The sequence below is a fragment of the Aricia agestis genome, chromosome 1 (assembly GCF_905147365.1).
Source record: "Aricia agestis chromosome 1, ilAriAges1.1, whole genome shotgun sequence".
NCBI classification, from domain to species: Eukaryota; Metazoa; Arthropoda; class Insecta; order Lepidoptera; family Lycaenidae; genus Aricia; species Aricia agestis.
Window position 1 is genome coordinate 15,990,213 of NC_056406.1, and position 144,179 is coordinate 16,134,391.

The 144,179-nt window shown below is 37.3% G+C and overlaps 9 protein-coding genes, 1 long non-coding RNA gene and 1 pseudogene across 12 annotated transcripts in view; 7 read left to right on the forward strand and 4 right to left on the reverse strand.

The window, feature by feature from the left end:
• Positions 1 to 479: 479 nt before the first annotated feature.
• LOC121739854 (large neutral amino acids transporter small subunit 2) lies at positions 480 to 38,106 on the reverse strand. Its single transcript, XM_042132442.1, has 7 exons — positions 37,739 to 38,106; positions 27,129 to 27,427; positions 18,305 to 18,430; positions 16,296 to 16,437; positions 14,335 to 14,455; positions 4,423 to 4,623; positions 480 to 1,648 (listed from the first exon to the last, which is right to left on the reverse strand). Exons 1-7 carry the CDS (start codon positions 37,879 to 37,881, stop codon positions 1,247 to 1,249), a joined length of 1,434 nt encoding a protein of 477 aa, XP_041988376.1. The 5' UTR covers positions 37,882 to 38,106; the 3' UTR covers positions 480 to 1,246.
• Positions 38,107 to 38,426: 320 nt separating this feature from the next.
• LOC121733449 (angio-associated migratory cell protein) lies at positions 38,427 to 61,605 on the forward strand. Its single transcript, XM_042123745.1, has 5 exons — positions 38,427 to 38,444; positions 59,663 to 60,316; positions 60,510 to 60,684; positions 60,893 to 61,009; positions 61,201 to 61,605. The coding sequence occupies exons 2-5, from the start codon at positions 59,693 to 59,695 to the stop codon at positions 61,515 to 61,517; spliced, it is 1,233 nt and encodes a 410-aa protein (XP_041979679.1). The 5' UTR covers positions 38,427 to 38,444; positions 59,663 to 59,692; the 3' UTR covers positions 61,518 to 61,605.
• Positions 40,189 to 44,978, forward strand: LOC121733540 (homeobox protein Mohawk). The gene is made up of 4 exons (XM_042123854.1): positions 40,189 to 40,285; positions 40,728 to 40,966; positions 41,404 to 41,563; positions 44,009 to 44,978. The coding sequence occupies exons 2-4, from the start codon at positions 40,860 to 40,862 to the stop codon at positions 44,576 to 44,578; spliced, it is 837 nt and encodes a 278-aa protein (XP_041979788.1). The 5' UTR covers positions 40,189 to 40,285; positions 40,728 to 40,859; the 3' UTR covers positions 44,579 to 44,978.
• LOC121733622 (39S ribosomal protein L10, mitochondrial) lies at positions 50,720 to 52,133 on the reverse strand. 2 transcript variants are annotated; one of them, XM_042123967.1, is made up of 3 exons: positions 51,930 to 52,133; positions 51,340 to 51,849; positions 50,720 to 51,048 (listed from the first exon to the last, which is right to left on the reverse strand). In XM_042123967.1, the coding sequence occupies exons 1-3, from the start codon at positions 51,946 to 51,948 to the stop codon at positions 50,798 to 50,800; spliced, it is 780 nt and encodes a 259-aa protein (XP_041979901.1). In that variant the 5' UTR covers positions 51,949 to 52,133; the 3' UTR covers positions 50,720 to 50,797. The 2 variants fall into 2 exon arrangements, with proteins under 2 accessions (XP_041979901.1, XP_041979977.1); XM_042124043.1 differs by having other exon boundaries at positions 51,340 to 51,851; positions 51,941 to 52,132.
• LOC121732046 lies at positions 52,130 to 54,286 on the forward strand (annotated as a pseudogene).
• Positions 61,606 to 63,996: 2,391 nt separating the features above from the next.
• LOC121733367 (large neutral amino acids transporter small subunit 1) lies at positions 63,997 to 75,042 on the forward strand. Its single transcript, XM_042123631.1, has 5 exons — positions 63,997 to 64,827; positions 66,603 to 66,821; positions 71,902 to 72,172; positions 72,833 to 73,157; positions 74,473 to 75,042. Exons 1-5 carry the CDS (start codon positions 64,548 to 64,550, stop codon positions 74,863 to 74,865), a joined length of 1,488 nt encoding a protein of 495 aa, XP_041979565.1. The 5' UTR covers positions 63,997 to 64,547; the 3' UTR covers positions 74,866 to 75,042.
• Positions 75,043 to 86,301: 11,259 nt separating this feature from the next.
• Positions 86,302 to 107,452, forward strand: LOC121729043 (zinc transporter ZIP10). The gene is made up of 4 exons (XM_042117433.1): positions 86,302 to 86,828; positions 95,940 to 96,081; positions 105,189 to 105,383; positions 106,015 to 107,452. Exons 1-4 carry the CDS (start codon positions 86,685 to 86,687, stop codon positions 106,917 to 106,919), a joined length of 1,386 nt encoding a protein of 461 aa, XP_041973367.1. The 5' UTR covers positions 86,302 to 86,684; the 3' UTR covers positions 106,920 to 107,452.
• Positions 107,453 to 112,480: 5,028 nt separating this feature from the next.
• On the forward strand, positions 112,481 to 114,570 carry LOC121729359. The gene is made up of 3 exons (XR_006035959.1): positions 112,481 to 112,663; positions 113,422 to 113,475; positions 114,488 to 114,570. It is a non-coding gene; the product is annotated as an uncharacterized LOC121729359 (long non-coding RNA).
• A 19-nt stretch (positions 114,571 to 114,589) lies between these two features.
• Positions 114,590 to 115,349, reverse strand: LOC121729348 (ER membrane protein complex subunit 4). The gene is made up of 2 exons (XM_042117830.1): positions 115,262 to 115,349; positions 114,590 to 115,166 (listed from the first exon to the last, which is right to left on the reverse strand). The coding sequence occupies exons 1-2, from the start codon at positions 115,318 to 115,320 to the stop codon at positions 114,707 to 114,709; spliced, it is 519 nt and encodes a 172-aa protein (XP_041973764.1). The 5' UTR covers positions 115,321 to 115,349; the 3' UTR covers positions 114,590 to 114,706.
• Positions 115,350 to 123,356: 8,007 nt separating this feature from the next.
• Positions 123,357 to 130,367, reverse strand: LOC121740383 (tyrosine aminotransferase). Its single transcript, XM_042133073.1, has 5 exons — positions 130,138 to 130,367; positions 125,659 to 125,987; positions 124,789 to 125,262; positions 123,672 to 123,854; positions 123,357 to 123,585 (listed from the first exon to the last, which is right to left on the reverse strand). Exons 1-5 carry the CDS (start codon positions 130,280 to 130,282, stop codon positions 123,406 to 123,408), a joined length of 1,311 nt encoding a protein of 436 aa, XP_041989007.1. The 5' UTR covers positions 130,283 to 130,367; the 3' UTR covers positions 123,357 to 123,405.
• A 13,552-nt stretch (positions 130,368 to 143,919) lies between these two features.
• LOC121740393 (NADH dehydrogenase (ubiquinone) complex I, assembly factor 6) overlaps positions 143,920 to 144,179 on the forward strand; it is a 2,655-nt gene continuing 2,395 nt past the window's right edge. The window contains exon 1 of one of the 2 annotated variants that reach the window (XM_042133079.1): positions 143,920 to 144,122. In XM_042133079.1, the coding sequence (XP_041989013.1) occupies positions 144,010 to 144,122 (113 nt within the window). In that variant the 5' untranslated portion in view covers positions 143,920 to 144,009. The remainder of the gene's footprint in view (positions 144,123 to 144,179) is intronic. The other variant, XM_042133087.1, reaches the window with a different exon arrangement.

Below are 144,179 nucleotides of genomic sequence, written 5' to 3' on the forward strand. Positions count from 1 at the left end.
AAGCATTTTTGTGGAACAAATCGTTCGACACTCGTCATTTATCCGACACGTTCGATTAACGCCCACGGGTTGGGGCTGCCAGTGCGAGTGCTATGACCATCATTTTCCTTTTTGCCTTTACGTAATTATACCTCTGTAGAACCGCCAGCCTGGTACAAATAACCAAGAATTTTGTGTCACCATCTCCAGGGCTATATGAGTTGTACGACGCTTAATCCTTAGTGCTATAAAAATAAGATTCCAAAGTGATGAGCAGATAGTAGCTGCGACTGTACAGTACTGCGTATATATTTTAATAGTTTATTATATTATGCCATACCATTTTTATAGAGAGAGTGACGTAACTTCGTATTCATTCACATAACTAATTCATTCATAACATTTAAAAAAATATAATATAGGTAAGTATTTTAAATATAAAATACTGATGAAAGTATCAACATATTTCTCAGACAATATATTTGTTTTAATAATTTTCTTAGCCATAAAACTTGTTCCCACTCTTACATTTACTAAATATTAATTAATTTAATAAAATATTATTTTAAAAAATGTAATTTTAAATATTTAAGTAAGCTCCTTGAGAACACTTCCTTTCACATAGATTTTTATACCTACAACAGTTAAAATAACATTGGACCAGGATATGGGTATAAATGAGACCTGTTTAATTTTTTGGGAACTTAGTTATGTTAGCAGGGGACGGTGGGGCCAGATAAGACATAGAGATTAGAGCTTGAGGAATACGAATAGCCAGTAGGTATCTAAAGGTATGGATACTTCATTCTTCATACACTGTTATCCCAGAATTCAAATTGTATACGAACACGAATATTTTACCATAAAATTGTATAAGTAAGTAGCTGTATAGTGTAGATTATAATAACTTGCGACATTGTAAACTGTCAAAAGGTTGTAAAACGAATACCTTTTACTGTGTACATAGGTAAACTTACTGCGTAAACTTTGGATAACAGTAGATCTAGGTATACATCAGATACACGTTTGAATAAATAGAATTCTAGGGCCTACTCGCACAGATCTGGGTTGTCTTTTTCGTACTTCGTATATTTTAAGAAGATAGATGATATTCAATCCAGACCTGAACATGTGGACCTAAATAACCAATCCAATAAATAGACGAATAAGAATATACAATTTCATATAAATTATTAAACAATAACTTATTTAGTCAAAACAATTAGTATCTACAAACAGTCATTTACAAAGCGCCGATAAATACAGTCTACCCCGACATCTTTTCCGACGACTCGACATAGTTACACGAGCACAACTTCTGGAAAAACCTCAGTACACATCCCGAGAGAGCGTTGTAACACTCCGGCTTGCTTTCCCACTTCACACAGGCGTAGTACACTGGAATGCCGGACAAGAGAATGGCCAGGCCGATAGCCGTGTCCATGGGCTTGGTGATGGCCGGTATGATGACCAGGCAGCCAATGGCGATGAGGAATACGAAGGGAATAACGATGTTGACCTTGATAGGGCGAGCCATGTTGGGCCTCGTCCGCCGCAGCCAAAGCATGCCGACTACGGAAGCCCCCACCGACAACCATAGGATCTGCGAGAAGTAGTTGATGAGGTCGAACACGTTGCTCGTTGTGCACATCAGCAGCGAGAAGAAGCACTGGAAATTAAGAAAAACATTTTTGTTTTGCTAATAACAAGTAACAGGCTCTGCTTAAAAAACCAAAAGAGGTTCCTTTTAATCGACGTAATAGATGATCGTAGTTACGAGCAAAATACACGAGAACATAATAATATTTTCTTTCTTTGACTTATTATATCTAGTAGGTAATGTCTTTACTCTATACGCTCTATGTCCTTCTCCGCAGTACGTGATGCAATAGTTTCCTGCCCAGTTTTTTTTAACGAACAAATATTTTATTTTTCCTGTCATGCTGTTATGTATCACACGTCTCTTTTTACCACGTAGTGTTACTGATAGTGACATCTCTCCTGCTCAGGCCTTTTTTTCTCTATTCCGCTAGGTATATTAACTTTATGATCCTCCCCTATTCCCTTCCCTTCCCTACCCTTCCCTATTACTCTATTCCTTCTTAAAAGGCCGTCAACGCACTTGCAGATCTTCTGATGCTGCGAGTGTGTAAAAGATATTAAATTACGAATAGAATGACGTCACATCCAATTCGGAAGTACTACAAAAGCGTTTTCGTCAGTACAAATCCTATTTTCATAAAATCATATTTTCAAATCGACTTTATTTATCAATCATAAGCTTTTATTTGATGATAAGGGTGAAATACGGTTTCCTAGGCCAAGTTCTACTAGAAATATGTATTTGTTCAATGAAATTGAATATAGGTCAAGTAGCCTATTGTACCAAAAAAAAATTGTTACAGATTGTAACCATGGGGCGGGATGACTCTTGGACGATTTGTACCAGTATGGCATTTGGATTTTTGGAAATTATACGATACAATGTGACCATTGTTATATTTGCCATACTTGTAGTAGACGGAAAAAGTAGCGCCATACTTGAAAAACCGTTTGAAATTACGAATAAAATCTTAGGATTTTGAAATAATATTGTTCATATTCGCTGCCTCCCACAGGTATGGCATTATCAGGGTCCTATTTATGACCATACAGGGAACATAAAAAAAGTTTCAGGGTGGTACAAATCGTTTGGTGAAAAAAAAATACACATTTGCAGTGGTATGGCGGCCATTGGGCGCTGTCGGAAAAGTATGGCAAGGTGATTTTCGTGAATGGGTACTCGACGATGATTAGCTATGCAAAAATTAGCCTGGTACAAATGGTTCATTTTTTTTATTAAAATTAACGTATTCGCGTCGGTATGGAGGGCTGTAAACCGCACCCGACAAGTATGGCATTACGCTTTCGCCTACTTACTTTTTTTCGACTATCTGAAAATACAAGCATTTTTGTGGAACAAATCGTTCGACACTCGTTATTTATCCGACACGTTCGATTAACGCCTACGCGTTTGGGCTGCCAGTGCGAGCGCTATGACCATCATTTTCCTTTTTGCCTTTGTAAAACCGCCATACTGGTACAAATGACCAAGAATTTTGTGTCAGTATCTCCAGGTCTATAGGGAAGGGAATGGGGTTGGCGATTGGGCCTCCGGTAAACTCTCTCACTCGGCGAAACACAGCGCAAGCGCTGTTTCACGCCGGTTTTCTGTGAGAACGTGGTATTTCTCCGGTCGAGCCGGTCCATTCGTGCCAAAGCATGGCTCTCCCACGTATGCATTTACTGTTCCTCATTTTCATTTAATCTGCAACTACTGTTCCTCAACATCTGACTGAATAACAACAAGCCAAATATTCGCTGTTCGTAATTAAACACAATTAAACCAGATTAAGGGCCCTTCCATACGACGTTTTTGTACGCGCTGTCGACGCGCGTTTTTATCGCGTTTTGGTAGATATTACAAGTTTTCTTGACGCAAATAAAACGCGCATTTGTTCGATCGATTCAAACGCAAAATGAACGCTAATGAAGCGCGCTTTTAACGCGCGTTTGTATCGATACAGACGCAAGTTGAACGCTATTGAAATGCGCTTTGAACACGCGTTTAAGTATCGATACAAAACGCTGCGACTAAAAGGGGAACGACGGGTGGAGGAGGGGCGCGCGCGGCGTGTTCCACACCGCGGTCCGCGACACGAACGCGATATAAACGCGATACGGGGGCGGTACCACGAAACCGTTTTGAGACTCAAAGAATGCCGCGTCCTACTATAACATACGAGAAATTACGCTGTTAGAGCAGGACGCGGCATTCTCAGCCGATTGTGTGAGTCTCAAAATGGTTTCGTAGTAGGCCTACAGACGCGATACAAGCGCGCGCTTTTAAGGAACGTCCTAGTTGCGTTTGAAAAACGTGCATTTTTATCGATACAAAAATAAGGAACGTGTGTAAAGGTTAAAGCGTGTCGGCTTCCTTGCGTTAGCTGAGCGTTCAACTTGCGTTTGTGTCGATACAAACGCGCGTAAAAAAAACGTCGTGTGGAAGGGGCCTTACATAACTAACATCGAGCACGTCATACATGCCTATCAGCCGTATTAATTTTGCAAAACCCCTGGACGATAGGCCGGTCGTAGCAAGTATGATTTTTTTTATACTTTAGGATAGGTGTTTCCAAAAAGTTTTTACAAAGGTGCGCGGTTACCGGATCGGAATCGGAGCGTACGCAGCGGACAGATTTGTTGCTTCCCATTGATTTTTATCATCTATGGTACTGCGTGCACTGGAGTCTGGAACGTCATTTCTGCGCCTGACAAATTGTAAATGAGGACGCTCCGTCCGCACCGTACGTTCCGATTCCGAACCCGGTGGAGGCACAGCTTAAATCTTAATGTCCTCCTCATTACTAATTATAGTATTATTTTTCCAGGCATGAACCTTACCGTGAATATAAGCGAGGGTATCGGCGTCTGCTTGGTGACGTGGAAGAGCGTGAAGAAGGCGGGCATGTGGCCCTCCTGCGCGCCCGTCGCGAACAGCCGCGCCGACGTGAACAGCACGCCGTTCACGCCGCCGAACGTCGACAGCGCCACGAACACCGGGATCACCCAGCTCCACGACCCGAACAGACGGTCACCGAATATCTACAAATTGTTAAAGCAAATATTATGAGCCTTTCACAAGTTTATGTTAAACTAGGTTAAACTAGATGACGTCCGCAACTCTGTTGCGACAAAACTCGTTTATCGCGCTGGAACCGTACATTTTTCCGGGACAAAAAGTATCCTATGTCCTTTCCCGGGACTCAAAGTATCTCCATGCCAAATTTCACCAAAATCTGTTCAGCGGTTTGGGCGTGAAGAGGAAACAGACAGACAGACACACTTTCGCATTTATAATATTATTAAGTACTCACTTTTGACTCCCTCATAAATCAAAACTATTCATAGTTTTGATTTATGAGGGAGTCAAAAGTGTCTCCAAAATATGGTTCGTGCAATATTACACACGATACTGCTCGCCATTTCTGTTATATACGTACTTGAACTTGACTGGACACTCTACCGCGTGTCTAGATTACCTACTCAGCTGGCCAGCTCCAGTTTCGCCAATCGGAACTAAGTTAGGTGTCTAATCCTAGAACCTAGGTCCTAGAGCATTAGAAATAGTACCTGGATGACCGAGCTTTGCTCGGTATAGCAAACACTCATTGACTTCGTGTTACTTAATAACGCCATCTGCTGGTCGTTAAAACAATTAGTTGCTCACATAACAGTATTATTATTCGCCAATAGATGTCAGGAAGAGTCATATTTTTCAGTTTATCGATTATCGATAAAACACGAATAAAAAGACATTTTCTGAGAATGATTCCTAGCTAGATCGATTTATCGCCCCCGAAACCCCCTATATACTAAATTTCATGAAAATCGTTGGAGCCGATTCCGAGATTCCGAGATATATATATATATATATATATATATATATATATATATATATATATTTAAATCGCCGAAGACTTGTTGCGTCTTTTCAAAGTCGAACCCTATGGCGTCTACCATTTCCAATAACTTTTTAATTGTTATTCGTGCGAATATAGTTACATTGCTGTCATGTGAATTCTATTGTCGACGAGAAATTTTGTTTACGTACGAAAATTAGATATTCAATTTGAAATAATTCTCGCTGGTTTCTTGCTTCCGTTCTCGATGGAAATCATGTGACACATTGTATATTTTTGTATTCGTTCCATGCATTTAATCGTTTTTCCTACATCCATTTAAATGTATGGTTATATTGATACCGTATATTGTACTATATTAATTCCATGCATTCTACTAATTAAATGACTCCTTACTATATTTGAGATTATATCGGTACCGTATATTATTTTTGTATGTACGCCATAAACTGTTGAGTTTGTTGCTTCCTCCTAACCTTATATGTTATATCGATACATACATAGGTACCTATATAATAGATCCCAATAAATTCATTGCGTGATGTGGTCTCTGTCTACCCCAATGAGGGACAGGAGTGACGATATGTATGTATAAATAGAGAATCATCCCTCTTTATGAAGTCGATTAAAATGAAATACTTATTTCTATAACTTGGAGTACATAACAGACATTAAAAACAAGTTATCCCTATATTACATAGATTAATTAAATTTTAAATTATAATTAGGTAAGTCCGCTAGGCTAACTAAAAAATATTAAGGATAATTATGATAGATATGATCATTTTATTTAATGTGAGCGTGTTTCTTCTGAACTTAAGTATGAACACAAAATAAAACAATTGTTTCGGTAGTAGGTATTTTTAAGTTTTATTGTTTAAAATCAAGTAGGTACAATAATAAACCCATAGTCATAATAATCAAAGTGTCGGACAAATCAAATACACCGAAATAGGAACATAAAAGTAATTTAAGAAATTAACAATTTTAAGAACGACCAGTTGAGAGGCTAATTTACTGTGACATTGACTATAGTTAACTTGTGTATGTAAGCAATACTAGTTTTCAATCGTGGCTCTGCCCACGTGACAAGTTGATAAAATTTAACAAATTGAAATTCGTTATTAGCCGTTTAGGCGTTAAAAAAATAAAACAAAAATGCTTAGAAAAATATTAACCTGAAAAATCACATATCAGACATACCCATCAGTACAAAGTCTCAAAAAAAGGCCCTTTAGGCGTCGAAAAGAAAAATAAAAACGTTTAAAAAATTATTAACGTACCTATCAAAAATAAGATAAAACAGTCCAAAATCTCAAAAAATTACATAACTACACAAAAATTACACAACAATATATATACTTTGTTTGTAAATTTAAATTATGGTTATTATCTATAATAGTACCTATTATTTCTGTTTATTTGTTTTGTACAAAAAGAGGACGGTATTTGATTATAATACAAGTTCACAATAATAATATTTTTTTTCGTAAGTAGTTGGTTAACGCGCGCGCGTAAACAAACACGACGCGACGTTGCGTTCTGTGCTGTGATAGTCATAGTCAATCATGGTTGTCGTGATTGATGTAGATCGTTTCGATCGTTTTTTGTATTGTTTATTGTATCTTCTTCTTCCTAGTCGTATCCTCATGGCTGAGGGACGTGACCACCAAAATTTGCTTTTTGGGATAGGGCTCTCCACTTGTCTCTATTTTTGGCCTGATGAAATGCCTCCTGGAACGTGCAGTCAGCAGCCTTGACAATCGCGTCTGTCCATCGTGCAGCCACTCTGCCTCTGCCTCTTTTCCCCTCTAATTGCCCAGCTAGTATGAGACTCTCAAGATTATTAGGCTCCCGGCGGGCTATGTGGCCAAAAAAGGCAAGTGATCGTTGTAGACAAAGCGTGGACAGGCGGGTGGTAATTTTGAGTTGCTGAAGTATAGACGTGTAAGTCCGGTGAGCGGTCCAAGGGATGCCGAGCATTTTACGCCAGCACCACATTTCAAAAGCGTCAATCTTAGCTCGAGTACGTGCTTTTAGTGTCCATGTCTCGGAGGCATATAAAAATATTGAAAAGATTAGGGAACGCATTAGTGTTATTTTTGTGCTACGATAGATGTTCTTATTCTTCCATATCTTTTCTAAGCACCCAACTGCAGATTTAGCCATCTGAGCCCGTCGGACAACCTCCCTCTCGCAGTTACTATTGTTGCTAATCAACGATGCCAGGTAGACAAACTCCTCTACGGGTTGGAGATCTTGTAGTAAGGATGTCTTTTGTATTTGGTTCAGCTTATGGACGTACATCAGTTTGGTTTTATTGCGATTGATTTGAAGGCCAAAGTCTCGACTAATCTTTTCGAGCCGCGCTAGAAGTTCAGCAAGTTTCACTTCGCAAGTACTTATAAGCGTGGTGTCGTCAGCGAACCTTAGGTTGTTGAGAAGGTATCCGTTAATTTTAATACCATCCTCCCAATCTTCCAACACTCGACGCATTATATATTCGCCTACGAGGTTGAACAGCTGTGGAGAGAGGATGCAACCCTGTCTGACACCACGCTCTGTAGCAAACGGCTCTGACAGATCATTGTCTAATCGCACCCTTGATCGACCTTCCAGATAGAGGTTTTGTACCAAAAATATGAGATGATCGGGGACGCCCAACTCTCTCATCACCTCCAGCATTTTGGACCAGACGATGCAGTCAAAGGCCTTAGCGTAATCCACAAAACAGAGTACTATTGGGACATTTAATTCTCTGCTCTTTTCTATCAGCTGACGGATGTTTCGGATTTGTTCTCGGGTACCCCTGCCCTTTACGAATCCCGCCTGCTCTTTGGATATCTGTCTAGTTATATAGTGTGCCAATCTGTTGTTTATAACATGGAGAAGAATCTTACTGGCGTGTGAAATTAGTGAGATGGTCCGATAATTTCCACACTTTTTAGTCGACCCTTTCTTATGTAGTGGTATCACGAGAGATTCTGTCCAATCGTCTGGCCACTGTCCTGTTCTCCATACTTTAAGACATATTGAATGCATTACTCTGATTTCAGACTTACCCAAGCTCTTAAGCACTTGTGCCTGTATACCATCTCCACCGTTTATTTTTTAAATTTATTCACAACAAACATTTATTTTTTAAATTTATTCACCGCAAGCTTTTGTTTTGAGCTTATTTATAGCTGCTTCTACTTCATGGAGAACGATGTCGGGTTCTTTATCTGTAAAATCTAATCTAGTGTCAGGTTCATCAGCGTCATATTTGTATAGGTCTTGGCAGTAGTTCCTCCATCTTGTCATCACTTGTTTCTTGTCTAAAATCAGGTTACCCTTTTCATCTTCTATGTTCCAAGATTTTGATTTTCGTTCCCGTGTGAGAATTTTCACCTTTTGGAATATGTTTCTTGGATGTGGGGTATCAGAGTGTGTTTGTATATCTCTACATATGGAATTGATATATGCATTCTTGTCATGTCTACAGAGACGCTGTACTAGTGAGTCAAGTTCAGAGTATCGCTATTGTTCTTCCTTTGAACGAATTCCTCTAGTCTTTAGAACCTTTCTTTGTGCGATTGCCTCCCAAGTGGTCATCCACTCAGATCTAGGGTGTTTTACTTTCCGTCCATTTGTGATTGTTCTAGTTGTCTCTTCTAATGCGGCCTTAAGCTGATTCCATGATGTATTGGCTGAGTCAAATGGGCAATACGTTTCACTGTCCAGTCGAGTTTGTAGTGTGTCCTCAAAAGCTTTCGCTTCTTGTGTTAGAAGAATATTTTTGGATGGTGGAGGCTTTGAAACTACTTTGAGGCGGACTCTGTATTGAGCTATTAACAGCTGATGGTTGCTGCCACAATCTGCACCCGGAAAAGTTTTGAGAGAGTTATGCACGACTTCCATCTGCTGCTGATTAATATGAAGTCAATCTGATTTTTATGACCTGTTGGCGATCGCCATGTCCATAAGCGTCTTGGATGTTGTTTATATGCCGTGCTAGTTACGAATAGTCCTTTTTCAATGCAAAACTCTAACAACATCTCACCTCGACTGTTGCGGGCTCCTAAGCCGTATTCCCCAATAACATTCCTTAGGTGTTGATCATTATCAGTGTGCCCTATCTTAGCATTAAAGTCTCCCAGGATGATAGTACATTCCTTCTTTGGAAACGCTTTGCAGGTTAATTCTAGCTCGTGGTAAAATTCCTCCATCTCTTCTTCGGTGGCTGCAGTGGTCGGCGCATAGACCTGTACAAAGTTAATTGGGCGTGGATGGGCTGAAATTTTTAAGGATATAATTCTATTGTTGATGGTATTATACCTCAATACCTTGTCTCGTAGCCAGCCACACCACTAAAACTATTGTCTTGCCTGTCAGAGTAGATTAACATATTTCCTTCAGGTGTGATGTGGTATCCGTTATCTTTGACATGGGTCTCACTCAATCCTAGTATAGCCAGATTATAGCGCTCCATCTCCGCTTCAACAACTTCGATTTTTCCTGGCCTTAAAAGTCCACGGACATTCCAGGTTCCTATTGTTATTGCCCTTCCCTTGGGTGTTAGTTTGCTAGAGTAAGATGTTATGTTTCCAACAGTAGCAGAGTTTCTGCAAGCAGCCTGCTGGTTAACTGACCTGCAGCCGGTAGCCAATTTCACACCAGTCGGCCCGGAACCAAGCTGGCGCCGAGCGTTAGTCGGGTCGCATGACATCATATTATCTCTGGTGGCGTTCTTAATCATGGTGGTTTTCTTGGGATTATAGTCGCGGTAGTTTCATGTTGCTTTCCGCGCTAGACTTTTTGAGGGTATTTAGTCCTCAAGGCCACTACTGCCTAGGAGTCAGGTTATCATATCCGCCGCCTAAGACTCGGCGTTGTCACTCGTTTAGCACCACCCGGGGGACACGTGTAGGGTAGTAAAAGGTAATTCCTACGGACGCGAGTAACCACCGCCCCCGTTTATTGTATCAAGTTTGATTAATTTTAAACATTGATTTGATTTGTAATCTAATTTTAATTGCCTGAAATGTAAAATCAGCGATATGCGATCAGTAGTTGGGAAAGGGTCCGGTGGCTTTAACACAGGTTATACTGTAACCTAGCTAAGCTGCTGGTTGCGATCTTAACATTCTAATATAAAAAACCATTGAAAATAAAATAATTTGCATGTTGTAATTGTCTAGATTAAGGTTTTTATGTTATCGAGCTGAATAAAAGTACATTATTATTATTATAAGTATGCCATCACAGTTACTATAAATCTTGTCAAGGGTGTCGATTTATGAATGTAGAAAGTCAACATTTAAAAAAAATCTCAGAACACTGTACAGTGTACAGCCTAGCCCATGACCCGGTAACCACTTGACGTTGAGTTTCGATGCACTTGTTTGGGCTATTTTCTCATAACCGTGGCTTTCTAATAGTGAAAGAAGTTGGTGCAGTAGTCTCGTAACTCGTAAGTTAAATAGTAATAAGCAAACGATTAAATATTTCGTCTCTACAATATTAGTAAGTATAGATATTTAAAAATACATTAGTCCCAACCCAATTCGCAGTCTAAACTCAGTCACTGATGGGCTTTTGTTTAAAATATACAATAGGTAAGTACTTATCAAAGAAAATCATATACGTAGGTATGTAGGTAGGGACATAGTAGTTAATACAATCGATCCAAAATACTTTTAGACAGGTAAGTATATAAACAGTTCAACAACAAACAGGACACTGGACGTCAGGATAATGATCGTAAATTGCATATTTATTTGTAAATAAATATGCTGCACCAGAAAAATGAAGATTTATAAAGCGATTTTATGTTCTTTCGTTTCATAGGTAGATCAAAATTATTTGTAATAATATTGATATTATTCTTGGTCGTTGCACCACAATTAAAACATTTTTTTTGTATTACAAAATGGGTCGACGGCCAAGGCTATTTTATTTTGTCTTTAAAATAGTTTTTAAAATCACTTCTTTTAAAAAAAACGATCTACATCAATCACGACAACCATTGACACGATAATCTAACACTGAAAGAATTTTTCAAATCGGACCAGTAGTTCCTGAGATAAGCGCGTTCAAATAAGCCCTTTCAAATAATTTCCCTCCGTTTTTTCCACATTTTCCTCTATTTCTTCGCTTCTATTATTCTTAGCGTGATAAAATATTGCTTATAGCCTTCCTCGATAAATGGGCTATCTAACACTGAAAGAATTTTTCAAATCGGACTAGTAGTTCCTGAGATTAACGCGTTCAAACAAACAAACAACCTCTTCTGCTTTATAATATTGAAGTGTAGATAACATTTTACTACTTTTCTTACTATTCTACTACTATTTTTCGGAAATGTGTCAAATAACTACCTAATTGTAATATCGACATTGCATCGATTCGATATATTTGTTCCTGTTTTCCTGAAATACAGTTACAGATTTGATCATGATTCTGAATGATCGTCATTATGTTTTTAGGGCTATTCAGGAAAAAGACGTTCAGGAAAATGAGGAATTCACTAAATTCGTTTATAATTAAGTATTGATATAAAGAAAATTATTAAGAACTTAGAAATGTTGCGGGCCTTTATAACTTGGTATAAAAAAAGTAGTGAAAAACAGACAAATGTTGGCACACATCGAGAAATGTAAATGACGTCTTATTTGGAAATTTTTGTAGAACGTATTTCAAAGAGAGAGAGAGAGCATAAAACGAAGACCTCTATCCACACCAAAGCACTGCGATCAAATAAAGTGAGCCAGCAGATTTTATCGCAAAATAGGTTTCAACCCGTCACGTTGAGTATATCGGCAAGGCATTCAAAACAAACAATGCGCAGGACAATGACGCGAATTTTATGAACATTTTAAAAATATAATTTTTAGTTATTTAATGTAAGTTGATGTGTTATTTGTTGGTATCGGATTCTTCTCTTCTTTATCTTCAAATTAACATTAAATTTTTAATCCTTTCTAGCTCATTTTTTTATAAATAATAAATTGTAAGCGGCAGTATCGAAACGACACGCAAAAATTTCATAATTTGGTACTTTTTTTTATAATAACTTTTGAAATATTAACTCTACTTTCAAATAGTTTTAGCAGCATTTTTGTAAGTTAATTAGACATTGAAATGTGTAATGTTACATCAAATTTACGAAGGCGTTGTGAACCCAACTTTGAAGACATGAATTTAGTCTCTCTCAAATATTCGCCCCACTACACAATATTTATACCACAAGCGTCATTACGTCCGCGCTGGCCGGCAAAAAATATAAACAAAAACATGTCCTTGCATGTCGCGTGCGAACTCCGCCCCCTCGCCTCTGTCACCCCCGCGTCTCCTCTGGGACGATGTCGTTTTGTGGGACGTAATTAAATCACACATTAGAATTGATAAAAACTTTATTATATACAGGAATCCACATTATCGGCGTGTTATACGTAAACAAAGTATCGAATATACGCCACCGATATACGGCGCACAGTAGCGACCTCCAAAATTCGCGCGCCAAATAGCGGAACTAAGAAATACGCCGAAAAGCACTCCGGTGACAAAACAACGTCCATGCCAATATTTCACCCAGCCATTGTACTAACCTTAACACTACTTCTGGATGAATTTGAGAGATGGTCAATCTTGCGTCCGTATACAGGATGCAACAAGTCAGTCGGACGCAATATCATCGGTAAAAACCGCCATGTAGGACGCAATATCAACTCCGGGGTGGAAATATATATATATATATATATATATATATATATATATATATATATATATATATATATATATATATATATATATATATATATATATATATATATATATATATATATATACAAGAATTGCTCGTTTAAAGATATAAGATGAGGTATAAAGTGCCAACGCCAAAACGAAACTAAACTAAGAATTGAAAATCATGAGACAGCTGGAGCACTGAAATATGTACTTAATATATACCTACCTACTTATATTTTCAGGAAGTAGGCAACTTTAGTAATAATAGATAATGAATTGTGTATTGCAATTATTCGAATCAAGGTGATATCTCATGTAAGCTAGCTAAGGTCAGTAATGAGCGCTTTTTGTAGCCTCGACCTTGTTTTACTTATCTCATGAAGCCCACACAATATCAATGGTCTTAAATGAATATGGTATCTATAATAAACATTAAAGATATCCAGAACAATAATCCATTGTTACATTCCATGCTTACCCTAGAATTTAATAAAGGCTATAGGTATAGAAGGCAAAAATAATCGTTAATCCATACTAATGTTATAAATGCGAAAGTGTGTCTGTCTGTCTGTCTGTCTGTCTGTCTGTCTGTCTGTCTGTCTGTCTGTTACCTCTTCACGCTCAAACCGCTGAACCGATTTTGCTGAAATTTGGCATGGAGATACGTTGAGTCCCGGGAAAGGACATAGGATGCTTTTTATCCCGGAAAAATGTACGGTGTCCGCGCGATAACCGAATTTTGGCGCAACGGAGTTGCGGGCGTCATCTAGTAGATAATATGTGTCAATAGGGCAATTATTTATTAATACCTAGGGTTAAAAACCATGAAAATCGTGTAACGTACTTTATGGATGGTCCCTACTTACTAATATATTCTAAAACAGAAGCCTCAAGAGGCTTAAAAGCTGATAAGTGATAATCTAACAGCAGAATGCTGATTGCTGTTCCCGCAACCGAATTATGATGATGGCGTTCACCACTGTATCAATGTAACAACACTAAATTTCACCATTGTGATAAATGCCGGATAGACTTATCTGACAGACGAAGTATGGAGTATCTGTCTGATAACTTGTGGATAGCCTATTCCGTATCCGGCACTTACCAGGAAGTGGAGAAACAGCCCCTAATTCTTAAAAAAAATAATACCTATCTACCTACTCACCGCGGCAATGGCCGTGTTGTTCATCTCGACTTTGGTGACGACTGCGAAGTAGGCGAGGTTGGCCATCACGTAAATTGTCGTCACCATCGGCATAGCGATCCAAATCGCCCGGGGCAAATTCCTGGAACATTCCAAGGCGCCTTTATTAAATTCCACACATTTATTGTGTCGTAAAAATGAGCTTGTGTGTGTGTGTTTTTTTTTAATGAATTAAGGGGGCAAACGAGCAAACTGGTCACCTGATGGAAAGCAACTTCCGTCGCCCATGGACACTCGCAACATCAGAAGAGCTGCAGGTGCGTTGCCGGCATTTTAAGAGAGAAAAGGGGAGGATAAGGAAGGGAATAGGGTAGGGGATTGGGCCTCTGGTAAATTCACTCACTCGGCGAAACACAGCGCAACTCGCAAGCGCTGTTTCACGCCGGTTTTCTGTGAGCCCGTGGTATTTCTCCGGTCGAGCCAGCCCATTCGTGCCGAAACATGGCTCTACCACTTATAAATGTGTTTTGTTTGTCTGATATAGATATTGGATACGTCGCAGAAGATATTACAGTTATTACAATTGACACCTTAAAACTTGTTCTTAACAGTTAAAATGTGAATAAGGTCAAATTTCATTCGGATTAAATGACTTTAGTTTACATTAATAATAGCCATTAAACGGTTAAAATATAATAACAGTATGTAAGAGACAAGAAGCATAAACAGACAATGGGAGAAGTCATACGAAAATTGTAGAGACCCCTCATCTCATTAAGTAAGTGGGTACGGGCTTCGGAACCGCCACACGAGAATTGATAAGGCTTTCATGAATAATGGATGCAATGAATGGAGTGAGTATTATACGAAACGCTCTTTTATCTTTTGTTTGACTTGCAATTCTAATTTCTATTCACATCATCTACAGCTGATGAATATTTTTCGACACTTTGAGAAAATATTCGCAATTGGATTGAAAACTCGCTAAATATTTTAAATATTATTGGGACAATGAATATAAAATATTGCTCAATTTACATTTTTATAGAGTAAAATATTTTTATTGTTCGTTATTTTATTTGCGTGTAATCTAGGTCGGCTTCTTCTAAAGAAGATTAATTTCCCTTTGATCTGAAAGACAAACCCATTTTCTATCGAGTGGGCAGCGGGAGTCTGTTTGGAAAACTCTCCAGGGAGCTTGTTTCCAACGATTGGAAAGCTTTCATTGCTTTTCTTTTTTATTACATTATTCATTCCAATCTTACTTCAATTTAATGTATATGTTTCAAGATATTATATTGACAAGTGTTTTAAGAACACGTTAAACAAATATTAATATAGCTCTACATTTCGCAATTCCATCTAATGGCCCATCACACATTCCCACCAATTCCAACAATTCCATTCCCAGCAATCTAAAGTAGCTGAAGACAGCTCTGTCTTGAGGGTGATGACTTTTATTATTATATTGATTACGTACTCTTAGTTTTACTAATAGTGAACCTACTAAACGAGTACGATCGTGACAATTCTGCAGCAAATTGATTTCGTTACGGCAGAATCACGTCGTTGAAGTTTGCAATGTTTAGTTCGTGCTACAATTCGATTGATCTTATTGGAGATTACTAATATTTTTGTAACTATGTGTGATGATAATATTATTGACTTTGGTAAAAGCAATTTTAGCATTTAGCGTTCGCAAAGAGCTTGGGAGCCTCGAGAGACTCATCTTCTGCAGTTTATATTTATATCATGGATATAATAATATTCTAGATGTAGTGATGGAAATGTAATACATAAAATAGAGTATAGACTCTAGAAACTTCTTCGATTAGTTGGAAATTAAAAGTTGAAGATTCAATTGGTCAATTCCTAGCACCGCGAGCGGCGAGCGTTTATTGGATGTCGCGCGATGAAGTTTTCGAATCCAAGTCGAATTGCATATTGTGAATCAGGGCCCTGGCCAAGTTACGCCAACTTACTTGTAAGGATCCTGCAGCTCCTCTGTGACGAAGTTGAGGTAGTTCCAGCCGCCGAACGCGAAGAGGCCGTTGTAGAAGGCGAGCGCCACGGTGCCCGCGCTGTACTGACCTTCGAACGGCCGCTGCAGGTTCTCCGTGTGACCTTGAAATACCATACACATATTTTATGCCCATTCAGAGCAAGTTCGTTTTAGAGATTGTATGAGAACAGTTATGATTTATGTTATGGGGATGAAAGCCTCAAGTGAACTTTTAACTTTTTCTTTTGAATAAACAGATGCAAGATAAGAGATGGCCCAAAGAAGGAAGTGTATCAATAATTCGTAGTCACTACGTCTGTGCTTATTGTTCACGGAGCTAAATATTTTACTGGTAAGATAAGTATATAAAAAGATACTTAAAATTATAATATAATTCTGAACCTATAAGTACTTACTTAGTTTTAAAAGGTTCAGACTTAAGTTAATTAAAATATCAATCATGATTCATGGGTCTGAACTCTCAAGCTAGCAGGATTCTTCAAAATGTATTCATTATGCTTATATAAGTACTTTATTCTTCGCCGCACATTAGCGATATCATGATGAGGCTCGTTACCTCAATGAATCCAGTGAATGAACTCATCAGACGATTGCATATTGATGGCATACCTATTTATAAAAGATGTGTGTTTATTTATAAAGTACCTATAATTTGATAAGTTCTCGTAAATAATAATACCCAAACCATTTTAAAGCCCTCTTTCTACTATTTTACATGATCTTAGGATCAGCATTCAGCTTAGGAGCTGTTGTTCATTAAGGAAAATAACACGGACAAAAACTTTTAACATTGATTGATTATGTGTATTAGAATTAAGTTATGGTACGTGTTTATTATTTATGTTCTAAATCTTCTAATGATCGTTTCTGACGTAAACTAATGAAGCAGCTGTTATCTTACGTTGCACACGTACCCTACATACATTGTTAATAGGGTCACAGAAAATACTTGACAGCTTGTTTCTAAGTTAATTTATACACGTCATGCTCTAGTTACGTAGATATCAATAATTATTAGCTATTGCCTATTACATAATTAATAATTATACTTATCTCTATCTTAAGCAAATACATGTCATTTCACGAAACTAAATATCAACGAATGCCGCCCATGAATCCGCCCAAGTAAAAACTACAATTTTATTAAACTTACAGAAATTAATAATTATTTATGTCACGTTATTACTATAATATTGTGTTACTTAAAGATTTTTACATTTTAATTCACGTCTTGTTTAATCTATAAATGCTAGCGGAAAAGTCGTAGGTACTAGTTACCACATAAGTAGGTTTGTTTACAACTCGAAACTTCCGCCACGGTCAATGGTTACTGGTTGGTAACAATAAGAGTACTCAACCGAGTAGTGCTTGTGATAACCCACGAACCTCACAATTTTATCGTTGGTTATTTTAATAGTGGTTATTAATAGATATAAAACTTTCCATACGATATCTAAACCCAGAATTTTTGCACTTAAATAGCAAAAGCAGCCTTTCCCAAAGTGGGCGATAACGTGGGCGCTGAAGGTCTGAAGGGGGTGTGGGACCCAGAAAAAACATTGCGTAGAGGCTTATTTCATCAGGATGCATTTTATATAATTTGTTCTTAAAATGGGTGGTAGACAAAATAAGTTTGGGAACCTCTGAAACCTCTGAAAGAAGGCAAAGAATTTGAACAAAAGCATCCCTCCCTCACTTAGGGCTTTATTAAAAAACATAAAGAAGTAAGTATTGAACATATATTTTTTCATTCCTATCGATAAGGCAGGCAATATTTTAAGGTTACTCCAGTTCAAAATACACACTGTCCATTTCTCATTTCTTCAGACTGCAACGCGACGCGGTATTGAATTGTCAGATTTGCATGACGTCGAAGTCTGTCAATTCAATACAAATTTTGAAATGCATCTCGTCGCGTTGCGGTATGAATTGACCTTTAGAAATAAAGCATTATTTTGCTTCACTTACCCATGATGATGTAGCAAACGCCGGAGATGATGATAATGACGAGGGCCAGTAGCTTGGCCGACGTGAACACGTCCTGGATGCGCATCGTCCATCTCACGCTGATGCAGTTGATCGCCGTCAAAATACCTGCAGCAGAATACATTATTAGGAGCTAAGACCTTTCAATAAAAAGGTTGTGTCCAGAGCCTGTAGGCTGTAGCCAAGACGTTTCTTTTATCACTTCTTTATAGAATCGCCGATCAAAATGTATGGAATTGACTTAAACGAGTCGAACATCAACGTCATATTAACGAACGCTTAATATGTAAATTCAATACATTTCGATCGGCGATTCTATAAAGAAGCTCTAAAGAAAAGGCCTTGGCTAAAGGGCCTTGTGTATTTTAATAATTATAGTGTTCTATTGTTGTGTCCTAAACTGGTTTTAAAAATAGTCAAAAACTTTCCGATAGCTTCCATACATGTTGAAGTGGGTAGCTAATAATAATATATGTTTTTTTTTCACAAATGAAAGCTTTAGGGCCGGCAAAATGATTTGAAATAAAAAAAATTTTGCTACTATCAGAGAAGTTGATTCCTAGGAAGAAGGCGGACCTAACAAAGGTCGCATTACGTCAAACCCACGCGCCACGTCGACCAGTCACACGCGCGACACCATAGATTTTTGCATTGATTTTGCTTCTGCATCGCAACAGCATCGCTACTGTTTCGCGACTGTATCGATGCTTAAAGTACCTAGCGCAAGTGTGTAAAGGTGGACCATTTGCGACTGCATCGATGGTGCATCGCGACTGCATCGTTGATAAAAGTCGCAGTGTGTAAGGGGCCTTAAAGCAAGTCTTAGGGACAGCGAAATGTAATAATATGGAATATTTTGGTCGAAAACTTGTCTTGTCTTGTTGGGTTCAATCAACACAAAACTTACATCAAGTAGATTTTAGACTATATTATTACAAAACGATGTAACCCGGGTTGCATTGTTTTGTCATGACCCGGCCGCGATGGTATCTATAGCCCTGCGGCTATAGCCAGAAATATAATTAGCCAGATGATAAAGTAGCTAAATTACGTTTTTTTTTATGAAATAGGGGGGCAAACTAGCAAACGGGTCACCTAATGGAAAGCAACTTCCGTCGCCCATGGACACTCGCATCATCAGAAGAGCTACAGGTGCGTTGCCGGCCTTTTAAGAGGGAATAGGGGAGGGTAAGGAAGGGAATAGGGTATAGGGATTGGGCCTCCGGTAAACTCACTCAATCGGCGAAACACAGCGCAAGAGCTGTTTCACGTCGGTTTTCTGTGAGCCCGTGGTATTTCTCCGGTCAATCCGGCCCATTCGTGCCGAAGCATGGCTCTACTACGTTAAAATGTTAATCGTCCACTTCATGATTCATCCACTGACTTCTTCAATTCAACAAACCTCACGCACGAATGAAATGGATGTTTTTCTCAGTATTCAGCGAAAACAAGAACGAATTTAACAAGAGAATTGGTCCTTATTGAAAAGAAGCACCGAAGTTACATTAGTGTAAGTGAGTTGTTAGATCCCACTCAGCCGGGCAATTACCCCCAATCAGACCATCCGGTATCGGCTCTCAATGGATAAATTGCTAATAGTGCAACGATCGTCGTTCAATATAACTACGATATGCTTATCACTGCTAGAACTTGGATGGCAACTAACGAAACATGCGGTATCATGGACAAATTATGTGGTATAGCTAAAGTTTTTGAAGTTATGTCGTGTAAAGTCTAAACTCAAGACAGCCAAACTTGTGTCTTGTAACTATATTACGTATACCCCGAACATATTATTGTGTAAAGGACTTCATAAGTTTGGCTCTACATCATCTGATGTTTTAACAGTACGACTTGCGAATGTGTAATTGCTATTACGTTACGTAGAAAATGTTATTCCTAGACTACTTCCTAGATAATACTAGATTAGACAGCATCTATGTATTCTCAAATCGCGGAATTCTGTCTGCAGCGGTCATTGACTCCCTGTCAAAAAACTTGTCATATTCCGTCATTCTCTATACAAACCGCGATTGACAATAAAATACCTAACAGATGTTTCTAGTCTAAGGGCGATATCGTTTTTTGCATTCACGATGTGAACTGAGTATGAATTATATCACTTCAAATTCAAACTCATAAATAGTCGGAGATTATCATGTTAAGAGGTACCAAGACGTTTTCCGATGAAACTATAAGTCTTTTTCTTTACAAAATTCAATTTTATTCTTATATGTTAACCAATGTCAATGACCTCTGGTGCCACCTTAAATTGTTCTGACTATAGAAATTATTTTTACGTTAAAAGATGTGTGACAAAATAAAATTCGATACGCTCGACGGTCGACCTATTGCTACGGCGGCTTACGCGTTTTATGAACTTACTGATAACAGTGATAACTGCCTCGTAAAAGTTATCGAACGACTAATTATTACACCAGACAGTAGATTGCTGGATATACGTGCACACTTTACAGGGTGTTTAGATTTAAAACAAAGCTGGTACCACGAGGTTATTGCGTTAATATTGTATAAGTAAGCCCAAATGTATCTGCATTCAGGGGCCATACCACGAAACCGTTTTGAGACTCAAACGATCGAATCAGGCCTTGTACCATGAAACTGTATGCCTACTACGAAACTGTTTTGAGACTCAAACAATCGGACGAGAATGCGCGTCCTGCTCTAACAACGTCATTTCACGTTTGTTAGAGTAGGGCGCAGCATTTTCGTCCGATTATTTGAGTCTCAAAACAGTTTCATTACAAGGCCTGTTTTGAGACTCAAACAATCAGACGAGAATGCCGCGTCCTGCTCTAACAACGTCATTTCACGTTTGTTAGAGTAGGGCGCAGCATTTTCGTCCGATTATTTGAGTCTCAAAACAGTTTCATTACAAGGCCTGTTTTGAGACTCAAACAATCGGACGAGAATGCCGTATCCTACTCTAACAAACGTGAAATGACGTTGTTAGAGCAGAACTCATAGAAAACCGACGTGAAACAGCGCTTGCGCTGTGTTTCGCCGAGTGAGTGAGTTTACCGGAGGCCCAATCCCCTAACCCCTACCCTATTCCCTTCCCTACCCTCAACTATTCCCTTCCCTTCCCTTCCCTACCCTCCCCTATTACCCTATTCCCTCTTAAAAGGCCGGCAACGCACTTTCAGCTCTTCTGATGCTGCGAGTGTCCATGGGCGACGGAAGTTGCTTTCCATCAGGTGACCCGTTTGCTCGTTTGCCCCCTTATCTCATAAAAAAAAAAAAAAGAACGCGGCATTCTCGTCCGATTGTTTGAGTCTCAAAACAGTTTCGTAGACTTCGTAGTAGACCTACAGAATGCCGCCTCCTACTCTAACAAACTATGAAATGACGTTGTTAGAGCAGAACGCAGCATTCTCGTCCGATTGTTTGAGTCTCAAAACGGTTTCGTTGTAGGCCTCCTGCTTCGTAGGTCGCCGCGTTCTATACGGTATTATAATATTATGTATAACAGTAGCGGTTCCTATATTTCTGTTCCATTTCCTCTCTCATGAAGAATATTCTTAAATCTCTACTTAATTCTCTAATGACGTAGATATTTAAATGACTATTATTTTCCAAAAATATAATTTTACGCTAGGTTAGTAACTTTTTATAAAATAGTAGTAACTTCTTGTAATAAATAAAAAATGTTTTCAGTCTAATACCTCGAATTGAAGCAATAAACACCTGTACAAACGTAGCAGATCGTAGTATCTATATAATATTATAGTACCTGTATAAAATCACCTTGTAGTTCCAGTTTCAATGAAACTTTTACTAGAAATGACTCCAGTATGAAAATAGAATGGCGTAGGCGCTAGATTTGTTACTGACAGGAAAACACAGTTCCTATATTATAATGTATTTGAATTTTTTAAATAAATCTGTCTCATTTTCCAATATAAAACGTTATAATTTTCGCACGATTTTTTATGAGCGATTTTTTACAATTTTTGTCTTTATGTCTGTCTGTCTGTCTGTCTGTCTGTTTGTTCCGGCTAATCTCTAAAACTGCTGTAGATATTTTGCCGGGACTTTTTTTGGTAGATAGCTGATGTAGTAAGGTGTAACTTAGGCTACTTTTTAACCGACTTCCAAAAAGGAGGTTATATTTTACTTTTTTCATATTTGTTAGCGGACTATCCATCTTTGTTAAAAACTGTTATGGAGCTCTCTTTCGGAGAGCTTAGGATTTTTTAAATCTGACCGTTTTAAATGTTCGTAATTGGTACGACGTCACAACAAACTGTGTTTTGCCTAATCAGTCTCATTATAGCTGCACCTGTAACCTGACCAGCAAATTGTTATTGCAAACTTAATTATTTTTAAATAAATAAATAATAAATAAATAAACGTTTATTCCCCTTTTTTGACCATTACACCACAAGAATAATACAATTAAAAGACAAAAATAAATAAAAATAAAGACAAAAAAATTTTGGCGTTATTTACTTTTAAGTTTGGGATAAGGCTAATAATGGTACTATTATCATATCAGATACGATTTTTCTTATAATATTATGGACGTGCATTAAGAGGAAAATACTTACCTATGTGTTGTTGTTTCCTATACCTACTCGCATAAAAAACATAACTAGTCTTTTAATAAGCCTGTGCAATGTGTATAATAAAGTAATGTGTATAAACTATAAGTAATTATTTATGCAAACATGGTATTCACTATTCCATGTTCCAATAATATGCTGAGATACTTGGAATTATATTGGAGTCACATTTCTTAGAACAAATTAGTGGGTAAATAAAAATCGAAAAGTGAGAGATGGACCCGCGCACGAATGGTTCCGTACCATTAAAGAGCAAAACTGGCAAAAATAATTAGGTTTTTTGTATGGGAGCCCCCCTTAATTAAGTATTCAGTTTTTATTTTATTTTTATTTAATAAGGTACACATATAGTAATTGAAGATTTTATGAACATTTCAAGTGCCTACGTCTTGTTGCCATCATATCAATGATCGAGTCTAAAAGGAGAAAAAAATCACGTTTGTTGTATGGGAGCATATTCATTTTACTACTATAGCGGCAATAGATAGTCACAATCTGTGAAAATTTCAGTAGTCTAGCTATAGCGATTCTTGAGATGCAGCCTGGAGACAGACAGACAGACAGACGGACAGACATCGAATTCTTAGTAATAGAGTCCCGTTTTTACCCTTTGGGTATGGAACCTTAAAATACTCTTAGAGAACTCAAGACTCAAGAGTTCTAAGCAAATATCTGTCTCATAGTTTAAACTAGACACGAAGTCACTCATTCTGTCCAGGAGTTATAATTCCTAATATAATAGTATTATTGTATTATGTACTAACCTAGTACCCAAACCAAATAAAATCCAAACGAACACTTAGCACTCCCACAGACATACATCAATATAGATACCGCGTGTGTATGTACTTCGCGTGCCATAATAAGATATCGCGTTCGCGTTCCCAAACGACGAGCAATGCTCGTCATTCGAAAGTATGTTCTTAAGTCTGCTATCGGAATCGGACGTCATTCGGAATTTTAAAAATGCCTAAATGCCTAATTGTGCCATATTGAGCTGCAAAAATTCGAAAAGAAACGTTAGCCTAGATAATAGACACGTTTCTTATCATCGGTACGTCACACTAGGTAGGAAAAAAGTGGCACGCTCGTTTTCATACAAATGGAGGGACATGCGGTATCTATCTTGATCCATGTCTGCGAGCACTCCATATAATAGCTAAGCAGCTAAGGAACTCTACGTAGAGCGCTCAACACGCGCTTGGCCACTTTTCCTTTTAAGAACCGTACGCAAAAGAGTTAATGACTTTGCCCATTAATAATTATCTACGTAACGTTTTGTCTAGCTTCTGGCGCCACATGACTCACCGCATTACCACGCATTACTATTCAAACTTAAAACTGGAACTTATCACAAAAACAATTAATGGCAGATGTGGAATGATTTAATTGTTGCTTTCAAATAAAGCTCAAATATGATTACGCTGACTATGGTGATTACATTTTAGGAATTTGTACACGATATTTTAGATTGTGCACAAACAGCATTCTCAATTCTAGAGAAAGCGTTAACGGCTACACTTCTTCACTGTCAAATTAAATAGAAAACTGCGTGCGTTAACTCTTGCTTTAGTAGTTACAAACTAGTACTCTAAATAACGACCGCACTCAGACTTCAGAGACATAATTATATAATAACTAGCTGTCCCGGTGAACTTCGTGTCACTTTAAAACCTTCCCTGGACTTCTACGAATATTTTAAGACTAAAATCAGCCCAATCCGTTCAGCCGTTTTCGAGTTTTAGCGCGACTAACACATTTAAAATCCATTTTTATATATAAGATTATTAAACTTCATTTTAATGAAGAATTTGACAGGTAATGTATGGGGCAAAGCGATAAAATCTTCATTTCATTACTGTTACGTAAGTAATTAATAATTATTATAAGTATATTAGATATTCATCCCTGAGTGCAGAGGTAAGGCTCACTTTGACTTGCACAATAGTTAAACCCTGTGGTAAATATCATATTCTCTCTTTTCATAATACGAAGAATGAGAGAGATAACATCATTGCCAAGGGTTAACTTTAACCCAGATTTGTGCAAGTAGGCCCAAGATGTAGATCTAGTTAGCTTCAATCGTTTAATACTGTCGCGTGATAAAGATTTAGACCAAGGTGAATAGATATTTACATAAATAATTTAAAATAACCAATTAGGACAGTATGCCGCTGAGATAGATAAAATAGCACAAATGTATTACAGACACAAGTTACGTGTGATTATTGCTACTTCTGGTGATTTATATTGAAAGTATTGCTTTGTGCTCTACATTTTGCGTGGCTTTATTGTATCGTTTATTTTGTTGAAAGAAACGAAAACAAACGTTGCAGAAAAGTTATGTGCCAGTTACCACAATAAACACTTTTACTATCTGATCATACTTTTAACTAGATTGGTTTGGAGTAAGTTAATTTTAAACAAGAGCCTAGCCGGTGCACCGGCTAGGTGAAAATTAATGCTTGATAATATAATACCATCCCAAGCAGCAAAACAGTCGAATAAGGATTTTTTTACTCAGCCTTTAATCGTATAAGAGCCGGGTAACCGTTCATAAAACACCCATTTATCGTATAATAGCGGTTATCTCGACTATTTGGCAATATTTGCTAATGTGTGCTTTAAGGACGTCGAATAAACGTTTACAGCACTATGTTTTAGCCCTTTTACTCCACCTTTTAGCAGATGCTGAATTAATATAGCTAAAATACTCGTTATTCGATTGTTTGATCTATAACAGTCGTATAATAGCTGTAGAATTGATGATTCGCTGAATTGGGTGCTTTTATACAGCCGTTACTCTGCTATCTTTTATGTTTCTATAAAAGCTCTATAAACGCAATCGTATTGCTTATGGCAACATTGCTGCTGTTACTGCGCGCTTATAGACTAACTCTTATAGTAGAATTAAAAACGTTCGTATAGGTGTTGTAGTGTAATTAAGAGCTGTTATACGATATTTACGAAGCGAACCCTAAATCCTGTTATCATGGCGACACCTTGTGCTATAAATGTGGTGACCAGCACTCTTACTCGACTTTTAATGGAATAAGTTAGCTGTAACTGCAACTAGATTATCAATATGGACAATGGCAGTAAAAAATATATTTTAAGTATATTTAATTATATAAATTAGTCTTCAAATTTAAGAAAATAGGCAGCGCATGAATGTTTATGTAAAAATGCCTTTGGGTTTATCAATAAAGCTTGTTGCGCATGATGTTTTGGAGTAGCTACATGAACAGTAAAAATAATTACATATTGATTTCTCAAAAACTTGATAATATAAATAAGGATTGAGATGTAGTTTAATAACTTTAATTGTTTTACATTAAATTTATGTAGCATACAAGCTCGCACTCTTTACAGCACTAATTTGTCGAGTAAAAGCATTCTATTCGCTGTTATAGAACTAAAAAGGAGAATAAAAGCAATCCGTCTGCTATAATAGCACTCTTTATCTGTCTAATAGCAAATCAATTGCGTTTATTGAACTAAATATCCTATATACGCATTTTGGTTGTTCTTAAAACACACTTAGTGTTTTCTACCACTTTTACTCAAATCTTACAGCATCTTTTTGTTGCTTACTCAGCGCTTATTCCACTTCAATAGGACTTTAGTCTGAATAAAATGCGCCTTTTTCGCGTTGAGTAAACGTTTACAGCACTTTTACTCGACTGTTTTAAGAACTTTTATAGAACTTAAAGCGAAAACAAGAACGTGCTCTCGACCATTATAGCACGTCCATTTGCTGCTTGGGATGTTATTCTTTCTGATTCTTCGTATGCATTATGGAGTGGGCAACTAAGCATGATAGTTAGCAATAAACAGGCCAAATGCAAGTGGACCTACAGTCCAGACCGACAGTCAGATCAACTCTACATTGTTCAAAGAGCGTGACATTTTGTGAATGCCTGAATTGGCCTTAGCCCGTCCATTGCATCGTACTTTTATACCTAACAAAGAAACAAGTCTGCTATTTCTACTGACTAATAGTAGGTATACATTCTATTTTCAAGGGTATAAATAATTCAAAAGCATTATTTCAGTTCATTGTCTTCAAATGATAATGTTGTAGCACGGCTAGCACCTACAAAGGTTTGCTAGTAAGTTTCTTAGATATAAATAAAAAATATAACTAATATATCCATTGCCGAACGTACAAGATCATCCTTTTTTGGAAGTCGGTTAATAAATAAATGATGAACACTTACATAAACACACAGCAGCCAATAGCTTGACAGCGTCTTGTGGCGGCTCACAGTCAGGGAAGAAAGGTTTGACAACATATTGGCCGAACGTCAGCGCAACTATCGCCTGCGTCGTGGGCCTGATGATGAGGAGCGCTATCCACATCCTGAGGAAGGCTGGCAGGGGTCCGAACGCCGTGTAGATGTACGCGTAGTCTCCGCCCGAGCGCGAGATGGAGGTGCCCAGCTCGGCATAGCACAGCGCGCCCAGCGTCGACAGCAGACCGCAGAGGAGCCATATCAGTAGTGAAGCCCCCACAGATCTGAAACAACAGATAATAATATTAATATTTAATTGATGGATAAGTCATTGAGAACATCGTAGCACCTAAAAGGATGATTTGAATATTTTTTTTGTTTCTAAAAGCTGAGTGATCAAGACTCAAGAGACAATTAGTGTTTTCAGCTTTAAGAGGGTACACCAAGGGCGAGAGAAATTGAAAATAGGTATTTGAAAATGTATTGCTATCTCACCAATCTCAAGTCTCCCACCGCAGAGCGCGATAGAGTCAACACGACAAAAGTTCTAATATAAGAACAGAAAATCTTCGATTCGTTGTCCGCTGATTCCTTCTCCAAAACTTAACCGATTTAAGTACTTTTTTCATTATGAATTAAAGCAAGGCTTGAGCTGTGTTCCTGTGTTTTATTTTTTTTGTATATTCTAGCCAGTTTTGTTTTCTGGGTGTTTGAACACAGAGGAAAATCTGGTCGTTTTTTTGGGTTTTCGGACGTTCTTATCCTTTTTAATAATAAAATTATGAAAAAAAAGATAACATAGGGACATGCTAATAGTGGCGATAGATATTCAGGAAAAAAATCATAACTCTACCGGCATTATACAGGGAGGAAACAGGGGACAACGTTTGTATGGAAAAACGGCGGTGTGGACTCCTCTTAATTCATCGCTTATTCAGGACTAAAAATAAACTGAACAAAATTTTGACTGTCTAAAATTATTTTGGATTCCTCGTCAGTGAAGCTATGCTACAAAAAATCTCACATGGTATTCCGAACGTTTTTTAATTCTTGACCTACAATCACAGATACTCAAGGTTAGCTGAAAATAAATCCCGTTGTGATGCGATGACGAGTTATTTAATGGTTATCGTAAAGTTCTAATTTCGGGTTAACAAACTCACATGATGAAATAAAACTCTAGCCTTTAATCATCTATCTAGATGCGGTTTGGGAAGTTTTTATAAATTACCAAGTTTTTCCTGTGACTTCCGCCAGAAAAGATTGTTCCACTTGAACTTCTTTTATTTCACAAAAAAATAGGAAGCATTAATACCTTTTTTTTTTTGTTGCGCAAGGGAAAACCATCATGGGTGCCCCGGGTTGGGGATGTGCCTCAGTTAAAAGCTGAAGCACCCCGGGGGTATGTCAATGTGGGACTCTTACCCACTAAAACCACCTGCGGTTTGCCTTCAGCCGTATACGGAGGGATGTCCTGGATCTGTCTAACACAGGATTCCCTCCACGACCGGCCGGTCTACCTCAAAAGGGACCGGACTTCCACCAAAGTTAGGGAACGCTTAGGCAAACTGAAGCGTTCCCCTCGGCGCCGGGACTAGCTAAGCCGGGCAGGTTCTCGGAGCCCCGTGGGACAGAAGTTATTGGAGGTTTGCATAGTGACGCCTCCGCACTCTCGTCCTACGCCGGCGGAGCGGAACGGAGGATAGAGCATCCTCTCTGTTCCGCTCCGCGGCCTCTTTCTGCGAAAGGACGGTTTCACACAAGGAGACCGCCGCCTGCCAGGCCTCATCGCTCTCGAGCATGCCGCGTACCATGTTCGGGAGCGAGAGGTCTCCTCCACCTAGAACTGCCACGAGATCGTGGCGCTGCACGGCCCAACGATCGCACACCTCAAGGGTATACTGGGCCGTATCCTCCGCAGCACCACATTCATGGCAGGCTGGCGATGGCTCTCTCCTGGCAACCCTACACAGGTACTCACCGAAAGGAAGCATTAATACCTACGTTAATCGTGGTAAACAACTTCTACCACATATTATTTTAGGGTCCTCGGGTACCGTACTGTTCCTAGTCCTAATGTGGAATGGAGATAAATTAAAGAGTACTTGCACTTAATTTATATTTCGGTAATTAAGATAGCCCAATGCCCAGCTCGCACGCAACTGGCGAGCCGTGGCCCCACGCCACATCCGTCGCGCTTGCGTCGCCTTACTTCGTGTCAGCATTCTGCTTAACTGCAACTATGTATTCGCAACAATTATAAACCTATTACTAAATCGTCACTATAATATTATATTGTACTCCTACGTAGTTTCAAATGGGTAAATTGCGATGAGGTCGATCATCGTCTTTTTAAACGCCTTCCAAAAAATACGGCCAGTATTTTTCATGTTTTATATTTTGTAAGAGTGGAGCTATTATATTTTATTATAAAAAAAGGGGAGACCATAATATTATAATGTCAAATGATAATATAATGCTGAGACTTGAGACTTGAGAGTACTATGAGTTGGTAACTCAAGTCAAGTTTTCTTGCTGTGATTAACTTTTTGCCATCTGCTGATTTTGCACCGAATTTGGCAATACCCGGTTGAGTCGGTCCACTACAAGGTTACAGAGCTGAGCAATCACAATTAGTTAGGTACGGTATCACAATTTACTGAGTTCATTAAAACCGGTACTTGCGAACTGTTTACAGGTTATTTACATTAAAACCTGTTTTGGTATGCACTTAGCGCTAAACTTTTTGCAATTTACATCATAACCCTCTACTGGACACTATCGGTTTTCCTCAACTGCAGGCTGAGATTGTTTCAAGTAAACAGGAAACCCACGGAGAAATCCTCAGATCTCACAATAATTATTATTACCTATTATGTAGCTGGTATGGTTTAATTTTTCTTAACAAAAAAAAAGCGCGTAAAAGCGCGTAAGTAGTTAAAAACAAATTATTATTATTTTTATAAAGACTATCGATAATTAGATAATTAGATTTACTTAATAGAGTAATAAACTACATCTCGTGAGTCGTGACTAATGACTTTAAAACGACATTGCGTCTTTTAAATTTAGTTTGTTATTATTTTTAGCAATATTCCGCGAAAACAACTTCCACCTTTAAGTAAATGAGTGAGTGTACGCATAGGCATGCGTACAGCACCTCCCTCCTCCCACACTGCCTATGCGTACACTCGCATGCAAGAACTTGCAAACACCACCACCACACAAGCAATAATGTTGGCAAATCCGTGCAAGGCCCCTCACCACCATGCAGGTTGAAAACCTCGACGCGCGTTTCGCCCCAACACCGGAGCGTCCTCAGGATGTGGACTCTACGAACAACGTCCGTTAAGTAAGTAACTAACTTAACTACAATAAGTAAGTAACTTAACGGACGTTGTTCGTAGAGTCCACATCCTGAGGATGCTCCGGTGTTGGGGCGAAACGCGCGTCGAGGTTTTCAACCTGCATGGTGGTGAGGGGCCTTGCACGGATTTGCCAACATTATTGCTTGTGTGGTGGTGGTGTTTGCAAGTTCTTGCATGCGAGTGTACGCATAGGCAGTGTGGGAGGAGGGAGGTGCTGTACGCATGCCTATGCGTACACTCACTCATTTACTTAAAGGTGGAAGTTGTTTTCGCGGAATATTGCTAAAAATAATAACAAACTAAATTTAAACTATGGATTTCCGCAAAGTAACGCCTGATTCCATTAACTATTGTGTCTTTTATTTTATTTAATTACTTACCTATACTTACTTTGAAAAAAATAAAGATTAAGTATTGTAAATTTAAAAATTATGTAGGTAACTATATTTATTTATAAATAATACTAGCTGTTGCCCGCGACTTTAGTTTATAACGCGCGGTGTCAACAAAATTTGTGTCAAATTTAAAAACTTTTTAAAACCCTGGTAAGTGGTACCCCTCTTAGGGCCGCGCTACACCGGAATGGCAGCGCTGAAAGTGCTCGCCTCGCCGCTGCCATTCCGGTGTAGCGCGGCCCTTAATTAATCAAAATACCCAAAAACAGCTGTGCAGTGTGCACATAATCTATACTAATATTATAAATGCGAAAGTATCTCTGTCTGTCTGTCAGTCTCGCTTTCACGCCAAACGCCAAAACTACCAAACCGATTGTAATGAAATTTTGTATACAGATAGTCTAAAGCCTGAGAAAGGACATAGGCTACTTTTTTACTGGAAAAAAGGGTTGTCAGGGGATGAAAATGCGTAAATTCGTTCAAATTAAGTTAGTTCCAAAAATTCATAATAGATGGCACCGTGCGTCTTCTACATCGCGCTGACGCTTGCTCAAAAGTCTTTCTATAAAAGGTGGTCTTATATTTAAGTTTCGATTTTTTTTCGTTTGTTATATCTATTCTACGGTATTAAATAACTCAGTACTTCATCTGTGCAGTGACGTAACCTTAAACCTATCAATGATAAATAGTTTATGGGTAAAGTTGTGTAATTGGGGGGCTAAATAAGCTTTAAAATTTGGCATAAAATATAAAGTTTAATATAAAAAAATGAAATACTTATTGTGTGCACACTGCACAGCGGGGCTAAAATGGTCGCTTTGAAGAATCATGATATGTATCATAATATGATTAATTTTTCTAAAATCGCAAAATGCAATTCTGCTTGCAATTCATTTCTGTATTTTTGTACTGATTTGACATTTGTCAGTTTGACAGTTTTGACAATTCATTTGCTGATTTGATTGAGAGGAATTGCTAAATTTTACCATTTTAGCCCCGCTGCTGTATTGATTTAAGGGGTACCAGGATTTTTTTATAAAAGCTTTTGTCACCAATTTTGTTGACATCGCGCTTTATAAACTGAAGTCCACGCGGACGAAGTCGCGTGAAGTTAGAAATTCAGTAGGAGTTCTATAAGATAAGATAGATTGATTATTATTATACCAAGTGATAATATTATTAAACATAATATTCTATCGTATTAAAAACTATAAACAAAAACATACTAATTAATAAGTATGATTAGTTCTATGTTACAATAAAGTAAAAAATAAAACGCCATCTGTTGAATCGTATTAGAACTAAAATGTTCATTGCATCGATATATTTCTGGATTTTTTATAATATTTTATAATATCGCGCGCTATAAACTGAAGTCCACGCGGACGAAGTCGCGGGCAACAGCTAGTAACTAATAAGTATCATTAGTTCTATGTTACAATGAAGTAAAAATTAAAACGCCATCTGTTGAATCGTATTAGAACTAAAATAAAATAAAATTTCTGGATTTTTTATTATATTATACATAAAATATATTTAGGTCAAAAATAAAACGCCATCTGTTTTCATATATTAGAATTAAAATGTTGATTTCATTGATATATTTTCTGGATGGAATATAGGCCAACATGGTACACTTGAACTCCTTTATTTTAGAGCGCCTTCTGTTGTCAACTTGTCACATATATTAGAAATGCAGTAGGAGTTCTATAAGATTGATTATTATTATACCAAGTGATAATATTATTAAACATAATATTCTATCGTATTAAAAACTATAAACAAAAACATAATAACTAATAAGTATAATTAGTTCTATGTTACAATGAAGTAAAAAATAAAACGCCATCTGTTGAATCGTATTAGAACTAAAATGTTCATTGCATCGATATATTTCTGGATTTTTTATAATATTATACATAAAATATATTTAAGATTTTTGAAATTTTATTTTAATACACATCCAAGACCCAGGAACATTGAAAACTTTTTGTTCCGCCTGCGGGACTCGAACCCAGGACCCCCGGGATGAGCGCTGGCCACGCGCAATGCGAATTCATTTTCATCGATATTTTCATGGAAATAAGATATTTTCCCACATCAAAATGTAGCCTATGTCCTTTCTCAGACTCTAGAATAACTGTGTACAAAATTTCATTGCAATCAGTTCAGTAGTTTTGGCGTGAAAACGAGACAGACAGACAGACAGACATTCGCATTTATAATATTAGTATGGATTTTATTAAGATACATAATAATAATGAGGTAGAAAAAATAGAATTCAAATAATTATTTAAATGATGATCATAAAGTTCATTCATTCATTTTAAATTCAGTTAGAGTCAAGCAAATGAAGCTTTTGAATCGCTAACTCTGTGATTCAATTTTACGTAGTAGAGCGGGATAGAGCAGCGTCTCGATGTCAAATTTAATTAGTGCCATGTCTTAGGGGCCTTGCTGTTAGGGGTCCCCAGCTCTGGGGATCTCAGGTAGAAAACGATATTTAGGCTTAAGGCTAGGACTTAGGAGCAGGCTACGGTGATTAAGCAGGCGACGCCTGCAGGCTGTAACCGATAGCACCGTGCCGGTAGCGGTGGCCGAAACTCACAAAACGGTCTAATTCACAACACGGCCAAGGACCCAGGCTGTCGTATCTCCTATGATTAATTCACGTTAATTAATCTGCTACTGACTTACAATGCGCTAGTGATTAGCACATACTTCTGTGATTTATTACTGTTGTCCTAATACAATCTCGATTGTTATTTGATTAATATCCCAGGGTAAATTAGCAAGTAAAGATGGAACTATCAGGCCAGCGGCGCACTTATACAGGTGTCTTTGGGTGGTTGTAATCTTTTTCCATGAGGTGATCCGTTGGCTCGATCGTTCCCTATTTTAATTTAAAAAAATACTTTTCTAATCTTTGTAACAGAAGGCCTTTTATTTAGATTTGACGAGAATAAAAGTAGATTAGTAGAGGAAAATACTTAGGAAATCGATTAAAATATTAATCGATAGTTGGATCGGGATGTTTGGCGCTCATTGGGGGAGGCCTACATTCAGCGGTGACAATAGGCTGATGATGATAACAAATAACTTAAGTAATAACCTATTTCATTTATATTAATAACCTGGCTGCGTGGGTAAAGCAATTTCAGTCCAGAGGCAAAAATGAAAAAACACGTCCGTCGATTCTCACAGACATTATTTGTAATACTTACAAGAATTATTATTAATTATTATATTAAGTATATAGCTATATTACATTGTATTGAGTGTCATGAAATATCATCTTCTTCTTACGTTTGTAATTTAATATTGTTATTAATTCATTGAATGCGTAATAGGTAGTAGCAAGATTAGGTGTGTAATGTAAATGTAATTTCATCATCATCATATTATATTACTAGCTGTTGCCCGCGACTTCGTCCGCGTGGACTTCAGTTTATAGCGCGCGATGTCAACAAAATTGGTGTCAAAAGCTTTTATAAAAAAACCCTGGTACCCCTTAAATCAATACAGCTGTGCAGTGTGCAAACAATAAGTACTTCATTTTTGTATGTTAAACTTTATATATTATGCCAAATTTTAAAGCTTATTTAGCCCCCCAATTACACAACTTTACCCATAAACTATTTATCATTGATAGGTTTAGCCCCAATTTCACCAACGTCTGTTAGTGTTAACAGCTTGTTAAAATATCCTGTCTTCTCTTTCATTCATATGAAAAACAAAACAGCTAACGTGATACTAATTCGAGCATTAACTTTAACAGTCGTTGGTGAAATTTGGTCTTAAGGTTACGTCACTGCCTGCACAGATAAAGTACTGAGTTATTTAATACCGTAGAATAGATATAACAATCGAAAAAAATCGAGACTTAAATGTAAGATGATACCACCTCTTATAGAAAGACTTTTGAGCAAGCGTCAGCGCGATGTAGAAGACGCACGGCGCCATCTATTATGAATTTTTTGAACAAATTTACGACCCTTACAACCCTTTTTTCCAGTAAAAAAGTAGCCTATGTCCTTTCTCAGGCTTTAGACTATCAGTATACAAAATTTCATTACAATCGGTTCGGTAGTTTTGGCGTTTGGCGTGAAAGCGAGACTGACAACAGACAGACAGACAGAGATACTTTCGCATTCATAATATTAGTACAGATTATGTGCACACTGCACAGCTGTTTTTGGGTATTTTGATTAATTAAGGGCCGCGCTACACCGGAATGGCAGCGGCGAGGCGAGCACTTTCAGCGCTGCCATTCCGGTGTAGCGCGGCCCTAAGAGGGGTACCACTTACCAGGGTTTTAAAAAGTTTTTAAATTTGACACAAATTTTGTTGACACCGCGCGCTATAAACTAAAGTCCACGCGGACGAAGTCGCGGGCAACAGCTAGTTATGAATAAAAACAATAATATATAATAAAGTAGGTATGATTAGTTCTGTTATAATAATGAAGTAAAAAATAAAGCGCCATCTGTTTTCATATATTAGAATTAAAATGTTGATTGCATTGATATACGTCGAGCGGCCTAGTCATTTAATTGAATGGTGTCGTTCAATGAATGCGCTAGGCGTTCAATCGAATCGCAGATTGAACCAGATGACTGCGACATAATATTATATTACCAAAAGAAGAAGTTAAGTAATTTAAGATCTAATTTCGACCACTGGACGATCTCTAGTAGACATAGTAGTTATACCTATTATGTATTTTGGTATCTATCTACGATCATTCTAAGCTCGTTTGGGGTTAAGAGCATAGAGTATGTGGTTCTCTATCCATGAAAACAAAGACGTACCTAGGTACGTGCCAACTAAAATCTAGCTATAAAATTAAAGTATGTATTTAATTACAAATTTAACCACAACTTTACATGAAATACTATGTTGGTTTTCATCTGGTTTTTCGTTATCACCAGTACTATCATGTATGAAATTCCAGCTGCACTCTCTTCTACAAAAGCCGGACTCCCTCTAATTTTGGCCGGACACGCAACCAAAAAGCCTGACTGTCCGGCTTTATCCGGACGCCTGGCAACCCTACCTGGAGGTCACAACTCACATACTTAGTCTCTTTAAAGAGCAAAAACTAATAAATTAATCTGATAAAAAATCAATTCCATTTACACAGTACGCACATGAAAATATTATGTAAGTACTGAGTAAAAAGCAACGAGTAAGGGCCGCGCCACATCAGAATGGCAGCGGCGCGGCGCGGCGAGCATTTTCAGTGTCATATGATTTTCCGGCCAGTAGACTTCTCAAGCGGTATTACAATAATGAAGATAAAGTTTAAAATCTTTTTTTATTTTATTTCGGACACATAGCCAGAAAAAAAGGAGACAATCTTGAAAAACTGATGGTAACTGGCAAGATTGAGGGAAAAAGACCACGAGGTCGCAGTCCCATGCGTTGGTCCGATCGAATCCGCACCACACTTGGAGTCCACCGTCTACGACGCTCTTCGAGTGGCCGAGGATAGGAACAGCTGGCGTAAGACCATTAGAAGGAAGGTCATGGAAGGGGGAGGTCACGACCCTCAGACATGAGGAACACGACTGGAGGAGGAGGTCAGTCAGAAGCTATAGGTCTACCAGAATCTGATGGCAAATTTTGACAGCAGATTTTCAAAAAATATCCTTGATCATGGGATAAATTTTTATATTTGCATGTTTCACACACAGAATAAGCCGCTAAAGGAAAAAAAAGGATCAAAATGTTTTGTTCCTGTTACCCCGGTATTGCTAGAGGCAATTTATTTTCTCACTTTTTGCCATCAGATTCTGGTAGACCTATATATAATATTTTAACATTTTAACGCATATTTAAAACAAAATTTTTAGATATTAGTTGTCGATTATTATTGTGTCATTACGGCTATGAAATGTTATTAGCGTAATCAGAAAAAAATACTTATCCAAAAATTCTATGGTGCAGCTCTGAGTGTCCAAGTATCTAGGTTTTTATACGTGGGAGAGCCATGCTTCGGCACGAATGGGCCGGCTCGACCGGAGAAATACCACGTTCTCGCAGAAAACCGGCGTGAAACAGCGCTTTCGCTGTGTTTCGCCGAGTGAGTTTACCGGAGGCCCAATCCCCTACCCTATTCCCTTCCCTACCCTCCCCTATTCCCTTTCCTTTCCTACCCTTCCCTATTACCCTATTCCCTCTTAAAAGGCTGGCAACGCACCTGCAGCTCTTCTGATGCTGCGAGTGTTCATGGGCGACGGAAGTTGCTTTCCATCAGGTGACCCGTTTGCTCGTTTGCCCCCTTATTTCATAAAAAAAAATAGGTCTTAGATCTTGCAGTTGCGGGCGGAAGCCACGGAAGGCGTGTAATGGACTCTCGAGTCTCGCGTCTCCGTCCTGCGCGGAAGTAGGAACAAGGTCGGGTTTTAGTGGGTAGAGCTAGAGCTGCGGCCACTTTACCATCTTGTCGGCCGTAGCGAGTCCCACACGGTCCTTCCCCAACGCTGCCGGGGATGCCTAATAGCATTTCCCAACCCAAAAAAAAGTCTTAGGTCTTAAGACAGGAGTAAAGATTGAAGCTCATTGCGTGATGTTAATTAACTTCTAATTAAATATTTAATTAGGTAAGAACTAATTACACCTAGGAAAATATCGAAATCGAGTGTCGATATAAATATATAAAAAAACAAGACGTACTTTGACAGACAAGAAAATCAGTAGGAAAATTTGTATCAAACGCCTATGAAGTTGCTTCACAGCATGATGTTTTCATTGATTGCTGTGAAGTTCAGCATTGCATTTAGGTTATATTCTAACCTGAAGTATAACAACAAAAGTATTTACTACTTACTGTGTGTTAATAAAGACTCCAGTCGGCGAAACAAAAATTCCGGAGCCAATAATAGTGCCGATAATGATTCCGACACCGTTAAATAGTGTTATTTTTCGTTTGAGCGTAACTTTTCCGTCGCCGGCTTGGTTTTCTTCACCCATGCCGCAAAATCAATCACAATTACCGGTACAGAAGTCGCACTCGGGTCGGCACCGACCAATTTACTGTCACCACACCGGCCGTTGTTTCGCGTCGTGTATATTAAACGTCTGAATCACTTTCTGCTATCATTTTTACGGCCAAACTATCGAGGAGCGGAGTGACGTCAGACCACGCGTACGCGAGCGGGCGTCTCGGCGCATGTGTGAGGACTGAGGACTGAGGAGTGAGGACTCGTGAATGTTGTGATTGTGAATAGAGGGGACCGCGCCGGGCGCCCCTCGCAAAACGTGATTACACCGAGAGTCGTAGTGTAGTCGGTCCCTTTTCGAAACCCTCATGTTTTATGTTTGAAACGTACTGCGAATAACGAATTAACGTACAAAAGGGCTTCGATATTCAAGTACAAAACTTCGATTAACGACGCGACGGTTCCTTTTTGCCATAAAAATGTCCAGACCAGACTGTGATCTTATTCAAATATTGTGTCTCAATATTTATAACAACGTCCGACATGGTTTAGCTGATTTTCAAATAATTAATTCAAAATTTTCACTTAATACAATACATTATCTGTCAAACTCTTCTTCTTCAGCTTAATCATAATTAAAATATTATGTCTCTGAGTACGGCGCGGCGCGGCGCGGGCGGTTAGATACGTCTGGCAGAAATTATAAATTATTAAACTACAACTTGATTTTTAGGGTTCCGTAGGTACTCAAAGGGTAAAAACGGAACTCTATTACTGAAACTTCGATGTCTGTCCGTCTGTCTCCAGGCTGTAATTCAAGAATTGTAATAGCTAGAGAGTTGTCACAGATTATGTATTTCTGTTGCCGCTATAACAACAAATACTAAAAAACAAAATAAATTAAATATTTAAGGGGGGCTCCCATACAACAAACGTGATTTTTCAAACATTTTTTGCTCGGTATCAATGATGACAACAGGTAGGCACTTGAAATTTTCACAAAAGCCGTAATTATATTATGCACTTTAATAATTAATAATAATATTTAAATAAAATAAAAATTTAAGGGCTCCCATACAAAATACACATTTTTGGTCTACTTAGTTTGCTCTATAAACGGTACGGATAACAGAACCTTCGTGCGCGAGACCGACTCGCACTTGGCCGATTATTGAATTGATTTGTCATCTGTGGATTTGACTGAATAAAGTTAAGAACTTAAGATGACTGCAGTCTGCAACCATAGCTTCGAAATTACCATTAACAAATGATGCAAATTCTGTGCTAGTTGCATCATCTTGAGATTTACAAGGACAATCGAAAATTGCAACGTGCAGTATAGACTATGTCAACTCAGCCAGCTTACTGGTAGCAAAAATATATTTTCAGTCAAATTAATAAAAGTCAATTTTCATGATTTTTTTATACCAGAGTCCAGCCTGCCTAGCATAATATGCCAGCGAGATATCTCACTCTACATGTTTTCTCGCGTAGGTCTATCATCTAAATAACACATTTTTATAGAGTTTTTTCGAGATGATGTCGAGATTTTTCTCCTCCCCCCAAATTTTTCTTAATAATACGAGTAAGTACTTACATGAAATTTCTTACATTATGCTACAAAAGTTATCTCTTGTACTCGTAAATCGGACGACGAGTTTCTTACGCCGCGCTGCCGGTTCTTCTCGCCGGGTTAGTTTCCGAACCGGTGCCGCGGTGGTAGGCACCTTAGTTTCTTCTTTCTACGACGTTCAAAAAGCGTATTTATGATACGAAAATTTTGAATAAAAAGATATTTTATTTTATTTTAGAAGCAAAAGAAGCGAAGCTTTTTTTTCGTACTCAAGTCTACAAAACTCTACAAATAAGGAAATATTCAGCAAGCAGACTTCCTTTTAATAACTTTTGATCTTTGAAACCATCCTGCATAAAAGTTATAAAATTATAAATGCTCCCTAACTAGTAACTAGGTACAAAACACGTATTACCTAATGCAATTATTATATTAATAGAAAGCATCACAATATTTTGGTAGAGTTGCAATTTCTTGATAAATTAATTTTGATGTAAACATCCAAATTAACTTAAAAGTAGTATAACTTTCATTTTTACTAAGACCTAAAATATTTCTAATGTTCAACTACAATTAACATTTTAATTTAAGTTTTCCCACGTATTTAAAACAACTCCAAAAACTTACACGTCAACTTCAAAAACAGATACGAATTATGATTTAAACTACGCGCGAACAACAAACTCAAAAACAATAATTCTTTGTTGTTTTGTGCATTCTAACTACTATAAACTTTGAAGACATCGCGGGAGCCGTCCTGAAATAACATGAAATTGCGCGTGCGCCGCCCGCGCCGCGGCGCTGCGGTCGCCCGCAAGTCCAGCGCCATTTTCACACCGTCTCTAAGCTTTTCCGCAACCAGGTTCGTACATAATTTAACACTATATTTTTTAAATTAAAATCAATACTAAATCATTTAACGTACATCAACTTTTTAGAAACATTTTTAAAAATCTCTGTTACAAGCTCACCTTTTATTCTTGCCTGAAAAGCGTGACCTCGAGCGAACACGTAATAATTAACATGTTTTTTGTTTTATACGACGTTTGCTGAATACAAAAGCACAATTCGACGAAGTCAAAAGAAAGTGCATTTAGCGTTCATTTCATAATTGTATCGATGTAATTAGTGGCGCAGTCGAACAGTCGTCGCGAGTGAAATACATGTACCCGATCTCTGGAATGTGGCCGTCATGTTAGTTACATCAACGCGGAGTAACAATGCGTTCGCTGCATGTTTCGGTGGTGCATACACCTTGCTATGTGAGTATCTATTTGTGTCATCATGTCCTTATTTTTTAATAGATCACCAGCATCCCCCGCTGCGCTCGGAGCTCACAAAACACGAGTCGTGGTCGAAGCGCCGTCGCCCAGCGCACGTGCACGCAGCTCGAAACTGACACATCTTAATCCTTCGACTGAATATACGAATATCAAATGACACTCATACAGAGGGTTCACGAGGGAAATGCGCAGAGGATGGACGGGCCGAGAGAGGACAGTGGGAAATCTTCGAGACCCGTCAGGAACAAGCGACACACGAGGTAAGCAAACATGACTCACTATTTTCATATTTCGTACAAAATTTCCTTTGTGCGACGTTTTCGACGAAACAATAACTCAAGTTTAAAACTAAAAATAAAAGGTCAACCGCAATTTATGATATCTGGGAGCTTTTAGAACAATATCATATTTATAGAGAATACTTTTGTGTACCTACTTTAGAATGGTTATTCCAAGTTCCAACATTACATTTCCGGAACAATTGAAAAAAACCGTAGGTATTTAAGTCCTTAATTGTCTTTCTAGAACCGTTGTTTTAATAGAATAACATGGACTGTTATTTCAATTTCAATGATTGCGAAGGACATTAATTAATTGGTGTTATTGTTATCACTCGTGTTATAGTGAAACACTATTATTGAGCTAAAGAATTTCTAAAGCTCTATTAAAAATGCTCATCAAAACTGTTAATTTGCAGAAGATGTTTAATTGCCGGTCAGCGGCCGCAGAAGAGGTTGTTTACGCCAGAAATAAAAAGATATTTAAAAGATTGGCTCGTGCGCCGACGGGAGAACCCCTACCCCAACCGCGAAGAAAAAAAACAACTATCACGAGAAACCGGACTCACTTATATACAGGTATGTTTTTAGTAATTACTCCAATGTAAAAGTTAATGCTCCTTTAACGTGATCCGTGTCCACAAACAACCTAATTGGATTATTGCCAGGACTCGCTATTTGTACATAAATAGGCACTATTTTCGTCTCAGTTTCATCAAACACAATTTGCTTCACTTGACAATAATTATTGTCTTATGATTCGAATCTTACTCGGCGCTGTATAATTAGTTGTATAATTAGTGAAGGTGCATTCGACAACACTTCAACCAGTTCTATCACAAATAGCCTGGCTTTGAGGGACATGGATCCAACTAATGTACAGTGGATCAAAGCCACTTTCGACAATAGGGAAGCCTCATCGACCATCATGGACCTGACACTCTTAATCAGGCTGACGCAAGGCTGCCCTCAAGGAGGTGTGTTGTCACCTGTGGAATGGTCCCTGGTAGTGGACGACCTACTAAGGGAACTGAACCTCGGAAGATATTACGCTCAAGGGTACGCTGACGACCTAGCGATTCTAGTGGTGGGCAAATGCGCATCAGTGGTCGCTGGGTTAATGCAGTCAGCACTATGAGTCGTCGAGGATTGGTGCCGAAGGGTCAAGCTAACAGTAAGCGCTGATAAGACGGTCTTGATACCTTTCACCAAAAAGAGGAAGTTGGAGGGACTAAGACCCCCAACACTCTTCGGGAAAACTGTTAAGTTTGCGAGTGAAGTCAAATATTTAGGAGTAATCTTAGACAAAGGACTCACTGGGAATAAGCACATCGAGTATATTACGAAAAAAGCTAGATGTGCTCTGGGTTCCTGTTGGAAGCTTGTCAGCTCTAAATGGGGTATTCGGCCGAAGGCAATGCTATGGATATATACAGCCATAGTGAGACCGATTACCACATATGGCTGCGTAGTGTGGCAAAAAAAGGCTGAACAAGTAAACTGTCGTAAAAATCTGAACAGCGTTCAGAGACTGGCATGCCTAATAATCACGAGTGGGCTCTCGTCAACACCCACCGCTTCCCTCGAGGCCCTGATCAACCTAACTCCGCTTCCTCTGCTTGTTCAGATGGAGGCCAGAAAGGCGGCTCTCAGGGCCAGGACGGCAGGCAGGACAAATTGGGCCTCCACCCCATTTAGACAGCTAGAACAGTCTCTTCGTGAATCACCCATCATGGACATGCCATCAGATGCCATGATCAAGGTGCATAGCTTTTCGAAGCAATATCAGGTTCTTATACCTGCCAGGGAGGACTGGGAAGGAAAAATCCCAATTGATGTTCGCCCTAGCGATATTGTTTGGTTCACAGATGGATCAAGGAAAGACAACCGTGCGGGAGCCGGAATCTACGGAGGCAGGCCCCAAGAGGCAAACATGCCAGTTTGGGGGAGTTTGCGACCGTGTTTCAGGCTAAGGTCTTCGCAATCATCGGTTGCTTACTAGAAAGCCTAGAGATGGCGCTAGTTAACAAAAATATTTTTATCTTCTCTGATAGTCAAGCTGCACTTAAAGCACTGACTGCTGCAGAAGTTTCGTCAAAATTGGTTCTGGAATGCATTGAGACGTTGAACATGCTAGGAAAGGACAACAAAATACGCCTAGTATGGGTCCCGGGCCACAGTAACGTCCCCGGTAACGAAACCGCGGACGAACTGGCTAGGCTTGGGGCTGAGAGTCTCATATATGGCCCAGAACCAGTCTGTGGAATATCTCCCAGTACCACAAAGCAAGTGCTCGAGGACTGGGTTCGCAAACTGAGCAGGAAGCAATGGGTTGAGACCCCTGGCCTTGAACACTCTAAGGCACTAATTTCTGGCTTTCACAAGAAACTGTCAGGAATAGTGCTCACCATGGGTAGGAATCAATTAAGAATCTTTTTTTTTTTATGAAGTAAGGGGGCAAACGAGCAAACGGGTCACCTGATGGAAAGCAACTTCCGTCGCCCATGGACACTCGCAGCATCAGAAGAGCTGCAAGTGCGTTGCCGGCCTTTTAAGAGGGAATAGGATAATACGGGAGGGTAGGGAAGGGAAGGGAAGGGAATATTTGAGGGTAGGGAAGGGAATAGGTTAGGGGTTAGGGGATTGGGCCTCCGGTAAACTCACTGACTCGGCGAAACACAGCGCAAGCGCTGTTTCACGCCGGTGCTCTACTACAGAGCAGGAACAGACACCTTGGTTGCTACGAATACACATCCGAGGAAATTCGTGGCACCAACCCCAACCACATCGTTCAATTTATGAGCAGCATTGGGTTGGGGACGGTACTCTAATGCGAAGGAGTCACAATAGATTCTCAAGGGTCGCAGTGACATCAGGGCTACTTGACCTGCCTTCAGCAAAAAAAAAATAATGTATTAACGACCTCCTGAACTTGAAAACGTTTGTATTAATTGGGATATCCTCCTTAAAGGTTTTTGTAAATTGGACTTATCTTTACTAACGATCACATATTTTTTTTGGCAGATTTGCAACTGGTTTGCAAACTGGCGGAGAAAACTAAAGAACGCTAACTCAGATCGCAACCAACTCACATGGGGACATCTCATACGCACCTACAACGATCGCGCGCAAGGCAACGTCGAGCAGTTTAGCATCTGCTCAGACGACAGCATCTGGAGCGAGCCGGAATTTTCTCAAAACCAGGAGGAGGGCACAAACACAGACGACAGACTGGACGACGATTTCAAAGCGCCAAAAGATTCCTACGACACAGATGGCTCCTCCAGCTCGCTCGAAACGTTCCAAAGCTTCAATAACAACTACAACGAAATAGAGCGATGCGACAAATATAGCTGCGAGCCCAAAACCATAAACAGCCCTATACTTTTGAGCAAATGGCTAGAGAGCGCAGCGCGATTTCAGCCTAGCGAGAAAAATTACTCCTGGTGGGCCGAGGAGGCGAAATCCAAGAAGCAGGATATAAAAGTTCAACGAGTCATCGCAAACACGATCAGACACGACAGAGACGAAGTGGAGGCCGCGGTCGCCTTAACAGCTCTGGCATCAGCCACGCACGGCCTCACTGCCTCGTAACTCTCATCATCTGGCACATCTGCCGATTTAGGTATAGCTTTAGGTTACCCGTGGTCATCCGTCATTGAAGTATCCCAATACTTCAATGACGGATGACCATAAATTGAGATACTTTTCGCGCGATGATTAAAGCGAGAAGCTTGAACATGTTTATCCGTGCTTGTATAAAAGTTTACTTGTAATTTTTATCATGTTTTAGTTCAGTTTATTTTAACTACAGCAGATTTAACTCCCTATAGTTTTACATAGACAACTATGTACTTACTCGTATTTACGTTTGAAATTTCTTTCTACATTCGTGTCTGTACCTTCTTTCTGTCCCTTATCTTGTATTGTATAATTTTACAATGGGTTTGCTCAATCCGTATTTACTAGTTAGGAATATGCCAATGTTATGATCTCTTAAATTTAAATATATTTAACCAACGATTGGTTTTAAATAAAAATATAATTAACCACTAGTTTTTTTTTTTACTCCAATAAAAAGCAACCCGCGGCCCGCCCGCGCTGGGACTTTATAGTGCAGTAAATGAAGGCAAAAATCAGGTACAACCTCCGATTTCGTTGAACCTCCATCGATGTGGATAAAAATTTGGGATTAAGTACGTTAAACCTTCTACTTTAAAAGTGCAATACGCTCGTATTCCGCTTTTTGTATTTTAGGGGTGATTTCAACCGCTTTTGTTAAAAATAGAAAAATGCAGATTTAACCATTTTAATTAATTTAATTTAACCAGGTTTAACTAATTGTGTTTAATTTGATAAAATAAAATATGTTTTACTGTTTTCATTCATGATTTATATGATTAAGTACTTAATTAATTTTTTAACCCTTTTATCAACCATCCCTTTAACCGTGAAAAAAACATTTTTTTGTATTCCTGAGCTTTAAAATCGCATATTTACATTACATGAACAGTTTGTTTGATATTTATGATATAATTTTTGGATAAGAGTGAAAATATATAACTATAAGTAAATCCCTAAAAGTCCCCCTTTATTGCAAAATCACTGTAAAAATTGGGTTCAAAAAGTTAATAGGTTTAAGTTTCTAAACCCATGTTTTTTCAGTGTCTTTACTTAATATTAATTTTAATTTAATTTTTTTGCGAAAATTTCCACCCCTGCAAACTACTCCTTGTGTGAATAATAAGCTTTAAGTTTTTATTTTAAGTTTTTTATCAGCTTTAATGAGTTCGACTATTTTTTCATAGTTAAGACAAATTTTATTAATTTATTTCAAACTTCATTAACTTAACTCAATTCAAAATTTTCAAACTACGATATCAAACTACCCTCTGTGCAAAAAAATGATGCAGCTGAAACTGCTGGACTGAAACATTTAATAGACGCACATCATTATAAAAAGCCCCTCTCTCGAGTAGACGTTTAGCGTTCCGTTCACGTTCTGAATATAGAAAGACTTGAAAAGATTAACGTGTATTTAGTAAGGACTAGAGGATGCCTGCAATCGCGCTGGAACCGTACATTTTTTTCAGGATAAAAAGTATCCTATGTCCATTCCGGAGACTCAAAGTATCTTCATACTAAATTTTAGCAAAATCGGTTGAACGGTTTGGGTGTTAAGATGTAGCAGATAGACCAAACAATAATTATGCATTTATAATATTGTTATAGATGTACCTATTGACAGGTTTTCCTACAATATTTTCATGCCAAATCTCTGGTAATTTTTAAGTTATCGGATTCATTCAAAAACCACTTTAAAGGTAATTTTAAGAGCTTTAAGATCGTCTTGAAAAATACCTTTTAAAATCCTTGGTTTAAAAAAATAAGAGTTAAAAGGTCCCGGTTTCATGGTTCTCGCAGTAAAATTTAGGCTTTAAACGTCTCTATCTTGGTTATTTTTCATGCAATAAAAATGAAAAGAAATCCAAAAGATTTCTTAGAAAATGGACACAATTTTCTTTTTTTATAATTTTTTACGTAGGTTTGATATTTTCGAAGTTATGTTCAAAACAAAATACACATTATTAACAAAATACACATTAGATTATTCAATACACAGCTCCACTTTCACGTCGTACAGTCGATTACCACGGATGATTCGTTCTCCATCATCATGGATTTCGAAGACTTCATGAACATGTTTGCTTTGGAATTAGTTTGTGCTCTATAATTTTTAATTAGGTAAACAACCTGTTTTTAGTAATAAGTAATAACTAAGAAGATGATCTTACAAATAAATAAATACAGAGTAAAAAATCATATTCAATGAATTTGAAAGAATGTATGATGATCGTGTATATTTAAGTAAATATACCTAGCTTTCGACAAGTACTGATTTTCCGCGGAAAAAGTCTGCGGAAATATTATGAAGTTCACAATCAATAATAATTTGGCTCATTACTTTTTATCGTGCTTAAAAATATAAACAATTACCAAAAAAGTGCTTACTTGCATGAGAATCATATGAGAAAAGCGCCCGTGAGTTTCCGCCGTCAACCGACCCGCGGCGTTGCCGTAACTTAGCAACGATATCCAAGAGGCCTATAACCTGCTCAAAATGCTGTTTACTATGCTTGCTCAAAACTTTTTACAATGCTCATTAGAAAGGTATTTTAAGCACTTTAAAAGTCTTAAGGAAGTACCATCGAGGGAATTGATTCCTAGGCAGTTGACAGACCAACGTCATTTGGTCGGATCATATCAATTTAATGATAATTGTTATCTGTCGGCTGGGTTTGACGTAACGCGACCAAGCTACGTAGGTCCCCCATCTGCCTAGGAATCAACTTCTCTGATACTACATGTCATAAATCGGTTTACTGTTGTTTAAGTTTGAATGCTTAGATTTAGGTACTCACCGAAAGAAAATATACATGTAACAATCACCTATAGCTCACTTTGGATGATTATAAGAAGGTATTTCAGAGTAGAAATTGGTTTGTTATTTTATTGGCTTTAATTTTGGTAATTACACATTTTTCGTAAAAACCTATAGTTTCTTAGTTAATTATGAAAAACCGCTTTAAGACATGTATTTTTTCACGCAAAAACATAATCTTTGATCTAATAACTCAGAAAGTATTGATTTAATCGAAGAACTGCTTACAGTGTGCACGTCTATCGATTCCTGGGGATATTTTTATTTAAAAAAATTCACCCCCGAGAAGTGTTGGCGTCCACCCCCAGGGCAAAAGCGCAAGTTGGCACTATGTCACTTTTGTTTCTTAGGGTATCCCCCACCTACTCACCAATTTTCATGAAAATCGATGGAGGTTCAACGAAATCGGAGGTGAAAACCTTCAGTGACCTCACTATTATTTGTGGCCCGCGTGATGTTAAACCATTTTAAAAATTCACGACCACCGGCAATTTAATGTAGTCATCGTGAAAGTCGTGATTTTTTCACTTTTAAATCGTTAATTTTGAAGAACGTTATTTTTTAACCCTAAAAAATTTTATTGCGGCCCGCGACTCCAAGACCAAAACATGTTTGTGGCCCGCATTAAAAAAAGGTTGGGGACCACTGCTCTAGTGGAACTAGTAGATTAAGTTACTTGCGCTGGAGTCCAACATAAGTCATAACTAACTTGAGAAAATGCAATTTTCTCAAGTTGTTCAATGTATGTAAATTGTACCTAAACAAAAACCCCTGATATATTTGTTAGGTAAAATCTGGGTATTCCCATCTCCATTCGATTGGATTTCGTAAACTTACTGCGCTATAATTATTGGTCTATGGCAGCCTTTCCCAAAGCGGGCGATAACACCCCCTTGTGGGCGCTGTAGGCCTACAGGGTGTGGGACCCAGAAAAAAATGGGGGCGTCGTGTAGAGACTGGGGGGTGAATTGTAACTTTAGAGAAGGCCTTTTAGGTGTTACCAAACGTGGCGGCTTGCAACTGTTCTGTTGAGCAAATGGGAACCTGATATCATATTAACTCTTGCGGGTTTTAGTAAAAGTGAAAAAGGGAGTTGTTGAGGGGGGGGCGCTATAAATAATTTATTCACTAAAGTGGGCAGTATACAAAATAAGTTTGGGAACCCCTGGTCTATGGCATGGACAAATTACAGCATAGTTATTAGTTACATAGTAAGATTCTGCATGACTCTAAATATTGACCAAAGGCCTTTTTCCTGTCATGCGTATTATCGCCCGCGCGTGATTCTAGTCCGCATGCGAGTGAAGCACGGAGCTAATACTTTGTATTAGCGCGTGTTGCCCGCAAGACAGGAAATCTATAAAATGATAGGATTCGGGCAACTTACACGCGGACGCGGGCGATAATACGCAAGACAGGAAAAGGGGTCTAAAAGCTCCTAAGTTTTCTAATCTGAGGCAAAAGGGTGAATGGGTGTTTTCACAAAAATAGGGCAACTTTTGAAGGTATTTTGTCTTTATCATATTTAATGAATAATTTGTTATTAAATTCGCTGTTAGTGTACATGATAGGTGATCAATTAATTGTGTCTTATCTAAAAGGGCCAGTCACTTTATGCCTTATTTTAGGAGATTTTTAGAGTTTTACAAATTTTGGTATCTAGGGACTGACGACTTTCATTAGGGACTGATATATTTTGTTGATCTGGGGAACATAAAATCTCTGAACCATCTGGCCAACTCTGTTTTTCTTTTCTTAATTTTTACCGGCTCCGTAACCAAAGAGTAAAAACGGCTGAGGCTTCGCTGTCTGACTGTCTATCAGCTGTCTGTCTGTCTGTCTCCAGGCTGTGTCTCAAGATCGATGATAGCTGAAGAATTGAAATTTTAGACTCAATACGATTTATTGATACAATATGATTTACATAAGTATGACATTTTGACATGCGCACACCGGCGGTGGTCCAATATCGAGTGAGGGGGGCGCGGCGCGCAGCCCTGGCGCAGGCCTACGTAAGCCCTGCGTGTGAGTTTTTTAGCTCTGTTTGATGAGTTTTAGCCCTTGATATATTTTCCATAATTGTTTTTCTTCAATCTATTCTATTTTTTCAGTTGATAAGGATTAAACAATATATGTATTTCGTTATAGTACTGATATTATCGTATAAAACGTCAGTCCCTATAATAAAGTGACCGCTGCAAAGCGAGTGTTGTCAGCGAATAACTTCATGTATTATCTACTTTAAAAGTCACCAATAAAATTCAACTTTCATTAAAATGATGTCGCGAAATTTTAAAATTCGTATGTGGCTAGGGCCTGGCGAATAAAGTTGGCTCATTCGAGAAAAAATAATTATTGTTTATTTTAACTGCAAAATACTGACCTAATTAGCTACGAGTACTTAAAAATTTAAAAAAAAAATTATAAAAATAAGTATACTTAAACATAATGCTTTTTGTAATTCCTAAATTCCTGTTTATTTTAACTGCAAAATACTGATCTAATTAGCTACGAGTACTTATAAAATTAAAAAATATATATAAAAATAGGTATAAACTTAATGCTTCTTGTAATTCCTAAACACAAAATTTCGTATACGATTTTTTGTGTTTAGGAATAACATATCGGCCACGCCTAGGGACTGACATTTGACCCATAAAACAAATTTTAAAGATATAGTATAATGTCAATTTTAACATAATTTGGGGTATAAATTAAACACATTGTGAACTATTATTTAGCAATAGCTGTAGTAAATAATTATAAATTATTTTAAGTAAAATGTGCTGCGGCTATATGTATAGTTGCCCTATTTTTGTGAAAGCACCCGAATAACTCTTGTAAATGCGAACAATAGTTAAGAAACCCTGTCTAGTGGAATGAGATTTTATTCAATTTATTTAGGTGCCTATCTTAATAATAATAATATCTATGGACGCTTCACACCAAGTCAGTCTGGCCCCATGCTAAGTACCTGCAGGACTTGTGTTACGGGTACCAGACAACGGAAATATGTTTAACACTTTTATATTATACATATATTTAAGATTTTTATTATATTATCATACATAATGTATTTAATACACAATATCCAAGACCGAGAAACATTGAAAACTTTTTGTTCCGTCAGCGGGATTCGAACCCGCAACCCCCGGCTAGCGCTACCAACGCGCCACCAACTGAGCCACAAAGGTCGTCAAATGTCTTGGCACTTATAGTTTAGCTGAAGCTAAGTGTTCCCATATTCATAACAAGTTTCAGTTATTTCTATGAGCTTATGAATGAAAAAAAAATATATTTTAATAATATATTACAACAATAAACTAACCATTGGTATTTATGTAGTATAAAGTAATCTATAACCATCTACTTCAGCTTGCGGGGCTATCTTCTGCATTGTCTTGGCTAGGAGAACTATCAGCTTTTGAACTGTTCTGTATTTCCACATGTTTTTCAAGATGGCCAACGAGCATCTGCTGACTCTGATTAAGTTGTCCAACAATACTGGACCCAGCACTTTGGAGTATCGAGCAGAGTTGGCTTCTCGCTACTTCGAGATTAGGTAACTTACTAAACTCAACCAGCTCATTCTTTGACAAAAGCTTATCTTGGATTATTCCACCTGCAAAAAAATAATACAAAAATTTGAGTACAGGTATAATTACTTACAACTCCGGTAGTTAGACTATAGAGTTTTACTTTAAGGTAAGAAAGTAAAAGAATGTGGACAAAAAATAAAAATAATTTTTGATTGGATATAAGAAGTAAAGGTACAATTATGTACCTTGAAAGAAATTTATTCATAGGCAGATGATGGACCTACTTAGCACATATTAAGTAACTCTGGTCTCTGACCATACTTAGTGAACAATAATATTATACTTGCAAGGAATTTACATTAAATTGTACTTACCCATTACAATCAACTGAGGTGCCTTTTTGAGAATGTTAAACATTTTTGCTGAATTTTCTGGCTGTCCAAAAATTACGTTCTGATGTGATGTAAAAAGATGATTCACAGCTTCATAGCGAGTTCCAGTTGTAGCCATTTTCACAATTTTTTTTCCATACGTCCTTAAATGCATATTGTTCTTTTTCAATGCAGCATACACAGGTGTCTTCTCTTCCATGCTTATAGAATTCACATGAATAAATACTACCATCTTGGAAGTATTGAACCACTCCAGACATTCCCTGGCCAAAATCCTTTCGAAAGGATTGTCGATCTCTATTTTGGCCCATTCCTTTTTACCCTTTTCGCAGAGCGATATTTCGGGTAATGTATTTTTGCGAGGACCGAAAAAGGGTTTAGATAAATCTAATAGTAGTTGTTTTTCAAAATGAGGCTTTCGTGGCTTCTGAATGTTAATCTTCCCTCGGAATCGCTTAGCAATAAGAAATGGTGTTGAAGTTTGTAAAAAGGCTAAAATTAAAGTTTCGTTTAGTAAAAATAGAAACTTGTCTAGGGTTAAATACTGTTGTTTATTAAAACATTTTACTTACCTTTATTTAAATTTGCCATGGTTTTCTATATTTTCTTGTTGGTCTTAATCTGTTTAAGGTTATATTTTTGTTTGAAATGAATCTGAATGCAGTGACTAACAAATATCCCAATGTAAACCTAATTTTCAATATTCATTTCGTATGGAAACTATAGGATTCACAGAAATTAAAGAATTTAAGTTTTAACTTATATTCTAAAAATGAGATGTAAACATATTTTTCTTTGTCTTCTTCTTTTACTTTTGATTTTTATTAACAAAGGTTAAGCACACCGCAAAACTTCAAATAACGTTATTAAGTTAAATAGATAATTTTCATGTCCGTCAAGAATGTCTAGGAGGCGAAACTTTTTTTTAGCAATAGCAACACTTTTTTGACATATTCTGTCCCTTTGTGTTTGTTGTATCCATGTTGTAGATCAATACTCTGTGACATAATATTTACAAAATAAAGATTTTCAATTTGCTTAAATTTAGTTTTACAATGTGAAAACTACATGATACTGTGATTTACGTTATAAGTCATATTTACCGTTACAACATTTACCGTTAGGCATTATATATTTCAACTTTTATCGTTATTTCTAGTAAATTTTCATACCGTTATCAATGCCCTTGAAGCAGTAACGTTACGATATTATTTATATTTCATCGCTTCATTTTTCAGATATTTTATTCACAACGTAGTCCCTTTAACCTACAGGTGACTTTTTTCACGCTTTAAAAGACATTTATGAAACTAGTTACTCTCTTGAGAGTCGGTTATGACTCAAAAGTCAGTATTCCCCTACCACCCCCACCACCGCCGGAGTTGTTGATGGGGCAGACTGCCATTTTGGACTCATTCCTTTTTCGTGCACGGTGGCGACAGCACGCACCTTTCTATTAATAAGAGTTTAATTTTTGTTTTTAAATTTTATTTTATTTATAATTTTTATTATTGATTCCACGTTGTTCGTAATGCCAAAACGAAGTGCAGAAGAAAAAATCGTTCATTACGAACGAAAAATAATTACGTAAACGTTATCTCACCGCAAACAAGTTGAATCATCAGACCCATCTGATACTGAAGGTAGGAATTTTTTGTATTACAATAACACTTAACAATATTGCAAATAAATGACATCAGGAAAAGCCGTGAGCCTTGTCCGGTAAAACTAAATTCTTCATCAGGGCAGGCCGTGAGCCTTTTGCTCGTTGAAGTGATGACAATAATTAATTATCCGTTATAATATTGCAAATAAATGAGATCAGGAAAGGCCGTGAGCCTTGTCCGATCAAACTAAATCCTTCATCAGGGCAGGCCGTGAGCCTTTTGCTCGTTGAAGTGATGATAATAATAATCATAATATAATTTGTTTTTGGGCGTTCTTAATGCCGACAACAATTCTGGGCAAAAACCTATAAATGCCGAAACTTAGGCAATGGCGTTAGATGGAGCCCTGCTCCATCCCTCGTAGTACCCGAATCCATTCCGGGAATCGAGGTTATTCTAGAATCTAGAAACATTGGAACCGAAGAACCCGCTTCCAGGAACAGTTCTGGTGGAACAATTATAAAATGCTGAGGCAGCGGATCAAGCACTTGATCCCGAAATTTTGGAAGCTCTCGAAGAATCCACTAGTGACACTCCTGACTATGGATCTAAAATTCTTGATAATTTAGCCAAATTATGGCTTCCCCTTCTAACAAAAGGGTTGACAAATTAGAGAATCGGCAGAAGATATTAAAGGATTATTCAATTCCCGACAACTGCAGGTTGCTACAAGCACCGAAACTCAATGCTAAAATTTCAGCAGCTGTGCCCGATTCCGATTCACTAGGAACTGAGATTAAATTTTATTTATCCACCAACACCTTTGTTGTGGTATAACGGCTGTTAAATATAGGGCTCTCGATATTCTCTTAAGTGGGAGGACAGGAAGAGTGTCATTCACCACCTAAGCAACGTCTGTCGCTTGCTGTCGGACTTGCGTCCCACAAATGCTCACAGTAGAATATAAAACGTAATTACACCAAACCTGGACAAGAACTTTCTACATCATGTCGTCCAGGATTCAGTGAGATGACACTCATTTCGGAAACAAGCTGCCGGAAAAGATCAAAGCGGCTAAAGCGATCGAACGACGAGGTCAAAAAATCCAAAAGACCAATCCGAGAGCTTCCGGTTCACATTCCAATAATAACCGTTCCTATACTAATTCGGGAAACTGGTCGGGCCCACACCGGTATACACCGAACCGTGGCAACCGAGGTATGAGGAGAACAACGACGCAGAGCCGAGCATACGCGAAATTGATGCAGCAACAGTCTGCACCCACGACGGCGAACAAGCCGCGTACTCCGGCGCCGCAGTGACTAAGGTACATGCTGGCCGAATCAGATTATTTACAAAATCTCGTCTTAATGCAGTATTTCTTGATTGAATACAAAATGATCTCTACATAGTACCTCTTTGCAAAGAAGTTCATCAAAGTAATGTTCCTCGTAATACTTTTTTGAAATCGGAACATCAAGAAATGTCCACTGCGAATTAAAAACTAGTCAAATTAGGCGCCGTAACAAAATGTTCACTATGCAAAGACCAGTTCGTATCCAAAATATTTCTTGCCCCCAAGCCTAATTGGGGTAAGCGTTTCACTTTAAACTTAAAACTATTTAACAATTTTGTTCAAAGTCGCATTTTTTAGATGGAAGACCATCAAACAGCTGCTAAATTAATACCTAAAGACAGTTATTTAGCAACAATTGGCCTAAAGGAAGCATATTAATTATATTAAGATCTCGATCACAACTTACGAGTTCACGTCAATGCCCTATGGATTATCCGTGGCTCTTACTTCCTAGGGTTTTTACTAAAATTATAAAGGAAGTTATTTCATCCTTAAGGTTTTGATTGACGATTGCTTAGCTAACGTAAATGAGACTTTGAAACTATTGCACTGCCTGGGATTCGTGATAAATTATGATAAACCCAAGCGTAAATTTTAAGGGGTTTCTTTTCGATACTAAAAATTTAATAATCTCACTTCCAGATAGTAAAAGAAACAGTATCGCACGTTTAGCGCAAAAAAAAATAATACCCGAATGCACTTTGCGAGAATTTTCTCAATTGATTGGAAATCTATTTGCGGCGAGTCTGGCCGTAGATATTTTTCAATACTAGAAAATCCAAATTACGAACGTAAGACAAAATTACCTTGTTCTATTCTTGAGGATCTCACTTGGTGGATTAACAATATTATAAAACGGCATCGCATCCAATGCGACACGCAGGTTACAAAATGGAAATTTACACGGACGCATCGCGAACCGGCTGGGGCACAAATTACAATATCAAACGTGTCCACGGTTAGTGGTCAGCTAGTGAATGCACTTACCATATAAATTACTAGCTGTTGCCCGCGACTTCGTCCGCGTGGACTTCAGTTTATAGCGCGCGATGTCAACAAAATTGGTGTCAAAAGCTTTTATAAAAAAACCCTGGTACCCCTTAAATCAATACAGCTGTGCAGTGTGCACACAATAAGTATTTCATTTTTTTATATTAAACTTTATATTTTATGCCAAATTTTAAAGCTTATTTAGCCCTCCAATTACACAACTTTACCCATAAACTATTTATCATTGATAGATTTAAGGTTACGTCACTGCACAGATAAAGTACTGAGTTATTTAATACCGTAGAATAGATATAACAATCGAAAAAAATCGAAACTTAAATGTAAGATGATACCACGTCTTAAAGAAAGACTTTTGAGCAAGCGTCAGCGCGATGTAGAAGACGCACGGCGCCATCTATTATGAATTGTTGGAACTAACTTAATTTGAATAAATTTACGCATTTTCACCCCCTTACAACCCTTTTTTCCAGTAAAAAAGTAGCCTATGTCCTTTCTCAGGCTTTAGACTATCTGTATACAAAATTTCATTATAATCGGTTCGGTAGTTTTGGCGTTTGGCGTGAAAGCGAGACTGACAGAGAGACAGACAGAGATACTTTCGCATTTATAATATTAGTATAGATTATGTGCACACTGCACAGCTGTTTTTGGGTATTTTGATTAATTAAGGGCCGCGCCACACCGGAATGGCAGCGGCGAGGCGAGCACTTTCAGCGCTGCCAATCCGGTGTAGCGTGGCCCTAAGAGGGGTACCACTTACCAGGGTTTTAAAAAGTTTTTAAATTTGACACAAATTTTGTTAACACCGCGCGCTATTAACTAAAGTCCACGCGGACGAAGTCGCGGGCAACAGCTAGTTATGAATAAAAACAAAATATAATAAAGTAGGTATAATTAGTTCTGTTACAATAATGAAGTAAAAAATAAAACGCCATCTGTTTTCATATATTAGAATTAAAATGTTGATTGCATTGATATATTTTCTGGATGGAGTACAGGCCAACACGGTACACTCGAACTCCTTTATTTTAGAGCGCCTTCTGTTGTCAACTTGTCACATATATTAGAAATGCAGTAGGAGTTCTATAAGATAAGATAGATTGATTATTATTATACCAAGTGATAATATTATTAAACATAATATTCTAACGTATTAAAAACTATAAACAAAAACATACTAACTAATAAGTATGATTAGTTCTATGTTACAATAAAGTAAAAAATAAAACGCCATCTGCTGAATCGTATTAGAACTAAAATGTTCATTCCATCGATATATTTCTGGATTTTTTATAATATTATACATAAAATATGTTTAAGATTTTTGAAATTTTATTTTAATACACATCCAAGACCCAGGAACATTGAAAACTTTTTGTTCCGCCTGCGGGACTCGAACCCAGGACCCCCAGGATGAGCGCTGGCCACGCGCAATGCGAATTCATTTTCATCGATATTTTCATGGAAATAAGATATTTTCCCACGTCAAAATGTAGCCTATGTCCTTTGTCAGACTCTAGAATAACTGCATACAAAATTTCATTGCAATCGGTTCAGTAGTTTTGGCGTGAAAGCAAGACAGATAGACAGACAGAGATATATAATATTAGTATGGATTTAGAATTATTAGCAATTCTTTATGGACTTAGAGGCTTAGCATCTAAATAAACTGTACGATATTATTGGGATTTGCGGGTAGATAATATTTAGAGGACCGGTTGGTCTCTCTAAGAGTTGACTAGAGGTCGGAGGAGTATAGAGTAAAACTCGATATACTGTGGTGAACTGAAGAGGTTTATTGAACAATCTGTGCGGTTTATATACAAAAATTTTACATAATTATTATTATTCTAAGTCTGTACAAAAGTTAAAAGATTAATTTCTATTGGCTCTTACACATTAGAGAGAGACATAAAGAAAGGGATAAAAATATTTACAAAACACGAAAGAGAAAAAAATCGAATAAGAAATATTTACAAGGTAATTACGATTGCCGCACGAGGATCTCGCCGCGCCGCGGCTCGCGGCGCTGGCATCGCCCAAGTACAAATATGGGCTCTCGCGGGCCGCGAATTCAGTTCGCCCGCGCGTGCCATTTCGACGTCGTCTCGCTGGCGGTCGTCGCTGCGCCGGTAATAATAGTAGTGCCGCCATTTTGTGAAGATGTTATGAATGATTTCTGATGATGATACGAATGATTTCCGAGTGACAACAAGTGATCAATAGTGAACAAGTGAAACCTTCGACTTGGCTACGACCTAGGACAGTGATAGTGCTTAGTGATTAGTGTTTGGACTTAGTGCTAAGTGTTGTGACCTAGTATTTAGTGCATTGTTAATAAAGTCTTCAAGAGAGTCACCAGGTCTTTCTCTCCAAATCCTCGAACCCTAGCACGTAACAGTTTTGGCGTGAAAGTGAGACAGACAGACAGACAGACAGACAGAGATACTTTCGCATTTATAATATTAGTATGGATAATGCAAAGATTCTAACTACAGATATCATAAAGACCTCCGTTCCGGGACAGGAGCAGCCTTTACTGCTAAACCATTTTTTACCGATAATCCAAAGATTTGTCCAATTTCTAAGAAAAGATTATATTTCCGTCACCAAAAATAAGAGATCTGAAAAGACGGTAAACTGTTTTTCACTCACAATCCGCCACACAAGCCAGCCACTTCCCAAACGATCAGTTGCTGGATTAAGCAAGTGCTATCGGAGAGTGAAGTGGACGTGTCGACGTTCGGTGTGCACAGTACCTACTCGCCACGCGTCCACCTCGGTCGCGAGCCGCGCGGGCCTGGACGTCGACACGATCCGCAAGGCTGTCGGATGGACTCCTTCATCAAATACTTTCACTCGATTCTACAATAGAATCCTCCTTGATGAGGGAACTTTTGAAAGATCCGCTTGCCTTACCTCCATAGAGAGATAAGACCTATCATGTAATAGTTTTATGTGTACTGATTGATTATTATAATTCTTCCAATTATAAGATAAACAAATAAAATAATATAAATGTTGTATATTATATTTTTTATCATTACCTTATTATAAGGAAAAACTTTCAACTCTAAAATTCTACGTTGTGAATAAAATATCTGAAAAATGAAGCGATGAAATATAATAAGTGATCAAACGAACTTACCTTGTGGGAAGTTCGATCATTATTATTTATGAATCTCTTCATTTGAAGATATAATTAATACCCACTACAATATTGACTTTTGAGTCATAACTAGTAAGTGTAACTAGTTTCATAAATGTCTTTTAAAGCGTGCAAAAAGTCACCTGTAGGTTAAAGGGACTACGTTGTGAATAAAATATCTGAAAAATGAAGCGATTTATATAATAATGATCGAACTTCACACAAGGTAAGTTCGTTTGATCACTTATTATTTATTAAAAAAATAACAGAACGTAACGTTATTTTTTCTGGTAATCTTAACTTCATGATTTTATTTTATTTTGTTTTATTTCATTCAAGATGAAGGAGAAGAAGAAAAATTTTGACATTGCAAATGTCAGTAGGTACTTGAAACAATTAGGTTAGGTTGCACCCATAGAGGATATAGTTAGATGGATTTTTAGCTCGCCATTTTATGCAATGAATAAGGAAACAGATGGAAGCGACATAACTACAAAAAAGTGTGGCCGGCGCCATATTGCCAAGAACTAAACATGGCGATCTATAGTGATGGGACACTCGGTTGATATTTGTCGAGGATATCGTTAAGTAAGATGTTATAAGTGAGCTACTAAGGTTAAAATCTTTTAATTAAGGCGTCTTGATGGCGTCCATTTTTAACTTTAACCAAAGATTTGACATTTTGCATTGTAGATAAAGTTATAGTTACAGTTATAGTTAAAGTTAGTTGGTGCAACCCAACCATAATATTATGTCAAAAGTCAAAACTCAAATGTCGTATTATGATTTATGTCAACATCACATTTTCTAAGGTCGTTCTAAAATCAATAAATTCGCGATTTACATTTTACGTATTAAAGGAAAAAGAAGAGTTTTATAAAAGTGAGTTGTAGAACTTCCTATTTATCCAAAATTTTAATTATTTTGTTTCTGTTTCACGCTAACTTAAATTTTTTATCTAGATCACTGAAGACAACATTGTTTAAGGTTATAAACTTATAACTTTATGAAACAAGCAGATTTTAAAAGAATATTATCGCATTATAATAACAAGTTTATGGTTGCCTGGTAGAGACTGCTTCCAGCAGTAAGGCCGCCAATTCAAACTATTTCTGTTTTTGTAACATGTGTAAATTGATCTTTTTGTTTGTTTGAATAAAGAGTTTTTTATTTTATTTTATTTTAAATAGTTACGTCAAATAATCCGATAAGATGAAGGACATAAAAGCAGATACTCCTCCATCCTCCATAAACGGTGACGAAATTGGAAACATGGAAGACGAGGATGGGGTAATATATTTTGACGAAATAGAGGAAATACAATTCGATGAAGAGGATATGGAAGAAATTATGGACCAGGAGGCTGAAGAGATCGAAATGGAGAAGCCTGAAGATCAGGCTTTACTAGTATTTGAAAAACACACAGGGTCGGTCTTCTGTTGCGACTTACATCCTAATGGAAAGCTCGCAGTCTCAGGGGGTGAAGACGATAAAGCGTACGTGTGGTCAGTCGAAAATGGCGAGATTGTAATGGATTGTCCTAAGCATAAAGACTCAGTAATATTCACAGGATTTAGTTTTGATGGTGCATATTTGGCAACCATTGACATGACCGGTGTCATTAAGGTGTGGAAGTGCCAGCTGGAAGATAATCAGCAAGGACCCTGGCCATTGGCTTTTGAATATGAAGCAGATGAGACTAGTTGGGGACTTTGGCACTTTGCAGCTAGAGTTCTCATTTGTGGAGGGGAATCTGGGAATATCTATGTCATTAAAATACCATCGGGAGAGACAAAAGTCCTACAGGGGCACACTGTAGCAGCTGAATGTGGGAAGGTAAAAAAGTGTAAAAAATTTCAACTCTCTAGCTATTACCATTCTTGAGATACAGTCTGGAGAAAGACAGACGGACAGACATCGAAGTCTTAGTTAGTAATAGGGTCTCGTTTTTACGGAACCCTAAATTTCATTCAATTTCAATCAAAATTTCATTCAAATTTCTTATTTTGTGTTTGTCATGTCTTTTCAGTTATTTAAAGATGGCAAAAGATTAGCAGTTGGTTATGAAGATGGTTCAGTGAAAGTTTGGGATTTAAGAAATAATACAGCTCTACAAACAATTTCATCTTCCATACATCAAAGTCGTATTACTGCAGTTGATACACATCCAGACAACAATTTGATGGCATCAATATCTGCTGATGGTAATTGTAATTTAATACAAAAAAAAATTGGATTTGAAACCTTAATAGTTACTAGTAATATAATATTAAAAAGTGTAACTAAATTATTATTTAACAAAATATGCTTTAAATATTTTTGATTATAAATAAATTTGCATTGAAAATAATAATACTAACCAGTACATTCCATTGCATTGAAAATAATAATACTAACCAGTAAATCTTACAGGTACAGTTGTCCTATCTACATCTACAAATGGAAAAATTGTTGCACAGTTTGAAGCTGAAAAGGAATTAGAAACTGTTGCTTTCAGTCCCGACCCACAATTAGGGTTACTTGCTTTAGGTAAGCACAGGAATAAATTTATCATCGTTATCAATGGCATTCACTACATATAACAGTCAACAAAGTGCCAAGTCAAAAATGGCAGCTGCCCCCCTGCCCTTACCTCGCTACGCCCATGTTACTGTACTAAGCTAATAATTTATTAAATGATAAATCTTTGCTGTTGCATTAATGAAATGTGTTTTTTCCAGCCACATTGACTGGGTCTGTTTCAATATGGGATACCTCAAGGCAGATGTTGAGACACCATTGTTCGAAAGTGGAGGAGGACAAAACTGGAGGTGTCACCAAAATGCTGTGGGTCAAAGACCAACTAGTCACTGGATGCCTCAATGGTTCCGTCAGAGTGTACAACGGAAGGTCTGGGGAAAAGAGTTTTGGCCTAACGGGACACTGGTCGGAGATTCTGGATCTAATTTACAACGAGAAAGAGAATATCCTACTGACAGCGTCAGATGATAAAACAGCAAGGATATTTAAATTTGGAAAGGTGGATGATAAAGACTAATTTTATGTTAGTATAATATCTCTGGAATATTGATGTACATTATTTGTATGTGGTTCTCTGTTTCACAATATTATAACATTTAATCTAATATATATTGTATATTTATTGCATAATAATTCATTAAGTATTTTTTAATTTTGGTAGTACTAGTAGTTAGTATACATTCATATTTCATAATATTATATCTGGTGTCACTTTATCGTCCATACATATTGACATCTATTATATGACATCTAATATTTTAATAAAATTTTGTAGAAATGTAGACAGTAAATTAACTGAAGTATTTTTTTTTTCTAAGTTTCAAGCAAGTACTTAACTTTACCTCAGAGCATGTCAGACTCATATTGTTGACTTATGCATCGCTCCCCTTCATTTTACTGGAACAAATGACAAATCACAATACATCTTGTGTATTGTTATTAACATGCTTTTTTGCTTAACGACTTACCCCTAAGTTAAATAAACTGCCGTCGTAACCCAAAATATAATAACTGCTATACTATACTCATGTTGAAAGAACTTGAATGCTTATTTAAAAAAATCGTATTGTGATAATATGGTCTTTAGGAGAGAAAGAAAGGGAGTATTAAAGGTGAGCTAAAAACAAAATATGAGCGAGCGAACTGGGATTGAATGCCCCATATGAAACTCGTGAGCATTAGCGACCGATCGCTCTTGTAGCCGTACCTCGCTACGCCCATGTAAGCGCTATTTTCATAGAAAGTTCGGTAACTGGACATAGGCACTGTTAATAAAATAATACATCCCATGGGTCTATAGTTCCACTGATTTTGTTGTATGAAACTGTGAACTATAACTTGTGTATTACTGTGATACTGTCCTATAAGTGTCTAAACACACTATGCCGAATTTCCGCGGCGGAAGTTCGGCTTGATTCCGCCTGCAATGTATTTGAAATTATCGCCTAGGATCCCACCATAGAACGACCTTCACCGAGCTGGTTAAGGTCCTTCTATGGTGTTGGCATTGCATAGAAAACAAGCAATCTAAAACATATCCAACACGGTTTTTTACTTTAACGCGGCGTCACCTTAAGCCCACATTCTTTTTGAGAAATACGACACAGCAGACAGCTTTATTAATAAATAATAAGACAGGATTCAGGGCTAACTTCCATGTTGCTGTCTTCGTCTTATACGTTAGAAAATCCATTTGGCCGACAATGACAGTGACGGCCAAATGGATTTTCCATAAAGTTTAAAATTTCCAAAGTAGACACTTTCAGTAGCGGATTTAGAAGAACGCGCGGTCCGGCGACCACCCAGGGTGTCGTCGGGGAAAAAAGGGGCACCGAAGGCAAACAGAATGCGGTGCCCCTTTTCTATTTTTGGTGAGATCTGGCCCAGGGCGCTGGTAATGCTAAAGCCGGCACTGACTATTTCCACAGATAGCAAGCCGTTGAACCTATCAAATTGAGCAGGAAGATGGGAAGTTAGGGTAAATGTCCTGTATACGATCGTAATCATGTTATCAATGATATTGTTTTTTGTCAAGGTCGTACGACGTACCACGGATTGTGTTGGAATAACGGAACCTCACGAATTTGTTCGCTAATCGCTGTAGTACGTCATACTACATAGTAGTTACTCATCATCATCAATCATCATACCACTATTAACATTGTAGATAAGTAATACGAATGTAAGTAAGTTGTAACTGAACTAACTGCCTATAGTCTATAAAAATTACAAAGTGTAACCAATTACCAAACTAGGGTGTGTATGAGTCTATGAGATGAGTCCCCTGTATAGACTTCACTGCGACTTGTCACTTTAGAGTAGCAACGCTGCAATTTTTTTTGTGATTTGTATGAGCAAGCGTGGGGCGTCATGAGTTTGCCCATACAGAATAAACAAATTTTGCTCTTTCAACGCTGCTACTTTCGTATTATGAACTCTATTAATAAAATGTATCTCAAGAGCAACAACTCTGGTTTTCTGTACTTATGTCAAGTCACAACGCTCGCTTTTCATCAATCGATCTGCTCGTTTTAGATGGGTGAAAATAATATGGAAAATATAATTAAGTAGGTATATTTGAAAAACTAAGATAAGTAATATTATTATGAAGATGCGCTGTGTACGTAGTACCTAACTAGAAACTATTTACTTGTGATTAACTTTTTAATAGGTAGGGTGTTTTATCTTTACCTAGATACTTATTTGAGCGCGGCGCCGCTTATCAGTCATCGCTGTTATCAGGTTATGGTTTTTTAATTATCGTATCGTTGATACCATATGGTGAGGGGACGGAAGCCGCCGCACACGTGGTTACAGAAGCAAGAGCGAGACAACTAAAACGAGTTGTTCAAACTTGGCAATGAATTACTCAATAATTTTTGCATTCAAAACGAGCCTCTAAACTCTGAGCCGTAGGGTCCTAGTTCGCTTCGATTCGCGTTACTGCTTTCGAAGTCTGATTCACGGCGTGGCGGTAGACTGTCGGACTCGTGGTTAACTTGCATTTTATATTAATAGTAAACTGGAAACGGCGAGAGTAGAACGTGTGTTCGTTTCGCGTGTATAAATATATTTTCGAGCGTTGCCAAGAAGTTTATAAGATTTTTCTTATCAATAAAATTGACAATAAAAAATTTTCGCGCTCGAAATAATCGGTTACTCATAGAACACGCGTATTGAGGTTAAACATTATAATTTATGTCGAACATTTTAACCTTTCCGCAACGAAACTCGCATGTCGGTACGATTATAACTGTGTTAATTTTACCGATATCAGTGGCAGTTACGGAAAACGAAGCTGGCATTATCGGCTCAAGGCCAGTTATGGTGTTTCAATACACGCGGTGAACCCCGCAGAAGCTCAGCACAAGCCGCAGACCGCAGTGTGATGCAATGTTTGTACGAGGAACTATCATTCCGCGAGTCTCCGTATGCGAAAAATTTACAATTGAATAATTATTATAATTTTAACGCGGCGCCTTAAGAAAAATATTCTGTGAGCTACTAGTGATTTACTTCGTAAGTTTAATTAAAAAAAAAAAGGAGAATGGCAAAAGTATCAGCTGTAGAAGGTTTGGCGCCAAAATCGATGGAAGCTGGGGATAATAACGCAAACGAGGAACAGTCGACCGAAGGAGTGCATTTGAAGAAGGAATTGAGCTTGATGAATGGAGTAGCCATCATCGTGGGAGTGATTGTCGGATCCGGTGTTTTCGTATCCCCTCACTATGTTCTGAAAAACGCTGGCTCCAAGGGCATGTCCCTTATTGTATGGATACTATCCGGATTACTCTCGATGATTGGAGCGCTGTGTTACGCGGAATTAGGTAAGTTTTAATTTATTCATTTCCAAAGATTTTTCATTTCAAAAACGGGACCGTCCTGTCTGTCTGGCTCCAGGCTGTATCTTAAGAACCCTTATAGTTAACTGCAGAGTTGAAGTTTTCACAGATTATAAATTACTAGACGTTCCGCGCGGCTTCGCCCGCGTAAATTAGATATTTCACAGAAAAATTAGTCCACAAAAAAACCTATGATCCTTCACGTGGCCTACTTCTTATCTGATCTAAATAACAGAAAAAATGCTCTAGTAGTTCGTGAGATAAGCCCTTTCAAATAATTTTCCCCGTTTATTGCACATTTTCCTCTATTTCTTCGCTCTTATTAGTATTAGCATGATAAAATATAGTCTTGGTCTTTTTCAATAACTGGGCTATCTAACACTGAATGAATTTTTCAAATCGAACCAGTAGTTCCTGAGATTAGCGCGTTCAAATAAGCCCTTAAAATAATTTTCCCGGTTTTTCCTACATTTTCCTCTATTTTTTCGCTACTATTATTAGTCTTAGCGTAATAAAATATAGCCTTTTATTATGGAGGTCTCGTTAGTGGTGGAAATTTGGACCAGACTCCATACATTTTTAAACATACTCCTTATTCAAATATTAAATTTAAAGATAAACAACTTTGAAATTATGATCATAATAATTTAGTAGTTTTTTGCACGATGTTGAAAGAAGTGAGTAAGCAATGAATAAGGACTCCTATACGACTGAGCTGAATACAGACAAACGTTAATATTATTTCACCAGTTTTTCTCGATCCTAGAAGATTAAAAAAGTGGTAGGTACAGAACCATTAATATGACTCGCTTTTGTTTGGTCCATCTGTATTTGATAAACATAACAAATATTACTATGTATTTATAAAGATAACAATATTATGATGCTTTTGAGAAATAAGCTCTCTAGTCTCTATCAATTAGTTAATCCTTCGATCGTGGATTCTTGGAAATCTATTGTTATACTAAAGTTATCTTATGGGGGTTGAGAGGTTAATTCATGTGACTTTTGACCTTTATGAGTTCAAATGTCAGAAGTCGACCGTTTAGAAAACGCGTCACTTTCTAGAGGTTATCCTAAAGCTGGCTACTCACGGCGCGTAATGTCACGAGCCACGCCGCGCCAGCTCGAGCCACGCACCGTGTGAAGGGGGTGGCTTGAGGTGGCGCGGGCTGGCGCGAGCAGGCGCGTCTGATCCGATTGAAGTCGGTAACTTCAAAGGCGCGGCTTGGCGCGGCTAGGACTCGCCTGTTGGCTAACGACCGTTCCCAATATTTGATCTATCTCTGGATTTGCCCTACTAGAGATAGGAATAGCTCACATTAGACATTAGAGACATATATTTTATGTCAATTGTGAGCTATTCCTATCTCTAGTAAAAAAAAAACCAGAGATAGATCAAATATTGGGAACGGCCGTAATATAAGTGTTCGCTCGTTAAAATCGGCCCGGCGCGGCGCGGCTCGTGATATAACGCGTTGTGATAAGTCAGCATAAGGCAATCATGATACATCAATCAATAGAACACAACATAATATTATAGTCAAATTAATGAGAAGAAAATCTTAAATCACGCTAAAGACTGCAAATTAAAATTGAGCTAATGACAGCCTTTAGGTTATACACAGAAGCAGAAAATTACCGTTGACTGAACATATTTTCATTAGTTTTCGTTGAAGAAATTGAGTTGTCCTGGCAGGTGCTCTACCGCTACCACTAGTTTTTCATCAAAATGTAATGATTACCATTTTTTATTCCAGGAACAATGATTCCCAAGTCAGGAGGAGATTACGCGTACATCGGAGAAGCTTTCGGGGATCTGCCAGCATTTCTCTACCTGTGGGTGGCCCTGTTCATAATAGTGCCTACAGGCAACGCCATAACTGCCCTCACGTTTGCCCAGAACATCCTCAAACCGTTTTGGCCAGCCTGCGACCCACCAGACAGCGCTACGTCACTAATAGCCGCTGTTGTTACATGTAAGTGTTGGTCGTTTATCTCTTAAACTAACCCAGAAACTCATTAACAGATAACATTCAGAACCCCTTATCTGCCCTTTATCTTCTTGAAATTCTTTGCATTTCATAGATAAACCCTAAATAGGTTTGTACAGAGGTTTATAGTTTCCCAACCGCCTTATTATTTCTGCATCCCCTAGCTTAATTGATCAGGTATGCACTTTAATTTTCCCAAAATTAATAAGGCTACATTGCATTATAGCATCGATGCGCCTGTAGGCTGGGCTGTGGTCTGTGGGAGATCAAAATATGTTTCACACGTCAAAAAAGTCTTGTTTCTAAGGAACTAAGTTTTTTAGTCTTTTTTATTTAATATACATAATTATATATAAGAACTGAACTGCTTGGTTACTTGTCCGGTAATTTATTTTCAAGAAACAAACACAGTATCTTTTTTTTAAACATGCATCAAAATTGCGAAACACCTCGTTCTCCGAATTGGCACAACTCGTTTTGTCGTTACTTTTGGGTACTTGACCCTTTTAAATATAAAGGAGCGGGATCTGCAGGAGGTATGCATTTTGCATTAATATTTTTTTTTTCTCAGCTACAAGTTCTTCTGCGAATGATTTCTTTTGCTCATATCATATTAATGAAATGATTGCATCATTCTTAGAACTGTTTGTATGCAAATTACGATTTTTGTATTTGTATGTGTTGGACCTTTTACAGACATTTATCTTTGTCGTTGACAGGAATTTAAGATAGGTTTAAGAATATTGTAAGTGAAGTAGGTAAATTGATTTATTAGTAGAATGACAAATTAAAATTTAATTATGATTTACTTGGGAGTGGGACTCAAAATATTGCTATTTTAATTTTCAATTAAAATGTCGCAGTGTCTTGACCACTGAATGTCCACCATAACATTTGCTAGGTGTTCGTAAAACAACATCAAACCGAATGGCATAACCCAGTCCCCAAAACCCACGTTATCCTTGAATATATTTTAGTAGCTGACTACCCAACTAAGAACGTCTATTGATAGCCTCTTTGTAAGGTTCTCCTTAACAATGAAACGAATGAATGGATCCTCCGAACGTGTCTTTATATTCCTGTGGCAACGCGCGATGCTGATTGTGCTTGACAGGATAATGGCTGCTTCCTCCCGCATCGCTCTGACACGTACTCCTGCCCGAATTATCCCGTCGATCATACACCTACAAGAAGGGCTCTTAATGAACAAAGGTCTTCGAAAATTTAACAAAGGATGACCGTCTTAGTCCCATGTGCTTCTGCAATTTTCGATTTAATTTTGCTATGCTCCATCTTTATCTTGTGAAGGTTTCTGGGGCGGAAAGGAGGAAGAACTAATTTTACGTTAAATACTTGGTACTTTTTTGGGTTCCACAGCTAAACGGTTGTTTCTGGAAACGTGAAAAACGGAAGTAGGAAATATGCTGAATTTAAAAGGAAAACTATCACGGCTAAGAAGACTTCAAAAGTTATTGAGTAAAAGTCGATCACCTAAAAAAATGTACCTATTCAGCGAAGTATAGAGGAACTTTTCGTTCTAATTCCTTTGAACGCAACTGAAATGATAATATTGTTAGTAGTATAAAACACGTTAAAAATGTACATTCATTGACCATACAAAAATTATCTGAACTGAAGAACTGGCGGCACTACGGAACCCTATACTGCGCGTGGCCTGACACGCACTTGTTTTTCTAAACAGCGCATGAATTCCTAATTTGTATGGAGGGTAGATGGAGGAGAATTATCTTATATGGGGGATATTTGAAAAAGTGTCCAGCTGTACGCAGTAAATAACAGTTGAAAAATCCTCCAAGAGTGGCGCTAGCTGCAGCAAAGGGTATGGAATGAATGTAGCCGTTGGTGAAAAAATATAAATTGAAGTTAGCCGAATAGCCGAGTCACAGAATTACTGGGTTAATACCAATATATTTTGAAAAATATAACCAAAAATAGCTGAAATAAAAGGTGCTAATGATTTAAAATTTACCCTGTTGCTACTGTAGCGCCACCCTAATTTAACGCATTTCAGCGGACACTTTTTACATACAGAGATAGTTCTCCTCCATCTACACTCCATACTAATTTGCTTTGTAAGAAGACCCACTAACTTCTTTACCATTTTACGTCGTTATCATACTTCGCGACTTTGTTTATTTATCGCCAGCTTTTTGTTGATGGTTTACCAATATTTGTTCTGCGAGCTTGGTAAATCATTTATGGCAAAATTATTATTGGCGGAAGCCTGAGGTCAAATCAATGTTTATTTTCTAATGATGTTTATGGATTTAATGTAGCACTTACTAGTCCGTTATGTTATATGTACTTACCGTTATGTCGCATGAATTAGAAAACTTGAACGAAATTACACTGGTCTCGATTAAAGAGGAAACCAGTTCGACGCTGTAACACTTACTCACCTATATAATAATCTATGAACGCTTTCGATCACGTTTATCTGGTCCCGTGCTTTCGTTGTAGCGAGGAACTTATAAACTAGAAAAAAAACGGCCAAGTGCGAGTCGGACTCGCGCATTAAGGGTTCCCTACAGTTAGGTATAGAGCGAAAGTAGGGGAAAATTGTGTTTTTTGTATGGGAGCTCCCCTTAAATATGAACTTTATTTTGTTTTTAGTATTTGTTGTTATGACGGCACCAGAAATACACAATCTGTGAAAACTTCAGAAGTGTAGTTATAGCGGTTCTTGAGCACAGCACTTGATACAGCCTGGAGACAGACAGACTGACGGACAGACAGACAGAAGGACAGACAAACGGACAGACATCGAAGTCTCAATAATAGGGCCCTGTTTTTACCCTTTGGGTACGGAACCCTAAAAACGTATATAATATGTATATTTTGAACAACAATACTTTTGTTTGCAGTATGAGTTTATCACCGGCGCGGCAGTGAAGATCATTGTTGCAAAGATTTTGAATCGAGTCGTGACTTTAATATATAACTTACCTATGCTGTGTACCAACTGTGTACAAACCTGCCGATCACTTACGTATGCTTTTTAGGGTTCCGTACCCAAAGGGTAAAAACGGGACCCTATTACTAATACTTCGTTGTCTGTCCGTCTGTCTGTTTGTCTCCAGGCTGTAACTCAAGAACGGTAATAGCTAGAAAGTTGAAATTTTCACAGATTATGTACATCTGTTGCCGCTATAACAACAAATACTAAAATCAAAATAAAATTAAAATTTAAGGGTTTAAAATTAAAATTTAGGGGCTCCCATACAACAAACATGATTCTTTTGGCCTTTTTTGCTCTATTTCAATAATGATAACATGTAGGTACTTGCATTTTTCTCATAGTCCTTAATTATATGTGTAGGTACTTTAATATTAAATAATAGTTTTAAAATAAAATAAAAAAATAAAGGGGGGCTCCCATACAAAAAATACAAATTTTGGCCTAATTTTGCTCTATAATGGTACGTAACCCTTTGTGCGCGAGTCCGACTCGCACTTGGCCGATTTTATTCATGTAATACAGTATCTATCGTTATCTAGTTGCACCAGGCACCAGCCCAGGATTGAGATACTTGATATAGAACTTAGCCAGTACCGATTTCAAAAGAATGAAAATTAAGAACAGAATTGGTTGTGGTTTAGTGGAATTTCGAACAAGGCGCTAATGAAGAATAAGAATTATTTTATACTTTTAAGATCATATTTTTAAGAATATTGCTTTTACCTTGGAAGTCGGTTTAAATTTTTTGTTGAAAAATAATAATTTTACTCTTTTTAGTTATCTACCAGATGAGGCTTCATGAGTAAATAACCAATACGAATGTTAATATAGCTATAACTACTTACAAATTATTATTCACATTATGTTACTGTAAGCGAAATTGTGGTAAAATCTAAGCGATGCTGCAATTTACAAACTTCTTTAAAGGTTCAGGAGTTCTGTTCATTGCAACAGGATCAAGAGACACCTTTGTCTGAAATTTCACTTATGTATTTGTAACATATGTTTAAGTTACTAGAAACAACTTCTTAACCGCCATTTGATTTTTAATAAATTTCAAGGATTTACCTCGACTGCTCATAGATCCCATCATCAGATCACTACTTTCGTAATTGTTATACAACATTTAGATTATATGTCCTATACAACAACATAATTATTTAAAAAATCGGTCCACAAACAGTGAAATAATCATTAAAAACATCAGCTTCGATGCAAAATATCACGAAAAGTACTAATAATTGGGTCATAATGTGATGACCCATAGTATAATTAGGTATGCTTTCAGTTGTTTAAACAACAAAATCCCCGAACCTGTATCTATAAGGTTTCGAAAGTTCCGTTGGGTACCTTCGGATCCAGGGTTTAACCTAGTGCGAAATTTTACTTTTTGGTAGCATTTGTCTCGACTGCTTCAGAAAAAATCGAAATCACTATATGTTTCCATACAAATTTCAAGGAGTCCCCTCGATTCCTCATGAATCCCATCATCAGATCACCACTTTTGTGAACATGGTACCAAATTCGAGCTAATTTTGAAAATCGGATCATAAACGGCTGAGTAATCGTTGAACATACAAAAAAAAGATACATACAGCCATCAAGTGTCGCATTAGCCCTTAATCAAATTAAGCACTTGCCTAGGGCATCACGTCTGAGAAAGCCGAAAAAATCCGTCCTTAGGGCATCACTCTCTTACGTCACCAAAAACCACACAAAAAAAGTTTCTAGGAAAAATAAGTAAGTACTTAAGTTTTTTAGGCGGTAAAGGCTTAGGCTTTTTAGACCGATTTTAGTTGACGTACGGAGAGGGGGCCCCCCTAAGGGCGTTTGTGCACTACACGGAATTTTACCGTCCGGCGTTTATAACTTTCACGTTTGCCATATAAATAAGGTAGGAAATCGAGATGCCGCGCCGCGCCTGATGGTAAAATTCCGTGTAGTGCACAAACGCCCTAAGGGCATGGATTGCTTAGGGCATCAAGTAGTCTTAATCCGTCACTGCAGCCATCATACAGCCGAACGTGTATTACCTCCTCCTTTTTGGAAGTTGGTCAAAAATAATTTTTGTTAATTTCTTTACAGTATTTTTAACTGCGCTGAACTGCATCAACGTAAAATGGGTGACCCGAGTCCAGGACTCTTTCACGGCTGCCAAGATTCTGGCCTTGGTGATCACGTTCATTGCCAGTTTGTTCTACCTGTTCAGTGGACATACGGAAAATCTACAAAACATGATGGACGGCACGGTGACTGACGCTGGCAGTATTGCTGTTGCTTTCTACTCGGGCCTCTTCTCTTACTCCGGATGGAACTACCTGAACTTTGTGACCGAAGAGCTGCAGGAACCCTACAAGTAAGTATCATAGAATCCCTTCCCAGTTTCTAGTCATTTAAGTGCCGAAACATACAAAGTGTAACAAAACTAAGTGATAATACTTTAGGGTGTGTACGTGTTTCTTGTAAAGAGTTCACTGTGAAAGTTGCAGCCCTGAAAGACCAATTTTTTTTTCACTTTTGTCTATTTCTTCGCTCCTATTAGCGTGATAAAGTATAGCCTATAGCCTTTCACGATAACTGGGCTATCTAACACTGAATGAATTTTTCAAATCGGACCAGTAGTTTCTGAGATAAGCGCGTTCAAATAAGCCCTTTCAAATAATTTTCTCCGTTTTTTTACATTTTCCTCTATTTCTTCGCTCCTATTAGTCTTAGCGTGATGAAATATAGCCTATAGCCTTCCTCGACAAATAGACTATCTAACGCTGAAAGAATTTTTCAAATCGGACCAGTAGTTTCTGAGATTAGCGCGTACAAACAAACTAACAAACTCTTCCGCTTTATAATATTAGTATAGATTATAATTTATAATATTAGTATAGATAACTTAATAGTGAATGGTGCCCCAAAGCACTTATATACCTACTAACTATGTTAATTTTTAGTAACATTATTCTCCTATTATATAAAATTGCAACTTGCAAGGTAACTAAAGTTTCCATCTCACAATTTTCAGGAATCTCCCTAGGGCCATCTGCATATCTATGCCAGTGGTCACCCTGGTATACGCGTTAACAAACATCGCATTCTTCGCTGTGCTGACGGGGCCTGAAATGCTCGTATCAGAGGCGGTAGCGGTCACATTCAGTGAGAAAATCCTGGGTGTGATGTCGTGGATCATGCCGCTATTCGTAGCCTTGTGTACCTTCGGGTCGCTCAATGGAGCTATGTACGCATCTTCGAGGTTATTCTTCGTGGGCGCGAGGAATGGACACCTGCCCGTGGCGATTTCTCTTATTGACATAAAACGGTTAACGCCTGTGCCATCGCTTATATTTATGGTAAGCAAGTCTTAGTTTCTATTTTGTAAATAAATTACTTAATATTTAACAACATGAAAATGCCACAAACAAGAATAGTCCGGTTAACGAATGACTCAAACGAGGGTATAGAGTGCGTGAGCGGGAACCTAAGCGATTTCTGCTGGAACTTATTCAGGGTGGTTAAGGACAAAACATACTAAAAGTCCTGACGTCTCGGAGGTGAGCCGGAGGGAGGGGAGGGAAATTTTGTTACAAGTCATAATACATATAAGTCATACATATGGTCATTCATTCGCGGGATCGCGGCCATAGTGTGAGAAGTGAGAACTGAGAGTAGAAAAAAGATTATTAAACAAATTAAAAACATGGAAGAAGTCTTAGTAATAGGGTTTACTAAGACTTTGTTGTCTGTCCGTCTCTCTGTGTGTCTATATGTCTCCAGGCTGTATCTCAAGAACCGCTATAGCTAGACTTCTGATATTTTCACAGAATGTGTATATCTGTTGCCGCTATAACAACAAATACTAAAAATAAAATAAAGTTAATAAGTATACAAAAAAAAACGTGACTTTTTTGGCCTGTTTTGCTCGTAATCAATAAGTAATAGTAACAGCGAGGCACTTGAAATTTTCACAAAATCCTTAATTATATTTGTAGTTCAATAATTAATAATAAAATTAAAATAAAGTAAATGTTCCATACAAAAAAAAATTGTCTACTTTTACTAAGATAAAAAAAAAGATATAAACAATGAATTTTTTTTAAATCTCTATTATCAACATTATTAACTATTGTAAAGAGTGGTCGTTTATCCTCGACACGAGGATAAACGAACATTGGTGACTTTTTAGTGGTAAAGAAGAATAGATTTCGGTATTCATGCGCCGACTCGTGCTGCACTAATATCCAAAGTACTCAAAATCCGTCAATTGCGATGCGACCCGGCCAAGTCAGCATTCAGCGGTCCCGCTGTGTGGATTTAACCGTTTTATTTCGGTTTTCAAAACGTTCTCATTTTGTTTTCGTTTCCAAAAACGTTATTGCAAAGACCTGTTCCGAACGATTTGAAATCTTTAATTAAATAACGTTCTCATTTCGTTTTCGTTCCCAAAAAACGTTATTGCAAGAAAACGTTTCGAACGATTTGAAACCGTTATTTAAAATAACGTTTTCGAGCCCTGATATTAAGTGACTTTTGATTGTGCATATTTTGTGCATATTTCGGCTATTTTTCGTGCATATTTGCATGCACATTTCGGCACTTTGATCGTGCATATAATCCGATGTCTACGTAATAATATTGTATCTAATAACCAAATATTATTTGTTGCAGTGTCTGATGTCGCTGGTGCTACTGGCCTCCAACAACATCGCGTCTCTGATCGTGGTGGTGTCGGCGGTGGAAGCTCTGTTCATCCTGTGCTCGGTGTGCGGCCTGATCTGGATGCGGTACACCAAGCCCGATCTGACGCGACCGATCAAAGTCAATATCGTCGTGCCTATAGTGTTCTCCATCATTTGTATATTCCTAGTCATTTGCTCGTGTTTCCGGACCCCGTTCGAAGTGGGAATCGGTGTAGCGTTTATCGTGATAGGCGTCCCAGTTTTTGGCGTATTCGTATATTGGAAGAACAAACCTATGTGGTTACAAAACGCGAGTAATAACTTCAATCTTTTTTGCTCTAAACTCTTCTTGTCCCTGCCCGAGGACTCCAAGGACTTATGATTGTTGTTTGACAAACCTTTATTCCACTAGCCTGTAAGTTTTATGCTTTTAACTACTTTTAAGTTGTGAGTGCAAGAGAGCAAAGATCTGTTAAATTATATAGACGTAAGCATTTGTGATGTAGCTTATTGCTTCAAAAATATTGCGAGACATAGTAAATTTCGTATTTTATACTTATTTACTGGTTTATATTTTAGAATAATAAATTATACCCGTAACCATATTAGTCTATACCGTAAGAATGCCGTAGAATCATAAATTATACGTAATTTTGGTATGCTGATCATGGCTCATTTGAGTCATTTGCTTATTTTTAGTGTCCGACCGAAGCTTCGGCCGCCTTCGGCCAAAAAAATAACCGTCAAAATTGAACGAAAGACTGAGTGAGTCGTGAGAGAGGCCACGTCTAGGAGTCACTGTCAAATACAATAAACAAACACTAACTTTTTAATAAATCATTTAATTATTTATTAAGAAGTTAGTATTAGTTTATTTTACTTATTACTCTAGTTTTGGTCTAGTCGAGTAAAACAAAGACTAATTGATTGGTCTAATTATTGTTATTTGTGAAATAATAAAGATTTCTTTTTACAATGTTTAGTCAATAAAGTATATTATAGTAATTGTAGAATGCGTTGCGGGAACCTAAGAGATTTCTGCTGGAACTTATTCAGGGTGCTTAGGGACAAAACATACTAAAAGTCCTGAAGTCTAGGAGGTGAGCTGGAGTGAGGGGAGAGTGATAAGTCTCAATTTTTGGTTTTTGGCTAATAATTACTAAATAATCGGCCAAGTGCGAGTCGGACTTGCGCACGAAGGGTACCGTTATAGAGGAAAAATAGGCAAAAAATTGTGTTATTGTATGAGAGCCCCCCCTTAATTTTTTATTTTATTTTAATATTATTCTTAATATTGAAGTAGACATATAATTAAAGCCTTTGTGAAAATATCAAGTGCCTACCTATTGCCATTATTGATATCGAGCAAAAAAGGCCAAAAAATTACGTTCGTTGTATGGGAGCGCCCTTTAAATATTAATTTTATTTTGTTTTTAGTATTTGTTATTATGGAGGCAACAGATATACACAATCTGTGAAATTTTCAGAACTCTAGCTATAGCGGTTCTTGAGATACAGCCTGGAGACAGACAGACGGACAGACAGACATCAAAGTCTAATGAATTCCCGTCCCGTTCCCGAACCCTAAAAACGACGCGTTGCAGCAAAAAACTTTCTACGATGAAAAAAAACTCATTTAATTCTCTATATTTTTGATTCTATACACTTTTTCCGAATTCTCATCCGTTTTCGAACTACGCATTTGAGTCATTCTTTAAACCTAATCCTACTTATCCATACTAATATTATAAATGCGAAAGTATCTCTGTCTGTCTGTCTGTCTGTCTTGCTTTCACGCCAAAACTACTGAACCGATTGCAATGAAATTTTGTACACAGTTATTCTAGAGTCTGAGAAAGGACATAGGCTACATTTTGATGTGGGAAAATATCTTATTTCCATGAAAATATCGATGAAAATGAATTCGCTTTGCGCGTGGCCAGCGCTCATCCCGGGGGTCCTGGGTTCGAGTCCCGCAGGCGGAACAAAAAGTTCCTGGGTCTTGGATGTGTATTAAAATAAAATTTCAAAAATCTTAAACATATTTTATGTAGGTAAGTATAATATTATAAAAAATCCAGAAATATATCGATGCAATGAACATTTTAGTTCTAATACGATTCAGCAGATGGCGTTTTAATTTTTACTTTATTGTAACATAGAACTAATCATACTTATTAGTTAGTAGTTTGGCGTGAAAGCGAGACTGACAGACAGACAGACAGACATACAGAGATACTTTTGGCGTTTGGCGTGAAAGCGAGACTGACAGACAGACAGACAGAGATACTTTCGCATTTATAATATTAGTATAGATTATGTGCACACTGCACAGCTGTTTTTGGGTATTTTGATTAATTAAGGGCCGCGCTACACTGGAATGGCAGCGGCAAAGCGAGCACTTTCAGCGCTGCCATTCCGGTGTAGCGCGGCCCTAAGAGGGGTACCACTTACCAGGGTTTTAAAGTTTTTAAATTTGACACAAATTTTGTTGACACCGCGCGCTATAAACTAAAGTCCAGGCGGACGAAGTCGCGGGCAACAGCTAGTAATATTATAAAGGCGAAAGTTGTATGGATGTTTGTTACTCTTTCTCGCAAAAACTACTGAACAGATTTTAATGAAACTTTACAATAATATAGCTTATACATCAGAATAACACATAGGCTACAATTTTAACCGACTTTCAAAATGGGGGAGGTTTTATGTTCGTTTCCTTATATTCAACGATTACTCCGCCGTTTGTTAACCTATTTTCTAAATTTTTCTTTTGGTATATAGGGTATCATCCCAATTTGGTATTATATTCACAAAAGTGGTGATCTGATGAAGGATCCATAAGGAATCGAGGGAACTCCTCAAAACTTATAGGGAAACATGTAGTGACTTCGGTTTCCTGAGAAGTATTCTAAGCATATGCTACAAACAAGTAAGATTTTGTACCCAGATATACCTGGTATACCGTGGTTCGGAAGGTGCTGAGAGAACTCCTGATTCTTTATAGATACAAGTTTGGGAGTTTCGGCGTTGTTTTAAGAACAGAAAGCATATGCTACTATGCAAATTACATTCATCATCATCATCATCATCACTACCATATTGTACCATTTCATAGTCTTTTAGATCGAGACTCGAGTTTGTCAAGCGATAATTAAAAAAATCTATACCTGCCTAATATTATAAACCTGAAGTTATATATGTTTGCTTGAACGCGTCAATCTCAGGAACTACAGGTCCGATTTAAAAACTTATCTCAGTGTTAGATAGATCATTTATCGAGTAAGACTATAGGCTAGATTATATTATCACGCTAAGACTAATACGACCGAAGAAACTCAAATGTAGGAAAAACGGGGGAAATATTTTTTATGGGAAAATGTACGGTTTCTGTAAAATTCCTAATTTACGCGGGCGAAGCCGCGCGGGACATCTAGTTAATTATATTTTGTAGTCCACAAATTATTAAGTACGGTATGTAATAAATAAATCACGAAATCACAAACTTTTCTTACCATCTCTAAATCAACTTATCTAAGAGACAGTCAATATAATTATGTATAGGTAAACTTTCAATATTGAATTTTTAAATAATTAATTGTAGCTTGTAGACATATTGAACATAACTGTATCTGAAAAAGATAAAACCGACTTCAAAATTATACGTAAACGTAATTGAGAATTAAAACTCCGTATCTCCAAAACTACTGAACCGATTTTGATGAAACTTGCATTATTCCCTAAGTTGAACAATACGTCCTAGTATGTACAACAAAAAAAGAATTACTGAAATCGCAATGGTAGTTCCAGAGATATGCGAACACAAACATAAAAACAGACATATACATACACTTGTAATTTGGCACATTTGTTCAAATGCTGATACAGATTACAGACTAACATATACGAAAATTAGGCAGTTCTGGAAATGTTACATACATACACGTCGAATTGATAATCTCCTTTTTTTAATTCGGTTAAATATTAATTAGGTACTGAGAGTCGAGCGATTAAGATTATAAACATTCGGCTTTGGCTTCAGCTTCGGCCGAAGGTTGTAGCGATTGCCGATTAATCGGCTTCGGCTTCGGCCAAAAATGGACCTTCGGTCGGACACTACTTATTTTCTTCTTTCATTTTTAGTAACGTCTGAACTCTGAGCAAGCAAAATTTAACATTACTAGTGCTGAAAGTATTTGATTCTAGATTTTTTTTAACTGTCTGATAATAATTATATCTACTTGCTAGCACCATGTAGATGGAGAGTTGACCTCAGATAATTCTCTGACCACACGCTCTACGCCCTCTATCTCGAGAACAGTTCAAGGTAAGTATAAAAAAATGTTAAATAGAAAAGTTGTAGAGAATTTAATTCTCTACAATATTGATAATAATCATATCTTATATCTTTAAACGAGCAATTCTTGTATTCCAACGATTTTCATGAAATTTAGTATATAGGGGGTTTCGGGGGTGATAAATCGAGCTAGCTAGGAATCATTTTTGGAAAATGTGAATATAATTATTATGTTTTTTTTTAATTTTTTAATTTAATTAAGTACTTATTTTTAATTATGCTTTTATCATACATTTTTTAAACAAATAATAGCGCACTAATTATATGGCGACAACGGGTGGGGTATGAGGTAGGGACTAGGGGGCGGCAGGGTGAGGTAAGTGATCGGCCGGGCGCGGCGCGCCTCAAATGCGTATGCATCCACATAATATTTTTTTAGTAGTTTAGCGGATAAGTCCATACTTATCCGCTACTAGATGTCCCGCGCGGCTTCGCCCGCGTAAATTAGGAATTTTACAAAAACCATACATTTTCCCATAAAAAATATTTCCCCCGTTTTTCCCACATTTTCCTGAGTTTCTTCGGTCGTATTAGTCTTAGCGTGATAATATAATATAGCCTATAGTCTTACTCGATGAATGATCTATCTAACACTGAGATAATTTTTTAAATCGGACCTGTAGATCCTGTGATTGACGCGTTCAAGCAAACATACTCTTCAGGTTTAGAATATTAGGTAGGTATAGGTTTTTTTTAAATATCGCTTGACAAACTCGAGTCTCGATCCAAAAGACTAAGAAATGGTATAATATGGTAGTGATGATGATGATGATGATGAATGTAATTTGCATAGTAGCATATGCTTTCTGTTCTTAAAACAGCGCCGAAACTCCCAAACTTGTATCTATAAAGAATTCAGGAGTTCTCTCAGCACCTTCCGAACCACGGTATACCAGGTATATCTCGGTGCAAAATCTTACTTGTTGGTAGCATATGCTTAGAATACTTCTCACGAAACCGAAGTCACCACATGTTTCCCTATAAGTTTTGAGGAGTTCCCTCGATTACTTTTGGATCCTTCATCAGATCACCACTTTTGTGAATATAATACCAAATTGGGATGATACCCTATATACCAAAAGAAAAATTTTGAAAATCGGTTAACAGACGGAGGAGTAATCGTTGAACATAAGAAAACGAACATAACACCTCCCCCATTTTGAAAGTCGGTTAAAATTGTAGCCTATGTGTTATTCTGATGTATAAGCTATATTATTGTAAAATTTCATTAAAATCCGTTCAGTAGTTTTTGCGTGAAAGAGTAACAAACATCCATACATCCACACATCCATACATCCATACATCCAAACAAACTTTCGCCTTTGTAATATTAGTAGGATTTATATGTGTGTTTGAAACTCTACCACTTTTAGAAGCTCATAGCTAGGCAACGATTAGAGATAGATACAAAGTGTGAAGAGCAAAGTTGTAGAGAATTTTATTAGCTTTTCTTGTGTAGTACAATAAAATATCGTACGACGCACCTATTTCGAAAATTTAACCTATTTAAAAAAAAAACAAAATAGGTCCTTCTTCGGGACACGGGGGGGAGGACCCTAGTCCAAACAAAGTTCCGTAGTCATAATTTCTGCTCTCGACTTGTCCAACCAGATTCATTCGTTTACTAGGCTATTACATGGGTCCGCCCCATCTGCCTATGAATCCACTTTTTTGATAGTACTTATTATAAGTTTTAAGTACTTAATACGTTTTTATGCGCTCATACCTGAGCTACCTACGTATAAACAGAGACTTAAAATATTATGCATCTGTTATGTAAGTAGTTATATAAAGTACAGATACTCACAAATCCTACTAATATTATAAAGGCGAAAGTTTGTTTGGATGTATGGATGTGTGGATGTATGGATGTTTGTTACTCTTTCACACAAAAACTGCTGAACGGATTTTAATAAAACTTTACAATAATATAGCTTATACATCAGAATAACACATAGGCTACAATTTTAACCGACTTTCGAAATGGAGGAGGTGTTATGTTCGTTTTTTATCTTGAACGATTGCTTCGCCGTTTGTGAACCGATTTTCAAAATTTTTGTTTTGGTGTATAGGTTATCATTCCAATTTGGTACCATATTCATAAAAAAGGTGACCTGATAAAGAAATCCATAAGTAATGGAGGGAACTCCTCAAAATTTATATGGAAATATGTCGTGACTTCAGTTTCGTGAGCAGTATTCTAAGCATATGCTACCAACAAGTAAGATTTTGCACCAAGGTATACCATGGTTCGGAAGGTGCTGAGAGAACTCCTGATTCTTTATAGATACAAGTTTGGTAGTTTCGACGTTGTTTTAAGAGCGGAAAGCATATGCTACTATGCAAATTACCTTCATCTTAATCATCATCACTACCATAAACCCTTATAGAACCAAGTGTCGTCCCGTTTTGACCCTATTATTGGTACTTTTCATTTTCTTTTATTATATAAATTATCACTTAAACCGCGGGTGACACCGCGGGGCACAGCTAGTGACAATATACATGTATTTTGATCATGGAAAAACATCATTAATATATGTTGTAATTTAATACCAAAATATTTCTGTTAGACTAGTAGCGCCATAGTATCAATGAGTTTGCTTATGTGTTATGTCATGTGTCACATTCTTGATATGCCATTGTATCTGTCATATAATAAATAGTCAGTCGTTAACCGAAAGAACGTGTTTTAATAGGTTATGGGCCCAGCACGCTTCCACTGCGCTACTCTACTTAACAAATAATATGATAAGCCATAAGGATTATTTTTAAGGCCTCTTTTAAGACTTCTTCGTAATTTATAAAATTAGTTATCGTTCATGTACTCACTCCATGTAACTTCTTGGTAATCCTCTTAAAAATTTGCGACATTTTAGTAATATAAATATTTAAACCCATAACCATTAATTATATGTATATAATTAATGGTTATTAATTATAATATATATACATAACATAGTAGGTTTGACAATAATTATTGACCTACGTATTTAGGTAGGGCGACGGACGTTGCTATCCATCAGGTGACCCGTTTGCTCGTTTGCCCCCTTATTTAATAAAAAAAAAATATTCAATCCAAAGTTACGAGGGTTCAAAAATACGACGAAACGTTTCGAGAAAAGGTAGGTAGTGCCCTTGCGCGCTTCGCTTGGCTCATCTTGGCGGGGGCACTCCCGTGCCCCCAGATGTCAAATCCCTTACATTTTGTTGGCGATTGCGATAATCGCTTGACACTTGTTTAGTAGGGCTGGATACTCTGGAGCCAGGACAGCGAGGGTAGCTAATGGAGCTAAGATGATGATGATTAGCAACAATATAGTAAATGCCACAAAAGTAGTACTTATCTACTTACATTCTTATCAAGGATTGCAACGTTACATGTTTACATGGAGTGATGTTATTTGTAAATGTTTGTGATAAACAAATTGTGTAAACTTCAGGCAAATTGTTTATCTGTCCTCTGGTCAGGGCTCGGGACGGTCAAAAGCTTCGGTCCAGTGGACTTTATAGTGGACAATATTATTTTTCAGTACCGTAAATCAAATGATACGGCCATTTTGAACTTATCATTATGTTTCAATAACAGAAATACAGTCGTATAAGGAGTGGCTCTTGGCACAGAATATATATTAGTAGTACCAACTCTTGGATGACATTGTCATGGGGCCGGAGGCGTGGATGCTGAGCAGCTGTCATTGAGGATACCACAAGTTAGAGGTAGTAGTTCTATTTTGGACACTCACCGAAACAGCCTTGTAGAGCTATAATTTCCTTAACAAGTTATGAAAAAATTAAGTAACATAAATGCTAGGCAGATTAATCTAAGAAGAGATACGGTAGATAGAGTAGAGTCGATAGACCTGTGTAAAATAAATGCTTTTTTTCATGAAATAAATAAAAATCAGCCAAGTGCGAGTTGGACTCGCGCACGAAGGGTTCCGTCATAATAGAGGAAAAAAAGGCAAAAATGTGTTTTGTGTGTATGTTAATTTAACTTTTAATTATTAAATTATAAATACAGCTGAATATTGACGTGGGAGAGCCATGCTTCGGCACGAATGGGCCGGCTCGACCGGAGAAATACCACGTCCTCACAGAAAACCGGCGTGAAACAGCGCTTCCGCTGTGTTTCGCCGAGTGAGTGAGTTTACCGGAGGCCCAATCCCCTACCCTTTTCCTTTCCCTACCCTCCCCTATTTCCTTCCGTACCCTCCCCTATTCCCTTCCGTACCCTCCCCTAATCCCTTCCCTACCCTCCCCTATTACCCCTTAAAAGGCCGGCAACGCACCTGCAGCTCTTCTGATGCTGCGAGTGTCCATGGGCGACGGAAGTTGCTTTCCATCAGGTGACCCGTTTGCTCGTTTGCCCCCTTATTTCATAAAAAAAAAAAAAATAAGCTAAGTATTTTTTGAATATTTCAAGTGCCTGTTGTCATTATTGAGATTGAGCAAAAAAAAAGCAAAAAAATTACGTTTAAGTTGTATGGGAGCCCCCCTCAAATATTTAATTTATTTTGTTTCTAGTAATAAATTTAATTGTTGCTATGGTGGCAACAGATATACACAATTTGTGAAAATATCATAAGGTAGCTATAGCGGTTTTTGAGATACAGCCTGGAGACACACAGACGGACAGACATCGAAATCTTAGTAATAGGGTCCCGTTTAAGAACAGGACCCTATTACTAAGACTTCGATGTCTGTCCGTCTGAGTGTCATCTTTTTTAGGGTTCCGTACCCAAAGGGTAAGCCCTTTGGGTACGGAACCCTAAAAAAAAATTGTTATTGAAGTAAAATATGAGTAAATAAGTAGTTTGTTATCACTTATCATTATTATTAAAATTAAAAACGTCCAACAAATGCAATGAATCCCGAGGCCCAGAATATTCTTATCGTTTAGAATTTAGATTATTCTAACATAATATTAATTATTAATTAACACTGACCTTGCATTTTATCAATTTAGTTACAGTCAGGAATAATACCTAAGTACATATTAATATCTTAATCTTGCATTGTTTGTTACTCACGTGAAGATAAGCTATTTGGATATCTCGTTCAAAAACTGGTAGACTAGTAGCTTAAAAAGTACAAACAGGCAAACATAGATCCGCCTTTTTAGGATGTTGAAAAACATTATACTCCTTTATCCTATTATTTATTTATTAAAGTGCCAACAAACTCGTGCATCAGGTGAACTTCTAAAAAAGTGAATACCTACATTGTAATCTGTAAGTGATATTTAACAACATTAAATTATATTTATAACATAACGATTAATAATATTATATTTAATATATAATACAATATTTATTTCAATTCGAAAATAAAATAACTCGACATCTTCTGCTCAGTTAATAGAAGAATTAATGGAACATAAGCAGGCACCAAACCAACGCTGCGTAAATAGCTCACATAAAAAACCTGGCTGTAGCCTGAATAATGAATTGTTGTTATATTAAAATTTAAAAGTATTAGCTGCTAATATTTACTTTTTAGGGTTCTGTACCCAAAGGGTAAAAAGTAAAAACGGGACTATTACTAAGACTTCGTTGTCTGTCCGTCTGTCTGTGTCCAAGCTCTATCTCAAGAACCGCTATAGCTAGACTTCTGAAATTTTCACAGATTGTGTAGGATGTATATCTGTTGCCGTTATAACAACAAATACTAAAAACAAAATAAAATAAAAATTTAAGGGCTAAAAATGTGTTAAAAATGGGGGCCCCATACACAAATTGCACACACTCTGCATCGGAACCCTTTGTGCGCGAGTCCGACTCGCACTTGGCCGATTTTTTGGGACTTAATGATTATTTACCTAACTGTTAACTTTTTTTAATTATCCTCTAATTTGTGCATAATCATATTGTTGTATTAACTAATTTCGAGACGTAATGACACGTCGTGTTATAAACGGGTTTTAGGTAATACATCATGGGTAATTACTAATTAGTAATTTTACTAATTAGGTAGATATAGATTATAGAGCTGTTGTAATGTTATTACTTATAGTTATTGCTTCTAACGTACGATTAGACTCGGAAAGTAAAAAAAAACGTTCTTTGGAACATACATCTATAATAATTATTATAAAGCGGAAGAGTTTGTTTGTTTGTTTTTTGAACGCGCTAATCTCAGAAACTACTGGTTTGATTTGAAAAATTCTTTCAGTGTTAGATAGCATATTTATCGAGGAAGTTATGTTATAATTATCACTATTACTGGAGCAATTTTTATGTTATTTAGCACAGATAAAAAGTAGACCACGTGAAGGATCATAGGCTATTTTTTGTGGGCTAATTTGTTTGTGAAATTCCTAATTTACGCAGGCAAAGCGGCATGGAACGTCTAGTATACGATAAGTACATTTGAAACAATAGAATTTAAGATAGAGGTTTCCTTTTAACCTTACGATATCCTAGAATGGTACCACAATTTCTCAGTACTCTACCGTAGCCTTAGTACAGAGTACAGACAGACAACGGTCCTAGGTAGGTAAGGACTTTAAAGATTAGGTGTAAGTAGAGGGACTGGTTCATTAGAGGCATAGACTTTGGGTAGGAGTTTTGTCTGAACTTTACCCCTAATCAAAATATGATATCGGATCTACCTTTTTTTATGAAATAAGGGGGCAAACGAGCAAACGGGTCACCTGATGGAAAGCAACTTCCGTCGCCCATGGACACTCGCAGCATCAGAAGAGCTGCATGTGCGTTGCCGTCCTTTTAAGAGGGAATAGGGTAATAGGGGAGGGTAGGGAAGGGAAGGGAATAGGGGAGGGTAGGAAAGGGAATAGGGTAGGGGATTGGGCCTCCGGTAAACTCACTCACTCGGCGAAACACAGCGCAAGCGCTGTTTAACGCCGGTTTTCTGTGAGAACGTGGTATTTATCCGGTCGAGCCGGCCCATTCGTGCCGAAGTACCTTCTAAATACCTTCCTATATATACTTACATATAATTTATAATGTGCAACTTTGTCTGCTTAGGAGGTATGGTCTTTAAAATAGAGACTGTCCACATTACCTAAAGTCTTTACGTTATGAAAATTAATGCAGAGAAGTTAAGAATGGTGTCATACTATCAGGTTCGTAAAGAAAAGGTCAACGTAAGAAAAGAAAGTTCCCAAAAAAATATAATTTCGTCGTATTCCATTGACATATTTCCACAGATAATTTATTTTATACAGTTAAACATAAATATCATCACAATAAACATTAACGCGGAAGTACATACCTACTGGTATCTGTAGATTGCAAACAATACTACGCTATTTACATTTAACAACTAACAAGATACATTCTTCACAGAGGTGACGTTGTTTATTAAACAGTAGAGAACGTAACAATTAAATCATAAATTGATAACGACTAGCCTAGCCTTTCCACGCCATTTCACGTTGTATATCTGACTGTAGATTAAAAATTCTGGTGTCGTGTGATAAACATTAAATAACAACGCCGAGTACAGTATCAGCGAGAACGAACAATCGGCAGTAGCGAAAGAGAGAGGAACGAGGTGAACACTTTCAATGAGTTTCTAACATCTGTGACCTTTTCTACAGCCGCGGTGTCGCGAGCCGCGACGGAACGGTTTTGATGGCCACCACGTAAACACTTCTTTATCAGCGGGCCCGGCCTCAGACGCCGGCGAGCGTCGGGTGAATTGTGAAAGTGTCAGACGCACACCGAGCTCCGACCCACCGAGACGTGTGTACGAATCGCGAATTCGAAGATTATCGCGTAAACAAATAGGAGCGGTATGCGCGAGCGCAGGTCCTATCGGTTCGGATAAGTGACACCGCCGATAGAGCGCAGATCGCCGGCGCATCGCCATCAGTCGCAGCCATGTGGACAGCGAGCGCCATCGTGCTGCTGGCGGCGGCCGCGTACGCGGACCCCGCGCCGCCCAACACCACGCTGCCCGTCCAACAGTACTTCATCAACAAAATATTCGACAAGTACGGCGACAACGGAACCATCACTTTCGAGGTACGTGAGCCTCATATTCAGTACTTTATTTAATACATTCAATTGCAAGCCCGCGACCATGTCTGATGTCAGAGAGACTCAGTTGTAAACGATGTTCATTTCTATCCGATGTCGCGCCTGACGAGAGAAATCTCGACTCTCTACTCGAGACCAACGGAAAATTTATAAAAACTATTGCAATAGTTAAATCGCCTTTCCCTATTTCGTAAACGGAAGTTCATCGAACCTGTCAATCGTAGTATTTATCGTGAGTATCACTATCAAAATCAGTTATCAATGTTTAGTTTAAATTTAACCAAAGTAAACAAGCATAGTGAGATTTATCGAGAACCTATGAAGAATAAAGACCGTGTCTTTATTCTTCATAACTTTTTGTGAACTTTAGGACCGTTTTAAAAATTCTATTTTGCATTTAACATAGGAATGATTATTCGCTGTGTATCCATATTTTAACTATATATATATTAAGATAGCGATTGTTTTAATGCAAATTAGTACATAATATTACCTATAGTAAAATGTAAATACCACGCTTACAAAAAGAGCCGCCCGTCGACAGCCGTATTATCTATTTACATTTTTATTGCATCGTCGAATCATTCATGAACTCTTGTACATAGTATAAAATATGATAAGGTAATAAGAATGGGTGATGTTTAAGAGGAGTCCACACCGCCCTTTTTTCCATACAAACGTTGTCCCCTGTTTCCTCCCTGGATAATGTTAGTAGAGTTATAATTTTTTTCCTGAATATCTACGGCCACTAATACAATGTCCCTATGTTTTTTTCATAATTTAATTATTAAATAAGATATGAACGTTCAAAAACCAAAAAAAATGGCAAGATTTTCCGCTGTGTTCAAACGTCCAGAAAACAGATTTGGCTAGATTATACAAAAAAAAGCAAAACATAGGAACACAGCTCAATCCTTTTTTTAATCTTTAATGAAAAAACTACTTAAATCGGTTAAGTTTTGGAGACGGAATCAGGGGACAACGAATCGTTGATTTTCTGGATTTTCTGCAGTTGTCTCTATCGCGTTCGGCGGTATAGGCTAGAGGTAAGGGAGACAGCTATAGATATTACACGTACTTTTTTTTCATTTCTCTAGCCCCTGGTGTATCCTCTTAAGCTAATAGTTTAAGCACAGCATCTTATCTTGTTATATTAGGAAATCTAATAAGAGTAGTACCTACTATTCCTACCCTAAACCCACCACCTCAATCAAAATTCTATAATATGAAATGTAGAGTATTCAAGCCCTAAACTTCAAGAAGCCTTATATGATAGAGAAGCATAATATGATACCTAGAGTCTTGTTGATTTTATACTCTTTTCCTATACTATACTCGGCGAAAAATGGCGGTAGCGGTCATTGACTGCCTGTCAAAAACTTGTCATTTTCTATACAAAGACGCTATTGACAACATCTGACACTTCATTGTCAATCGCGGTTTATATAGAAAATGACAAGTTTTTGACAGGGAGTTAATGACCGCTACCGCCATGTCTCGCCGAGTACAGTATAGTAAATAATGGGTTATGGTTGCTTAAACGCCATTATAATTATGTTCATAATCCATGTTTAGAAATACATTTCTACTTCTTACCTCTCCCAAAAAAAGTAAGAGCAAGCGGTTTCGTTTATTTCCTTCTGATCTTTAAAGTAATATGTTTGCGTATCTCTATCAAACAAAACACCTACCAACCTATAAAAAATGATTTCAGTAAATCAAATAATTGGTATGTAACGTGTTTCAAATATCTCTTTAGTATCTACAGCGTTACAGACTCTACCACTCCAATCCACCATCAAGACAATGTCTGTTGTACTCTTCACATAATTCACACGTGCGTGCCCCATAAGTTTCACATTATGCAATTATTGTCTAGTATCACAATTCACACTAGATCTTATACTTACATTGCATAAACACAGAACACTTAACTCTACTTTGAAGATGATGGAACATTTTGCGATGATGTTTCTGACTTCTGTAAATTAAACATAAAATTGTAATTGTACTCTTTATTTGGCAAAGTAAATAATGTATTGGATGTGCGTAATATTCTCAAACAAAAGAAGTATGTTTGTTTAATATTCTGCGTGAATAGACGCTCCTATTGCGCGATGGGTCGGTGGTCGGTGCCAGAGCGGCTAGATTGCGGAAAGGGAAGTCGCGGTTTTAATCCTATCAGGATGGACAGATGATGTTTATTGACTGACCCAACAGAAACTAAACTACAAGACAAAGTGTAAGACGTAAACAGGCAGCGTAATCACATCACAAAAATTTTGTACAGGCAAAAGTATCTGTGTTATTTACTTCTTTACGCAAAAAGTTCTTCTACAACTACTGAACGGACACATGTTCTAGTTTTTATCCCGAAACGTAAGTGCCCGTCGAATACTATACTGACAAATACTGTAGTAATATAAAGTAAGAATATTGTCAATACGTATAATACATACATAATATAATTTATTTTGTCTGATTAGCTAACGGTGCACACCGCCGTTAGAAAATGTTTGTAAACATTTTATAACACAAAAACATTTACTAACAAAATTTTTTTATGTAATAATGGGGGCAAACGAGCAAACGGGTCACTTCCGTCGCCCATGGACACTCGCAGCATCAGAAGAGCTGCAAGTGCGTTGCCGGCCTTTTAAGAGGGAATAGGATAATAGGGGAGGGTAGGGAAGTGAAGGGAATAGGGGAGGGTAGGGAAGGGAATAGGGTAGGGGATTGGGCCTCCGGTAAACTCACTTACTCGGCGAAACACAGCGCAAGCGCTGTTTCACGCCGGTTTTCTGTGAGAACGTGGTATTTCTCCGGTCGAGCCGGCCCATTCGTGCCGAAGCATAGCTCTCCCACGCAAATAATGTTGTCAATTGTTACATTTTGTTAGGAACTGTTACATGTTATAAGTGCTCCTACAGTAATAGAAAATGTTTAGATTGTTTACTAATGTTTACTAACATTTTATAACATTTCATTCAATCTGGTATTGGCTCACCGCATACCCCGTCGTCCTTTATAGGTAAAATGTTTACAAACAAAAGGTACCACAATATGTTTTATTTTGTTATAATTTTTTTTTTGCTATAATTTGTTAACTTACGTTTACTAAACATTTTCTAACATGAAAACATTTTAACATTTTTTAACATTTGTGATTAAATGTTTGCTAACAAAATATGTTTACTAACGTTACTAAACATTTTCTAACTGCGGTGTGGGAGCACCATTAGATTTCACAACTCTATATTTGGTTGTACTTATACAAAGAATGAATTGACCACAACGTGAAAGTTACGTTTTCGTAGCAAATAATTCCTGGAAGGAGTTCTTTTGTGTTTGCATTTTGTGATTAAAAAAAATATCAAGGTGTACGCGACACGCGTACTCCTATCTCTATCTATAATCTACTTTAGGTATCTTTAAATCGTTTGGAGGAAATATAGTCTTTGTCCGACAACCCGGATGATGTGGACGTGACTAGTGAGTTCCATTTCCGCGATTTCCAATTTTATGCCATTTAAATTTGCTAAGGACCTTAGTAAATACACAACAATTTCTTGACGTACAGTCGAGTGTCGTTAAATTCGTTTCTTTTTTTATAATAGAATATCATAGGTATCTACCCATGTACAGAAAATGGCTCGTTTTATTATTTATAGTATTACTAGCTATTTGCTCGGTATTCGCTAAAACAGGAATAAAATGACATTTTCTAAAAATGATTCCTAGCTAGATCGATTTATCGCCCCCGAAACCCCCTATATACTAAATTTCATGAAAATCGTTGGAGCCGATTCCGAGATTCCAATTATATATATACAAGAATTGCTCATTTTAAGATACTTATAAGATTTGGTAGAGACCATAAACTTATAATGCACGACAGTATATTATAAGTCTATGGTAGAGACTATGAGAATGTACTATTAGTGATTTTTTTGACTGGACACCCCTTTACAGTGTTAACATTGTTTTTTTGTAATTTTACCTAATATTTTACACATAATATCGTGTTGAAATAAAGACTTTTATTGTTATTTATTTATTTATTGTTGACGCAAGTTCTAGATTGACTCGTGTTTCTTGGTAAACCTTTAACTGTAGCCTGTAGGACCGATTAAAGTGATAAATAATTAAGCGCAGAGATAATAATCAATAATAATATAATATTTTACCTAGTACATACTTATGTTTCCTTCCATATGAATTATAATTTTTTTAAACGAGCAATTCTTGTATATAATACTAGCGATCCGTCCCGGCTTCGCAAGGGTAAAACATTACCTTATAGCCTATGTCAATCACTGAAAAAATTATTAAAGTCGATTCAGTAGTTTTTGTGAAAAAAAAATATGACTGTCTGTCTGACTGTATGACTCCAGGCTGTATCACAAGGACCGCTATAGATAGACTTCTGAAATTTATATCTATAGATAGACTTCTGAAATACGGAACACTTTGTGCGTGAGTCCGTCTCGCACTTGGCCGGTTATTCTTTATTATCTATGTGAAAAAATTATAAATTAACATTTACCATCGCAAACACTAAACTACATTTTTTCCAATTTTTTCCCAACCCACCCACACCCACCGCCCACGGCCTGCCAGCACGCAGATTATCAGACAAGGTTGTTCAGGGAAGTAGCTAACGGAGTCTTAACACAGCTGAAGCTACATGACTGATTTGGTCGTCAGCTCTCTGTCGATACTACTGATAGATCTACATTACTACTCAATAGTGAATACTCTGAATAGATCTAAACTCTGCCGCGAGCGCACCCCCGACCCCGCCTTGGTACTCGTAGCAGCGCCCACTTCGAAACGGGCGTAAATCGCAATATTTTAATTTCGCCATAACTTCTAAACCAAACGTCCAATTTTAATCAATCAAAGGTTAAATATTGTACATAAACTGTACTTAGAGATGAAATAATTTATTTTGATAAGGATTATTAGCATGAGTAAAATAAATGCGTCTAAATGTAGTCAAAAAAAATCAAGATTTTTTAAATAAAAAAATGGTTGTTGTGCCTCACTTGACATAGATAGGTGTGTCGCGGACATTTTTGTAGATATTTATAAGATCTACATTTATTTAGAACATTGTATGGTTCTATCTTTTATAGTTTAGGCAGCGTACGCAAAATAATTAAATTTTCTGGTTGTTTCCGAAAAACTGAAATATCTTACGGAACCCTATATTTTCTAAAATAAAAAGTAGCCTATGTTACTCGTAAATAATGTAGCTTTCGAATGGTGAAAGAATTTTTAAAATCGGTCCAGTAGTTTTTGATCATATTCATTACAATTAAACAAACAAACAAACAAAGTTTACCTCTTTATAATATTAGTATAGAAGTATAGATATAATTGGAATCTCGGAATCGGCTCCAACGATTTTCATGAAATCTATATATATAAAACTCAAAGGTGACTGACTGATTGACATAGTCACTAGTGATCTATCAAGGCACAGCCCAAACCACTGGACGGATCGGGCTGAAATTTGGCATGCAAGTACATGTTATGACGTAGGCATCCGCTAAGAAAGGATTTTGATAAATTCCAACCCCAAGGGGTTCAAATAGGGGATGAAAGTTTGTATATAATAATACTTCTTAACGCGAGCGAAGCCGCGGGCAAAAGCTCGTTTAGTATATAGGGATTAGGAGGTTTCGGGGGCGATAAATCGATCTAGCTAGGAATCATTTTTAGAAAATGTCATTTTATTCGTGTTTTATCGAATACCAAGCAAAGCTCGGTCAAATAGCTAGTTTTAATTAAGTACACAACTTAATAATGTTCGTGCGTTTCCAGCTACTATCAGTTTTCAGTCATTAGAAAAATAAAAGATTTTTCAACACCTGTGAATGAAATTCGTACAAACATTCAGCTGCGAACACAATGGCAAACATTAATCCGTTACTTATCAGTTACTCAAATAATATAATTTGTGTTTTGAGTTTAACATTAACGCGTATTTATCTTTGGTATCCGTTCTATCACGTTTTTAGGGTTCCGTAACCAAAGGGTAAAAACGGGACCCTCTATTACTGAGACTTCGATGTCTGTCCGTCTGTCTCCGCAGACTCAAGAACCGCTATAGCTAGACTTCTGAAATTTTCACAGATTATGTTTATTTGTTGCCGCTATAACAACAAACACTAAAAATAAAATAAATTAAATATTTAAGCGGGGCCTCACATACAACAAACATGATTTTTTGCTATTTTTTGCTCGATATCAATAACGGCAATACAGCACTTGATATATTCACGAAATACTTAGTTTTATTAGTGCTTTAATAATTTATAATAAAATTTGAATAAATGAAATAATTAAGGGGGTTCCCATACAAAAAACACAATTTTCAGTCTATTTTTGCTCTATTGTGGTACGGAACCATTCGTGCGCGAATCCAACTCGCACTTGGCCGATTTTATTATTATTTATATGTAGGTGAATTGTGTTTTAGTATCAGTCAGCCAAGTCAATATAATATTATGGTAGGTGGATATTAGATAAGTAATATCATTGTAGTTTTAAATCAAAATTAGATTTATCCTCCTAACTCGAGTTCAGTGTCGTAAATAGCCTTTTTGCGCCCTGTGCGAGCTTCTATATAACTGCACCTTTGTTTTTTAACCGACTTCCTAAAAGGAGGAGGTCATCATAATATGTTCGGCTGTGGATATTTTTTTACTACATTGAGAAACATCTCTGGGGCGCAGCGGGAACTTATCGGGAGCAATTCGAAAAATAAGGATCTGTCTGGCACCGATGGCACCGCCCTATTTACGGCACTGCTCGACTTTATTTAGAAGTTTATCGAATTTAGGGGATAATGTTTACGTCTTAGATAAGAGATTAGTGTTATCGAATATTATCGTACGTTATGTACATAATAGGTCAGTGGACAGGTTCACGATGGATATTTCACGAAAATGTCCTAACAGATAGTTCTTACTTGTTCTTCTTCATTCTCCATAGTCCACCTGCTATATCGAATTGTTTAGATAACCCCCTAGGGCCCTAACTAAAAGATCTACATTGTATGTGCAGTGAATGAGTTATTTAAGGTGGGTTGCAACTTGCACCAACTTACTTTAACTATAACTGTAACTTTAATTACAATGCAAAATGTCAAATCTTTGGTTAAAGTCAAAAATGGACGCCATATTTCACCATAGCCATAGAGCTCGACAAGGCTTTAAATGCATGTGGCGAAGAAAGGAACTAACGCTGTCATCATACAAAAACGCCATTTTTGACAGTTCTCCTTTACCAGCAGCGCCCCCGCCCACGTTCATTTAAAGCCTTGTCGGACCAGCAACGTCTTCTGTCAAATTCTGTGGTCAAAGAAAGGTTAAAGTTAAATTAGCCTTAACTATAACCATAACTTTAACTTTAACCAAGCATCTGGTGCAACCCAGCCCTAATAGGATGACTATTTTTTTTTCTTATTAGTAATTGAAAGACCCTTAAAAAATAAAAACATCGCTGAAAGAATGACTCTCATAGCTTAAAAATTTACCAAGATATGACAATTCAAACATCTCATAAAATAGACATGCCCGAAACGCTCCATACAAATATGCTACGAAAAACTGACGTCACTCTTTCGTAGTTTGTACGCATCGGGAGAGAACTTTGTTTGATAGGTGTATTAAATAATAATAATAATAATAGCTCCCACACCAGTTTCGGTGACGGTGGCCGGTTTCATTGAAACCAGGCCAGCTACGCAGGAGTAATTTTATAGTGCCCAAGTGTGTGCGCAGTACACAAGAGCACTCTCTGTTCCTTTACTCTCATAACCCAGTGGGACGGAAGACAGACACGACTGGCGAGAGATCAGGCGCAGGACCGACTTTTTACATGCCCATCCGACGCATGGATCATCTTACATGTCAGACAATCAGGTGATCAGCCTGCATCGTCCTAACCAAACTTGGAAATAACATGTTCCCAACGCGGGAATCGAACCCACGACCTCCGAGTCAAGCGCCGCGCTCTATACCACTAGACCACGGAGGTGTATTAAATATTGCGTTTATGAAAGTGGTTTTATAACAAAAGTTGCTTTAAATTGCATAAGTTATCGAATGGTATACAAATATTGAGAAATTTAATTGAAAAAAAATCGACTTTATTATCCAACTTTGAAGGCGCATAACAAAAAAAAACAAATGCTATCGAGCTGAAATTTTGGGAACACTTATTTTTTACCGTGATTTCTTTATTTTATTAACAAAATTCGCTAACCTTTGACCTTGTCATCATCCCTATTATTATTACATTCCACATAACGGTGTACACTGTACATACGTAATTATTGTGGTTAAATACTATTATTTCATATTTGTCCTTGCCTACGAATAATGTCCTTGCCTATCAAGCCACTATTCTAGAAGACATGAACGAGGCAAAGAGATATTTACGTAATTGTTTTGTTAATCCAATTTATTAGATTTCTTAACTAATAAGCTAATAGTTTAGCGTTTGTTTCTCCTTGCGGTCTAAAACTCATTTATTACAAATCTTTAAAAAAACATTTCCTAGAGTTATATCATAACCCGGCGTTTGCAAACATGTTTATTGAATAACACATCCGAGCAGTTTGTACGTCGGAAAGCTTTGAGAAAATGCCATTGATATTTTTATTGACCAGTAAAACTTGCTTTCTAAGAGACTGCACGACGGAAAACTAAATCGAGAAATGTCGGAATTCACCAACAGCTGTTATAAAGACTTTAATAAAGTTTCACTTACTCTACTTTTAATGATAGAGACAATCAGGTGATAGCTTCCACATTACATGGATTTTAAAAGTAATATTTTTCCAACTATACCTGTGCGAAGTACCTATAAATTACCTTCCTTCTTCATCCTCAAGAACAACTCTCAATAATTAATAACGGTCTCTAAAAGAGCCGACGTAAAATAACAACGGTTGTGCGCTGTTTTCTTTTCCACGTCGTCTCCGGCGCGGCGTTATTTGTTACCTACGGTCTAGGGATCCATCTGATCGTTGATTGGATGAAAAAGGTCCATTTTTTATTCAAGGATGCTTAATATTCCCAGGGCTTCGAGCACCTGCTGGACAGCCTGGGTCTGGGCGGGCGCGTGTTCACGTCGCCCCACGACCTGGCGCTGCACCGCGTCAACGGCACCTTCCGCCAGCTCCACGACACACAGCATCGCCACAAGAGGTCGCCATCCACCAGTAAGTAGAAGGCCTGTGGCCTCATCAATAGGGTCAATTCAGACCGCAACACGATGCGTAGATGCATTTCTAAAGTAATAATACCCCCCACACCGGTTTCGGTGACGGTGGCCGGTTTCATTGAAACCAGGCCAGCAGGAGTAATTTTATAGTGCCCAAGTGTGTGCTCAGTACACAAGGGCACTCTCTGTTCCGACCGCAGGACCGACTTTTTACATGCCCATCCGACGCATGGATCATCTTACTTGTCAGACAATCAGGTGATCAGCCTGCATTGTCCTAACCAAACTTGGAAATAACATGTTTCCAACGCGGGAATTGAACCCACGACCTCCGAGTCCAGACCCACGCTATTAACCACTGGACCACGGAGGCGAATATTTGCCCTTTAGAAATACTAAATCAATATAATAATAATTATTATTATACTAGCTGTTGCCCGCGACTTCGTCCGCGTGGACTTCAGTTTATAGCGCGCGATGTCAACAAAATTGGTGTCAAAAGCTTTTATAAAAAAACCCTGGTACCCCTTAAATCAATACAGCTGTGCAGTGTGCAAACAATAAGTACTTCATTTTTGTATGTTAAACTTTATATATTATGACAAATTTTAAAGCTTATTTAGCCCCCCAATTACACAACTTTACCCATAAACTATTTATCATTGATAGGTTTAGCCCCAATTTCACCAACGTCTGTTAGTGTTAACAGCTTGTTAAAATATCCTGTCTTCTCTTTCATTCATATGAAAAACAAAACAGCTAACGTGATACTAATTCGAGCATTAACTTTAACAGTCGTTGGTGAAATTTGGTCTTAAGGTTACGTCACTGCCTGCACAGATAAAGTACTGAGTTATTTAATACCGTAGAATAGATATAACAATCGAAAAAAATCGAGACTTAAATGTAAGATGATACCACCTCTTATAGAAAGACTTTTGAGCAAGCGTCAGCGCGATGTAGAAGACGCACGGCGCCATCTATTATGAATTTTTTGAACAAATTTACGACCCTTACAACCTTTTTTTCCAGTAAAAAAGTAGCCTATGTCCTTTCTCAGGCTTTAGACTATCAGTATACAAAATTTCATTACAATCGGTTCGGTAGTTTTGGCGTTTGGCGTGAAAGCGAGACTGACAGACAGACAGACAGACAGAGATACTTTCGCATTCATAATATTAGTACAGATTATGTGCACACTGCACAGCTGTTCTTGGGTATTTTGATTAATTAAGAGGATACAACAGGGGCTAGAGAAATGAAAAAAAAGTACGTGTAATATCTATAGCTGTCTCCCTTACCTCAAGCCTATACCGCAGAACGCGATAGAGACAACTGCAGAAAATCCAGAAAATCAACGATTCGTTGTCCCCTGATTCCTTCTCCAAAACTTAACCGATTTAAGTACTTTTTTCATTAAAGATTAAAAAAAGGCTTGAGCTGTGTTCCTATGTTTTGCTTTTTTTGTATAATCTAGCCAAATCTGTTTTCTGGACGTTTGAACACAGCGGAAAATCTGGCCATTTTTTTGGGTTTTTAAACGTTCATATCTTATTTAATAATTAAATTATGAAAAAAAAGAAAACATAGGGACATTGTATTAGTGGCCGTAGATATTCAGGAAAAAAATTATAACTCTACTAGCATTATCCAGGGAGGAAACAGGGGACAACGTTTGTATGGAAAAAAGGGCAGTGTGGAATCCTCTTAAGGGCCGCGCTACACCGAAATGGCAGCGGCGAGGCGAGCACTTTCAGCGCTGCCATTCCGGTCTAGCGCGGCCCTAAGAGGGGTACCACTTACCAGGGTTTTAAAAAGTTTTTAAATTTGACACACATTTTGTTGACACCGCGCGCTATAAACTAAAGTCCACGCGGACGAAGTCGCGGGCAACAGCTAGTTATGAATAAAAACAATAATATATAATAAAGTAGGTATGATTAGTTCTGTTATAATAATGAAGTAAAAAATAAAGCGCCATCTGTTTTCATATATTAGAATTAAAATGTTGATTGCATTGATATATTTTCTGGATGGAATATAGGCCAACACAACACACTCGAACTCCTTAGAAATGCAGTAGGAGTTCTATAAGATAAGATAGATTGATTATTATTATAGCAAGTGATAATATTATTAAACATAATATTCTAACGTATTAAAAACTATAAACAAAAACATAATAACTAATAAGTATGATTAGTTCTATGTTCCAACGAAGTAAAAAAAAAAGCGCCATCTGTTGAATCGTATTAGAACTAAAATGTTCATTGCATCGCGTCGATATATTTCTGGATTTTTTATAATATTATACATAAAATATATTTAAGATTTTTGAAATATTATTTTAATACACATCCAAGACCCAGGAACATTGAAAACTTTTTGTTCCGCCTGCGGGACTCGAACCCAGGACCCCCGGGATGAGCGCTGGCCACGCGCAATGCGAAGTAATTTTCATCGATATTTTCATGGAAATAAGATATTTTCCCACATCAAAATGTAGCCTATGTCCTTTCTCAGACTCTAGAATAACTGTGTACAAAATTTCATTGCAATCGGTTCAGTAGTTTTGGCGTGAAAGCGAGACAGACAGACAGACAGACAGACAGACAGACAGACAGAGATACTTTCGCATTTATAATATTAGTTTTTGGCGTGAAAGTGAGACAGACAGACAGACAGAGATACTTTCGCATTTATAATATTAGTATGGATTAGTATAGAAGTATAGATACATAAAATATATTTAAGTAAAAAATAAAACGCCATCTGTTGAATCGTATTAGAACTAAAATAAAATAAAACGCCATCTGTTGAATCGTATTAGAACTAAATTGCATCGATATATTTCTGGATTTTTTATAATATTATACATAAAAAATATTTAAGATTTTTGAAATATTATTTTAATACACATCCAAGACCCAGGAACATTGAAAACTTGTTCCGCCTGCGGGACTCGAACCCAGGACCCCCGGGATGAGCGCTGGCCTGCGCAATGCGAATAAATTTTCATCGATATTTTCATGGAAATAAGATATTTTCCCACATCAAAATGTAGCCTATGTCCTTTCTCAGACTCTAGAATAACTGTGTACAAAATTTCATTGCAATCGGTTCAGTAGTTTTGGCGTGAAAGCGAGACAGACAGACAGACAGACAGACAGACAGACAGACAGACAGAGATACTTTCGCATTTATAATATTAGTATAGATTGATTTAGTACCTATTTCTAAAGGGCAAATATTTAACACGGCAACTGACATCCTTTTTAGGCGACTTTCTAAACACTAACTTTGCAGTGATTAAATCTTAGCAACTATTAAACTATACAAGCAACAAAGTCTAGGATCAAAACAACTTAAAAAGCGGCTGCTACTGCAAGGTATCAAATATATCCAGCGGGATCAGTGTAAAACTGGTTAAGGTATTACTTATTTAAAAACCTAATGTGGCGACTAATTTTTCCGAGGGGATATTTTTGGAAAATTTAAAAACTTATATTGTAAGTATTGTAGGTAACTCTAGTTACTCAAAGTATACAAAAACTTAACCTCGGATACCGAAGCGGGGGGACGGGGTTGCGCAGCCCCCCCGAAAGAGGGACTCGGGGGGCGCAGCCGCCAAAACAAAAACAAACACAATCCAGAAAATCCAAAAGTAGGTTAGGTTAGGTCAGAACTTAGACCACAGTCCACAACACAGAGGGAGCCGAGCGAGCGCAGCGAGCGTGCTGCGGCAGCAGCCGGCGACCTTCACAAAATAAAAGGGGGGCTCGGGGAGCCTGCAACTGTCAAAAAATGTCCGGCACTGGAAGACGAGATTCCTCCAATTACCGCGAAGAATATAAGCTATGAAATTGAGCTTCCTTTCTCGAAGATCAGGTAGACCCTCAGAACTGGATACCTCCTAAAGTAACCGCGACTGAAACTCCATAGTTGCTGGTCGTTCTTACCTCTGTAAAGGTCACAAACAGGTAAACTTTCAGCTTTACGAAACGAAGAAAGGTCTATCCCTCGCGGGCTCTTGGTCTATCACATACGAGACCAAATAAATTCGTGCCATAGATTTTAGAAGTGAATTAGCGCCTAATCTGAATACACCACATATTTTTTAAATCGTAAACTAAATTGATTTTTCATTCCTGTAATTATTTCCCCGTCAACTTTATCCTTGATAACAAAATGTGTCTAGTGAAAGACGGAAACTTCGTCACATTGTAAAATACGTTGCCGATTCTATTGGTGCCCTTGAATTAGATAGTGATGTCGGTTTGGGTACACTTTGGCGACCTTCATGGCACTTTGGTTCACTGTGGATTGGTCACGTACTGGCTACCGCGTACGTTGAATGATATTCACAAAATAAGTTTGTAATGAAGTTGCAATTTACATAGTTTTGTATAATATCAGTATATCACTAGCGACCCCCCCCCCCCCGGCTTCGCACTTATTATACCTATAACCTTCCTCTTGAATCACTCTATCTATTAAAGAAAACTGCATCTAAATCCTTTGCGTAGTTTTAAAGATTACAGGGAACAAAGGGACATGAGGGAAAAATAAAAATCGGTCAAACCTATATAGAGTGCAAATAGGGAAAAATTGAGTTTTTTGTATGGGAGCCCCCCTTTATTATTTATTTTATTTAAATTTTATTATTTAATATTAAAGTACACATATAATTGAGGATTTTCTGGAAATTTCAAGTGTCTATATATTGCCATTATGGATTACGAGCCAAAAAGACCAAAAAAATTACGTTTGTTGTATGGGAGCACCCATTTAAGGAGTGAGCCTATTTTTGGCTTGTAATCCATAATGGCAATATACATTGCCATTATGGATTACGAGCCAAAACGACCAAAAAAATTATGTATTATAGTTTGTTGTATGGGAGCACCCATTTATTAACTTTATTTTGTTTTTAGTATTTGTTGTTATAGCGGCAGCAGAAATACATAATCTGTGAAAATGAAAAATTCTTTCAGTGTTAGATATCCCATTTATCGAGGAAGGCTATAGGCTAAAATAATATTAAGCTAAGATCAATTGGAACGAAGAAACAGAGGAAAATGTGGAAAACGCGGGGAAAATTATGTGAAATTGCTTATTATGTTAAGAACTACTGGAGCAATTTTTATGTTATTTGGCACACATGAAGAATAGATCACGTGAAGGGACATACCACCCTTCGAGATTCGTCATGTCTGTCTGTCTATCTGTCTGTCCGTCCGTATGTCACAGCCACTTTTCTCCGAAACTGTAAGAGCTATGCTATTGAAACTTGGTAAGTAGATGTAGTCTGTGAACCGCATTAAGATTTTGATACAAAATTTGAAAAATTTTTAAAAATTTTAGGGGTCCCCATAGGTACAACTAAAACAATTTTTTTTCATCTAAGTAACCTATGCGTGTGGGGTATTTATGGATAGATATATTTTTTTCTAACCTGAATAGTTTGAAGGGAGCCTGTTCCAAAGTGGTTTTTTTATACGTCATAAATAGTAAACCTTAATTTAGCTTTCATTAAATCAACTGAAATATAAAAATAAATCAGAAAACTTTTAATTTCATAAAAATAAACCTTATTGCTGCTACGAAACCCTTCATGGGCGAGTCGAACTCGCACTTGGCCGGTTTTTTTAAACTTCTACTGTAGCTCTTAGAAGGGGCTCGAATTTGAAGCACGTCCTTCTTGGCTAAGGCTACGACACCCATCTTTTACTTTTGTAACGCCATTCTTTGACTTATGATAATGATAAGAATAATAAATCTGGCTGTAAAGTTTTAGATATCTTATCGTTCAACAATTTTAATTTGTAAGTATCTTGCTAATAATAAATACAAAGACGTAGAATACGAATAACCTAAAATTAGAGCGGAAATTTTTCGAGTTTTTTTTTGCTTAGAAATCTTGAATTTTTCATGCTAGGAAACTACTATAGCTTTTGAGTTTTGACACACTGATTGCATAACGCTGATAACGGTCAATTGATTAATCCTGCTACTGAGTCGAAGAAAGCTGCATAAGAGTTGCTCAACAGGCAATAGACAGGTTTGCACGGTATGGAGAGGTCTGGTGAACAGGAACTGAGTAAAATTATAACGTCTACATGAAACCCGTTTGTAGTTTCATAAAAAAACTAGGCCTTTACATCCGTTGTGGATGATTTATACAGTATTTTTCAGAGCGAAGTAACCACTCCTCAAATACTGCAGTGCCTGGGACAAGATTTTTAGATGTCCGTATGGTTGCCCAAGCGCATACGGCATTCTCGCATCATAGTCGGCCTAGTCCAGAGGAAAGAACTAGTCAATACGTCTGGGACCAACTATGTGCGGGTTTCCTCACGATGTTTTCCTTCACCGTACGAGCGTCCGTATTATGTACTTGAGATCAGTAAATGTCTCATAGGTACACGCCTCCACCCGGGTTCGAACCTGCACCCTCTAGGAGTGCGAACCGAAGGTCTGCCCATTAGGCCACGGACGCTCTGTAGTTTCATAACATAATTAATATAAAATAGTTTGGTACTTATCTATAGCTTTTGTGATTAGGAAAAATACAAAAATAATCGGCCAAGTGCGAGTCGGACTCACGCACGAAGGGTTCCGACTTCCGTACCGTTATACAATGTGTAACAAAAATAAGTGATAATACTTGAGGGTGTGTACGTGTTCCTTGTAGAGAGTTCACTGTGAAAGTAGCAGCGCTAAAAGACCAATTTTTTTTTCACTTTTGCATGGGGAAACTCGTGACGCTCGGGCCCGTGCCCATACAAAAGTGAAAAAAAAATTTGGTATTTCAGCGCTGCAACTTTCACAGTGAACTCTCTACAACGAACACGTACACACCCTTAAGTATTATCACTTATTTTTGTTACACCCTGTAGAGCAAAAATAAGCCAAAAGTTGTGTTTTTGTATGGGAGCCCCAGTTAAATTTTTATTTTATTTCAATATTATTATTAATTATTAAAGAACAAATATAACATTTAAGGCCTTTGTGAAAATTTCAAGTGCCTACCTGTTGCCATTATTGATATTGAGCATTTTTGCTGAGCTAAAAAATCTAAAAAATCATGTTTTTTGTATGGGAGCCCCCCTTAAATATTAATATTATTTTGTTTTTAGTATTTGTTATTATAGCGGCAACAGATATACCTACACAATCTGTAAAAATTTCAGAAGTCTAGCTATAGCGGTCCTTGAGATAACATAATATTATAGGACCTACAATTTACAAAGCTGTAGTTCGGCAGGAATGACACTCGTGACCCGACACGCACTTGGTCGGTTTTATTTTTTATTGTAGTCTTCTTTGGAAGACTACAACAAAAAATTATATCATTTCGGTAACCTTCAACCGACCATAAGCCGGGCGCGCACTAGCGGCCGGCGACGGCGGCTATGGTGTGGCCGCATGTCGCGTTGCGGCCTGGTGCGCGTCGTCTGGCGGTTTCATACTAAGGTATCTATCTCGAGGTTACCGAAAGGAAAAATTCTAGGCTACAATTTCTTAATTCCTAACTAACAATACTGATTGCCAGTCGGGAAGTAAAAGTACAAAATGACTCGTGAGGAGTCCACTGTCCAGCGCTTGTCATTTATATGAGAACGCGATTATCCTATTAGGTACGACCATGAATACGGTGACCCTTGCAGCCGAGATGATTTGTACTTCCCTCCTAGTTTCAAAGGAGCAAGATCCTTACATTACAGCCGTGAAATTAAATTAAGGAACTGCTTAGGGTAACAATCGCTTACAATGACGATTTATTTAAGACCTATATAATTATTAATTATCTAGGAAATTGTGACCTTTTAAAAAGGGACCGTCAACTCAATCTTATTATAAGGTTACAACTTTGATGAATTTAATACAAACATCATAATATTAATACGCGAACGAAAAACTTTGTAACCCTTTTTACGAAAATTGGGGAAACGTAGGTCTGTGCATAAAATTTTGCACAGTTATAGCACAGTACTGAGTATAGCAATATTAGTCCCTATGTCATATTGCTATACTGTGGTTATAGTTTATAATATGGTGAAGGAGTGCATCGAACTAATATTATTTTGAAATTATGCTTTTATCATACATTTTTAGGGTTCCGTACCTCAAAAGGAAAAAACGGAACCCTTATAGGATCACTTTGTTGTCCGTCTGTCCGTCTGTCAAGACCCTTTTTCTCAGGAACGCGTGGAGGCATGAAGCTGAAATTTATATCAATTACTCAGGTCTACTGTCCCTTGAAGCTGTGAAAAAATCAAACTTCTAAGCCAACGCAATCAAAAGATACAGCCGTTTATGCCGCAAATTTTCGACACTTGCAAGGGAATCAAAACCTACAGGGTGCTTCCCGTGAACTCAGAATCTTGAAATTTGGTACGAAGCAACGTCTTATAGCATAGATAAAGGAAAAATTACGAAAACCATAAATTTTTAGTTACATCACATAATATATTTTTTTTTAATAATTTTAAACTTACTACCCATTTCCTCATAAACGCGTAGAGGTATTAAATTGAAATTCATACTAAATACTCAGGTCTATAATACCTTTAAGCTGTCGGAACCCTCGGTGCGCGAGTCCGACTCGCACTTGGCCGGTTTTTTTTAACAAATAAAACATTACACACACTACAAGACACACACATGAGAAATGACAGATTTTTGAGTGACAAGCCTATACATACGAATTAATACTCTTTTATTTATGGTCGAAGTCTGTTGACAACAAGTTAACAAATTGAAAATCATAGACATAATATATACTGTCATATTATGTCTATGTTGAAAATGGATTACTTATAGTTTTTTTATTGAATCTAAGATACTATTAGACAATGCTTACACGGCCATCCGGCCAGTCTGAGATCAGCTAGTTAGCTGATCTCAGACTGGCCGTGTAAGCATTGTTCTGGGAGTTCCCAGAGACAAGAGTTGAAAAAAAATGATAAAGTCACTATTTTTTACAAAATATAGGTAGTACTCAGGTAGTAGTCCTAATGTCGTTGAAACTAAGGTCGAATTTGGACCATTGGGCGAACTCTAGTAATAATTATTATATCATTTGTCTCCATTTGTTTCCAGCACTGCCAATATTGAACAAATCATGCCTGTCTCCGAAGGAGATCCTAGAGGTCTACGGAATGGAGAACGAACCGGGCGTCATTTCCATCAACCCAAAAACATTCCTGAAAATGTGTCCAGCACTCGTTTACCAGTTGGACCAACGCTCATGCTACAAAACTGAAGCCCCAACACCCAAACTAGAAAGGCATTGGAGTAAGCATAATAATATCTTAAATATCTTATATCTTTAAACGAGCAATTCTTGTACTTATATACAGTGTGTAAAAAAAATAAGTGATAATACTTTAGGGTGTGTACGTGTTCCTTGTAGAGAGTTCACTGTGATAGTAGCTGAAAGACGAAAATTTTTTTTCACTTTTGTATGGGTAAGGGTCTGAGCGTCACGAGTTACCCCATACAAAACTGAAAAAAAAATTCTTTCAGCGCTGCTACTTTCACAGTGAACTCTCTACAAGGAACACGTACACACCCTAAAGTATTATCACTTATTTTTGTTACATTCTGTATAAATAAATATATAATTGGAATCTCGGAATCGGCTCAAACGATTTTCATGAAATTTAGTATATAGGGGTTTTCGGGGGCGATAAATCGATCTAGCTAGGAATTATTTTTAGAAAATGTCATTTTCATCGAATACCGAGCAAAGCTCGGTCAAATAGCTAGTAATTATTATTTTAAATGACTATACATATTTTTTATTGAAAGTACCAACACTAGAAAAAATATCCTAACTAAACACTCAGAACTATTTATTTTTTACTTACAGTAGTTACCTAGACAAGGGAGCTTCCTATTTTTACATACGTTTTTTCCCTTTCAGCATGGATCTACGCAAGTTTGAGTATCCTGATTATAAGTGCCACCGGTCTTCTAGGAGTTGCAATAGTTCCCATGCTGAAGTCTGCTATATTCAGTCATGTCATCCACTTTTTGGTAGCCATCGCTGTAGGGACTCTATGCGGAGATGCACTGCTGCATCTGTTGCCGCATGCGATCAAATCCCACGGGGTGCCAAACGAACCTCAAGAGGAAACGGAAGTTATACTTAAATGCAGCGTAACATTTTTGACCATACTGCTGTTTTACGCGGTGGAAGCGATCATGCAAATTTTGAACGGAGGGCACGCGCATTCCCACGATGCTCCCAGTGGAGACGCTAAATCACCGAAACAAGTGGACTCAGTCGAGCTCGGAGCGATAATGCCCGGATCACCGCCGCCGCCGGTGGAGCGCCCGATGACGTCGACTGCGCTGATGGTCATAGTCGGCGATGGCCTTCACAACTTGACGGACGGCCTGGCCATCGGCGCGGCATTCAGTGGCGATCCAGTCACGGGATTCGCGACAGCATTAGCCGTGTTCTGCCACGAGCTGCCTCACGAGCTGGGCGATTTTGCAGTTCTGCTGCGGTCCGGAATGAGCATAAGACGGGCCATGTACTACAATTTGCTCTCCTCCATACTCAGTTTTATGGGAATGGCGGGTGGAATATGGCTAGCCGAAGATCACGAGTCGGCTTCGCAGTGGATTTATGCGGCCACGGCCGGCACGTTCTTATACATAGCTCTGGCCGATTTAGTGCCCGAAATAAATGAAAACAATAAAGGTAAAAGTGTTCATCTAGTATTAGCAGTTCTAGGAATTTTGAGTGGAGGAATTATTATGTTAATGATTGCCTTACACGAAGATTCCATACAATATTTATTTAGAAACGCAGAACAATGATTATTTCGATAGACAGATGGTAGGTATTTAATATTATGTGATAAAAAGCCACTCAAGGTTGTATAAACTTTAATTAAGTAAGTAATATGTAAATTAGACAATTTATATTACGTAAGATTTATAGTTAGGTACATTTAGAAGTATTGCAGGGTATTATTAAAATTTGTTTTTCTTAGGCAACTGGTACCAAATATTAACCGATAACATGCACGCAATGTTAGGCCAGTCAGTTGAAAGCTGAATGTTTTTGTGGCCGACCAAACATTTTGATTTCTGCAGTCCACATTTGGTACCAGACTGAAGGCACTACAATGAAACATGCGAGTACAAACATAATATACTTACTGCCAAAATCATTATCCTAACCATACCATAGTAGTCCTAACTTTTTGCTTTACCGCATAGTCGGGATAGTAATTAGGTATAATTAACCGCGAAAATAACTAGTACTACAGCTACTAGGGCATAGTAAAAATGAACGGGCCGCTCGGATTGTTGACTGCCATGGGCGTATATAAGGGGGCCCGGGGGTCCTGGGGGTCCGGACCCCATTACTTCTTCTCATCTTACTTGTGAAAATAATTAAGTATTATAATACTATGGAGCGTATTACTTTTTTTTATAAATAAGTATATTCAACATTCCGATATTCATTTAAATACCTATTGATTGAAATACCTATTAATAAATTTGATTTTGAACCTAAACACGTTACCTATTTGCTGCTGTGGAACCCTTCATGGGCGAGTCCAACTCGCACTTGGCCGTTTTTAGGGTTCCGTACCTCAAAAGGAAAAAACGGAACCCTTATAGGATCACTTTGTTGTCCGTCTGTCCGTCTGTCAAGACCCTTTTTCTCAGGAACGCGTGGAGGCATGAAGCTGAAATTTATATCAATTACTCAGGTCTACTGTCCCTTGAAGCTGTGAAAAAATCAAACTTCTAAGCCAACGCAATCAAAAGATACAGCCGTTTATGCCGCAAATTTTCGACACTTGCAAGGGAATCAAAACCTACAGGGTGCTTCCCGTGAACTCAGAATCTTGAAATTTGGTACGAAGCAACGTCTTATAGCATAGATAAAGGAAAAATTACGAAAACCATAAATTTTTAGTTACATCACATAATATATTTTTTTTTAATAATTTTAAACTTACTACCCATTTCCTCATAAACGCGTAGAGGTATTAAATTGAAATTCATACTAAATACTCAGGTCTATAATTCCTTTAAGCTGTCGGAACCCTCGGTGCGCGAGTCCGACTCGCACTTGGCCGGTTTTTTACGTTAAGCCCTCTTAAGAAAGCTATATATACGCCCGTGTTGACTGCCATAGCCCACAGTGTTTCAAACAAGCTGGACCACTTGGAATCACGCCGAGATGTGGCTACACTCTGCATCCTCTATCGGTTGTATCACGGGGAGTGCTCTGAGAAGTTGTTCGGAATCATACCCCCTGCAGCTTTTCGCCTTCGTTCCACGCGAAAAATATACCATCTTCATCACCTTGATGAGTGGATCTTCCATCGTGCGTTTTTCGCGTAACTTTCTGCCGTGCACTGTAAAACTCTGGAACGAACTGTCACCAGTGCAGCAGTATTTCCGGACCAATGCGACCTGCAAACCTTCAAGAAGAGAGCGTATTCCATGGGCGACGGTAGCTGATGCTTTCCATCAGGTGACCCGTTTGCTCGTTTGTCCCCTTATTTTATATTTAAGGTCAACTTGGGTAAGTCCGCCTGGGGGGAAGTCCATCTAGCGGCAAAAACTTCAATATTTAAACGACTAGTTTCATATGGCTCAGTGGGTAAAACAGTATTGCAGAGGTTTGATCTAAGAAACAGACATGTCGCTAATAACTACCTGTTACCAAAAACGATCGGCAAATTTTTTCCCGTTTTGTACTCGCATTCGGAGTGCCATTTTTTTAATGCCAAAAAATTAAAAAAATGTGGCAATACGAGGGATTTTTTGGAGTTTCTTGGATTACGTTAGTAATTAAGGGTGGGTTGCACCAGAGGCGTGGTTAAAGTTAAAGTTATGGTTATAGTTAAGGCTAACTTTAACTTTTACCTTAACTTTGACCACATAATTTGACAGATGACAGCTGGTCCGACAAGGCTATAAATGGACGTGGGCGGGGGCGTTGCTGGTAAAGGAGACACTTACAGAGGAAAGGTAGTTACAGATGTCACTGTCTGATTTTTAGTCTGTTTAGTGTACATATACGATGTCGATAATCATCTTTAGATGGACTTGCCCCAAAGACTAGGAAAGTCTATGAACTATATTTGCCACACAATTAATACGTGGGGACATCTAACGTCTGAATTAGGTTTATAAAAGATTACTTTGTCATCTAGGTACTGTGAACAACGACTTTCTAGAGTCATTACTTAAAAGAAATAGGGGCATCTCAAAGCCAACTTCAAAATATAAAGTATGCCGGTCTTCCCCAAGTTAACCTTAAATAAAAATAAGTAAGTATAATATATGGTTTCTACTACTCAAAAACGTATGGAAAAGAATTATTATGATAAAAAATCATGTTTACGTATAACACTGTTCGTAACGAATATTAAGTAATAATACTTAATATAAGGCCGCGCAAATCGTCTTGACACAAAATTAGAGAAGAATAAGGCTGCGTTTCCACCAGAGATATTGTGTTGCGAGGAATGTGTTTTTACTTTTTAACTGACTTCCAAAAAGGAGGATGTTATTGAGAACTAATAGAATCGCTTCATTGACGTAAGCTTGCCTTAAAAACACATTCCTCGCAAGTCGCAACACATCTCTGGTGGAAACGCAGCCTTATAAGCATGGGGAGGTAAACGCGGAAGTATGCTAAAATAAATATTAAATATATTTTTTTTTTTATTTTTAAATTTTAATTATTAAGCTCGATTTAAATAAGTCATTCTTATGAGTTACGACTTAGATATAAGTTAAACTAAAAATATTTTATAAGCTACTAAGTAAATAAAGCAATGTAAATATACGTTTTAGAGCTTTATTCATAAAGATAATGACGACCTCTGTGGCTCAGTGGTGAGCGCGTTGGTAGCTCAAGCCGGGGGTCGCGGGTTCGAATCCCGCCGACGGAACAAAAAGTTTTCAATGTTCCCGGGTCTGGATGTGTATTAAATATGTGTATGATATAATAAAAACCTTAAATATACGTATAGTATAAAAGTATTTTATATTTCCGTTGTCTGGTACCTGGGTACTTAGCACGGGGCCAGACTGACGTGGTGTGAAGCGTCCATAGATATTATTATTATAATAAATAAAATAAAAAGTGAATAAAAAAATGATTTTATTTCTAAATTAAACTAGTTATTACTTAAGTACCCACAGTGGCCGCAGCTGTACCTACCTAGGTACGCTTAACGCAAAAAAAAAAATAGTTTATTATCATTGAGATACTGTTGAGATTTGGTTGAGATACTTTGATCGTAAAAATAAAAGTTTGTGATTTTTATATGACGCAAATAAAAATGGAATTAAGTACCTACTTAATATTGAGGGGCATTCATGTTACAATAAAATGTAGAGTATTTTTTATCAGGTTGCGACTTGCGGCGTCACCAAAATATTTAACATCTTTTTGCTCGGAGCTAATATAGAGCTCTATATTAGCTCCATATTAGCTCCATGTCTTTTTATCACCATGGATGGTCATCGCGTACACTTGGTTTTTAACCGACTTCCAAAAACGAGGAGGTTATAATATGTTCGTCTGTACTTTAAATAAGTAAGTATATTTTTTTGTATGTTCGACGATCATTTCGCCGTTTGTTGACCGATTTTCAAGATTTTTTCGTTGGTACTTATCATGTTCCTAAAAGTGGGCAGAGATCGCTACATAGTGGAAATTGGAAAAAACATCATTTTGATGTAGTGAAAAGTAACATTCAATAGATTTATAAAAGTCAGACAAAAAACATATCTAGGAATTAGAATTTTTAAAATCAGCTACACTTTTCGTTTATGTTTTATTAGGAAATCACTGGATTGTGTTGTACGTTTCTATTATTTTTCTTTCCAAAATAGGCAAATGGCAAGTCTTTAGTATTTCATGAAATCCCTCGACTTTGTGTGTAATGATTTAAATTAAACAAATGCCATACAATTTTTGCTACCCATCAGTATAATCCAAACTCTAGAACATGTGCAAGTTGTGGGATCTATTTCACATCCTATAATCCATAATATTGTTAGCGCACAGTCGTGGTTATTAAGTTTATCATATCATTTTTTGTTAAATATTTAATTAAAAATACCTTATTTTGTAATAAATTATAAAATTATATGTGAAAACAACAATTATTTACAATGCTTATTTAGACCAAATTTCAATCAAACTTTGCTTGTCCAATTACTGAAATTCTGTCCCTTAACTGTTTTTTACCTACCATTCAGTGTTTACCAAAAAATCAATATAAACTGAAGAGCCATCGTATTTTTATGTTGCTTAACTTAAGTTAGATAATTTATGAACACAAATATAATATCTATTTCTATTTCATGCGAATATTAAAATTTTTACAGCTATTTGTTTAAAAAAATCCTTAGCTGTCCAATAACTGATATAGTCTGTCAAGAAAATAAAGAAATTAAAAAGTGGCAACATCGTAGTGTCATCCCATGGTCATCCCTTTCAAATACATCTATGAAAAAAGGGATGACACTACGATGTTGCCACTTTTTAATTTCTTCACTTTCTTGACGGACTATATTTTACGGTATAATATTTTACCTACGACCGTCTAAGGTGTCTATAACATAATATATTATAGTGCGTCAAGAAAGTCATGACAGGCGGGAAATTTTTCTTAACGTATTTCACGCAAGGTTAATTTTTTCTTTGTATTTTCACAGAGAACGCATATTATATTTTAAATATATTGTCACCTTGCACATTTTTATCTCGAATTAATAAAGTTCTCTTATTTTTTATTTCATTTAAAAATTTCCCGTCTGTCATGACTTTCTTGACAGACTATAGCAACAGTGTACAGTCACAGTATAGCAATATTTAGGGATATGTCATATTGCTATACTGTGGTACAGTACATAAATTAAGTACATGGTACAGTACCTACTAGTGCAAACTTTTTATTACATACTATTAATTGTCAACATGACAATGGAGTTTTGCCGGGACCGTGAAGGAGTGATGTTGTGTTTTTGTATTATTTTCCTAAAATTGTGTTATGATTGGGTTTTAATGTGTATTATTGGTAGGATATTAACCATTAGATATTTTTTATCGTGCACAAGTGTAGGAAAGTGATGTAATAAAAAGAATCCATCGAAAGTTTCAGTAAAGCGTCTACCACTTTACTGAATCAACCGACTTGACTTCTTGACTGTAGTAACTTTATACTTAGACTTTGACTAGTCTTTAGACCTGACTGATCTGACGATATAGAAAAAATTGTATTAAATAATATTGTTTTCCCGCCATAATATTATACTCGACACTGGCCATGGTTATAGCCGAAGTGCCATTATAAGAAATAAAAAAAAAAACATGACAATGACAATTGACAGTTGCAACTTGCTTAGAATCAGCTGTTCTTCAGCGAGCAAGACTGATGAAAATAATTCAGAATTACATACTTTGTTGTGAATTGTGATCTAAGTCTTTTGTAAAAAATTAGACACTTCGAACAAAGGAATCTGTGTTTTAGGAGATAAGTCATATTTCTATGTTAGGAGCAATGTTTAAGGGTTTGGTAAGTACATACTGTTATTTTTTCTGATATTTTTCATAAATAAAAGCTCTTTAGGATAACAAAACATCTGTGAGTGTATTACAGTTGAGAATCCGACTGTTTTATAAACCTTTATACCTATTATAGAATACCTATAGTCTATAGATCAAAATACGTAATAATATCATTCTCTTTCCTACTATTTTCAAAAATGTAGAAGACAAAATTGTCAGTGAATTATTTGTTTTGAATTTTTTATGAACTTACTACAAAATAAATGTAAATAATCTATGCTAAGTTAGCACCATTCATTATGTGTTAGCGTTGCTAACCAATTGAAAATAAATAAGAATGTCAAATAATCATTGTTTATGCAATGGTTTTTGTTTTTTTGCTCCTTTATTCTCAAATTTTAGCTATGTTCTTAATACAATATTGTTAAAACAAACTTAATAATTAATAATATGATTTTCTGACTTGCTTAAAATTTATTCCTATAAAATGAAATCACTAAATTGTATTTTATCTCTTGTCAAATATAATGTAAGTAAAATAAAGCATTTTATCATTTACCATCCATAGCCAGTAAGAGGTAAAATTGAAAAAAATAAATCAAAGCTAAGCAGTAATGGGGGCGAGTGAAGCTAGCCCTAGTATATCCCACACATTGTACATTTATATGTAGGTGTGTTATCATCAGACAGTCAAGGTTTGACCTCACAAGCCCTCACAAAGCTTGGCTTTTAGCTAGTTTTATAATGGTTGCCTTTTATTTGCAGATTATCTTTGGCACAGGAGTATATGCAGGAGTTTATTTAGCACAAAACTATGAGGTTTGATTTTTAATTTACTTTTTAGTATTAATTGTTGTTGTTATATTGCACCAGCAATAGCAATACTAAATGCAATATTAAGTGTTTTACTATCATAGTTCATTAAGACGTATCACATATAGCCTGGTGAGTGGTGACAGACCAATAGGTAGAGTAAAAGAATGAAAGTAGTTTTAGTATTACTGACTGTAAAAACTAGCTGATTAAATCTTATTCAAAACAAAAGCAGAGTGCAAAAAGGACAAACTTCTTTCACTGTTTATCAGACCAAAAAACTTTATTAATAATAGTAATTGGTATATATTATAATAGTAGCATAATATATAAACAAATTTTGCTGTACATACATAAACATTTGAATTATATTTTAATTGTATTGTATGCGGTTATTGACTGACATTGCTGTTTTGGACTTTGTTATTCCTAGTTCAAATCCATACTAATACATATTAAAATTAATGTGTAAGTGTCTGTCTGTCTGCCTTGTCGGTTACCTCTTCACACCCAAACTTTTAATTTTACTCAATATTAGTTAAATTTAACAGATAAAAGTTTTTAACCAGGAATTAAAATCTTACAGAACAATTATCTACATCTCTCCTATTTAGAACTCCATTGACCATAAGTCATAACATTTGTCATTAAAGTGCTAATACCTTCTAACTGTAGATGCTTATTTTACAGGGAAGGAAAAAACTATTAATTTTTTAGGTATTATTTACAGAATTTTACTATAATTCCAAATGAAATTATTATAAAAATACTTAATATTTTATAAATTGTGATTCAAATAATATCACATAATATTCTTGTAAAACCGTAAATTATGAGATATTATCTTGAAGTCGACTTAAAAAAATGCTCGGAGGTATTGGCACTTCAACAATGATTTGTTAAAATCACAAAATCGAGGACAATCTTAAGATTTAAAATGGTTTGTGAGATAGTTAAAATTTTGAACCTGGAAGGTGTTACTTAGAAAAGGCTTTAATAAAAAATATTTTGATTTTAGATAGAAAAAGTTGAAGATCCCAAAGTTTTATTCGAAAAGGCTCAGGCATTTTTAAAAGCAAAGTTATCTGAAGTAAATGACGATTCCAAGAAAGACAAATGATTATGCATACTCAAATGGATTGAAATATTTATTTTACTGTAAATACAACTGTACTGTAACTGTAGGAAATTACAATGATTTGAATAAATAATAATGAACTGCAATGTAGTACATTTTTTATAGTAATGATAACCCTCCCCCTAAATATTCATCTCTTCTCAAAGGCTCTTCAAATGCCAGCCAATCACTTGCATGTGTAGGGAGCAAGCCCATACTCTGACATTTATATAAAGCGAGACCAATGTTCACCATATTCCCTATTATGTACACCATCATCTGAGTTGCTGCTTGTGTTCCTTCTACCATTTTAAATGTGCTTTGTGTAGAGAACAATGCCTTGACTGGTCTCACAATCAACATACCAACCATCATTATTGGGAAAATCGAAATAGAATTTCCAGCCATGTACATAATGAACAGATTCATAGGAACTTGTTTCAAGGGTCCAAGGGCGACATCCCATAATTTTTTTATCAATAAAAGATTGTCTGTATCTTTAGATGCTTCAGTATAATTTGTATTTGCTGACTGGCTGTATCCCGGCGGTGAAGGTACATCCATAGTTACAGATTTAGGTCTGAAAATAATACAATTATTACCCAAAACTCAATGTGACTCAAAGCAAATATTAATCAATCAATAACTCAACATAGTGCGTACAGATCTACTTACTTGGATGAGTTAAAGTCCATGGACCATTTGAATTTTTTTATTGATTTCTGATGCGACATGTTTCTTTTAATTTATAAATTTAAAATTGTAATTAATTAAATTAAAACGATAAAAGCCTTTTTACTTTTTCACAATTGATTCGGAATCACAGAATACAAAATATTAGTCTCCGAGTTCGGAACAAAGAGAATATAATCACTTGGTTCGGAATTCGGAATCACAGATTACTAGTATAATTTGTAGATTCGGAATACCTACATAAAATAGGTACCAAATGGAATACTATATTTTGACACTGACAGTGACAAGTCACAAGAGTCAAGACCACAGAATGCAAGTTACTCACGAGTCACGGGTCAAGAGTTAAGACCATAAAGTTAACCTAACGGAATCATTGAGATGTTCTACTAGTAGGAGAGAGCCTTCTTATCGGCGTATAAGCGTCAAAAGCGTGTAATGTTATGCCCTACCTACTAGGACATAACAAAGGAGTCGGTCTGCATATTTCAATTTTCATCTAATAAAAGTACCTATTAATAAAGGTTTTAAGTGAACATTTAATGCTAGATATTGTTGAGTTTTGTGGTTCCGCTAAATAATAAACCATAAGAATGGCCAAAGAATGCTTCAAACATGTGGATTAAACATTAAATACGTAAGTTTTGAACAACGTTTTTTGAGCATTTCAATCGGTATTTTTGTAAGCTAAAAAGATAATTTATAAGTTTAATAATCCCTTATTCATGCTATATAAAGCATTAGTGCTAAAAATGTCACATCAATTAATAATTTGGATACAAAAACTGCATAGCTTTTTACGTGTGTCTACGCCCTACGGATTCTCATTACTTGAACTATACTTTATCGATATCATGAACTAAATGACTTTCTTTTCTGTTTTATTATGTGCTTCGAAATGATCGACAAATAGAAGTATTCAAGAAAATAAACGCACACTACTTGTATGAAAATAAGCACAAAATGGCCACGCGATGACGGGCTAAGAAGCTACTATCTATTTATAGTCTGTCAAGAAAGTCATGACAGGCGGGAAAATTTTTAAATGAACTAAAAAATAGAGAACTCTATATAACTTTATTTACAAATAACAAAAACAAGTGATAATACTTTAGGGTGCGTACGTGTTCCTTGTAGAGAGTTCACTGTGAAAGTAGCAGCGCTGAAAGACCAAATTTTTTTTTCACTTTTGTATGGGGAAACTCGTGACGCTCGGGCCCTTGCTCAAACAAAAGTGAAAATTTTTTTTCGTCTTTCAGCGCTGCTACTTTTACAGTGAACTCTCTACAAGGAACACATACACACCCCAAAGTATTATCACTTATTTTTGTTATACCCTGTATATACTTTATTAATTCGAGATAAAAATGTGCAAGGTGACAATATTTAAAATGTAATAAGCGTTTTCTGTAAAAATACAAAAAAAAATACACCTTTTAAGCGTGATTACGCTAAGAAATTTTTCCCGCCTGTCATGACTCATGAGTCATGACTTTCTTGACGCACTATACATATCTGTGACAAAATATCGATCTTGGAATATTAATAGTAGGTAAGATAGTAAAAATAATAAAATGGGATAAAAAAAAACTGCATAGATATTCAATAAAATTGTAATTTTGGAATAAAATTTGATTTTTATGAAACTATATAACTTTAACTACAATGCAAAATGTCAAATCTTTGGTTAAAGTTAAAATTGACGCCATCAAGACTCCATAATTATTTAACCATAACCATAGAGCTCGACTAGGTTCTGTATTATGCACGTGGCGATAGCAGAAATTAACGCTGTCATCATACAACAACGCCATTTTTAACAGTTCTCCTTTACCAGCAGCGCCCCTGCCCACATTCATTTATAACCTTTTTGGACCACCTGTCATCTGTCAATTTCTCCGGTCAAAGTTAAGGTTAAAGTTAAAGCTAAATTGGCAAGGCCTTATTAAGAGGGAGTAGGGAAATAGGCATAGCTGGGCATTAACTCGTTAATCCGTTAATCGTTAATTAACGAAGTTAACATTTTGATTAACGGATTAACTTTTAAGTTAACCTTTAAAAATATTAACGGACTCGTTAACTGCCGTTAATATGCAGAAGTCCGTTAATCGTTAATCCAATGCCTACTATTTACCGCACGGCACCGCGGCGCGGCGCGTAAACAGGTTCAGACATTTAGTATGAAACGACAAGTGCCGGGCGGGCGGGCAGCGCGGCGCCGCGGCACGGCAGCAGCGAAACAAAAACAATACTAGATACATTTTGAGGCGCATGCGAGTGAGAAGAGATTTGTTTCGTTTTAACATTTTATTACTCAGCGCCGGTGCTTATAGAGAGAGTGCTTTGTTTATTGTTATTATAAATCATTTGCATGTTGATAAAGAAGAGTGCAGTATAATTTAGTTGGTAGAATACAATAATTATAGAAGTATTTTGTTGTACTAACTTCCAAAACCTTAAACCAACAGGTTTTATATGAACACTAACGCAAGGATATTATAAGTTACAACAAGGCCATATTACACATATTAACGGATTAACGTTAACTTGCGTTAATTCGTCCGAAATGTAACGTTTTAACGTTTAACGAATCTAACATTTTTTTAATGGATTAACGATTAACGAAGTTAACTATTTGATTAACGGTGCCCAGCTATGGAAATAGGGGAGGGTAGGGAAGGGAATAGGGGAGGGTAGGGAAAGGAATAGGGTAGGGGATTGGGCCTCCGGTAAACTCACTCACTCGGCAAAACACAGCGCAAGCGCTGTTTCACGCCGGCTTTCTGTGAGAACATGGTATTTCTCCGGTCGAGCCGACCCATTCGTGCCGAAGCATGGCTCTCCCACGTATTAACTTTTCCTTAGCTTTTATTATTCGTAGTCATTCTATATCTATTATTTATTTATTTATATCTGTTATGCTCAGAGACCGAAATCGCTCAATGAGCAAAAAAATGGCTCACATCGCGTTGTGGTCAGAGTGAAACAGTGGCTCTAATGAAAACGGCCACGACGCGTTCTGGCAATCACAAAAAGACCATAACGCGAAATTCGTCTCGTGGCTGTTATGCTATTCGTTTTTCTTGATTTGTTCTTGATTTATTAATCGTCCATAGGTATGGAAGATTATATTTGAATTCTCACGCGTACTACAAAATATTTTTTCTTTTACTATCACGATTGGAGGATAGCGGGGTGTAGGCGGGGCTAGCGTGGTTTGATATTTTTGGGGTTCCGTACCCAAAGGGTGAAAACGGGACCCTATTCATGAGACTTCGTTGTCTGTCCGTCTGTCTGTCTGTCTGTCTGTCTCCAGGCTGTATCTCAAGAACCCGCTATAGCTAGAGTTCTGAAATTTTCACAGATTGTGTATATTGGTTGCCGCTATAACAACAAATACTAAAAACAAAATAAAATTAATATTTATAGGGGGCTCACATACAACAAACGTGATTTTTTTTGGCCTTTTTTGCTCGATATCAATAATAGCAACAGGTAGACACTTGATATTTTCACAAAGGCCTTAATTATATTATGTCTACTTCAATATTTAAGAATAATAGTAAAATTAAATAAAAATTTAAGTTTTTGCTCGATATCAATAATGGTAACAAGTAGGCAGTTGAAATTTACACAAAATCCTTAACAATATGTGTATGAAAGTAAGTTTTGTATTAAAATATTTTTTTATTTTTTATTATTAAATAAAGGGGCAAACGAGCAAACGGGTCACCTGATGGTAAGCAACTACTGTCGCCCATGGACACTCGCAACATCAGAAGAGCTGCAGGTGCGTTGCCGGCCTTTTAATTGGGTATACGCTCTTTTCTTGAAGGTTTGCAAGTCGTATCGGTCCGGAAATACTGCTGGTGACAGTTCATTCTAGAGTTTTACAGTGCGCGGCAGAAAGTTACGCGAAAAACGTACTGTGGAAGACTGCCACTCATCAAGGTGATGTGGATGGTATGTTTTTCGCGTGGGACGATAGCGAAAAGTTGCAGGTGGTATGATTCCGAACAATTCCTCAGAGCACTCCCCGTGATACAACCGATAGAGGATGCAGAGTGAAGCAACATCTCGGCGTAATTCCAGTGGGGTCAAAGTTGTTTGAAACACTATGGCAGTCTACAATTCGAGCAGCCCTTCGTTGGATACGATCCAGAGAGAGCAGTTGGTATTTTGGCGCCCCTGCCCAGAGATGAGAACAATATTCCATATGAGGCCGAACCTGCGCCTTGTAGAGTTGTAGGCGTTGGTCCGGACTGAAGTAGGTACTGTCTCGCTCTGTTAAGAACGCCAAGCTTCTTCGAGGCTAATTTGGCCTTACCCTCAAGATGATATCGGAACTGGACTTCGCTCGATATGTTGACGCCAAGTATCTCAATGCTAGGGGAGATGGTTAAAGATGTGCCCTCGAAACGAGGATAAACGACCATTGGTGACTTTTTAGTGGTGAACGCGCAGACTTTTGTCTTGGCGGGGTTGAATTGGACTAAGTTACGTCTACCCCATTCAGAGACCTTCTCCAATGAATTCTACACCTTAGACACAAGTTCGTTTCGACTCTCAGTGACATTTTGCCGAGAAATATTAGGGGAGCCGGTATATACAGCATCACCTGTACTATCATCCGCATAGCAATGAATGCCTTTGGTTTGTAACATGTCATTGATATGCAGTATGAATAGAGTAGGCGATAGCACACAGCCCTGAGGGACACCAGCATTAACAGACTGAGTTTCCGAGCATTCGCCGTCAACTACGACCTTTATGCTTCTGTCTGCTAAGAAACTAGTGACCCACTTACATAATTTCTCGGGCAGCCCGTATGATGGAAGCTTTGATAGCAGCGCTTTATGCCAAACCCGATCGAAGGCCTTCGCAATGTCCAAACTAACAGCCAATGCCTCTCCCTTCGACTCAATTGCCTGAGCCCAACGATGAGTCAGGTATGCCAAGAGATCACCAGCCGAGCGACCCTTACGGAACCCGTATTGTTTGTCGCTTAGCAATCCCTGGCCGTCCAAGTATCGAAGAAGCTGGCTATTGATAATGGATTCCATTATCTTTGAGAAGAGAGATGTTATAGCGATTGGTCTGTAGTTGGAAGGATTTGAGCGATCACCTTTTTTGGGGATCGGGTGCACCAAGGCTGTCTTCCAGGAAGCCGGGACGATGCCAGTGGAATAGGAGAGCCGAAAAAGATGCGTCAAGGCCGGAGCCAACTCTGGAGCACACTTTTTCAACACAATAGGCGGGATTCCGTCAGGCCTACTCGACTTTTGAATATCAAGGGAACAGAGGGCTTTTCGCACTGAGCGCTGATGAAACCGTATATTCGACATGATGCTTGTGCATCGCGGTATGGTCGGCGGTTTCTGCCCCCCGTCATCCAGGGTCGAGTTTGACGCAAAGAGCTTGCCCAGAAGATCGGCTTTGTCTTTTGCGTCCTGGGCCAACGATCCATTTGCTACGTGTAGGGATGGTAGGGTTGGCTTGCAGAAATTTCCTTCAATAGCTTTGGCCAGAGACCAGAATGCACGGGTTCCCGAGGGGAGGCGCTCAAGTCTCTTGCCAATTCTATTGACGTGCTGTTGCTTTGCCCGAGTAATCTCTTTCTTGAGGGACCTAGAGGCAAGGTTGTACTTCTTTTTATATGTGCTGGTATTTAAATCCCGAGCAGACACTGCGTTGGCCCAGGATTGGTAAGCCTCCTGCTTCCGTCGAGAAGCTTTTTTGGGGGATGAACCAAACCAGGGACGAAATCTGCTGCCAGTTGGCACTACAGAGGTCGGAATGAAAAGTTCCATCCCCTGCATCACCACGTCGGCAACAGAGTTGGCAGTGTTGTCGAGATCATCCGGCGAGAAGCACACGTGCCCCCAAGGATAGGATGCAAAAAACGACCGCATCCCATCCCAGTCTGCTGACTTGTAGTGCCACACACGACGGTATTTAACAGCGCGCTGTCTTAACACCGTCGTAAGTGGCACAGAACTCCTAACAAGGCAATGATCCGATGAACCAAGTGGTGCGGTTACGGATATTTGGTAGCCGTCAGGATTTGAAGTCAGTAGGAGGTCCAACAAGGAAGGATTCTGACCATCCACATCTGGGATTCGCGTAGGCGTAGTAACCAGTTGTGTCAAGTCGTTCGCAAGGGCAAAGTTGCAGACATATCTCCCCGCGTGATCAGTTTTACTGGAATTGAGCCAGTCGGCGTGGTGGGCATTAAAGTCGCCAAGTATTATGATCTCTGCGGATGGGATCTGCCGCTGCACAAAATCTGAAGCAGCTTGTAGGTGCTCCAAGAGTCGGTCCGTCTCGGGGTAACCACTATGGGACCTATATAGGCACGCATAGACGCGAGGGTGGTCGTCGCAATCTATGCGGAGCCATAAGTTTGATAGGTCCATGACCTCAAGATTGCTGAGGCGGCGAGAGCTGATATCATCTCTGATATACACACACACTCCAGCTTTGTGTAGAAAGGAGTGCTCGAGGTAATACCCTGGGTGGGAAAGGTATGATGTGTCACTCGGAGATGATATCTGCGTCTCGGTTAAAAAGAACAAAGCCGGCTTTGCCGCCTCAAGGTGGTAAGTACACATATTATGAAGGATTTTGTGAAAATACTTAATAAAATTACTTAATAAAAAATAAATTAATATTTTTTAGAGTTTCAATATTTTGTAGTAAATTTTTACGCAGGAACCTAGGTAATTACTATTTTAAGCTGAAAAATAACTCAAACATGTTAAATATTTTCAGAAAATGATTTTGGTATTACGTATGTACCATGGTATGGCACCCGGCCTCATAACGGGCAATTTCATATGTGATTGATTTTGATACGACTTGCGTTTTACTTTGTCATATAATTATAAATAATTATTATTATGTTGTTATTAATATCAATTTTAAGATGGCTCTGTAGCAGATTAAACTAGTTGGTATGGTAATCATTGTTATTTTCAAATAGCATTTATTTAGTCAAACATAAACGTGACTGACACTACATGCAAAAGGAAGTCGTTTTCGAAAGTGTTTGTAAACACCAATAATCTTCCTCTCTGTGTGCTCAATAACTGTAATTTGTATAGTAATTAGTTAATTCATTAAAATGCTTTTTTTTAACTTAATCATCACAAAAATGAAATCACTAATAATTTTTCAAAAAATAACTCAAAACGAAATCTTCTCAAAAACAATTAAAATAATAACCCAAGAGCCAGCGATAGGCAGACTTTCGTATTTTTTTTAATTAAAAATTTTCCTTTGTATGAGCCCTATCTAAGAGGTAAGAACAACTAGACACTATGGAGTTTCGGTCGCTATTACTTTAGAAGGTTTCCAGTTCTGCAGGTCTACCTTATCTTCAATAAAGCATAAAGCTCATTAATTTTATCGTATTTTCTTGTGATATCTGTAAGAATCTCCTATTCTACTGAGAGATTTTTGTGACAATTGCTTCCTATTTCCAGACATCGCTAAATTTTAGACTTTATGTGAATTTGAGGTGGTCTGGCAGGTTTTTAAAATGATAATTTAGCTAGCTGCTTCTCTCTCTCTCTCTCTCTTTTCTATAGCTATTTTCGCCATCTATCAGCAAAAATAACTAACAAAACGCTACTTTTGGGCGTGATCGACTCTATAATGTGACCGACACTACAACTCGATACTGTGATCTTACAAGCCTATTAAATCTTTATAAAAATGAATTTTCTCGAATCTCAAAAGCTATGTCAGTATTTAATTGTTTGAACAATCAGTGTGTAACAAAATATATCTAGAATTTAAAAATACTTAACGTGAAAACTAAGTCAGAACTTCATCACACAAAACCACACTCAGCCGAGCTCACGACATCATCTCATAAATGGCAGCTTTGCTAGAAAAGTAATGCTTAGAAATTGTTGCTTCTATAAAATCTTAATAGTACCATAATGTTGTCACTATAATTAAGTAGGTATTTTTAATACCAAAATCAGGTATTTATTTTCTTAGTTTATGGTAGAGTTATACATGGAATTGCCCTAACAGTTAATAATATAGAAACACTATGGAAACACTGTCATGTTTTTTAAGATTATTTACTAATTATTAAAAAAAATCTGCGAAGTATTCTAAAATTCGCACATAACTTCTACATCTCCAGAAACGACTTCAGTAATATCTACGAACTTTCGTCTTTCTTTTGTTACAGCATGAGTTTTGCAGAAGATTACAATCCTTTGACAAGCTTCCAGTAATTTTTCTTTTGGAACCGTTAAAACAATCCTCATATAGTTTGGATACTCAAAACACTGAAAAGAATTAAAAATAGAATTTATTGACTACACCAATAGGCATGAGTTATAAATAAGATAATGATTCGCGTATCAAAACTTACCTCTCCTGGCAGACTGAAAACAGACTGTTCAGCGACTAAGCGCTCCAAGAACTGACATTCATTGGCAATTCCTGGAAAACTTGTCATTTTAATTCCAATCATCATGTACATTGCTCCTTGAGGCATAATCGGATTGAGGCCAGGAGCTTGTAGTAATTCCTTATACGCCATCTTTGCTTGGTTCTAAAATGTACAATACAATATGTACAGTGTACACATACAATAATTATGTTAATTAAAATAAAAATATTAACCGCCGTACTCAGAGACATTTATAAATTAAGATTAACCTTCAATTTAATGAAGAGTTTGACAGATAATGTATGGGGCTAATGTCAAAATTTTGAATTAATTACAATTAAGTAATTAATGTTCCACTCTGAGTGCGGCAGTAAGTATATTAAATTATTTAAAAAAATTACTAACAATAATTTTTATTATTTTTTATTTTTTTAACGAAATAAGGGGGCAAACGAGCAAACGGGTCACCTGATGGAAAGCAACATCCGTCGCCCATGGACACTCGCAGCATCAGAAGAGCTGCAAGTGCGTTGCCGGCCTTTTAAGAGGGAATAGGGTAGTAGGGCAGGTAGGGAAGGGAAGGGAAAAGGGGAAGGTAGGGAAAGGAAGGGAATAGGGGAGGGCAGGGAAGGGAATAGGGTAGGGGATTGGGCCTCCGGTAAACTCACTCACTCGGCGAAATACAGCGCAAGCGCTGTTTCACGCCGGTTTTCTGTGAGAACGTGGTATTTCTCCGGTCGAGCCGGCCCATTCGTGCCGAAGCATGGCTCAAATTAAATTAATTAATTCACATAGTTCCCAGACGCGATTAAGGTAAGTACTTATCAAAAATTTAGATTTCAGTAATAATTTCGGATTTAGAATATGACTAAAAATTAAATGTCAGCTAGCCTGTTGAGATTGTATTTTACATTAGTTAGTCAGAAATAATTAAATTTGAAAAACTTAAATCCGTATTTTAGTAATTGCAAAGTACTTAATATAAAAATATAACCGCATCCGTAAACTAGTATTTAACAGCATTATGGAGTATTTGCATTTATGTTAATTGAATGGATTAAATAAACAAACATTCCTTCCGGAACTTTCCGCTTACCTCGATAAACAAAATTACTTCATCAAAGAAACTTTGAGGTGTGTATTCGAGTATAGACGGAAGAGCTCTCTGTATGAGGGTGCTGGGCCCTAAAATCCTCGTCGATAGCCGGGCTAAGCCTTCTCGCAGTTCTTTGCCTAATACATTGTTTCGATCGTGTATTATCACCCATCCCATCCGCCAACCCGGAACTAAAAATCTCTTTGTGAGTCCACCGCACGTAAGTACCGGAACATCTTTGGATATGGACGATATCGCAGTGAAAGTTTGACCGGAGAATACGAAGTGTTCGTATATCTCATCCGCTATTATAGGAACATAGTTTCTTGCGGCCACTTCTAGTATTTCTGTCAAATGTGTCTTATCGTACACAGAACCACAAGGATTGGATGGATTAATAACGACGATAGCTGCAGTGTCATCATCGATTTGGCTTTCTAAATCTACTAAGTCTACTTTCCATTGTTCGTGAGGCTGGAATAGATACCAGAATAACTGTAACATTCGATAAATTCAAGAAAATCATAAAATTTAACATAATTACAATAAACTATCTTGTCACATGGGCAGTATGTAAATTGTTTTATATCACAAACAAGTTCTGCTTCTCGAAACTTGTTTAACTATTTTATTATGAATACTGCCCAGAGCATCGAAAATATTACCTACTTATTTAAAATTCGCAATCCAACGAGTTCACTTTTACGTACATAACTAATCAGCAGCTCGGAAATTTAGAATTTACTCTTGGGGCTGCGTTCGCGTTAGGAAATACGCACGGTATTTACCCATTAGTGTGCTTATACTGGTTTCAAGTTAGCGAGCAGCACCTATAAACGCACGAAAAACACAAAGTCCAAAAATACTTACTAGTAAATTATAATATTTTATTGTTATCCCCAGGCCTTCAGCTAGAGTTTTATATATCATAAATCCTGGTCTAGGAACAAGAATATTTTGTCCGGCATCAGCTATTGCAGTTATCACTAATTCTATCGCATGGGAACAACCACTAGAAAGAATGACATCCTCTGGTGTAATTTCTCCTTGATGCGCACTATATTTTGCCACTGCTTCTCTAGCCTCTAAATGGCCTTTAGATGGTCCATAGCCCCGACTCGTGTGTAACTCAACAGCTTCCCGTACAGCTTGTATCACTTGTTCTGGAGGATTTAGGTTTCCAAAAGTTGTAGGATCACCTACAAAAAAAAAATGCAATCAACAACACGAATTTCTGATTAATTGATTGGTAATTCTAACTTGATCATGTTTTGATTTAAGTGCCGCATGAGCTTTTAGTATTATATCATAATAAATTAATGGACAAACCGTAATTTTTTTTACCTTTGTATTGTTAAAAGTATCCAAAGAGGGTAAAAAATTGTTTTAGGTACAATATTTGAGGGTTTTTCGATATTGATATGCCAGTCAAAAGCTTCGCAGATTTAGATCTGGCAAGAGAACCCTTCTTTTGTACAGAGGCTGTTACACTCGCATTTACAGAACGCCGACGCCGTGGCGCGGGCCGGGCGTGATGTGCGTTGAAAGCGGAAAATATAGTACAGAGTATAGGGCATTCCAGAAGTCTTATCATAAATATTATTAGGTATTATTAAAGACACGAAATGGTGAACAAATATTGCGAAATTTAAATCTGGTTATCCTTGACCTATTAAATTGATGTGTTTTACAAGAGCCAAGAGAGCAGGCCATTTTTACAAGCAACAAAAATAGGCCTAGCCAAATATAATTATTTTTACAATACTTAAATCGAACGTTGTATTTCATCAGGCATCTGTAAAGTCCCCAATTGTTGCCATTATGCCAAAAATACTAACAGCTTATCTCAAACTTATTTATCTAATGTAGCCTCAAATGTATTAATATTTAAAACCGGTTGAAAGCGTGCAGGTTCACGTGCAATATATGCAGTACGGAGTTGCCCGTACTCATTTTCTCCTCCTACCGTAGTTGATTAAGAAGAGACACTAGGGCCTTTTTTCCATAAAAACGTTGTCCCCTGTTTCCTCCCTGGATAATGCCGGTAGAGTTATTTTTTTCCTGAATATCTATGTCTACTATTAGCATGCCCCTATGTTTTCTTTCTTTTCATAATTATTTAAGTAGACGATCCGTGGGGCTTCGCCCGCGTAAATTAGATATTTCACACACAAATTAGTCCACAAAAAATAGCATAATATGATCCTTTACGTGGTCTACTTCTTATCTGTGCCAAATAACAGAAAAATTGCTCCAGTAGTTCGTGAGATAAGCCCTTTCAAATAATTTCCACCGTTTTTTCAACATTTCCCTCTATTTCTTCGCTCCTATTTGTCGTAGCGTTTTTCAATAGATAGACTATCTAACACTGAAAGAATTGTTCAAATCAGACCAGTTAAGTATAGTTCCTGAGATTAGCGCGTTCAAATAAGCCCTGTCAAATAATTTCCTCCCGTTTTTTCAACATTTTCCTCTCTTTCTTCGCTCCTATTAGTCGTAGCGTAATAAAATATAGCCTATAGCCTTTCTCGATAAATGGACTATCTAACACTGAAAGAATTTTTCAAATCGGAACAATAGTTCCTGAGACTAGCGCGTTTAAATAAGCCCTTTCATTCAAATATATTTCCTTCCGTTTTTTCCACATTTTCCTCTATTTCTTCGCTCCTATTAGTCTTAGCGTTATAAAATATAGCCTATAGCCTTCCTCGATAAATGGGCTATCTAACACTGAAAGAATTTTTAAATCGGACCAATAGTTCCTGAGATAATCGCGTTCAAACAAACAAACAAACTAACAAACTCTTCCGCTTTATAATATTATTAATATTAGTAAGTATAGATTATTAAAAAAATATGAACGTTCAAAAACCCAAAAAAATGGCCAGATTTTTCGCTGTGTTCAAACATCCAGAAAACAAATTAGGCTAGATTATACAATAAAATAAAACACAGCTCAAGCCTTGCTTTAATTTTTAATAAAAAAAAGTACTTAAATCGGCTTAGTTTTGGAGAAGAAATCAGGGGACAACGAATCGTGTTGATTTTCTGTTCAGAATTTTCAATTCAAGCTATAGTTGTCTCTATTGCTTAAGCTCTTAAGCTTGGTATCGTATCCTTTTATAAATCGATCAAAAGGAAACACGTTGATAAAAATTTGGAGTCCTAATTTAATCTAATATCAACATGGCTATACTTAATATGAGCTAAGCGGTGTGAGTGGCTAGTAAGCTTTCAAACTAAGAAAAAGGCATAAAGCATGAACAATTTTATTAGACGGCGTAACTATCTGCTTTAAAATGTTGGAAATAATACTTATTTGTTGATGTACAGTTTAGTTTTTTTATTAAATATATTATTATAATATCGAAATAAGTTGTTGTTTCAGAGCGCTTACAGACGAACGGCACGTGTCGGCGGCACGCGTCGGCGGCAGTTGACGGCAGACGACGGCACGTGTCGGTGGCAGTCGACGGCAGTCGGCGGCACGTGTCGGCGGCAGTCAGCGGCAGTCGACGGCAGCCGTCGACCTTGCAGTTGTAACGTAGCGCGTAAAGGTAAAGGTCCACAGGTCGGTATCGTACGCAACGGACGTCTCGCATCAAACGGATATTTTTTTTACAGTACGTCCACTGTATCGGCAGCATACGGATTACCGACTAGACAGTATGTTTATCTTCAAATTAGTCCAAACAAAGTTTCCAAGTCAAAATTTCTGCTTTCGACTATTCCATTCACACCCCCCTTTTGAGCATTTATTTACTAGGCTATTCGATAATTCGTACGCTGCCGATTCAGCGGAAGTACTGTGAAAAAATTATCCGTTTGATGCGAGACGTCCGTTGCGTATGATACCGACCTGTGGCCGCTTACCTTTAGGCGGTACGTCACAACTGGGGGCCTACCACTACCTCTATTAACGACACCGTTTGACAGATAAGTAATAATTACTTTAACGACAAGCTAGCGATCTTAAAAAAGTTGATATTTCACAGCGGATTTAACAATATTTTGCATTTTTTACTGTTTTTTAGTAAAATTATATTTGAAAAGTGAGTACGGTAATGTTATTGTAATCTTACAACAAAGCTTTCTGGAAACATGATCGTTTTAGGAAAGGTCGTGGTAGGTCCCCTGCAAGCGTCATAAATTGTCAACGGCTGCCGTCGACTGCCGTCAACTGCCGTCAACTGCCGCTGACACGTGCCGTGAACTGCCGTCGACTGCCACCGACACGTGCCGCCGACTGCCGCCGACACATGCCGCCGACACGTGCCGTTCGTCTGTAAGAGCGCTCAAACAACAATGTGTCGATCGCTTTATTGCCTGACCATCACTGTCCGACAAGAAAGGTGATAATTTTTTATGTGACCTATTATTATCAGTTTATGCATTACTGTAAGAATCAGTCTTGCACGAGACAGGTTGTCCTTATTAATTCCTACAAGCCGTGTCAGTTATCCGTATTATAAGATGCGTCACAATAATATGGATAACGTTAATAAACAGAAGTGGCAACAATAGTGGTATAAAAATACACAGGGTGCAATTAAACCTTCCTGCCAATTTTTTTCCAGGGCTTAGGTATCATTAGGAGAGTCCATTTAACCAAAAAAAATTGGGTGTTATTTTTTTTCAATAACATATTTTATCCCATTTAAAATGGTTGCAGAACGGTCACTCACGGCGTGGGGGAATGAGAGGGGGAGACGCGGGATGAGGCGCGCGCGCGGGGACACGTCACGCGCGGCTGACGCATCGTGTCCATTAATTGTAGTGGTTTTTAGGATAACTTTCGGAAGGTATTTCTCAACATTTTAGTACTGAGTGACTATAAAAGAAAAAATACGTGTATTTTTATTGTTAACAAGGATCAATATACCAAATTTGGCAGGAAGGTTTAATTGCACCCTGTATATTTAGACGACATCACTTACGTTTACACTATTGACTATACTAAATTACTGATTCGTAATTAGTAATTAATGTACTTCATTATTTTATACTAACTTAGGTATGTCCCCAAGGAAGGGATAGAGTCTAATCCTAGTCAGAGAGAATCAAACGAACAACATAAAACATACATAGAGCTTCCAATGGTTATGATTTAGTGTTAGCTTTCTACTTTAGCTATAGCTGTTACATATTTGTTAGAGTTGCAAGTTGCAACACACTTATTTATTTTGTGAATTTTTAATTCTACATAAAAATCTATTTTATGGACCAACAGGATAGCGTTAGTTTTCAAATTTCGTCTTTCACTCCCTTGGGGCATAATAAATATTGTGTGCTTGAGACTCGTGTGGTCAATGACGTAGGGGGTTGCTTGTACGCAGTAACGAAACTTACCGATGGACAACGCAATAAACTCCTTGTCAGGATTAGGTTCTACGTTAAGGTTCTCAACTATACGTCGGATCGGATTGCTGGTTTTGCGGGCTAAAGTGGAAGCGCGCACCTCCCAGTCCTTGACACTTCGGGTCCCTGGAGACATGGGCACAAAACTTTTGTATAATAGAACGCTACGGCGACACTTGAATCGAGAATAAAGCACGTTTTCCAATACACCTCAGTTTTGTAGGATGCTTACATTTATTGACCACTAATCCGAGTCGCAAAACTGGTTTAAAATGTATATGAGATGACGACAGTGGAGCCTGTTCATAAACACTCCACTATTCCTACCCTTGATTACTGCGAAATTGATCAATAACAAACAACTACAAATTATTATTCAATATCATTTAATAACACATTACTGAAACAAACAAAGTGCATGTTCAACGTAACATTACGCACCTTTTGCGACTGTAATATATCTAACTACGTACTTAATGTTTAACTTTGGAACTTGGAAGTTACTTATATTGTGTAGAATGAGAAAAAGCAATATCGAAGTAGGTACAACCCCGCAACTTCGTACCTATCACCTTCACCGAACAATTAACCGCAATAATTTCCGGAATAATTTTATCCCCTCCTTTGGCTTGGCTAAAAGTATCTTCAATCTTCATGTAAGTATATAATACACTTCTTCATACGAATTTTTTTTTTAAAGTTTGTCGGATAAAGCCTAAAGAGGTAACAGACGGAAAACAGACATACTTTCGAATTTATAGTATTAGTCAGGGAAATAAAACTATCATGAATTATAATATACTTACCTATGGAAATAGATGCATAAATAATAGATGATCAGTGATAAGTTGATACGGATGACAATTTCGGGTGTGGCCCGGCACCCGGAGCTATACGCTCCAAGTTCCAACTGTCCGAACTGCAAGAAGAGGGATGAGCTGCCTACGAAATCGACTTCTTTCCGGTCGCTATCGGTTTCCGCAATGTTAGCGGTTGTGTAATGTGTTCTCGTGGATACCGCCGCAAAAATCTCTATCGCGGGTGAATCTATGAAAGATTTGTTAGTGAAAACAATGTTAACTTTAAGGATGTCAATGTTGACCTAAAATTAGCTGACGGCTCTATTTGTAACAATAATGTTTAATCTGCTGTTGTTGATGTAGATTGTAGAAGTATAAAATGTTGTTAGAAGGTATTAGGTAAGTATGTCTTTATGATCTTACCTGGTGCTACACAGACTCTCTCCTGGGTATGAATTTTATACGCGACGCTGGTATGGTAGGTAAGTATTGGACTCGGTCAAATCGGTTTACTTTAAATGCGGTAAATCAAGGTTGTACTTAACTACTTAGTACTTTTCTTTAGTTTTCGAGGGTGAAGTCACTTCTCTTGTTTGTTCTTCCGGGGGGCTCTACGAGAATGAGGGAACATTATTGACTGTTCCTGAAAGGACAGTCCTCTCATCAGAAGATCAGAGGGACATCTCGAAGGTAAAGAAGATATCTTTTCGCCGGGGGGAGCGCCGACTCTAATGGCAGTACGTCACATCTTACTCTTTTTAGTTATCTACAAGATCTACTTTATGGGTAAACTAGTTGTTGCCCGCGACTTCGTCCGCGTGGACTTCAGTTTATAGCGCGCGATGTCAACAAAATTGGTGTCAAAAGCTTTTATAAAAAGAACCCTGGTACCCCTTAAATTAAAACAGCTGTGCAGTGTGCACATAATATTTAATTTTTTAAAATTAAACTTTATATTTTATGCCAAATTTTAAAGCTTATTTAGCCCCCCAATTACACAACTTTACCCATAAACTATTTATCATTGATAGGTTTAAGGTTACGTCACTGTATATAATACTAGCTGTTGCCCGCGACTTCGTCCGCGTGGACTTCAGTTTATAGCGCGCGATGTCAACAAAATTGGTGTCAAAAGCTTTTATAAAAAAACCCTGGTACCCCTTAAATCAATACAGCTGTGCAGTGTGCACACAATAAGTATTTCATTTTTTTATATTAAACTTTATATTTTATGCCAAATTTTAAAGCTTATTTAGCCCTCCAATTACACAACTTTACCCATAAACTATTTATCATTGATAGATTTAAGGTTACGTCACTGCACAGATAAAGTACTGAGTTATTTAATACCGTAGAATAGATATAACAATCGAAAAAAATCGAAACTTAAATGTAAGATGATACCACGTCTTATAGGAAGACTTTTGAGCAAGCGTCAGCGCGATGTAGAAGACGCACGGCGCCATCTATTATGAATTGTTGGAACTAACTTAATTTGAACAAATTTACGCATTTTCACCCCCTTACAACCCTTTTTTCCAGTAAAATAGTAGCATATGTCCTTTCTCAGGCTTTTTCGGTTCGGTAGTTTTGGCGTTTGGCGTGAAAGCGAGACTGACAGACAGACAGACAGACAGAGATACTTTTGGCGTTTGACGTGAAAGCGAGACTGACAGACAGACAGACAGACAGACAGAGATACTTTCGCATTTATAATATTAGTATAGATTATGTGCACACTGCACAGCTGTTTTTGGGTATTTTGATTAATTAAGGGCCGCGCTACACCGGAATGGCAGCGGCGAGGCGAGCACTTTCAGCGCTGCCATTCCGGTGCAGCGCGCCCCTAAGAGGGGTACCACTTACCAGGGTTTTAAAAAGTTTTTAAATTTGACACAAATTTTGTTGACACCGCGCGCTATAAACTAAAGTCCACGCGGACGAAGTCGCGGGAAACAGCTAGTTATGGATAAAAACAATATATCTGTACCTCAGAGGTATACAATAGTAACTCCACTTTTTAAAAAAATATGTTTTTTGGACCATTAAAATCGTGAGAACGAGTTCTACGTAATGGTATATGACATTAAATCTTGTTACATCTAGGAAAAGAAATATCCAATCGTATATGACATTAAATCCACTAAAGTCTAACTGGTAAAGGACCTCAAATGACCATAAGATTATTTACCTCTACGCTTCTCGCGAACTTAATGTTCTTCATTGGACTTTCATTCGACACAACGAGAAGTAAACAATAGCATCTCCCTTAATCGTCTTATGCCATTGATCTTTATTTCTTGGTGTTAAGATACTTTTTACAATGACAAAAATGGTTAGTAGTTTGGTTCAAATGAGTCTTGTGGTATATTAACTCATAGTAATTACCTAACAAAATATTATTACAAGAATTATTGTTTACATATCATATTAGGTTTCTATATATACTTAAATAATAATTCCATTATTCATCTTTAATACTGTGTATTAAGGTCCATTTGTAAGTGTCATAAATAAAGTGTGATCGAAGTAGGTTTTAAGCTAACATTACAAAACTGAATATTTACCATGTTTAGGGCCTGTTTCTGCAACGGGTCATCAGCTCCTTTTGTGCAAATAAAAAATCTATTACGGGAGGGTCTGTACCATATTCTGTTATCGTATGGATGCAATTCAGAAAAAAATGAGATTGGCTCGATGTTCTACAAAACTTCTTTTGACCAGGAAACATTCGAAGAAGTTAGTTTCATACGATACTAAACGGATAGGATTTTCTGTACTCACGCCGAAACCTATTCGAGAAACACAAAAGCCTATTACGAGACTCAAATATAACGACTTAAAACATCGTTGCAGTGGCTACCAGCCATGTTCCATTAACTATTATAGGAATCTTCAAATTGCAGATGTCCCTAGACTTACCTGAAGCATGCGAGTAGCAGCTGTGTTTATTATCCATACTTTCATATCCATAGACCATATCCATACTAATATTACTAGCTAAAAGCCGAGCTTTGTGAGGGCTCACGTCGTCACACCTTAACTGACTGATGATGATACACCTATACATAGATATTATATAAAAAACCTTGACTGACTAATGATAACACTCATCTCCATATAAATAAAAATTACTATGTTAAAGCACAAATCAATAGGCCTGATAGTTTTTCCGTAAAGTGTACTACAAAATGTAGAGGTTGTGGGATATACTAGGTCTTACTTCGTTCGCCCTGATAAATCCGAAAGTGTGTCTATTTGTCTGTCTGTCTGTCTATCTATCTGTCTATCTGTCTGTTACCTTTTCACGCCCAAACTTCTGAACCGATGTAGCTGAAATTTTGCATGGAGATACTTTGGAGTCCCGGGAAAGGACATAGGTTACTTTTTGTCCCGGAAATATGTACGGTTCCCGCGCAATAAACGAGTTTTGGCGCAACGGAGTTGCGGGCGTCATCTAGTTTAAAATAAGTTGTATTTTGATTTTAGCTTTGTGAAGTAACTTTTGTTTCATTTTGCTAGTAAACCCCTCAAAAAATCTATAAAAAATTCATTACGCTACATACTGACTAGACACATAATGTTTCTAAATGCTGAATTCCAATAACATCCACACGATTTATTCAGACGTAAACAGAAGTATGAAGCATCTTAATGCTTTTTTAAAACACCTTAGTTAATTTATGATGCAAGGTAAATAACCTCAAGTCCACAAAATCAGACAAGAATTAACTTTAATATAATATTGTGTAATACAACATAATATCAACAAATAATAATAAAAAATATTGTTCAGTTTGTTGCAATATCTTTAAAGCTACTATGTCCAAATTGCATTCAAAGTTTCGCTCCGCGCATTTTTGCCTGTCCTGTAAAATTTTTGTTTTGTCAGTTAATGTTGTATACCTCTGAGGTACAGATATAGTAAAGTAGGTATGATTAGTTCTGTTACAATAATAAAGTAAAAAATAAAACGCCATCTGTTTTCATATATTAGAATTAAAATGTTGATTGCATTGATATATTTTCTGGATGGAATATAGGCCAACACGGTACACTCGAACTCCTTTATTTTAAAGCGCCTTCTGTTGTCAACTTGTCACAAGTATTAGAAATGCAGTAGGAGTTCTATAAGATAAGATAGATTGATTATTATTATACCAAGTGATTATATTATTAAACATAATATTCTAACGTATTAAAAACTATAAATAAAAACATACTAACTAATAATTGTATGATTAGTTCTATGTTACAATAAAGTAAAAAATAAAACGCCATCTGTTGAATCGTATTAGAACTAAAATGTTCATTGCATCGATATATTTCTGGATTTTTTATAATATTATACATAAATTAATACATTTAAGATTTTTGAAATATTATTTTAATACTCATCCAAGACCCAGGAACATTGAAAACTTTTTGTTCCGCCTGCGGGACTCGAACCCAGGACCCCCGGGATTAGCGCTGCCCACGCGCAATGCGAATTAATTTTCATTGATATTTTCATGGAAATAAGATATTTTCCCACATCAAAATGTAGCCTATGTCCTTTCTCAGACTCTAGAATAACTGTGTACAAAATTTCATTGCAATCGGTTCAGTAGTTTTGACGTGAAAGCGAGACAGACAGACAGACAGACAGAGATATTTTCGCATTTATAATATTAGTATGGATAGTATGGATTAGAAATGCAGTAGGAGTTCTATAAGATAAGATAGATTGATTATTATTATAACAAGTGATAATATTATTAAACATAATATTCTAACGTATTAAAAACTATAAACAAAATATAATAACTAATAAGTATGATTAGTTCTATGTTACAATGAAGTAAAAAATAAAACGCCATCTGTTGAATCGTATTAGAACTAAAATGTTCATTGCATCGATATATTTCTGGATTTTTTATAATATTATACATAAAATATATTTAAGATTTTTGAAATTTTATTTTAATACACATCCAAGACCCAGGAACATTGAAAACTTTTTGTTCCGCCTGCGAGACTCGAACCCAGGACCCCCGGGATGAGCGCTGGCCACGCGCAATGCGAATTCATTTTCATCGATATTTTCATGGAAATAAGATATTTTCCCACATCAAAATGTAGCCTATGTCCTTTCTCAGACTCTACAATAACTGTGTACAAAATTTCATTGCAATCGGTTCAGTAGTTTTGGCGTGAAAGCGAGACAGACAGACAGACAGACAGACAGAGATACTTTCGCATTTATAATATTAGTATGGATAATGTACTGACTTATTAAATAACGTAAGAAAGAAATAACAATCGAAAAAAATCGAAACTCGAATGTATGATGATAAAAGATGTTGGGCAAGCGTTAGCGCGATGTAAGAGACGCACGGCGCCATCTAGTATGAATTTTTGGAACTATCTTAATTTTCGTATTTTCACCCCCTTACAACCCTTTTTTCCAGTAAAAAAGTAGCCTATGTCCTTTCTCAGGCTTTAGACTATCTGTATACAAAATTTCATTACAAACGGTTCGGTAGTTTTGGCGTGAAAGCGAGACAGACAGACAGACAGAGATACTTTCGCATTTATAATATTACTAGTATAGATAACCATTACGAATGTTAACTATTCGTATTAGGGGAATTGTGCTTAAGATGGCATAGTCAGATAAGACGACACATCGGCAAAATTCGTTGAAATAATTGTGCTTTCTGTGAACTTGTGGATTTTTTTTTTTTTTTTTCGAAAGGGTCTAAGCTACTGGTCTGGTTAAGACCATGGTAGTTTAATCGTGGCTATAACTAGTCTGTTGCTAGTTGGTTTGGAAATAAACAATGAGGGGGGCCTGGCCCCCTCCCCTAAAGTCACACGTGTGACATTCTAGACGGGCAATATTGGGGAGAGCTACGAAAATAGGCTATTTTTATCTGACGTGGGGACACGGGTCCCCCCTGCTCTTAAGGGGTCCGACCCCTTACTCACTCTCAGACGAGTGAGGCTGCTCGCGCGCGGTAGCACAAACTAGCTGCGTACGAGTTATCGCGGTAGATGAGCTCAAGTTATTAATGTTATTGCTTAAAAGAGGGCCGTCCCTCTCCCCTTCCGAGTCCGGTTGGGGTGACATACGCGTGTATGTTCTAATGTCAAAGTAATTGGTAGAGCTCTCTACGACAATGTCGCGGTCGCGGTCATGATTTAGGTGTGTTCCTATGCTATCCGCATGCGAACTCGAACCCGGGATCGAGCTCGGCACCGGATTTCGGTCGGTCTGTCTGTTTGTCGTTCGGGTCGTGTTAAGTCCTCGGGGAAGGCGCCGGCGTCGTCCCCGGTGCAGTACTAACCACGCGGGTGAGTGTGATTTGTGTTTACGTAACTGTACACAGTACGTTACGTATTCTGTGATGGGGTCTACAGGGTCGGCTAAGATATACTTAGGCCGTCTGAAGGGGTATCGGAATGATGCGTCATGTTCGTAGTCCACAGCCTTACGAATGAGCGGATTGGGATGTACCTACTTTGCCTTTCTCAAAGAATCTCTCTGAGAGTTCTTTGATATAGGCTTTGATAGTGATAAGCTCGCAGTCTCTATGCAAGTCGATGTTTCGCATGTAACGGGGGGCACCTGTTGCCATGCGCAAAAAACGGTTTTGTACTCGTTGCAATTGGTTCATCTGATTGTCACTTATGTGTGCGAAAGAGACGCACGCATAAGTGAGTATCGTTCTTATACATGTTTTGTATAAGGTGAGCTTATGTCTTAAGGACATTTTGCTACTTGCGTTGAGTAAAGGATATAATTTGTATAATACAAATTTCGCTTTACGTACGGTATTCGATATATGGTTCGTGAATGACATCGACTTGTTTAGTGAACTTGTGGAGTTTTATGGAGCACCTCAGTGTGACCCTAGTAGCCCAACTTAGTATGCCGGACAGGGACCGTACTTTACAAAGTAATAAAGGTTTTCCTAATTTTGATGAGAGTAAAATTTTCTTACACTTTTGTTTTGTGGAGAAAAACGTATAAGGGTCAGAATCTTTTCTTATAACAAATTATTATTATGGACATGGATTCTTATAGGCCACAAACATTAATAAAAGCATGTTCTAACGTTAAGTATTTTTTAACAAAATTTAAATGTATCCACTATTAGGCCTAGCGCGCACCACGACTTTATGCAGCGCGATTATTTTATCGCAGAATTTATACAAGTTAGTATGACAGTGCGCGCACATACGAGTAAATAATCGCAGCGATTTTAAAATTGTGATTTGTCACATTTTGTTGCGACTGCTCGCGACGCGATTGTCGCAAAAATAAAATGCAGAATGTGAAATTGTGTGGTACCGCGCGCACTGCGATAATAAAATCGCACTCTCGGGCCGGCGGCCGGTACCTCATTTGTGTTTCATCTGTGTACAGATTAATACATTATCATCTGTCCAACAATAAACATCGTAGTGGTTTATATTATACTCTTTGTTAAACATGTCGACGCCTGTATCTCCAATGGAGTGTCCGTCTCCAAACGATACGAAGATATACGTGGAACATTTGATAATCGCAGTACAAGAAAGACCACCATTGTGTTTTCATTCTATATAATTTTCATTCTTTATTAGCCAAAGAATTTTTTGGGATACATCCGAAGTTCATGGATTTTCTGATAAAAGAAACCTTTGATAATTCTATCCGCTGTAAAAGGAGTCCAGTCCAGTATCGACGAATTTTTTTTTCTTCTGATCCTCCGAAGTTGTAAATAAAGACAAGCAAGTTGTACGAAATCCATGGTGAAAGTGAGCAAAAATCACTATTTATTTATCGCATTGCGTGCACCGTACTCTATGCGATTTTGAAATCGTGTCGCAAAAATTAAAATCGTGGTGCGCGCTAGGCCTTAGGCTGCGTCCCCATCAGACACGGCGCGGCGCCGCCGGCACCGTGTTACGGCACGACGCCGCCACCGTGATACGGTACGGCGCCGCACCGTGTCACGGTGCCGCGTACGGTGCGTCCCTATTCAGTCGATATATTTTGCGCTCGAACGAGAGTGTTTGTCCAGACAAGCACTCTCGTTCGAGCGCAAATATCGACTGAATAGGGACGCACCGTACGCGGCACCGTGACACGGTGCGGCGCCGTACCGTATCACGGTGGCGGCGTCGTGCCGTAACACGGTGCCGGCGCCGCGCCGTGTCTGATGGGGACGCAGCCTAACTCATTTGGTAAGATGACATACTAGACGTCGGCTTAAGATGACATACTATAGCTTATGTTTCCGCTAAATCGGTAACACATAAGTGAAACAAAAGATACGAAATGCCATTTACACAAAAGAGACAGTTCTATTTTTAAACGTCGAACTGCAAAGTTTCTTGTGCGTAGAGAGTAACATAAATAGCCGTAGAGTGGACACTTGATACAAAAGTATTAGTAGGTAAGAAATGAATTAACTTATATAAGAGTTAATTTTATTTATTGAAAATTTTAACATCGAAATAATTAATAATGGAATATACTACATAAAATACATATATAATGTATACCTTCAAAAAGATTTAATTTGTTTCTTTTCTTTCTCTTTGAAAATTTTTGTATATTTTCTTACCTAACCTAAAAAAACAGTATTTCTAACCCTAAAAACAGTGCAGTACAGTTGCATATGATATCGCATAGCGTATTAAATAGAATACAAATAAGCTGCAATTGTAGGCATTTAATTAAGTCACGATCTAACAGTCATGTCACATGTGGCGAGTCTGCACTAACTACTCTTAGATGCTGCTGATCGCTGTCTCTTTCTTCGCCTGAGCTATGATGAAAATTCAATTTTTCCAGATTGTTCGAAAAAATAATTGAAAATGTAAATAATCGAGGTATTTATTGCATACAAGACATGTGGTAAGAGATTCCATGTGTTTTGTTTACTTTTGAGTCATAATTGGTACATTTTCGAAACACACACGACGGCATTTTCCATTTATTTAGGTAAGACAAGACGTGGCACGTTCGTGACTGCGCTCGATGCAGACTAAACATCAGACGACTCAATTGGGCCGTATTTTAATCTTCACAACGCGCGCGGTAGTAACATAAAATGTCAAAAAACCGTTGAAATCGAAAATCGAAATCGATATTAGTTTCGGGAGTAAGGCCCCTGTTTAATTTCGTAATTTATGAATCATTTATTAGTGATTATATTCTCTTTGTCATCTATACTAATATTATAATTGGGAAGAGTTTGTTTGTTTGTTTGTTTGAACGCGCTAATCTCAGGAACTACTGGTCCGATTTGAAAAATTATTTTACTGTTGGATTGCCCATTTATCGAGGAAGGCTATAGGCTATATTTTATCACGCTTAGTATAATAGGAGCGAAGAAATAGAGGAAAATGTGGAAAAACGGGGGGAAATTATTTGAAAGGGCTTATTTTAACGCGCTAATCTCAGGAACTACTGGTCCGATTTGAAAAATTCTTTCAGTGTTAGATACCTAGTCCATTGATCAAGGAAGGTTATAAGCTATATTTTATCACGCTAAGACTAATACGAGTGAAGAAATAGAGGAAAATATGGAGAAAACGGGGGAAATTATATGGAAGGGCCTATTTGAAGGCGCTAATCTCAGGAACTACTTATCCGATTTGAAAAATTATTTCACTGTTACATAGCCCATTCATCAAGGTAGGTTGTAGGCTATATTTTATAACGCTAAGACTAATAGGAGCAAAGAAATAGAGGAGGAAATTTATACGTGGGAGAGCCATGCTTCGGCACGAATGGGCCGGCTCGACCGGAGAAATACCACGTTCTCACAGAAAACCGGCGTGAAACAGCGCTTGCGCTGTGTTTCGCCGAGTGAGTGAGTTTACCGGAGGCCCAATCCCCTACCCTATTCCCTTCCCTACCTTCCCCTATTCCCTTCCCTACCCTCCCTATTCCCTCTTAAAAGGCCGGCAACGCACTTGCAGCTCTTTTGATGCTGCGAGTGTCCATGGGCGACGGAAGTTGCTTTCCATCAGGTGACCCGTTTGCTCGTTTGCCCCCTTATTTCATAAAAAAAAAAGGAAAATGTGGAAAAAACGGGGGAAATTATATGAGAGGGCTTATTTGAACGCGCTAATCTCAGGAACTACTGGTCCGATTTGAAAAATTCTTTTATTGTTGGATTTCCTATTTATCGAGGAAGGCTATAAGCTATATTTTATTACGCTAAGACTAATAATTGGAACTAAGGAATAAAGAAAAATGTGGAAAAAACGGGGGAAATTGTATGAAAGGGCTTATATGAACGCGCTAATCTCAGGAACTACTGGTCCGATTTAAAAAAATCTTTCAGTGTTAGATAGCCCATTTATCAAGGAAGGCTATAAGCTATATTTTATCACGCTAAGACTAATAAGAGCGAAGAAATAGATGAAAATGTGGAAAAAACGGGGGAAATTATATGGAATTGCTTATTATCTTATGAACTACTGGAGCAATTTTTATGTTATTTGGCAAACATGAAGAATAGACCACGTCAAGGGACATAGGCTATTTTTTGCTGCAAAATGTACGGTTGCGTGAAATTTCTAAATTACGCAAGCGAAACCGCGCGGAACATCTATATATAATAAAATCGTAGGAAAGTCAATTCTGTATATTGAATATTTTTATTTTTTGTACAATAAATAATACTTGGGATGCGAACTACTATGCAAACGCGGACGAAGTCGCGGGCAACAGCTAGTTTATTTATAAAAATAAGTTACTGATGTTATGTGACTTAATTTATTTTAAATATTTACGGTACCTTCAAACAAAAAGTATGTCATCTTAAGCACAATTCCCCTATGTTACTGTAAGCGAAATTGTGGTAAATGCTTGCAGTTATTTAAGCGATGCTGCAATTTCCTAACTTTGATCTTTTTAAAAGGTTCAGGAGTTTTCTGAACTCAGTCGTACTCTATCGAGCTATCTGTGAGCTTGCATACGGAGCAGAAAGAAAAGATGAACGACGAACTACTGTTACTTATAGCATATTTGCTCGTGTTAGCGCGGAAGAAGATTTTTTAATAGTATTTATTTATTTAACTCTTGCACACAAGAAAAAACATAAATATACAATCAACATGGAAAGATGACACAAAGGAACTGCTTATTTCCTAACGGCACTGATTTAAAGGGGCAGTTGTAAATAGCAGTTTCGGTAAGTTAAACATTATAAATGGCACGTTTAATAACTAGTTTAGCAGTAAAAACTAAGCAGTAAAGTAAACAAAAATAAGTAGTTAAAAATGATGAAATGGATCATTGAAAACAATATTGAATAGTAAAATAATTTAAATGAGCGGTAAAAATTAACGAATGAGCGGTTACGTGTCCAGGGCTAACTTGGCAGTAACAAATCGGAATTTGTCAGTAAGAAATCTCATTCTAATGTCGGCACTAGATAATACTAGATATAAGTATATAATATGTAGAGCAACCGTACCACGAAACGGTTTCGAGACTCAAACAATCGTACGAGAATGTTGCGTCCTACTCTAACAAACGTGAAATGACGTTGTTAGAGCAAGACGCGGCATTCTCGTCCGATTCTTTTGAGTCTCAAAACGGTTTCGTAGTAGGCCTACCTCCTACAGGCTACAGCTTTGTGACGACAGACGCATGTGCGGCCGCGGCATTATATGGCAAAGCCCACCCCAACCGGTGTCAGTGCCAAAAGCAAAAAAAAAAGTATCAGTGTCAAATTGATATCAATGACTGTCAATGACATTTGACCATGGAATTAATTGTACGTAGTACATATTAATTCCATGCATTTGACTCGTTTTGGAAATGAAGTGTGTTCCTAAGTTTTTACAGTGTGTTAGCTAGTGCCACCTGGCAAATCAAAATATCATTATCTCTGAAACATCTCTGAAATCGTATTGTCCAGAATGCTGTTATCAGTTTTGAACAAGATTACACTTCGAAATTCGAATCGAAGTTCGATTTTTGATTTTCAATTCATATTTCACTAACAAGTTTTCTCATACCCTACGTTCCAGATGACGTTGAAACGCTAACGCTCAAGACTGTAGTTTTTCCCGTTCCACTAGCATGTGAGCGTCAGTGATACAAACCCAAGTGGAACGGATTATGGATCGTTTTGAGCGTTTTGAGAAAAGTTTAAAAAAAGAACTATAATTTTTTTTTATACATAGGTACATTGAACCGAACTTGGATATTACGATCCTTTTCTTCAAGTCGTAAATAAAAGTAATTGTTTATAGTTACATTTATTTTACAAATAAAATACATAATATTATATTTGTTTCGTTTTTAGTATTACATTTTTTAATATTTTAATATAGTTAAACTTTTATTACTTAAGTATATGTATTTGAGTTTTCACATTGAATCATATTTTAATAACAAAACCACATACGTTGAATATTGACTATTGTCACATATTATAAACGTTAGGTAACAATACCGCGTAATGCTTAGTCAAGTACGAGGTCAACAGGTATAGGAGAGATGAAAATTAGTATTATATTTTATAAGAAATCATTTGACCTTTCATTTAAAACAATTTATTTTCCAATCAAAATATTTCATAAAATGTTATTTCATTTAATATACATATTTCAATTAAAATATTATTTGTAATGAAATAATATAAAGTTTTTTGTCTCTACTCTGTCGTGAAAACTTTCCGAACATGGCTTTCGCGATATAGTTACGTTAAAATTAAAAAAAAAAACTAGAACGACCACTTTGACCCATCTTCATCGAGGGTCGTTTAGAGCGAAAATGATGACGTCATGAGTGACGTCATAGCCGCGATCAACACGACCGCGGTCGTCAAATGGAACGGCAGAAGGGGACGTTTTGAGCGTTTTGGTCAAAATTAACGTCTTCTGGAACGCAGCCAAAATGTACTATAATTAGAATAGAAAAAAGAAAGTAACACAAATAAGTTGATTTATAAAATATAAGTAATAACTGGTTCTATATAGTTCCTAAAAGTGGTTGAAAAGTTTATTATATTTTATTAAAAAGGAACATGAAATTCTAATCAAACGAAAAACTAAATTTTACAGAATGATGCGGTATTTCAGTAAACTTTATAAGCATAACCTTTTATTTAAAAGGTCTTTAAGTAAGGACACTTCAACGAATGGAGATACATTGCAATATTGTGCAAATATTGTCAGGTATTGATCATTTTATACATAAATTAGTATTCGTTTTTGCAGCAAAATTATTGCATG

What these genes read in the sequence shown, in the direction of transcription:
- LOC121739854 (XM_042132442.1), bottom strand. Translation starts at nt 37,881, where the DNA reads ATGGGTGAAGAAAACCAAGCCGGCGACGGAAAAGTTACGCTCAAACGA. An exon ending in CGTTTGCTACATCATCATGG is followed by an intron (nt 16,438 to 18,304) that starts GTAAGTGAAGCA and finishes TGGTATTTCAAG; the next exon opens with GTCACACGGAGAACCTGCAG. An exon ending in ACAACACGGCCATTGCCGCG is followed by an intron (nt 4,624 to 14,334) that starts GTGAGTAGGTAG and finishes AACAATTTGTAG; the next exon opens with ATATTCGGTGACCGTCTGTT.
- LOC121733540 (XM_042123854.1), top strand. Translation starts at nt 40,860, where the DNA reads ATGACACTCATACAGAGGGTTCACGAGGGAAATGCGCAGAGGATGGAC. An exon ending in AGGAACAAGCGACACACGAG is followed by an intron (nt 40,967 to 41,403) that starts GTAAGCAAACAT and finishes GTTAATTTGCAG; the next exon opens with AAGATGTTTAATTGCCGGTC. An exon ending in CCGGACTCACTTATATACAG is followed by an intron (nt 41,564 to 44,008) that starts GTATGTTTTTAG and finishes TTTTTTTGGCAG; the next exon opens with ATTTGCAACTGGTTTGCAAA.
- LOC121733622 (XM_042123967.1), bottom strand. An exon ending in ACCTCAGTTGATTGTAATGG is followed by an intron (nt 51,049 to 51,339) that starts GTAAGTACAATT and finishes ATTTTTTTGCAG; the next exon opens with GTGGAATAATCCAAGATAAG.
- LOC121733449 (XM_042123745.1), top strand. Translation starts at nt 59,693, where the DNA reads ATGAAGGACATAAAAGCAGATACTCCTCCATCCTCCATAAACGGTGAC. An exon ending in GGCATCAATATCTGCTGATG is followed by an intron (nt 60,685 to 60,892) that starts GTAATTGTAATT and finishes TAAATCTTACAG; the next exon opens with GTACAGTTGTCCTATCTACA. An exon ending in ATTAGGGTTACTTGCTTTAG is followed by an intron (nt 61,010 to 61,200) that starts GTAAGCACAGGA and finishes TGTTTTTTCCAG; the next exon opens with CCACATTGACTGGGTCTGTT.
- LOC121733367 (XM_042123631.1), top strand. Translation starts at nt 64,548, where the DNA reads ATGGCAAAAGTATCAGCTGTAGAAGGTTTGGCGCCAAAATCGATGGAA. An exon ending in AATAGCCGCTGTTGTTACAT is followed by an intron (nt 66,822 to 71,901) that starts GTAAGTGTTGGT and finishes ATTTCTTTACAG; the next exon opens with TATTTTTAACTGCGCTGAAC. An exon ending in GAGCTGCAGGAACCCTACAA is followed by an intron (nt 72,173 to 72,832) that starts GTAAGTATCATA and finishes CACAATTTTCAG; the next exon opens with GAATCTCCCTAGGGCCATCT.
- LOC121729043 (XM_042117433.1), top strand. Translation starts at nt 86,685, where the DNA reads ATGTGGACAGCGAGCGCCATCGTGCTGCTGGCGGCGGCCGCGTACGCG. An exon ending in ACGGAACCATCACTTTCGAG is followed by an intron (nt 86,829 to 95,939) that starts GTACGTGAGCCT and finishes TAATATTCCCAG; the next exon opens with GGCTTCGAGCACCTGCTGGA. An exon ending in CAAACTAGAAAGGCATTGGA is followed by an intron (nt 105,384 to 106,014) that starts GTAAGCATAATA and finishes TTTCCCTTTCAG; the next exon opens with CATGGATCTACGCAAGTTTG.
- LOC121729348 (XM_042117830.1), bottom strand. Translation starts at nt 115,320, where the DNA reads ATGTCGCATCAGAAATCAATAAAAAAATTCAAATGGTCCATGGACTTT. An exon ending in ATGGACTTTAACTCATCCAA is followed by an intron (nt 115,167 to 115,261) that starts GTAAGTAGATCT and finishes TATTATTTTCAG; the next exon opens with ACCTAAATCTGTAACTATGG.
- LOC121740383 (XM_042133073.1), bottom strand. Translation starts at nt 130,282, where the DNA reads ATGTCTCCAGGGACCCGAAGTGTCAAGGACTGGGAGGTGCGCGCTTCC. An exon ending in AAGTAATTTTGTTTATCGAG is followed by an intron (nt 123,855 to 124,788) that starts GTAAGCGGAAAG and finishes TGTACATTTTAG; the next exon opens with AACCAAGCAAAGATGGCGTA. An exon ending in TTTTCAGTCTGCCAGGAGAG is followed by an intron (nt 123,586 to 123,671) that starts GTAAGTTTTGAT and finishes AATTCTTTTCAG; the next exon opens with TGTTTTGAGTATCCAAACTA.